We start from the raw sequence: 135,007 nt of genomic DNA, 5'->3' as shown, positions 1-135,007 counted from the left end.
CTCCTAATCTCAGTTTGTTACCTGTATAAAAGACACCTGTCCACAGAAGCAATCAATCAATCACATTCCAAACTATCCACCATGGCCAAGACCAAAGAGCTCTCCAAGGATGTCAGGGACAAGATTGTAGACCTACACAAGGCTGGAATGGGCTACAAGACCATCGCCAAGCAGCTTGGTGAGAAGATGACAACAGTTGGTGGGATTATTCGCAAATGGAAGAAACACAAAAGAACTGTCAATCTCCCTCGGCCTGGGGCTCCATGCAAGATCTCACCTCGTGGAGTTGCAATGATCATGAGAACGGTGAGGAATCAGCCCAGAACTACACGGGAGGATCTTGTCAATGATCTCAAGGCAGCTGGGACCATAGTCACCAAGAAAACAATTGGTAACAAACTACGCCGTGAAGGACTGAAATCCTGCAGCGCCCGCAAGGTCCCCTTGCTCAAGAAAGCACATATACATGCCCGTCTGAAGTTTGCCAATGAACATCTGAATGATTCAGAGGAGAACTGAGTGAAAGTGTTGTGGTCAGATGAGACCAAAATCGAGCTCTTTGGCATCAACTCAACTCGCCGTGTTTGGAGGAGGAGGAATGCTGCCTATGACCCCAAGAACACCATCCCCACCGTCAAACATGGAGGTGGAAACATTATGCTTTGGGGGTGTTTTACTGCTAAGGGGACAGGACAACTTCACCGCATCAAAGGGACGATGGACAGGGCCATGTACCGTCAAATCTTGGGTGAGAACCTCCTTCCCTCAGCTAGGGCATTGAAAATGGGTCGTGGATGGGTATTCCAGCATGACAATGACCCAAAACACATGGCCAAGGCAACAAAGGAGTGGCTCAAGAAGAAGCACATTAAGGTCCTGGAGTGGCCTAGCCAGTCTCCAGACCTTAATCCCATAGAAAATCTGTGGAGGGAGCTGAAGGTTCGAGTTGCCAAACGTCAGCCTCGAAACCTTAATGACGATCTGCAAAGAGGAGTGGAACAAAATCCCTCCTGAGATGTGTGCAAACCTGGTGGCCAACTACAAGAAACATCTGACCTCTGTGATTGCCAACAAGGGTTTTGCCACCAAGTACTAAGTCATGTTTTGCAGAGGGGTCAAATGCTTATTTCCCTCATTAAAATGCAAATCAATTTATAACACTTTTGACATGCATTTTTCTGGATTTTTTTGTTGTTATTCTGTCTCTCACTGTTCAAATAAACCTACCATTAAAATTATAGACTGATCATGTCAACAGTTTGCCGAAGGCCCTTTCCTGTTTCACTATGACAATGCCCCCGTGCACAAAGCGAGGTCCATACAGAAATTGTTTTTCGAGATCGGTGTGGAAGAACTTGACTGGCCTGCACAGAGCCCTGACCTCAACCCCATCTAACACCTTTGGGATGAATTGGAACACCGACTGCGAGCCAGGCTTAATCGCCCAACTTCAGTGCCTGACCTCACTAATGCTCTTGTGGCTGAATGGAAGCAAATCCGTGCAGCAATGTTCCAACATCTAGTGGAAAGCCTTCCCAGAAGAGTGAAGGCTGTTAAAGCAGCAAAGGCGGGACCAACTCCATATTAATACCCATGATTTTGGAATGAGATGTTCGACGAGCAGGTGTCCACATACTTTTGACCAAATGTCTAAGTGTCTGTCCTGTCATTCTTAACCTGAACGGGTAAAGAGTCTATTGAACAACACACAGTCCTGACTCAAGTGATTAGTTCTGATTGGTTCATCTCTAGTGGGCTGTGGCCCATCAGATATGCTGTATTGTTGTGGTTCAGAGTGAAGTTATCACCTTTGTTATTGTTGTGGTTCAGTGTAAAGTTATCACCTTTGTCCTTTCTGGCCATGCCTAAGCTCACAGTTCTGTTAAGGCGTAAGCAGGGCCAATAGCACCTCAGAGACCTGTAAAACCCCTCCGCTGTAGTCCATTGCTCTAATAGACTGGCACCATAACAGTTCATGACTCATCATTCACCCCTGTGTGGTGTTAGCACACAGTACAACCACAAGGGCATTTTAAGTGTTGTGTGGAGTGACTGGCAGTCACCTGTTTTATACACTTAGAAACACCACAGGAAGACCATTGTCCCTTAATTCATTGTTTATATACACCAAAAGGCAGGTTGAATTGCGTTGAGTTAAACAAAACCCTCTGTATTTCTCTATCCTCTCATCCAGTCAAGACAGGATGTAATTGTATTACTGTCAGGCTTCAGTTGATGACTCATACTCATAATTGCTTTATGGTTTGACCTCTGCTTTTCAAGGAGCGTCTTGGTCAAGGATCTGGGGCAATGGTGTTGGGGCGGTGGTTGTGTGTGTGTCTATGTGTGTGGGGGGACTGACTGCTGCGTTGAATATTCTAACTCACTCAGCTTTCACATCATTGTGTTCTTTCAGTATAAGAGGCTCTCTGGAATTCTCAGCCTACCCTTTCTCATGTCTTTTTCAGTGTTTGGGTGTCTTTTGCCAGTCGTGCTGAAAAGCTGTTTGTTTGTCGATAGATTGGTGGCGATTTCTCCTTGCCTTTCGGAGTGCATTGGTGTCTGTTGTGTGTGTCTTTGTGGGAGAGTGTCTGAGTGGAGGAGAGTGCTATGCTGTGCTGCATGGCACTTTATCTCAGCCCCTAAGTAGATTGTCTGAGCGACATGGCAAATTCCTATTATAGATTGCAGCCCTGTCTGTCGTCTGTCCGTCCGTCGGTCTGTCCCTCTGTCAGTCTGTCACTTTACTGATGCCTTCACCCTGACCTCCATACTGATCCTACTGACGATACAGAAGATCAGCAGAACTTCACCTAGCCTTCATAGCATTCTACTTTTAGCTCTTAAAACCCCCCAGCTTGACAAAACACTGATGCACTGATTGATCTCTAAGGATTCTTTATGTATAGTATACATAATTCATGAATCTATTAAATTGAGGTATAAATAGAGGATGGGCTACTGCCTGGGCTGGGCTGACTCTGCTAAACGTAGACCTTAGAGGTACTTGTCTTTTTGTAAATTCCTCTTCTCTGCACTTCTTTACTCCTCCTCTCTCTGGGTTCTCCCTCTGTTCTCCTAGGTCAGTCTGTTGTATAGTATGGCCCCCTGGGTAGACACAGCACCATGTTGTTCAGTTGGTGCTAGAACCAATGGGGTAATGGTACGGATGCATAGCAGTCTTCACCTGACTGGTTGTCAGGCTCATCTAACACAAACATGATGTTCTGCAGTGTAGGCTATATCGAGGAGGTTGCCCTCTGCCCAGGCCTGTCTGTGATTTAAATAGAGACACACTAGGAAGTGAACTGGGAACATAGTGGAGTGGAAAGGCAGAACTATACTGAACAGAGAGAGCTGCCTGCCCCTGCAGAGGGAGAAATGAAAAGAAGGTTAACCCAGCTATCTGGGTGAAAGCCTGGAGTGTGAGACATCGAAAGAGTTTGCTGTGTGTATGTACAGTGAGGGAAAAAAGTATTTGATCCCCTGCTGATTTTGTACGTTTGCCCACTGACAAAGAAATGATCAGTCTATAATTTTAATGGTAGGTTTATTTGAACAGTGAGAGACAGAATAACAACAAAAAAATCCAGAATAACGCATGTCAACATTTTTATAAATTGATTTGCATTTTAATGAGGGAAATAAGTATTTGACCCCCTCTCAATCAGAAAGATTTCTGGCTCCCACATGTCTTTTATACAGGTAACGAGCTGAGATTAGGAGCACATTCTTAAAGGGAGTGCTCCTAATCTCAGCTTGTTACCTGTATAAAAGACACCTGTCCACAGAAGCAATCAATCAATCAGATTCCAAACTCTCCACCATGGCCAAGACCAAAGAGCTCTCCAAGGATGTCAGGGACAATATTGTAGACCTACACAAGGCTGGAATGGGCTACAAGACCATCGCCAAGCAGCTTGGTGAGAAGGTGACAACAGTTGGTGTGATTATTCGCAAATGGAAGAAACACAAAATAACTGTCAATCTCCCTCGGCCTGGGGCTCCATGCAATTTCTCACCTCGTGGAGTTGCAATGATCATGAGAACGGTGAGGAATCAGCCCAGAACTACACGGAAGGATCTTGTCAATGATCTCAAGGCAGCTGGGACCATAGTCACCAAGAAAACAATTGGTAACACACGATGCCGTGAATGACTAAAAAAGGTCCCCCTGCTCAAGAAAGCACATATACAGGGCCGTCTGAAGTTTGCCAATGAACATCTGAATGATTCAGAGGAGAACTGGGTGAAAGTGTTGTGGTCAGATGAGACTAAAATTGATTTATTTGGCATCAACTCAACTCGCCGTGTTTGGAGGAGGAGGAATGCTGCCTATGACCCCAAGAACACCATCCCCACCGTCAAACATGGAGGTGGAAACATTATGCTTTGGGGGTGTTTTTCTGCTAAGGGGACAGGATAACTTCACCACATCAAAGGGACGATGGACGTGGCCATGTACCATCAAATCTTGGGTGAGAACCTCCTTCCCTCAGCCAGGGTATTGAAAATGGGTCGTGGATGGGTATTCCAGCATGACAATGACCCAAAACACATGGCCAAGGCAACAAAGGAGTGGCTCAAGAAGAAGCACATTAAGGTCCTGGAGTGGCCTAGCCAGTCTCCAGACCTTAATCCCATAGAAAATCTGTAGAGGGAGCTGAAGGTTTGAGTTGCCAAACGTCAGCCTCGAAACCTTAATGACTTGGAGAAGATCTGCAAAGAGGAGTGGAACAAAATCCCTCCTGAGATGTGTGCAAACCTGGTGGCCAACTACAAGAAACATCTGACCTCTGTGATTGCCAACAAGGGTTTTGCCACCAAGTACTAAGTCATGTTTTGCAGAGGGGTCAAATACTTATTTCCCTCATTAAAATGCAAATCAATGTATAAAATCTTTGACATGCATTTTTCTGGATTTTTTTGTTGTTATTCTGTCTCTCACTGTTCAAACAAACCTACCATTAAAATTATAGACTGATCATGTCTTTGTCAGTGGGCAAACGTACAAAATCAGCAGGGGATCAAATACTTTTTTCCCTCACTGTATATTTCTTTCTGTGTGTCCATGCGTGTGTGTGTGTGAGCAGCAGTGTGGAGGCTGGGTCAACAGGGAGCACACTACATTCACAGATGAGTGGAGCCTCTGATGGCGCATGCCTCTTTAAGTACCCTTTTCCCCTGCCCTCCTCCTCTCCCTGGGATGCAGAGCAGGCACCTGCATGCAGTTACACAAACACTCAACACATAATTTCACTGCACTGGTTGACTCAGACACAGAGCTGAGAACTGGGCTTGTTTTGGTTGTTGTACCCAGCTATTTATTTTGGTGCCTGTCTGACAAGAGGACTTTTCTTCAGTGCTCTTCGTTTCTTCAGGATTTTGTTACTTTTTATCAAATGAAATCGAAGTCATTATTGATAATAGATATTAACATGTATGAGGGTTAATAAACATACATGTACACATAGCACATGTATTAGATTTCATTATTAAATGAATTGTGATCTGATAACATAATGGAAAAACCCCATAACAGGACTTATATGAATAAATGCATTCTGACACCAATCGGCTCTATAGACTCAAATCTATGCCCTCCACCAACACAAGGTGCCAGCTGGTTATGATTTATACAGTGCATTCGGAAAGTATTCAGACCCCTTGACTTTTTCCACATTTTGTTACATTACAGCCTTATTCTAAAATTGATTAAATTGTTTTTTTCCTCATCAATCTACACACAATACCCCATAATGACAAAGCAAAAACAGGTTTTTATAAATTTGTGCAAATGTATTAAAAATAAATAACTTAAATTATATTTACATAAGTATTCAGACCCTTTACTCAGTACTTTGTTGAAGCACCTTTGGCAGCGATTACAGCCTTGAGTCTTCTTGGGTATGACGCCACATGCTTGGCACACCTGTATTTGGGGACTTTCTCCCATTCTTCTCTGCAGATCCTCTCAAGTTCTGTCAGGTTGGATGGGGAGCATCGCTGCACAGCTATTTTCAGGTCTCTCCAGAGATGTTAGCTCGGGTTCAAGTCCGGACTCTGGCTGGGCCACTCAAGGACATTCAGAGACTTGTCCCGAAGCCACTCCTGCGGTGTCTTGGCTGTGTGCTTAGGGATGTTGTCCTGTTGAAAGGTGAACCTTCGCCCCAGTCTGAGGTCATGAGCGCTCTGAAGCAGGTTTTCATCAATGATCTCTCTGTACTTTGCTCCGTTCATCTTTCCCTCGATCCTGACTAGTCTCCCAGTCTCTGACGCTGAAAAACATCCTCACAGCATGATGCTGCCACCACCATGCTTCACCGTAGGGATGGTGCCAGGTTTCTTTCAGACGTGACACTTGGCATTCAGGCCAAAGAGTTCAATCTTGGTTTCATCAGACCAGAGAATCTTGTTTCTCATGGTCTGGGAGTCCTTTAGGTGCCTTTTGGCAAACTCCAAGCGGGCTGTCATGTGCCTTTTACTGAGGAGTGGCTTCCGTCTGGCCACTATACCATAAAGGCCTGATGGGTGGAGTGCTGCAGAGGTGGTTGACCTTCTGGAAGGTTCTCTCATCTCCACAGAGGAACTTTGGAGCTCTGTCAGTGACCATTTATTTTTAATGAATTTGCAAACATTTCTACAAACCTGTTTTAGCTTTGTCATTATGGGGTATTGTGTGTAGATGGATGATGAAAAAAATCATTTAATCCATTTTAGAATAAGGCTGTAACGTAACAAAATGTGGAAAAAGTCAAGGGGTCTGAATACTTTCCGAATGCACTGTAGGTTCCAGAAAACCCACAGTATTAAGTGGCCCCCTGTAATTTGGCCCAGTGTAGCATCCAGCCAGGGACTCGCCTGAGGTCCGCTCAGAGGGATCGGATGACAGGCACCTCCCTGGGGAGTGGAGAGGTGCATTGTGTGTTACTCAGCAGCCAGTCACTTGTCTCCACAGAAAGCCCTGAGAGAGAGGCAGGTTATGGCAAGAGGCTATTTGATTGTGTATCACATTCACATTACACACACTCTTTGTTCCTGGGCTGGAAACAGTGTGTAGGGTACTGGAGTGGCAGGCTACAGAGGAGGAGGAAGGGAGGGTGAAAGATCTGCATATAGAGGAGAGACACGGTATAACCAAACTTGAGTGCCAGACGGTAGTTCGCTTTACAGTTTTGAGACAATTCCCTTGGTTCCATTGCGCCAGGCATGCTCAATCAAGCACAGCTAAAGTATTTTCAATAAAACATTCAATTTGAACCCAGGTCTGGTGTGTATCAGCCTACTTTCCCCTCCCTCCATCTCTCCCTCCTTCCCTTCCTTCCTCTTTCCACATTTCCAGGGCTCCACAGCACTGTTCCCTCTAAGCTGCGCGTGTGCGTGCAGTTCCCCTCGGACTTCCACGCAGAAGAAATATGAGCCCGCACAGAGAAGCACGAGATTGAACTTCACTCAACTTTCTACAGTTTTCCCCTTTAGCTAACACTATCAACATTTCGCTCTACTGTGGGAGTTATGATCGAATCAATGCAATATTAGCCACTTTCAATGTAATATACCGAAACAAAACAAACCATGCAAGATTTAATATGCAAAATAAACTGTGCAAGAGATTTTTGTTGTAGGCAGAGCGTATTGGAGTAGGATTCTATTGCATTGACAGGAATGATTCAGGCCTGTACTTTACACAGACCGCCGCCATAACCAATCAGAACTGCAGTAGGCTTATATGCAAATAGCCATTGCCATATATGGATCTGTGCCATTCACTTTGAACTGGACTGTGTTTAGGCTACAGTATGAGCGGTCGCGAATAGATGCGCTTGTTTTGAGATCAAAGTGAGAGCTGCATGAAGCCACGTGTGCACATTTGTTCATATTCTTTGCTAGTAAGTGAGTTATTAGCCCAGTTATTGCTAATTTGTAGTCAACAATGGGGGAGTGGTTGCTTCCAACAAGAGCACAAAATGTCTGCATTTCTTGCCATCTTTGAAAAGTGAGTCAAGTAAAGAGCTTTTTTATTTCTTAAAGGGGAAGTCTATTTTGAGACGGTAAGTAGCCAATAGGCAGAGCGTAGCATAATTTGTCTGATTCTCTGTAATAATGGTAATGGAATAATAATGCATTTTATTTTGTAAAGTGGTTTCTTGCATCAAACACGTTTTCAGTCACCTTCTTGTCTGAAGAACAAGTTGATAAACAGGTTAATGTCAAGCCCGGCGTGTTTAAAAAAAAAAAGTATCATGGAATGTAGGCATTGAACACTAAACATTGGCTGCCACTGCAGGCTGAATGATGGAACAGCTATTTCCATGTTAAAATGTTATGGGATGTGTTTTTCACCATTGTTTTTGATGGTAAGCCACTCTGGTAGGCCTACATTATGATCAAATAGCCACAGTAGCCTACTTGACCAAAACCATTTGGAGGGAACATTGCTCCACAGTCTCTCCCTCTCACTCTCACTCCTCCAGTGTGAATAAAGCTCATTCCACACTCTCATCCACCTCACAGCAGGACAGAGTGAATCTCTCCCTGTGTACCAGACAACAGGCAACATGGACAGCCGTATCCAAGCGTGCCTCTGTCTGTTAAATAGTGGGTATTCAGTCAAGCTTTTCATTGTTGCTCTGATGGGCTTGGGGGAGAAACTGACAAAACTGTTGAGCTTTCAATAGGGTGGGGAAAGAATATGTTATTTTTCAACTGTCATCCAATTAAGAGGCAGTTTGAGCTTTTCTTCAGAGTTTGTCTCCAGGGCAAGGCATTAGTCTGTCAATAAGAGCCAGACAATATTTGACAAAGCTTCGCTGATGTATTAAATCTATTCGACAGTGGGGGAGGACTTGACAAATTGATTTGTTGTCATCATGGTACAGTTAACATTACGAATTGAGCCTCTACACTTGGTTATTTGTTGTGTTGCTGTGAAGCCATTGGAGGAGATCAGGAGCAGGAAGTAGCAGGAGGTCAGTAGCTGTTGCTGAGGTGGCAGCCTTACAGAAAGGTGGACTTCTCACTTCCTCTCCTCCGCAGAGAGAGAGAGAGAGAGAGAGAGAGAGAGAGAGACGGAGAGACAGACAGAGCCCCAGTGGAATGTGCATCTGTCACTGACACCACATTGTATTTTTGGGCCTGTGTGGGCCTGGGCCGATGAGGGGAATGCAAGAAGCTTCCTGTGACAGTGGGCGGAAAGTTCGCAGGCCATATTGGCTCCCATGCATAAACTGGCGAAGCATCATGTCAGCAAGTTAGCAGCCAGTCAGCAAAATTGAAAAAAATTAAAATAAGATGTTGATTAAACGTACAATTGTAAGGCAACCAGCTGCAATAGTATTGTGAGTTTGCTCAACAAAATTTTAACACACAAACACTGACGCGCTCAAGACAGAAGTGGTCCGATGAAGCGGATGCTAAGCTACAAGACTGTTTCGCTAGGACAAACTAGAATATGTTCCGGGATTCATCCGATGACACTGAGGAGTCACCGGCTGTATTAATACGTGCATCGACGGCATCGTCCCCCCCGTGACCGTACGTACATATCCCAACCAGAAGCCATGGATTACAGGCAACATCCACACCTTGTATATAGCCTCGTTATTGTTATTTTATAGTGTTAATATTTCCTTTCTTTTGATTTTTTTACTTTACATTGTTGGGAAAGGGTTCGTAAGTAAGCATTTCACGGTAAAGTCTACACCTTTTGTATTTGGCGCATTTGATTGGTATCCTATTGCAGCTGGTTGCCTTACAATTGTATGTTGAATCAACATACTGTATGTATTTTTTACAAAATTACATTGCAGCTAGTCAGCCAGTCAGCCAGTTCTCTGTCTCCCTTTCTGTCATTCACTCCCTCCTCCTCCTCCTCTTTCACTCTCAATGATGTTGCACATGCAGCCCCTGCTAGGCCTCTCTTGTTTCCTGGGAACTTGTCAGAGCAGATCCATTAAAGAGATTTAGAGTGGGGTTTATTGTTGTTTGCACCACCCCATTGTCACCATGTCCCCCATACTTCTCCCCTCGTTCTTCTCCACGGGACCCAGCCATGCCATATGGTGTCAGTCTGTCCAGAACCCCATCCATCACTCACACCTCTATAAATAAAGACAGGCAGGCACAGAGAGAAAGAGAGAAAGGATTGGAGAAGACTGGGGAGCAGAGTGCTAATTCGCTGGGGTTTACAGATAACCACCTGTTATCTGGATGTGGAGGTGACGGCAGGGCCTGGATGTGGAGGTGAAGATCCTGATCCCTACTGCCTGGAGAGTTCCTCTTTGATGAAAGAGAAGGGGGGGGGGGGCTGCTTCAGTCTACACAGGAGCCCTTTCCCCTATCAGGAGCTTGGCTACTAATGAGAGCCTGGGCTCGCTGGATGGATGGATGGATGGATTGATGGCTTGCCGCATGTTTATAAAATTACTTCAATCAAGCCCCCCCCCCCCCCGGGAGGGAGGGAGAGAGACTTTTATACAAACCACCAGAATGACTGATGAACTTATTCTGTGGAGTGTAGCTCAGTTGGTAGAGCATGGCGCTTGCAACGCCAGGGTTGTGGGTTTGATTCCCACGGGGGGCCAGTATGAAAAAATAAATAAATATGTATGCACTCACTCTGGATAAGAGCGTCTGCTAAATGAGTAGGGATTAGTCTAGGGAGGAAGTAAATGAAAAGGAAAATGGCATGACATTTGTTAACAAAAGAGAACATATCTGTTTATTTCATCCTTTTGGTGGGCCAATTATGACATTGATCACTGTTGAAGTTGACTGCGGTCTGTTATGTTAAAATAATGATTAGCTGTTTGGCTTAGTGAGGTCGGTGCTTTTTAGAAAGTGATATAGCCGGTGTGCCAGAGTAAATTAAAGGGTATGCTACCACTTAATTAAAGGTGTATGTGTGTATGTGAGCGTACGCCAGTGTGCGTGCCTGTATGCCTGGCTGTGTGCGTGGCTGTGTCTGTGTGTGTGTGCATTAGTGTGTGTGTGTGTGTGGACTGACAGCAGCATTAGATCAGGGGGTAGTGCCTGCACGATGTTGTACAATAAAGTGCTCAGCTAAATCAATGCAATCTAAATCACACCACCAGGCCCAGTGATTTACCGGCTGCTAATGTGTGCAGAAACAGCCCACCGTTTATGCATAAATCCACACCCTGAAGGGCAGTGAAGAGAGCTAGATATTTTTGAAGCTGCGTTACAAATCTCTCCTTTTCGTGGGAGGCGGGTGGCTGCGGCAGCTGCAGGTGCTGGTAATTTACACCATAAAGAGAGAGATAGAGATGACGGCTGCCTGTCAAAGGGAGGATGAGGACCACGCAGGATGACATGTTTAATGGAGATGAGACAGCTGGCGGAATAGACGCCTCTACACCTCACCCTGCTGGCAGATCAAACAGTCCGCTCAGAAATGTTTTTTAGACATTTGTGTGTGTGTGTGTGTGAGACAGGAGTGTTTGAGTCTTTCAGTAGTTTTGGATTATGTGTGTTCTTTTGTTTGTATGGAGTGGCAGGAGTTTCATGTTGTGTACTCTTTCTGACAGGCCCCAATGGTGGTCTGGGGGCCCAATTCCATCAGTAAAGCTGCTCAGCTGTAATGGGGAGAAGTTACCCAACCGTATGAATGTGGCACAGAGAGGTGGTGCTATCATTGAGTTGTGACAGCAAAACCATTGGGACCAAGCAGAAGTAGTCCCTAGTTCACTCTCAGGGGATTATGAGAGAATGACTGACTGCTTACACACACACACACACACACACACACACATACACACATGCACAAAATACTTTGATCAGGGCTGTGATGTTGTTATAGTGGACATTGTAACTGAGACATGGATTTACTTCAATAAACCATCAGAGCATTGATAATGTATTCAAGCTGTCACACTCTCTCCCAAGGGATTAATTAAAACACAATTAACATGTTTAACAACAGATTACTGAAACACAAACAGCAGAAACCGGCAACATCATTCTACAAAACCATTAAAATGCCATTAGAAACGACCGCAGGATAACTGGTATCTATGTAGTGTGGTTCTGTAAGCACACCGTGGCTGGCATAGTGTATCTAATTGTTTAAAGATGCCCCTGTAACCTCTCTGTAGCCTCTAATGTAAAAGTGATCCCCAGCTGGGCTCTTTGTGTCTCCTAAATAATTACTGAGGGTGGAAAGAGAAGTGCCGGGCAAAATGTGATGATGTGCATTAGACACCACTGCCAGAAGGCCCCCTCTCTCTCTCCAGAAGGCCCCCTCTCTCTCTCCAGAAGGCCCCCTCTCTCTCTCCAGAAGGCCCCCTCTCTCTCTCCAGAAGGCCCCTTCTCTCTCTCCAGAAGGCCCCCTCTCTCTCTCCAGAAGGCCCCCTCTCTCTCTCCAGAAGGCCCCTTCTCTCTCTCCAGAAGGCCCCCTCTCTCTCTCCAGAAGGCCCCCTCACTCTCTCCAGAAGGCCCCCTCTCTCTCTCCAGAAGGCCCCCTCTCTCTCTCTAGAAGGCCCCCTCTCTCTCTCCAGAAGGCCCCCTCTCTCTCTCCAGAAGGCCCCCTCTCTCTCTCCAGAAGGCCCCCTCTCGCTCCCTCTCTCGCTCTCTCTCTCTTCCTGTCTGCCTTTCTATTTCTCTCTTCCTCTCTCTCCTGTTCCCTCTGCCTTGCTGTCTCTGTCATACCCTCTCTCTCTCATAACTCTCTCTCCTACTCTCTGACTTTCTTGCTCTCTCTATCTCCTTCTCTCTATCTGGCCATGCCTTGTGGTTTATGAATGCCCGGTGAAAAGCACCGCAGGAAATGACCAGACCAGGGGATGCTGCTGACTAGCTGTACTACCCTCCCTATATGGCCTGTCTGCAGTGTGCTTCCACATCCCAGGGTATGCCCCTGCTCCATATTCAGATGCAGGCCGTACCATACTTTAGCTGCCTGCCTGGGATGGCTGTGTGGGTTTTATACAGGCCTTTCCCCCCTCCCCCATCCTCCCCTCCCTTCTAGTGCAATTTGGCAACAAAGCTCGCTGTTGCCACAGCAACGTGTTGGGGTCAGGCCAGCCTAGTGGTCTCTCCTGTTACTATGTCTGCCTGTGAAGACTAGCAGATCCCTGTTCCCGTCCAGATCCAGTCTCTCTCTCTCTCTCTCTCTCTCTCTCTCTCTCTCTGTCCCTCTCTCAGTCTACCCTCCTCTATCCTCTCTCTCTGTCCCTCCCCGTCTGGCTCGGGGTGTGTACATGTGACAAAACATTATCCTGGTAAACTGCTGCGGTTTAGTGTTTGTTCTCTGCTCCACATGCTTCTCATTTCCAGGCGTTCCCAACCAAAGCTTTCCAGATGGTGTCATAATTTCTTGCTGTTTTTGTTTTTGGTCTATGTGTGTGCTTATGTTCCCCAGGTTGAACGCTGGTTTAGTCTTGCAAGCAGAAGTTATTATTTAGGTAATCATGGAGGTTACAGTGCAACCAGCTATATCAGGGATGGGCAACTTTGATGGGGGTGGGGGTCACAAAAAATTTAATAAATAAATAATGTAAACTGTGCTCATGTGTAGTGAGTTTCACTTACTGCCTAGTACACAAGGGTCCAAAACTGTAAACCTCAATGATAAAAATAAAAATACACTAAATAGATTCTACAGTTCCTTTCTTATATTTTGCAGATTTTTTTTGTTTTTCCACAAATTTTTGCTCAAGTATATCACAGGTGACTAACTATAGAGGATAACAGGGTCAGAGTGCGCAGTGGTCTAAGGCACTGCATCGCAGTGCAAACTGTGCCACTAGAGATCCTGGTTCGAATCCAGGCTCTGTCGCAGCCGGCCGCGACCGGGAGACCCATGAGGCGGCGCACAATTGGCCCAGCGTCGTCCAGGGTAGGGGAGGGAATGGCCGGCAGGGATGTAGCTCAGTTGATAGAGCATGGCGTTTGCAACGCCAGGGTTGTGGGTTCGATTCCCACGGGGGGCCAGTATAAAAAAAAATATACATATATATGTGTTCACTAACTGTAAGTCGCTCTGGATAAGAGCGTCTGCTAAATGACTAAAATGTAAATGTTAAGTACCATGCTACATCTGGTTCAGAAGGCTATTGCAGACAATTCTACAACATGTACAACCACACTTTATACGTTTGTGTTGCAAATGTTTCAAAACATACAACGAAGAACATATGAGATGTTGAATATGCGGTCAGAGCCGGCCCTAGCCTTTTAGGGGCCCTAAGTAAAATTTTATTGCCCCCCCCCCACCCCCCACTCCATTCCCCAACCTAATGGGCCCCCTCTTGACAGCGAAGAGAAACATTTTTTTTGTTAATTTCCTTCAATTCTAAACATTTTGTCACGGGTGTAGAGAAAATGTTGCCATTTTAAAGCAAGTTTGCGGCAATTTTACACATTTTGTCATGGGCTGATAGAATATTTGACAATTTTATAACAAATGTCATGCGATTCTAGTCATTTTGCCATGGGGAGGAGAGAAAAATTAACGGTTTCACAGATAATTTCCTGCAACTTTTGCTATAGGGTTGAGAGAAATATTTGCAGTTTTTAATATGAAATCTGAGTGAGAGTGACTAACAAAATCAAAAGGTCGGTAATTCAAACATGATTACTCCAAGTTTAGATAGCTGGCTAGACTAACTTACCAATCGAAAAACATTTAGCTGACATGGGCTAATTTAGTGACTTTCGAAATGTCTAATTTAGAAATTGCACTTTGTGTATTCTACTATTGTAAATCTCAGTAAAAGGGTGAGACCCCGACTGAGTTCCTGATAAAATAAATATATATACAGTGAGGGAAAAAAGTATTTTATCCCCTGCTGATTTTGTATGTTTGCCCACTGACAAAGACATGATCAGTCTATCATTTTAATGGAAGGTTTATTTGAACAGTGAGAGACAGAATAACAACAGAAAAATCCAGAAAAACACATGTCAAAAATGTTATAAATTGATTTGCATTTTAATGAGGGAAATAAGTATTTGACCCCTCTGCAAAACATGACTTAGTACTTGGTGGCAAAACCCTTGTTGGCAATCACAGAGGTCAGACGTTTCTTGTAGTTGGCCACCAGGTTTGCACACATCTCAGGAGGGATTTTGTCCCACTCCTATTTGCAGTTCTTCTCCAAGTCATTAAGGTTTCGAGGCTGACGTTTGGTAACTCGAACCTTCAGCTCCCTCCACAGACTTTCTACGGGATTAAGATCTGGAGACTGGCTAGGCCACTCCAGGACCTTAATGTGCTTCTTCTTGAGCCACTCCTTTGTTGCCTTGGCCGTGTGTTTTGGGTCATTGTCATGCTGGAATACCCATCCATGACCCATTTTCAATGCCCTGGCTGAGGGAAGGAGGTTCTCACCCAAGATTTGACGGTACATGGCCCCGTCCATCGTCCCTTTGATGCGGTGAAGTTGTCCTGTCCCCTTAGCAGAAAAACACCCCCAAAGCATAATGTTTCCACCTCCATGTTTGACGGTGGGGATGGTGTTCTTGGGGTCATAGGCAGCATTCCTCCTCCTCCAAACACGGCGAGTTGAGTTGATGCCAAAAAGCTCAATTTTGGTCTCATCTGACCACAACACTTTCACCCAGTTCTCCTCTGAATCATTCAGATGTTCATTGGCAAACTTCAGACGGGCCTGTATATGTGCTTTCTTGAGCAGGGGGACCTTGCGGGCGCTGCAGGATTTCAGTCCTTCACGGCGTAGTGTGTTACCAATTGTTTTCTTGGTGACTAAGAGTGTGCTCCTAATCTCAGCTCGTTACCTGTATAAAGGACACCTGGGAGCCAGAAATCTTTCTGATTGAGATTTGGTCAAATACTTATTTCCCTCATTAAAATGCAAATCAATTTATAACAATTCTGACATGCGTTTTTCTGGATTTTTTTGTTGTTATTCTGTCTCTCACTGTTCAAATAACCCTACCATAAAAATTATAGACTGATCATTTCTTTGTCAGTGGGCAAACGTACAAAATCAGCAGGGGATCAAATACTTTTTTCCCTGACTGTGTGTGTATATATATATATATATATATATATATATATATATATATATATATATATATACAGTTGGAGTCATTAAAACTTGTTTTTCAACCACTCGTTAACAAACAATCGTTTTGGCATGACACAAGTAGTTTTTCCAACAATTGTTTACAGACAGATTATTTCACTTATAATTCACTGTATCACAATTCCAGTGGGTCAGACGTTTACATACACTAAGTTGACTGTGCCTTTAAACAGCTTGGAAAATTCCAGAAAATGATGTCATGGCTTAAGAAGCTTCTGATAGGCTAATTGACATCATTTGAGTCAATTGGAAGTGTACCTGTGGATGTATTTCAAGGCCTACCTTCAAACTCAGTGCCTCTTTGCTTGACATCATGGGAAAATGTAAAGAAATCAGCCAAGACCTCAGAATTTTTTTTTAGACCTCCACAAGTCTGGTTCATCCTTGGGAGCAATTTCCAAATGCCTGAAGGTACCACGTTCATCTGTACAAACAATAGTATGCATGTATAAACACCATAGGACCACGCAGCCGTCCTACCGCTCAGGAAGGAGACGCGTTCTGTCTCCTAGAGATGAATGTACTTTGGTGCGAAAAGTGCAAATCACTCCCAGCACAACAGCAAAGGACCTTGTGAAGATGCTGGAGTAAACAGGTGCAAAAGTATCTATATCCACACTAAAACAAGTCCTATATCGACATAACCTGAAAGGTCGCTCAGCAAGGAAGAAGCCACTGCTCCAAAACCGCCATTAAAAAAAGCCAGACTACAGTTTGCAACTGCACATGGGGACAAAGATCGTACTTTTTGGAGAAATGTCCTCTGGTCTGATGAAACAAAAATAAAACTGTTTGGCCATAATGACCATCGTTATGTTTGTAGGAAGGGGGGGGGGGGCTTGCAAGCCGAAGAACAACATCCCAACCGTGAAGCACGGGGGTGGCAGCATCATGCTGTGGGGGTGCTTTGCTGCAGGAGGGACTGGTGCACTTCACAAAATAGATGGCATCATGAGGAAGGAAAATTATGTGGATAAATTGAAGTAACATCTCAATACATCAGTCAGGAAGTTAAAGCTTGGTTGCAAATGCTCTTCCAAATGGACAATGACTCCAAGCATACTTCCAAAGTTGTGGCAAAATGGCTTAAGGACAACAAAGTCAAGGTATTGGAGTGGCCATCACAAAGCCCTGACCTCAATCCTATAGAACATTTGTGGGCAGAACTGAAAAAACATGTGCGAGCAAGGAGGCCTACAAACCTGACTCAGTTACACCAGCTCTGTCAGGAGGAATGGGCCAAAATTCACCTAACTTATTGTGGGAAGCTTGTGGACGGCTACCCTAAACGTTTGACCCAAGTTAAACAATTTAAAGGCAATGCTACCAAATACTAATTGAGTGTATGTAAACTTCTGACCCACTGGGAATGTGATGAAAGAAATAAAAGCTTAAATAAATCACTCTCTACTATTATTCTGACATTTCACATTCTTAAAATAAAGTGGTGATCCTAACTGACCTAAGACAGGGAATTTTAACTAGGATTAAATGTCAGGAATTGTGAAACACTGAGTTTAAATGTATTTGGCTAAGGTGTATGTAAACTTCCGACTTCAACTGTATATATAAACTCACCGGCCAGTTTATTAGGTACATCCATATAATACCGGGTCAGACCCCCCTTTGCCTCCAGAATTCTTTGGGGAATTCTACAAGGTGTCAGAAACGTTCCACAGGGATGTTGGTCCATGCTGACACGATGGCATCACGCTTTTGCTGCAGATTAGACTGCGGTACATTCATGCTGCAAACAGCACGTTCCATCTCATCACAAAGATGTTGGGTTGAGGTCTGGGGACTGCGCAGGCCACTCAAATAAACTGAACTCGCTGCAATGTTTTCCACTCCTCAATTGTCCAGTGTTGGTGATCGCGTGCCAACTGGAGCCGCTTCTTCTTGTTTTTAGCTGATAGGAGTGGAACCCGGTGTAGTCGTCTGCTGCAATAGCCCATCCGTGACAAAGGTCGACGGGTTGTGAATTCAGAGATTCCGTTCTGCACACCAATCTTATTTGTCTGTTTGTGGCCCGCCTGTTATCTTGCACGATTCTTGCCATTCTCCTTCAACCTCTCTCATCAAAGAGCCATTTTCGCCGACAGGACTACCTCTGACTGGATGTTTTTTTTTGTCTCACCATTCTCAACCTGCCATCAGTCGAGCAACTCTGTGGGTAAAAACAACCAGATATATCCAATCAACAACTCAATGACAAAAAAGCTGATTAAAAAAACATGTAAAACAAATTACATTCACTACCGGTCAAATATTTTAGAACACCTACTCATTCAAGGGTTTTTCTTTATTTTGACTATTTTCTACATTGTAGAATAATAGTGAAGATATCAAAACTATGAAATAACACATGTGGAATCATGTAGTAACCAAAAAAGTGTTAAACAAATCAAAATATATTTTATATCTGAGGTTCTTCAAATATCCACCCTTTGCCTTGATTACAGCTTTGCACACTCTTGGCATTCTCTCAACCAGCTTCATGAGGTAGTCACCTGGAATGCATTTCAATTAACAGGTGTGCCTTCTTAAAAGTTAAGTTGTGGAATTTATTTCCTTCTTAATGCGTTTGAGCCAATTAGTTGTGTTGTGACAAGGTAGGGGGGTATACAGAAGATAGCCCTTTTTGGTAAAAGGGTGGCTATTTGAAGAATCTCAAATATAACATATATTTTGATTTGTTTAACACTTATTTGGTTACTACATGATTCCATATGTGTTATTTAATAGTTTTGATGTCTTCACTATTATTCTACAATGTAAAAATTAAGAAAAACCCTTGAATGAGTAGGCGTTTTCAAACTTTTGACTGGTATAGTACCTGTAAATATATATTTTGGGGGAAATTGATCCGCAGGCCTACAAAAGGGTGGTCGCGGGCTGCCAGTTGCTCATCCCTGAGTGATGTGTGAACGTTAGAATGTTAATGTGTTGTGTGTTCCTCCTGCCATGAAACACACACTCACACCACCAGACACAATATCAGTGAGTGTAATTCTAATTGATACCACAGCTCAAACACCAAGCGTGCTAACTAGACATGCTTCTATTAATAATAACCCGGGGGGGGGGGGTCTGCCATGCAAATTGAATAACTTTGAACTGCCAATCTCCTCTTTGAGATTATGAATATTGATGGGTGGCATGTAATGTCTGCACCTGTTGTATTCGGCGCATGTGGCCAATAAAATGTGATTTGATTTGATTTGAAGGTTCAGAGCCCCTAAAGAGGGAGAACACCTGGTAGCACTTTTCTTGTCCTTTGTTGTCAGTTTGTCTCGCTTTGTCCCGGTAAATCACTTCAAAGATGGCTCTCACGGAATGAATTGCATGACAAGTAGCCCGGTTTGGCTTTCTCTCTGGCCTCATTAGAAATGAATGTGATGCCTTAGTGGGGATGAAGAGCACTGTTCTGTTTGGAGTCGCGCACAGGGCTGGATGTCAGTAATATTAAAGCCTCCTCTCAAAGTCGCGTCATCTCAGCCCACGAGCTGGGAGAGCTCTTTCTTTTTGTCATCCTATTAAACAGAGACCAGACGAGACTCTCACCCCAGAGATTTTACGCCCATTCTTTGTGTTTGTGTTCGATGTGCCTAACTAACACATAGGGCCTGGAGGAAAGCTTTGCTCACGCACCTTTGTAAATGTATCAGTGCTGTTGTGTTAGCGCTAATGTGATAGCCATCTGCTGCCCCCCCCCGAGACAATTATTTGATTATTCAGATGGCGCTGCTCCCTCTCCACAGTACTCCACACGGTAGGGGTGACTGTAATGTAGCCTAGCCTAGCAGAGCCATGTAGCGGAGAACAGATGTTGCAATCTAAACTAACAACCCCGTGCAGGGCCCTGTGTGTGGCGTCAAGCAGCAGTGTGTCAGTGTCACCACCTCCCGCCAGTAGGACTCTCCTCTGCTGTTATTTCAGACTTTGTTTGTTTACCAATAGCTATGTCATGATGTAACTGAAGCCATATCAGTCTCCTGGCTGCAACGTTATCTCCTAGTTATTTGCAAGTCGCCCTCACAAGAGAGGTTTCTAACCTCAAAGCTCTTCCCTGGTTTAATCAATAATTATGGTTATACACTACCCATCCCTACCTAGGGATGACTCAACTACCAGATATCAAGATGAGGTAGCCTGGTCATGATGTAACAGTAGCTAACTATAACTGTCTGTCAACCTAACAAGGGGCCATTTTTTCCAGACTGTACTGTATATTCAAGAAAAGGTTCCTTATCAAAGACAGAGCCATAATATGATTAGGGACTTGAGGAAGGCATTGTGCTTCTGTTGACTGGATTAAACATGTCTTGAGAGTCTACAACTGACTGTGTTGCTGTACATAGTCTTTCTTTCTGCTTTGAATAATCCGACACAGCAAAGGTGCAGCTGTGCACTTGACTGTTCGCCAACATCAACCACCACATCATATTTTTCCATACATTAATATGCTGCTAATATCCTCTTTTCTCTCTCTCTTTCCTCTCCTCTTCTAGAAGAAGACTGGGGCCCTGAAGTCTCAGGAGCGGAAGGAGAAAGAGAAGGAGAAGGAGAGGTGGAGAGAGGAGAAGCAGCAGGAGACGGTGGTGAAGAGACAGAAGGAGAACGAGGAGGAGGAGGAGAACGTCATGCCCACGTCCCTGGACCCCCTGGAGAACGGCTTCATCAACCACGCCCAGAGAGAGCAGGAGAGGATGAACGACAGGCTGCTGAAGAAAACATACTCCAAGAAGAACAAACAGGTCGGTTTTATTTTACTTTTATTTATCGAGAAAGTACCATTGAGGTCAGAATACCTCTTTTAGGGAGACCTGAGTGCTGTGTGATGTTCTATTGGAGTGCATATAAAGCCGCTTCAGCTGGAGACTACATTACATACATTTAATAAAGTTATGGAGGATTGACACAATTAAGGCTGAAGGCTCATTTCCATTGTGGTCCTGTTGCTGGTGTTGTTTCTCGTTCTGTATGTACCCTGATTCACTCACTGTGTTGGAAGTTCCTTCCCGCCCAGACTGACTGAGGCCAGTACTGGTGGCCAGAGGCAGCCTGTACTGCTAGGCCATTTGAGTCAGAGTCTGACACAAGGAGAAATTGGGCAGGAAGCCATTGAAGCAAATAATGAGGCTGTGTAGTGAGAGCCTTCCTCATCTGACCAGAATATCTCCTTGATAAGATTTGTTAAGGAAGTTAAAACGTAGGTACTTTTTCGATACTATAACATGAAAATTGCAGTGGTGGAAAAAGTACCCAATTGTCATACTTGAGTAAAAGTAAACATGACTTAATAGAAAAGGACTCAAGTAAAAGTGAAAGTCACCCAGTAAAATACTACTTGAGTAAAAGTCTAAAAGTATTTGGTTTTAAATATACTTAAGTATCAAAAGTAAATATAATTGCAAAAGGATACTTAAGTATCAAAAGTAAAAGTAAAAGTATAGATAATTTCAAATTGCTTATATTAAGCAAACCAGACGGCACAATTGTCTTGTTTTTTTTAATTTACGGATATCCTGGGGCACACTACAACACGCAGACATCATTTACAAACTAAGCATTTGTGTTTAGTGTGTCCGCCAGATCAGAGGCAGTAGGGATGACCAGGGATGTTCTCTTGATAAGTGTGTGAATCGGACCATTTTCCTGTCATGCTAAGCATTCAAAATGTAACGAGTACTTTTGGGTGTCAGGGAAAATGTATGGAGTAAAAAGTACATTATTTTATTTAGGAATGTAGTGAAGTAAAAGTAAAATATGAATTGTAAATGAAAGTACAGATGCCCAAAAAACTACTTAAGTAGTACATTAAAGTATTTTTACTTAAGTACTTTACACCACTGGAAAATTGGTTCGGTACTAGAATTTGTTACTTTTGGGTCTTGTATTAAATGTGTCTCACGTCCTACACTGACTGAGAGGATCAAGTCTGTCTAGTGATTTGTCGACTGGACCAGTAATTTCTCAGCACATTTGGCGTTCCAGTTGAACATTTAGCCTACATGCTCTGTCGCAGTCTCCCATACAAACTGCTGGTTCTGCATCGCAGTCAGCACCACATTGTTGAGATTACACATTGAAAACTCATGCTATATTTGAGCAATATGATTGGTCGTTCATTCACGCACCGTTCATTCAAGGGAGTTGATGCATTCACGTGGCACACGCGAGCTGTCCAGACTAGCAAAAAGAAGCACTCATCAATCCACTCGCTGAGTTTATTTATTTTAGGGAAAGTGATTTACAAAAGTAAACTTTCAGTAGTGAACATAGTAGCAAATTAGCAATAGGCTACTGTTGATAGTATACAAAAAGACAGCTCTACAAAAATAAGTCTAGCATTTGTCTTGACTACTGTAGCCAGTAGCCTCTCTTAAAGGTTCAGCATCTTATTTTAACATTGATGTAATTTGATCTAATATTATGGCCAGAATGTTTACCCTGATATATATATTGAATTGTAAAGTTATGTTGTATGCTCTGAGTCTCATATATGGTTTTCCAGAAGGATTTTAGGCTAATGTCAAGTGCCCACAGCTCCATCTGCTACACTGAGTCAGCCTACCATTACATCTGTGCTAGAATTTCACACAAAGTACAACAAAAACTAAAAAGAGGCCCAAAGGTTATTCTGTGTTTGGCTAATATGCTTTCTTTTTCTGCAATGGTATCGTTTCGGTATTGAGTATCATGATACGAAACCTGGTATCGGTATTGAAATCAGAATTCTGGTATCGTGACATCACTAGAAGTTAACATGTTCTACATCAAATATATCTACACCTATATCTAGACTATGCCATGGATTGGATAACCATTATGTAGACTGTAGAGAATGCAGTGGCAGAATATCTCTCTCTCTCTTCTCCTCCTCTTCTCCCTTTCCTCCAGTCGTTATCAGACTCTCCTAAAGTAGCTCCAAAGCACCTCTGGAATCCAATGCATATAAAACACAGTGTTCCAGATGTGAATGGGATTTGATGAGAGCCTTTGTGTTTTATCTCCTACTGAAAATGTCCTTGGCACCATTGTAAACATAGGCTATTATAGCCCATGTGGCTGTTTATCATCCTCGCTTCTCCCCACTGGCAACTTAGTTTGTTCCCTCCTCGATAACACACATACACACACACACGCACACACACACACACATAACTTTTATACCATGGTAATTGTAGTGGGGAAGGAAGCCTCAACAAAGCAGCCATCTGGATATAAAAGATGGTGTTTATGTACGTGTAGGTTTCCGTATAGCTGCTTTGATATCATAGAGAAGAGAGAGAGTCATTATAAAAGCCTCCAAATCCCCTCTAATCATGCTGCTTATTGAGGGAACTTGAATAGAGAGCTAGCTGCTTGATGTTGTAGGGTAAAATACAGTGAACAGATTTTTCACAGTAACACCCTGTGGTCGAAAGAGGATGAGCCTGTGTCCTAAATGGCACCCTATTCACTTTATAGTGCATCTGCTTAAAAGTAGTTCAATATAAAGGGAATAGGGTGCCATTTGAGATGCGTCCTAAGAGCAAGGCTCTAACTATCATGTCTGTATGTAAGAGATTCACTGGGTTTGATGTCAGCGTTTGGCCCATGTGAATTTGGACTTAGTGTGCTTTTTAGTGCCCCCTCACTGAACCAACCTATATATTAGAAGGACTGCACTTAGCTGAGACTTTTTACTCAACTACACCAATTACCCTAGGACCTCGTGTCCTTCCTCCTCTACACTCCTGTTTTGCCTGACTAGCTTTCAAGTCAGTCAGTGAAGAGATCTCCCCGGTGTACTCTTATCCTCTTCCTGACCTACCGTGGCTGGCAACTGGAGCAGAAGCAGCTTCTCTGCTCTCAGGCACGTATGGCAGGCATGTCAAAAACAATTTATTAGAATTATGTTCTGTTCACAGTTCTCGGCCTCCTCTTTTGCTTTACCTCAGTAAAAATGTACCAAGGCAAGACAACATCTGAGTTATTTGATCAAATCTGTTATATGATGAATTGTGACAACTTAGGGCGTTGTGATCTTCAATGACCTCAAAACTGGTTATGAAAACACATGATAATGCTGACTGTAGTGAAACAACAGCCCTGCCCACTGCCCAGCCCTTACACACAGACTAAATAAACATCATACTCTCCTCTCCCAGCCTGCTGTGTGGCCTAGCATCCTATTAGTGATTCGAAATAGTTGCAGTGTACAGTGAAATACTTAAGCTCCGAGCTCCAACAGTGCAGGTGTGAATGAAACAATAATATATACATATTTACAACTATGACAATGATAAATATAAATGTCCATTGGGATGTGGGCAGGGTAATTGTCCATTGGGGTGGCGGGGGGCAGGATCGGGACAGGGGGAGTAGGTAGCTGACTAGTGGTGGCTATTCATCATCCTGATGGTCTGGGGGTAGAAGCTATTGGCCAGCCTGTTCGTTTTAGCCATGATGCTCCTGTACTGCCTGCGTCTGTGTGATTGAAACGGGTAGAACAGGCCGTGGCTCAGTTGGCTGAGGTCCCTGATTACCTTCTTGGCCTTCCTGTGACACCTGGTGTTGTAGGTGTCCTGGAGGGCAAGCAGTATGCACCCAATGGTGCAGTGTGCACCCAGTATGCTCTCGATGGTGCTCCTGTAGAACACTGTAGTGTTGTTCCCTGGCGTGGTAAACATGATCTCACTAACGTCATATGGTAATATCTAAACTAACCATGGCCTATTAGCCCTTTGGACATCAGCGCTGACCCAGAGCCACAGGATCAGTCTATGAACCTGTGGATGTATCCTGTATACCCTGTATTTATGTCTGTGGGAGGAGTGCAGGATTAGATCCACACTGGATAGCCTATCTAGGTATGTTTTTAAGCACTAAGCCGGGAGGGGGGATCAGATTAGTCAGGGCTAACTGTTCACTGGGGCATAGTTCACTGTTGTGTTCACTCTCACTCTGCTGCTGCTGTGTAGTGGGATAACGGTGGCGGCTGGAGGCTGTTAAGCCTGATAGGCGGGAAAACAGTGCAGGCTGTTAGGTTGTAAAGTAATGCAGCAGAGACAATCCCTCTGACTGATAAAGACCAAGACCCAGCTTATCTGCTCTGTGCTTATCTGCTCTGTTGAATGTCCTCCCCCTCCATATTATCCTCCCCTGTCCTCCTCCAGCTTCTGTCCCTCTGCCTCCCCCTCCTCCTCCCGCTCCTTCTCGTCCTCCTCCTCCAGCTCCTGTTCCTACTCCATATTCTCCTCCCCTGTCGTCCTCCAGCTTCTGTCCCTCTTCCTCCTCTTCCTCCCCCTGCTCCTCCCCCTCCTTTTCGTCCTCCAGCTCCTGTTCCTACTCCTCCTTCTTCTCCCCTCCTCCTCCAGCTTCTGTCCCTGCTCCTCCTCCTCCTCCTCCTTCTACACCTCCACAGCAGCAGAGCACATGATCTCTCGCCAAATTACCCCCATCACCACCCCACCACTCAAACAGCATATCACCCCTCAGTGCAGAGCACTCCCCCACCAGTCTCTGGGTCTGTAATGTAGCCATTCAGAGTTCTTTGTGATTGTGTGTTATGTAATTGGTTGATGGCTGTAAGTGGTACTGTGATAAGAGGGCCTTGACCCCTGTGATTCAGGTTAACAATGGGACTCAAACAGGGGCATTATTAACAGAGTTGGGAATGAAAGGCTGCATGGCGCTGGACACAGGGTCATGTTCAGTAGGTAAAAAAAACGGAAGAAAACTGTTCAAAATGGAATGTAAAAGGGAGGTACTGGTACTATCTGAACTTGTCAAATAAAAAAGGAATGTCCGCAACTGTTATTCTTCCATGGTGATTTAATAAGACGCACAAAATAGGCTAAGTTTCGATGCGAGTTGGATCAAAACGTAGCCTATTTTGTGTGTCTGATTAAATCACCATGGGAGAATAACAGAGTTGCGGACATTCCTTAATTTTTTAATATGTTCTTCTGTCCTGCACCTGATAAGTTGGATGTGCATATTTCTCTATTTTTTCTCTTCTTTTTTTTACTATCTGAACTTGTCCAACAAGAAACACTCGTTTTCGTTTTCCGTGCAAAACATTTTGCGACGGTGTGCCCTAATGAACACAGTCCAGGTAAGGTATCTGTACTGAACTCAGCAGGGTAGTCTAGACTCACTGAGGAGAGATAAAGAGAAGGTCAGAGACAGCGATGTGCAGAGTAGTGGGAGTGCTAATAGAAGTTGACGGACCAATTAGTGGGCTGCTGGTAACACAAACACATATGCATGATGAATATGCTGCTGGGGCTAATTGTCTTTTGCTGCTGCATCAATGAGAAGAAGAGAGAAGATGAGTGTTTGGCTGGCAGTGTCACTCTGCTCTCACTGTCTCCCTACCTGTCTCTGTGTTGTCGTATGTGTTGGAGGAGAATAGCAACTGTTAACTAAGCATAATAAAACAAGAAGGATTTAGTAATGGCATTATGTTATATTATCTAATATTCTGTTACACAAGACTGTGCAGATCATTTCCTCAGAGGAAGTCAATGAAGTATTACAGTCTATTATTGTCTAAACTTAATCTAGCAAACATAGAGTCATAACAGGAACAGGCTAGACTTTGTAGACATTTTCTCACTGAAATGTCCATGTAAAATCTCTATGTAGCTATGACTTGACTGGTGTAAATCCATTGCCTCAAGGTGTGTCCAGAGTAATCTAAATGGTCTATTTTCTGCTCGGAGAAGATTTTCTACCACACTCCAGAGTTTGTCTAAGGACTCCAGCCTCCTCAGTAGGCTCTAGTGTGGCCACCTTGTTTGCTTTTGGACGGCAGCCTCCTGCCCACAGTGCCAGGGGACGTCTGGGGAGCAGAGGGAAAATGAATGAAAGCATCCGGCAGTGTTCAAATTGCAAATGGTGCTGTGCTGAGTGGAGGGGCACTTATAAATCTAGTCCCAATCCCATTCCCAGCACTAACCCTATCGCCCTAGCCCTAACCCCTAGCCCCACTAGTGTTCAAATTACAAATGATACTGCACTGAGTAGGAGGTTCTGATAACTCCAGCCGTAGGCCCAGTCCCAGTCCCTGCACCAAAACTACTCCAACCCTATACACCAGTCCTCAGCCTTATACCCCAACCCCAGGGCCCTAGACCCAGGCCTACTGTACTCCAGTATTGCTGGTCCTCTCAGGACTCTCCTTCCTCTACCGGCTCCATTATTCCACAGGTCCCCTGGGCCAACACATCAATCTCTCAGCACTGCATGGTGCTCAGCGAAAAAAGAGAGAGTGAAAAAAAACACAGCCCAAATCAAATCACTCACACACAGCTCTGGCCCGCCGCACTTAGTCAGGTGAATATTGCATGGGGCGGTAAGTCATGATTAATGCTGGAGCATGTTAGCCATTTGGCCAGGGCATAGCGGGCACAGTGCACACACCCACGCAGACACACGTCCCACCTCTAGCAGTCCATCCTTATTGAGCTGTTTCCTGCTGCAGCCGGGGTAGAGGCTGTTGGAAACCCAGCAGTAGCACTCAGGGACAATGAAGGCAGGGAACATTGAATTAGCAAGGTTGAAGAGACATGGCCTTCATATAAGGTCTGGTGCAGTAATGGTCTGGGTTAGTAGTAGACCGGTCTGGCCTGGAGAAGCAAGAACATGCTGTAGATACCGGCTCTTAGATCTATCGTTTGGCTGACGTTGCTTTTACGTTTTGATTGATCTATAGTGGTGGCAGGCAGATAAGCGTAATGTTCGTTAGTGGGCTGATGAATGTGATTATGCAGTAATTTGGTTTTCAGACATTTTTGTAGAACTGTGATAATAATACGTACGTTGACTGGTTTGTTATGGTATAGTTATTAAATATAAGTATAATAGTGAATAGAGTAGAGCTGGGCGATATATAGACTGAATTTCTGAATTGGTGAGAGATAGGCATTACTTTTTGTTAGTGGGGAGGGAATGGGGGAAGGGCCTCTGGGCCTCCTGAAAGAAGAACCCATTATGTTGTTAAGATCTCTTTTGTTGATTTATTTATTTTCTTTAGCCACAGAACCCCTAGCATAAATAATTAGAACTCATGGCTCAATCTGGGCCATAGAGAATGGTGGAGATCAACATGTGATATCATTGAATGCAGATGATATATTACTTTATTTATCTGAACCAGAACATTGTTTGTCATTTATTTTACTACTGTTGGACATATATGGTGCTGTATTTCAGAAAACTGAAATAATGCCTATTTCTAATTATAACTTTTCAAGCTTAGAAAGTACATTTAAGTGGAAATGGACAAAGACACATATGAAATATCTGGGTGTACTGATACCATGCAATCTGGAGGAGGAATATCAAATCAATTACTTTCCTTTAATAAATAGAGATCTCTCCCTGTTTCTATGTTAGGTAGGGTCAACTTAATCAAAATGAATATATTACCAAGGTTGATGTATTTATTCCATGTCTTGCCAGTTTCAATTCCATCCAACTTTTTAAGTAAAATAAATGGCCTGCTCCAACTTTATTTGGAATGGAAAGACCTCAAGAGTCAAATTGCACTTCCCCTATAAAGCTGGAGGTCTTGGACTACCTCATATGAAGATGTATTACTGGGCTGCGCAACTGCGTTCACTTAAACAATGGACAACAGACTATCCTTGTGCATTGAGGACTATCAAAGACATAAATGTAATATATTATGATCTAAAATATATTCACTACTTCCGGTCCAAGACGTTGAAGAAAAGAAACAGACAATCCAATTCTCAATTCCATTCGTATTTGGGAAAATGTACATAAATTCACGAGGTGGAAAGAATCAATATCGCCAGGCACCCCTATTTGGAATAACCCCACCTTACCTCCAGCATTTAATGATATCACCTTTAAATCCTGGTTCCAAAGTGGCATCATGAGTATTATGATGGCTCTCTACTGTCATTCAATCAATTACAAGAAAGATTTGGATTATCCAAGGCCGATTTCTTTACGTTCTTACACCTCAAAAGTCGTATTAAATCGCTTCAACAGAATCTGGATGAACCTAAGGCATATAGCATAGAAAAAATACTGAAAGAAGCTGCTACGCCAAATAAGTTAATTGCCAAGTTATAGCAAGGGTTGGTTGAAACCTGATTCAGAACCTATAAGGAAAAAATGGGAAACAGATCTAAAGGAAGAAATGGATGAGAACCATTGGTCACAGATATACCTGCTCCTAAAACCTAAGACAAACTACTGCAATTTAAGATAATTCATAGGACTTATTACACTCCTGCCAGAATGCATGTAATGCACACAGAAATGTCACATCTCTGTTGGAGATGCAAAAAGAACAAACCATATTATATATTGTATGCTGTGGTTCTGTTACAGCCTAACACCATTTTGGGATAATGTATGTGCTATCATTTCATTGTCTCTAGGAATTTAGATCCACCCATCTCCACGATTATGTCTGTTGGGAAATGTAAATATTGGTGATGAATATCAGAGAAAGATTTGTAATCTAGGTCTAATTGCTGCCAAAAAAATGATAGCCATCAATTGGAAAGCCTCATATTCACCCTCAATAACAAACTGGAGGACTGAACTATCTAGCTAAATCCCATTGGATTCTATATACTATAAAGTCGAACAAAAAACGGACTTATTTGACACAGTTTGGAGGCCGTATGTGAACTATCTCGGGGAGTGTGGTGCTTGAGTGTAGGTAACGGCTACTTGTGCCGCGTTTGCGTGCCGGTTGGGGCTGGGGGGCTCGGGGGTTTCCGAATTGCTGGCTGATTGTGCGCAGGTGTCACGTTCGGCTGGTTGGCGGATCTGGGATTTCCGAGTTTCCTGGTTCTGACTGTTGCGTTCTGGGAGGCAGAGGGCTAGATTGTATTTGTGTGTGGGATTGTGGGCGAGTGCTGGCATGTTGTTGTGTGTGTTGTGTGGTGGATGTTTTGTTTTTGTGTTCTATTTTATTTGGTTTGTGGATGTCAATTTATTTTGGATTGACGTTTTACTTTAATATTCTGTTCAATATATATTTTTTAAAGGAGCTTTCTTGTCAGAACCCTGTCTGTTGTGACAGGCCCGCTAAGAGGAAAGACAACAGACAGGGCTTGGTCATTGGGAAAGAACACTGTGATGGTGTTGATACGTTGATTCAGCTTTATGTACTTCGATGTTATTAAACTGTAACTACATTGATTACTTCATACAGTGGTTAGGAACAATATTATATCTATAATGTATGCAAATACACACTACTTCTTTATAGGATTCCAATCATCATTATTTGGCTTAAAGAGTAATTTGCTTGCATTTGCATGTGTGTGCGGGTGGGTGGGCGGATGGTGGGTGGGCGGATGGTGGATGGGCGGATGGGCGGATGGTGGATGGGTAGGTGTGTGAGTTTCCGTGCGTGCCTGTATGTTTGCTTGTGTGTGTGCCTCTGCGTGCCTGCATGTGTTTAAGCACCACTGTGGTCCAAATTAGACCATTAGGGTCAATACATTAATGGAATCTGTGGCCCCTGGCCTGTTTTCATAGCCTGTGTCTGGAGGCCAGCAAAGCTGGACATAAACTCAGATGGATTAAATGGGATTAGTGGTGTCACTGAAACAGATGTGATTTTATCAGCTGAGCTGCACAGCACAGTCAGTTCCCCTTTTAGCCCACTGCAGAAGCCTGGTTATACTGCACGACAACAGTGACCCCTGCTGTATAAGAGTAGTACTGCATGTACCAGTTGGGGGATGGTAAACCCAAGCTGGTGATATAACCCTTTAATGGGGATTTTCAGGATCTTGCCGTCCATTGGGGGTCACTGTTCCCATTTGAAAGACAGAGGTAGAAGAAGCTCTGCTGCCATCTTTCAAAGACAAATGCAATGCGAGGCCTCTTGAGTTGTTTCATTTAGCAGGCGTAGCAGCAGATCCCGCGCCGTGATGCAGGTGTCATGGTGATGTGTCCTGTGGTGTGTTGTAATGGATGCCTAATGTGGCGATGAAATATTGCCATCAAAACATTGTCAGAGATAATAAAATACCTCTGTAACACGATAGTTCATACGCCTATGTTGTTTATAATAATACAGTCCATCGCTGCAGCGCATATAGTATTACCTTGTTAACAACATCATGGTGTACTATACATTTGTTGTAATCCAAAGTCAAATTATTCCATCGACTGTATGTTGTTCAGCGTATTTCTGTAAACAAGTACAATTAAGAGGAAGGATAAGTGAAAGATGAAATACTATGGGAATAGTATCAAACTATGTTCAGTTGTATGTGTTTTAGTATTCAAGTATGTTCAAAGGATAATATGACACATTTCAAGGGTCTATCAACTGTATAGGCTTGCATTTGAATTGAAAATAATATATCTGTGAGCTAGTAATCACGTTCCATGTCTTTTACAGTTCAACAAACATCCACATCATCTCACATTCACAGGCTGTAATTATATTTTAATGTACTATAGATCCTGCCATTTACGTATGTATGCCCGGGGTTTGACGGCAGTTTTAAGATGATGACAGCTGACAAAGGGGCGGGCTAACAGAACCAGTGTTCCTTTGAAAGGGGCCGGATCATACACACAAATCAACACAGAGTACTTGTCCGGTTGGTCCCTAGTGCTCAGAGCCAGGAGAGTGTATGCAAAATGATGTGGGATAACCTATTTGCAAAACAAAAGGGTGTAGGAATAATTGCCTGCAGACGATGGCTGGAGTGCCCTGGGGGATGGAGGAGTTGGAGGGGTGTGAGAGGCAGACAGGGGGAAACATGCCCTCCTTCTCCCAGTGGAGTTGGCCCCCAGATGGGGCGGGGTTCCTGTCGTTGACCCATGGGACAGGGGCGGCTCAGAGGGGATCCTCAGGGGCCAGGGGGAGGACTTGGCCCTGAGAGGGGGAGCCCCCTCGCCCCTCTGTTCCTCTGAGGGGTTGAGGAGGGGTTGAGGAGCTGCTGTTATTCAGTCTGTCCAATATTAGCAGTCAGCCAAACCACCAGGCCAGCAACGCTAAGCTGATTAACCCTGGAACACTAGACGGTGTGTGTGTGTGTGGGTGTGGTCTGCCAGGTCTGTCAAAACAGTGGCCAGAGTTGACTTAACTGTTAATTTGGCAGTAGTTTTGTTTTAATTCTGTGGTGTGGAATATATGATATGGTACAATGCCAAACCCTCATGTTATTTTTATGGTAAATTACTGTATAATCAACAGTATAAACTGAATACAGTAGATTCATGAAATTACGTTGCATTGTGGTAAAATATTCAACGGCCGGGAAATATTAGATGTATTTTGGATGTTACCGTAATATTTGATGTATTTTGGACTTTACCGTAAAATATGTTCACTTACTGTATTTGCGAATGTTCAAAATAGAACGCCACACAAAGAGCAAAAGGTAGACAAAATCAAAGCACCTCTAAAGTAAGAGATAAAGGTTTTGCTGTATTTCGAAGGCTTGTAATTCCACCCCACAGAATACAGTACCGTACTGTTTTTTGGAGTGCTAAAAACCTTTTGACCACTAGTGTGTGTATGGTATTGTTTTCTGGCTCATTCATATATTTTATTATATAATATATTTATATATATATATTGAGGTGTTCCTTGCAAGAGGCTACATTTGTGCCACACATTTGTGATAGTGCTGTACCAATTTAACTGATATGTGGTAGTAGTGCCCCATCAATGAAATATTTATAGGGGACACATTCTTAAAGGTTTAGTAATTTAGAAATGTCTCCCCAAATGTAACCACATTTCTATTATATGTAAATAGTTTATGATAAGTGAATACCATAATGTAGTTGTTTTGTTAGATACTTCTCCCTTTTAGCCAAAATCATATTTTTTCAAAGCCATTTGAGCTGTCGCGCTAGTTGTTCGGTCCAAACAGATTCACAAATCATGGGATTTGTTGGTTATGCAGACGTTGCCTCCCTCCGAGGCACTTGTTGCTATGCAACCCTCCTGGATTTACCAGGGCAAGCCCTGGCTAAAGCCAATGTGAGAGACTTGCTAGCAAACGTTGGTGCTATGAAACTAAATAAGTACTGCACTCTGACCCACAAAACATATTTACTAGATTGTTGTTACATAAAGCAAGGGAAGTGAACTTCAAAATGTGATGTGGTTTTATTAGGATTTGCAGTACCGAATCTGCAAGCTTCTGAAATAACTTACTCATCCTTTATACCTTTAATGGTTGAGTATTTGCCTTGTCCTTTGGTCTGTTTTGACCTGTTGTAACTGTTTTGTAAAATACCAAAATGGGGTATTTTATATCACTTGGACTTCTGGAGGCCTTAACAAAGGCTTCTAATCTGGCATTCATTTATATGTTGTAATATTAAACACATTACCTAGCAGCCAACCCACTTGCACCAATCCCATGAAATTACAGTAAAATACTGTAAATTACAAACCCCATAAGATTACAGTAATGCACTGTACTGTTGTTTTACTGTAACTAACAGGCAGCCAGTTGCAGACCTCTTTAAAATAGTGAGCCCAGTGAGCACAAAGTTCATTCTACAGGGTAATGAATCCGATGGGCATCTCTCTGTTGGGCGGACCAAAGACTGTGCCTTTGTCTCTCTCTATCCGGAGGATGTCTCTCTATCTCTCTCTCTCTCTCTCTCTCTCTCTCTCTCTCTCTCTCTCTCTCTCTCTCTCTCTCTCTCTCTCTCTCTCTCTCTCTCTCTCTCTCTCTCTCTCTCTCTCTCTCTCTCTCTCTCTCTCTCTCTCTCTCTCTCTCTCTCTCTCTCTCTCTCTCTCTCTCTCTCTCTCTCTCTCCTCTCTCTCTCTCTTCCTCTCTCTCTCTCTCTCACTCTCACTCTCACTCTCACTCTCTCTCTCTCTCATGCTCACTCACTCCCTAGTTTAATTAATGACCCTGTAACATAACTGGTTCTCAGAGTGCAGACTGGTCACCAGTAGAGTTCCTCATATCACAGCACCGCTGATCTCTCTCGCTCTTTAACCGCCGCTGTCGGTCGTCTCCCCCTGGACTCCTCATCCTCTCTGAGATCTCACCCCTCACCTCGGACCCCACAGCACTCCACAGAGCTCCCTCCTGTCTGCTGCGGTGGGCGGTGAGTCAGAGGGCTAAATACCAAACGCATAAAATATTCAGCAGCAATTTCCCCTTTTGAAATAATATCTTGAAATGTTAATGCGCTCCCACTGCTTGTTTTAAATGGAAAGCATCCCCGGGTGCTGGTGTTTGCACAGTGTTGGTGTGGACCGCACTTAAACTGCTGTCTGAGTGAAAGTAATACAGCGCAGGCCGCTCTTGAGGATTATAGCAGAAAGAGAGAAGGCCACCAAGGTCAGGAGGAGACAGCTATTCTTAGAGCCCACCGGCACAAAATGGCAATTTCTGTACTATAATATTGGTTTATACAGTGGGGGAAAAAAGTATTTAGTCAGCCACCAATTGTGCAAGTTCTCCCACTTAAAAAGATGAGAGAGGCCTGTAATTTTCATCATAGGTACACGTCAACTATGACAGACAAATTGAGGGAAAAAAATCCAGAAAATCACATTGTAGGATTTTTAATGAATTTATTTGCAAATTATGGTGGAAAATAAGTATTTGGTCACCTACAAACAAGCAACATTTCTGGCTCTCACAGACCTGTAACTTCTTTAAGAGGCTCCTCTGTCCTCCACTCGTTACCTGTATTAATGGCACCTGTTTGAACTTGTTATCTGTATAAAAGACACCTGTCCACAACCTCAAACATTCACACTCCAAACTCCACTATGGCCAAGACCAAAGAGCTGTCAAAGGACACCAGAAACAAAATTGTAGACCTGCACCAGGCTGGGAAGACTGAATCTGCAATAGGTAAGCAGCTTGGTTTGAAGAAATCAACTGTGGGAGCAATTATTAGGAAATGGAAGACATACAAGACCACTGATAATCTCCCTCGATCTGGGGCTCCACGCAAGATCTCACCCGTGGGGTCAAAATGATCACAAGAACGGTGAGCAAAAATCCCAGAACCACACAGGGTGACCTAGTGAATGACCTGCAGAGAGCTGGGACCAAAGTAACAAAGCCTACCATCAGTAACACACTACGCCGCCAGGGACTCAAATCCTGCAGTGCCAGACGTGTCCCCCTGCTTAAGCCAGTACATGCCCAGGCCCGTCTGAAGTTTGGGAGAATGTCATATGGTCAGATGAAACCAAAATAGAACGTTTTGGTAAAAACTCAACTCGTCGTGTTTGGAGGACAAAGAATGCTGAGTTGCATCCAAAGAACACCATACCTACTGTGAAGCATGGGGGTGGAAACATCATGCTTTGGGGCTGTTTTTCTGCAAAGGGACCAGGACGACTGATCCGTGTAAAGGAAAGAATGAATGGGGCCATGTATCGTGAGATTTTGAGTGAAAACCTCCTTCCATCAGCAAGGGCATTGAAGATGAAACGTGGCTGGGTCTTTCAGCATGACAATGATCCCAAACACACCACCCGGGCAACGAAGGAGTGGCTTCGTAAGAAGCATTTCAAGGTCCTGGAGTGGCCTAGCCAGTCTCCAGATCTCAACCCCATAGAAAATCTTTGGAGGGAGTTGAAAGTCCGTGTTGCCCAGCGACAGCCCCAAAACATCACTGCTCTAGAGGAGATCTGCATGGAGGAATGGGCCAAAATACCAGCAACAGTGTGTGAAAACCTTGTGAAGACTTACAGAAAACGTTTGACCTGTGTCATTGCCAACAAAGGGTATATAACAAAGTATTGAGAAACTGTTGTTATTGACCAAATACTTATTTTCCACCATAATTTGCAAATAAATTCATAATAATCCTACAATGTGATTTTCTGGATTTTTTTTCTCATTTTGTCTGTCATAGTTGACGTGTACCTATGATGAAAATTACAGGCCTCTCTCATCTTTTTAAGTGTGAGAACTTGCACAATTGGTGGCTGACTAAATACTTTTTTTCCCCACTGTACTCTATGTGCCCCACATTGACTTTTCATTGGATCCTATATGGCCGACATCACTGATACTAGTTTCTTCGTTTCTCAGTTTCATCACTGGAGTCTTTTCCGCAATTCCTATTTCCTTGCCCCTCTATAAGCCATAGGAAGTTTATATAGTGGCAGCCCAGAAGGATGTAGTGTATCTGGTGTCATCCGCCCACAGAGTGCTGCTATCATTAGCCTGGCCTTAACACAGCAGGCGCCGTTCCATCCTGATCCAGCTAGAGCCAGTCTGATGTTATCTCTCTCTCTCTCCTCACTCACCTGATGTGGCTGGATAAGCCTTTGGCTTGCTATGATTCTGTGGTGGGAGAATAGTAGCATTGCAGAGTGAATGCGGAAGGAAGGTGATTTCTCGAGGCTCAGCAGTATTGTTGTTATGAATCTTAAAAGGTCAGATAATAAGGTCTGGTACAGTTGAGCAGATTCAGGAGGATATGGATCAGGTTTGCTATTGGTCAGCTGGATAATGTAGTCAGACACACACACACACACACACACACACACACACACACACACACACACACACACACACACACACACACACACTCACTCACTCACTCACTCACTCACTCACTCACTCACTCACTCACTCACTCACTCACTCACTCACTCACTCACTCACTCACTCACTCACTCACTCACTCACTCACTCTGATTTTCCACTCACAGTAAAAAAAGAAAAAGGTTGTATTGTCACATACACTGGATAGGTGCAGTGAAATGTGTTTATTTTTTTCACCTTGTTGGCTAGGTTATTCGGTATTTTGGTTACGCTCTGACCGCTAGGGTACCTAAATGCACAACCACTGGCACACAAACACACTTGAGTGCACAGTTCCACTGTCTGCCCAGGGCCCTCAGTCTTGACAGCAAGGCATTAAATATTAGTGGCGTTTACGGCGGGTTTGTAACATGGTTATTCCAGTGAGTGGGCTTGCCTTCACAGCATCACTGACCTTGGTGCTGCTTTGACAGACAGAGTGGTGGTGGTGGAGGGCTAGCCTGAGGGACAGCAACCTACCTGGGAGGGCCCAAGAAACACACACAAACATGTTAACGAACAAACACACGCACACACCACATACAGTGGGGGAAAAAAGTATTTAGTCAGCCACCAATTGTGCAAGTTCTCCCACTTAAAAAGATGAGAGAGGCCTGTAATTTTCATCATAGGTACACGTCAAATATGACAGACAAATTGAGTAAAAAAATTCCAGAAAATCACATTGTAGGATTTTTAATGAATTTATTTGCAAATTATGGTGGAAAATAAGTATTTGGTCACCTACAAACAAGCAAGATTTCTGGCTCTCACAGACCTGTAACTTCTTCTTTAAGAGGCTCCTCTGTCCTCCACTCGTTACCTGCATTAATGGCACCTGTTTGAACTTGTTATCAGTATAAAAGACACCTGTCCACAACCTCAAACAGTCACACTCCAAACTCCACTATGGTCAAGACCAAAGAGCTGTCAAAGGACACCAGAAACAAAATTGTAGACCTGCACCAGGCTGGGAAGACTGAATCTGCAATAGGTAAGCAGCTTGGTTTGAAGAAATCAACTGTGGGAGCAATTATTAGGAAATGGAAGACATACAAGACCACTGATAATCTCCCTCGATCTGGGGCTCCACGCAAGATCTCACCCCGTGGGGTCAAAATGATCACAAGAACGGTGAGCAAAAATCCCAGAACCACACAGGGTGACCTAGTGAATGACCTGCAGAGAGCTGGGACCAAAGTAACAAAGCCTACCATCAGTAACACACTACGCCGCCAGGGACTCAAATCCTGCAGTGCAAGACGTGTCCCCCTGCTTAAGCCAGTACATGTCCAGGCCCGTCTGAAGTTTGCTAGAGTGCATTTGGATGATCCAGAAGAGGATTGGGAGAATGTCATATGGTCAGATGAAACCAAAATATAACTTTTTGGTAAAAACTCAACTCGTCGTGTTTGGAGGACAAAGAATGCTGAGTTGCATCCAAAGAACACCATACCTACTGTGAAGCATGGGGGTGGAAACATCATGCTTTGGGGCTGTTTTTCTGCAAAGGGACCAGGACGACTGATCCGTGTAAAGGAAAGAATGAATGGGCCCATGTATCGTGAGATTTTGAGTGAAAACCTCCTTCCATCAGCAAGGGCATTGAAGATGAAACGTGGCTGGGTCTTTCAGCATGACAATGATCCCAAACACACCGCCCGGGCAACGAAGGAGTGGCTTCGTAAGAAGCATTTCAAGGTCCTGGAGTGGCCTAGCCAGTCTCCAGATCTCAACCCCATAGAAAATCTTTGGAGGGAGTTGAAAGTCCGTGTTGCCCAGCGACAGCCCCAAAACATCACTGCTCTAGAGGAGATCTGCATGGAGGAATGGGCCAAAATACCAGCAACAGTGTGTGAAAACCTTGTGAAGACTTACAGAAAACGTTTGACCTGTGTCATTGCCAACAAAGGGTATATAACAAAGTATTGAGAAACTTTTTGTTATTGACCAAATACTTATTTTCCTTCCATAATTTGCAAATAAATTCATAAAAAATCCTACAATGTGATTTTCTGGATTTTTTTTTCTCATTTTGTCTGTCATAGTTGACGTGTACCTATGATGAAAATTACAGGCCTCTCTCATCTTTTTAAGTGGGAAAACATGCACAATTGGTGGCTGACTAAATACTTTTTTCCCCCACTGTACAAACAAACACACACACACACACAATTCTGCAGTAAATGCATTGCTCAATCTGTGTGTGTTTTGGTTTGAGGGAGATTGTGGAGATTGTAGAGAATCCCAGAGAGCTGTACCATCAATAAGGGCTGAGGTCCAATCATCCAAAACTATGAAAGGTGTGGAGAAGGAGTTTTTATTTCACCTTGTTGTGATCTCACACTCATGGTCGTTTGTGGCCTGAGAGCCTTCAGCCATTCTTTTACTGTACGCCTAGATTTGTTCCATCAACACTTTGTAAGGGATGCTATGTTTTCATACTTCAAATGGCAAGGTATGGACACTTTGTTCATTTTTGGTTTCTGTAAACGTCTTGGATGGCATATCTTGAAATTAATAGGGTGCAATTTTGGGGGGCTTACAGGAATAGTAATTACCTTGTCAACTACTTTGCTCTAAGAATAGCAAGTGTATGCCTGCTATTACCTACTCTCAACAATCCCGCTCTTCTATTATACAAGGAAATGTATCCTCTCCTAGCCTTACCATTCACCTAGCCTTACTGGCTCTAAAACATTACCATTCACCTAGCCTTACTGGCTCTAAAACATTACCATTCACCAGCGGCCTCTACTCCACTGTCCCACGGAGATTCATCATTCAGCTCCACTGGCAGCAGAGAGTCTTTAAACACGGAACGTGCGGTAATCCAATGGGCACCTAATAGTCATTAACAGCCGGGAGATGAGGTGACCAATCAGGCTAGGCCCAGGCATGTCCAGGGGAGCGAGGGGAGCGTAGTGACAGCCAAGATGGGGTTGATGTGTGTGGGACCCGGTCCACCTGCTGCAGACGCTTTTCAATTAACACAGACTCTGGAGCGAGATTGGCTGTTCCTGGCTGAAAGACTGGGAGGCCTCGTTGCAATTCATCAGGCCCGGTTCCTCTGCTTATTGCAGGCACCCTGACAGTGTTGACACGTCTGGCCTTTCTATGGATGCTCGCAGGGTTCTGTTGACGCTCCCTCTACAAATTACAGTGACCCCGCCCGCGCTCCATGGGCTCTCTCTGGAATTGATTAGTGATAATTGGAGGGAGTCAGAAGCTGAGAAGTGTCACTAAATAAATTTGTCTCCGGTTAATTGCGGATTCCTCTGGATGTGGGAAGAGAAACACTTAGCCGCCGGCTGACAATGGCGGATTAATTGGGCCCCTTCAAATAACATAATTAGGCTGATTGTTGAGCGATAAGGCAAAGGTTTTACAAGCTGCCACACTGTCAGAGCTAAGAACATCATCCATCCTCCCCCTCTCCTTCCCCTCTCCTCCCGCTGTCCTCCCCCTCCTCTCCCCTCATTCTCTTTGATTTGAGCTGGAGCAGACGGACCATGGTCTTTCATAATTTAGGTTTATTCCCTTACACTCTGTTGATGCTCCCTGCCTGGCTGCCCCTCCACAGTGTGGGACATGTTTTAACCTATGTCCTGTAGACGATAGTAGACCAAGAGTTTATCACTCCTACAGGGTCCCCAACAGATAACATCAGGGGCAACGTTTCAGTCAATCAGCCACAGATCTACAGTTCACTATATTTTCCTTAAGCAGACAGACAAGGCCTTTGATAACAGGGCGTTGCAGGCATATCATAGAATGGCTATCAAGCAGCGCTAGAGAGAGATACAGACAGAGAGGTCCTTCAACCTGAGGGGGGAGCTACTGCGCTTGGATGAAGACCGGAGGGATTCTTGTCAGCCTTTCAGAGCATACGAATCCAATTTGAGCCGGGTTCATTCCTGGTCCAAGTGGAAATGATTTCAGAGCCCCAGAGCATTACTCAGGCTTGGCCCAGACTGGGGCCGAGGGGCCGTAGAGTCCTTCCTCCGCTCCGCTCTGCACCGAGGGCCCCTCACTGTGTGGAGGCTGGTGCTTCAGCAGGCTGGACTCTTCTTGGACGATGCCCAGGTCTCAAACAGAGAGGAGGCCTCCACTGACCAGGCTTCAAAGGAGAAGGCTCTGAGAGAATAACAATGCACTTGACAGATACATCAGTCGAGGTTAATTCACTACCGGCTGTGTGCTGTTACTAAAAATATGAAAAGATAAAATGAAGAACAACAAACGGCTGAATCAAAGAACATGTCAGAAGCGCTCAGATTTTCTTCCCTTCAGTCTGGCAAGGCGAGAGTTGAGTTTCTGCTGAAAGAAAGATTGAAAGATGGCATCAAATACTTTTGATTCATTGGCTAATATTCAAACCATATGCTCTCAAAGTATGTACACTTCCTCAATGTGAAATTTAACTTGCGTTTTCCAAAAGAGAGAGAACGTGATTCAGGCCTTTCAAATAAAAATGTTTGACTTGAACCATCATTAATATAAAATGTTGAACTATCATGTTGATATACACTACCGCTCAAAGTTTGGGGTCACTTAGAAATGTCCTTGTTTTCGAAAGAAAAGCATTTTTTTTGTCCATTAAAATAACATCAATTTGATCAGAAATACAGTGTAGACATTGTTCATGTTGTAAATGACTATTGTAGCTGGAAACGGCTGATTTTTAATGGAATATCTAAAAAGGCGTGCAGAGGCCCATTATCAGCAACCATCAGTCCTGTGTTCCGATGGCACGTTGTGTTTGCTAATCCAAGTTTATCATTTTAAAAGGCTAATTGATATTTAGAAAACCCTTTTGCAATTATGTTAGCACAGCTGAAAACTGCTGTGCTGATTTAAAGAAGCAATAAAACTGGCCTTCTTGAGACTAGTTGAGTATCTGGAGCATCAGCAATTGTGGGTTCGATTACAGGCTCAAAATGGCCAGAAACAAATAACTTTCTTCTGAAACTCGTCAGTCTATTCTTGTTCTGAGTAATGAAGGCTATTCCATGTGAGATATTGCCAAGTAACTGATCTCGTACAACGCTGTATACTACTCCCTTCATAGAACAACACAAACTGACTCTAACCAGAATAGAAAGAGGAGTGGGAGGCCCCGGTGCACAACTGAGCAAGAGGACAAATACATTAGAGTGTCTAGTTTGAGAAACAGACGCCTCACAGGTCCTCAAGTGGCAGGTTCATTAAATAGTACCAGCAAAACACCAGTCTCAATGTCAACAGTGAAGAGGCAACTCCGGGATGCTGACCTTCTAGGCAGAGTTGAAAAAAAAAAAGCCATATCTCAGACTGGCCAATAAAAATAAAAGATTAAGATGGGCAGTCTGAGATATGGCTTTTTCTTTGCAACTCTGCAATAGGCATAAAAATGACATCGTACTGTACAGTTTGTCTTTCTTGGTTTGATAAAAGAGATACAGTCTAGTATCCATGCTGCTTGTCCACTGTGTATGTGCACCATGTTCTTCTCTGCTCAAGAGAAAACTGTCTAAACTGACCTTGGAACATCTCAAATAACATCTAATTTGTGAAAGAACAAGTGTTTGCAGATATAGCCCCAGTGTTTCCATGGACACCTGTTTTGACTCCCCTGACTTTGAAGCTGAAAACAATGTACTGGTACATACACTTCCTGACCTAAGCGGAGAGAGTAAAACTCAGAGCCGAGCTTTCTATTCTGACAGCCAGGGTGCCTGTGGGTGAACAGAACAGGCAGGGTGAGGAGAGCAAGGTTGTGGGTTTGAAGGCCCTGACTCCTGCCTCCTCCTGCCTTCTGCACCAACAGACAGACTGATGGATGGATGGAGAGACTTGGCCTTCCAGCAGAAATTAGATGGAGGTCTCTGTTTGGAGCAGAGGTACCTCTGGGAGACGATTTGATGCATGGTGGGTGGAATAACGTCGACCCCTGCCTTGCCATGCTGCTGTTATGCAGTTATGGGTGGAGGGCAGGTATTTTCCTCTGGGTGTTTGTTGAACCCAAGGCTAGGGCTCTGGTGTGGTGAATGGTGGATATCAAACTCACACTAGCACCCTCAGAGAAACAATGGTCTGGTCTCCATTTTAACGTGTGTGTGTGTGTGTGTGTGTGTGTGTAGTGGGGGAATGGTGCCCCTTCTATGAGTACACACTGACCTTGGCAGAATATTTGAAACAATACAGCTGGACCCTATTGCTAGCTTTTTTTGACTAACTTTGCTAGCTAATGACAACATTGCCATCTGTAAATTTGACAACATGATAATGCTGGCAAAGTTGTTTCCTACTAAATATTTGACTATTTTACCAATGTCATCGTATTTCCAGGCACTATAGTGTACTTTAGATGAAATAGTAGTTAGCCTCCGTCCAGAATGACTGAGCGCCGCCACCGGCAGAGGGCGGGTTGAGAACGTTCATAACAATTGCATGACGCAACCGAGTGACGGAGGTGCAACCTATGAATACCGTTTTGTTTATTTTGGGATATCATAGGATAATGCATATAATGACATGATAAAAATATGACTTGGTCTTTTTAATGATTTACTATACCAGATTATGTAAACATTTGTAATAATGGTAATAACATTTATGAGTAATATTGAACATGGAAATATTGCTATTCTGTAGCACCATGCAGACCAAAGCATGTTGCATATAGCACATAAAACGATTGATGAAGGTGGGACTGAATGAAAGGCCTCTGAGAGCCTACTGACTGATCTGTTTACCTTCGTTGATGCATAATGAACTTGCTCTCTCTGATGGAGTAGAGCACCAGTGCATCAGCCTGCCACTGCTACAGCTCCATAATTGATCCAAGTGCTCTCCCTCCAGGCCTAGCAGATCTAGCAGGCCAGGGTAGTGAGGTTGAGGCAGGTCCAGTCATCATCAGAGCTAGAAGGCCGGTCTCTGGGACTGCTGGTACCTTGGCCGTGGGTTCCACCTGTCCCTGCTGGAGCGCTGACGGCTGAGGGCCATACGTCGGCTGGGGATTGGGGGTGGGAGCCGGGGGTGGGCCAGGGTCATGGCCACAGATTAACTCTAGTATTTATTACTTGGGCCCGTCTAATGGCAGCGGGAGAGATGGGAAATATTGCTCACTTAGCAGGATTACTGGGTGCCGTAACGCCCCAAAGGCCTGCTTTATGGAGGGCCATAAATGTTCTCAGGGAGAGACTGCTAGCTGGGGATTGATTAGCGCTTGGAGGAAAGTCGATCCGTTACCCACGCCCCACCGGGGACCGCCGTGATGGATGCTTCCGGGAGGCAGGGGTTCTTTGTGTGGTGGAGGGGGGTGAACGCACTTTTCTCTTCTCTCAGCGCCGTGCCACTCCCAGACATCCCGTGTGACACAAGATGGAGGACCCCCATCGCTTGGGGCCATGGGAGGTTGTCAGGAGGAAGCAGAGCTATGGCCCGCTGCATCCCAACCCCTCATCTCCGCTCGCCTCCAGCCAACAGACAGAAGAAGCCTTGCTACGTGCTGCCATTTAACAAAGTCCCCGCTCCACCTTACATCCCGGGACGTCACTCATTTCTAATGATACACCGCCCCCTCCTACCACCCAGGCCCTAGGGCAATCATTCTGTACCAGTCTGGATAAAGCCTCAGCAGCCATTTTACCTTCATCTACTGTCATCACTATCCTTGTCCAGGTTTAAAGCATTTTATACCATGGCATTGTTGAATACTCCTTTCTGATTGGCTTGAAGGGCATTCTAGAGCATGCATTATTTTCCTATAACGCACAGTATATTTGCACGGTAGAATTCGATGGCTATAGTTCATTTGTACATGTTTTGTTTGAGCTGCTTTTGAAAGCAAAAGTCGATTTGAAAACCGTATTTGTATTGTTGAATTTGATTTTCATAATAGCACGCTAGGACTGATGGTGTCCCGTGTAGCTCAGTTGATAGAGCATGGCGTTTGCAACACCAGGGTTGTGGGTTCGATTCCCACGGGGGGCCAGTATGAAAAAATATATATGTATGCACTCACTAACTGTAAGTCGCTCTGGATAAGAGCGTCTGCTAAAATGACTAAAATGTAAATGTCTAACATGTCTGCGGTCTTACTCTGTGCTGCTATCTCCAGCCTACTGACTATGTCATTGCTTATGTAAAACGTGTGTAAGAAGTGAAAGGTCTCATGGCCTGCTGAAGTGTGTGGTTTAAATAAAGCTCCCAGTCTGTGATTGCAATCAACTGAAAATGCTGCCCTGTCTGCCTCTGCAGTAACGTGGCTGTCTGGCTAGGGCGGGGGCCAGATTGAAACTAAAGTAATTGGAAATAGTAGAGTTGTTCAGGGGCCTTGACCAATACTGTACTGACCTTTTGTCCTCAGGTCGTATTGATTTAATTCAACATGTGTTATGATCGGTGCTGTGAGAACTCATCCTTTTCACTCTCCTTCCCTGCAGTTATGGAAATCTCCCCCACATGCCTGCTTGGTGTTGGACTGTGGCTGCCCTCATGCAGAGCTTTCAGTAGTGCAGATATTTTCCAGATGCTTGGCTCGGGACACTGAGTGCCTGTGTGTGTGTGTGTGTGTGTGTGTGTCTGTAATAGAAAAAGCAGTCTGGGCAGAGATAACAGAGCTCTTCACTGCACTGCGGGCGATGGCGCGATAAGAGAAGTAGGAGCTGCCTTTTGGATTGTTTTGGTAACACAAGGCAGGCGTTTCATGATGTTAATGCACCGCAAACCTGAAGGACATTAGAACAATCCCGGGTCAACATTAAGTGAAATCCGCTGGGTTGAGTTGTGGACTGACTGGAGATGGTTGGTCTTATCTGTAGCACAGATCTAGTCAGCGTCATAATATTAAGTCTTATCAAAGCCTCATGTTTAGACACTGTAAGGCAAACAACTGTGATAGTGTTGTTAAACACGGCAGCCATGAAATGTGTGCTTTATCTTATCTGCCGTGTTGACTTATCAGCAGTGGAAAAATACCCTGTTGGAATTTATAAGAGAGAACAAGATGTTTTTTTACATACCGAGGTAGGCTAAGATGTCACCTAGGTAGGCTGCCACCCACCCACCACATGGCAGACCACAACAGAACAGAGCAAGCCAGGGGAGGCTGTAATCAGAGAGGCTGGATCCCAGGCTTTTGTCTGTGGGAAGAGCAAGGAGAATGGTCTCCTGGGTCATGGGGGTCTGGGTCATTAGAGACCTGGATCCTCCCCCCTTAGGAGGCATCATTACGGGGCACTGACTCTGTTGCGCTCCCCTCCCCCTGGATGTGCAGCCCGGCCTCATCAGTCATCAGTGGGGCTCTGGGGGAAAACTACTCCCCCCGCTAATCTAAAAACCCAACCACTGGGAAAAGGGAGAGAGGGGAGATGGAGCTCCTGACACTGTACTGTACCTCCTAGCTTGGTGCTAGCTAGGCTAGCAGGCCTCGTGCAGTCCTCACTGGGCTGCTGACCTACGCGTCCGGGTGTTCACATTACTGTAAAAACACACTGGAATGGAGCCGTAGCACAACACGCCATGTAGTGTTTGCGTTGAGAGACTTCCAGCTCTCCGAGTCTGGCCTGCTTGCTCCATTTTTAGGAGTGTTTGCACAAGGGTGTAATTTGTAACATTTTGCTGAGCTGAGCTGAGCTGAGCAGAGAGAGAGAGAGAGAGAGAGAGAGAGAGGGCTGGGACGGCGATGTACGTAGTGTAGCACTGACTGACTGGGAGTACTCAGTCAGGTTTCACTTGCTGTGGATTATACGTTTATTTTCTAATACACGTAGTGTGTGTGCACAGCATACTGTATTTGTCATCCAGACATACAGTGGCATTTATGGTTTTGAGTCTGACTAGGTCTTGTCATGCCTGTTGTTCACTGTCTGCATCCATCAATGACATTCTACGCAAATGTCCCCATACTGTCACCAGCGCTACCATACTGTAGCGATAATGGCTTGCCATCAACAACCACGCACCACAAGTATTCCAGTGAAGCAATGATCAGTTCAGAATAAATATTGTATTGTTGTCCCCAAACATGACACAACGCAGGCGTTTACATCCCCATATGGAGTCCTGAACAGCTCTGAAAAGCTCTGTCTGCCAATTGACAGCCTTGATTGCAGCGGGACGTCGTGTTCAAAGTAACTTTGCTCACAACGACGTGCAAGGCTGACATGTTCCCTGGCCTACTGCAGCCACCATACCTAAAAGCAGCAGCGAAAGAAAGGAAGAAAGGAAAATGAGGGATAAAGCTTTCCATCTCTGGAAGGTCAAACAGACAGGCACTTTTTGTGATGGTTCTAGCAGAGAGAGATACCCTCAATGCCAACAGTATGATAGAAATGTGAAGGAGGCCATGGTGGAGAGACAGAGTGGGCTCTTATGGAACGGTTTGTTCCCTCCTCCTCACTGCTGTAGTGTACACAGATAAACACCCACAGATTGATGGTATTTGGCCCCACCATCTCTCTCCTTCTGATGAAATTCAATAGACCAACATAAAGTGTCCTAAGATGGAGTGAATTGTGTGATGGTCCAAAGTGGATTATTGTGAAATGACAGGGAAAGCCAAGTGACACACTTGATAGCACGTTCATATTTTGTCCCCATGTGCTGTACTTTACACCACCACTTTTCAGCTCAATGTACCACCGTTACATAGAGCACAGAAAACCATTTGGCTACAGTGATTGTCTGACAGATAAATGGGGTAACATATCCAAAACGTGTGTGTGCCTGCCTGTGTGTGTGTGTGAGTCCTGTCGCAGCAGGGCCATAGGTTGATGAGTGTCTGGGGTGTACAGAGGCCTAATCCAGGGCACATTTGATTGTTGACAGAGCAGAGAGCGCAGCGCGGCACGGCGTGGCAGAGGGTAAATGTCTTCTCGAGACGGGGTCCTTGTTCCCTCTCTCTCTCTCTCTCTAGCTCTCTCTCTCTCTCTCTCTCTACCTCTCTCTTTGTATCTCTCTCTATTTCTCTCCCTTTCTCGTTGTCTCTCTCTCCCTCTCTTTCTCTCCCTCTTTCTCTCTCTCTCTCGCTCTGCCGCTGCTCATGGAATTGATTGAGGTTTCTGTGTGATCCCTGTAGATAGAGAGCTGGCTGGCTACTAGCTGCTACTCTGCTTCCCTTACCTACACTGTAATTTGAATAAAGAGAGCCCTCACTCAAATGGCAGCAGACAGGCCCCGGGGTGGATCACGACACCGCAAACACTCACTGCAGTTCCCCGCCGCTCGTAGCCTCGAACATGTTCTCAAAGGGCACCCGGAAGCTCCAGCAGAACACTCAGCCGACTGCTCACTAGATGCCCCTTTTATAAATCCCAGACTCACCTGGTTTCAATGGCTCAAACAGACAGCCTGGTGCTAGGTTATATCTGAGGACAAAGGCTTCTTTTTCTATATCAGATAAAGTAAAAGGATAAAGGGTTGGTTTCCACATTGTATTAAAAAAGTACCCCCCTCCTGAATGTCTTTGTTTGATGCCATGTCTGAATGCCTATCCCTACTTCTCTCTCTCTCTCTCTCTCTCTCTCTCTCTCTCTCTCTCTCTCTCTCTCTCTCTCTCTCTCTCTCTCTCTCTCTCTCTCTCTCTCTCTCTCTCTCTCTCTCTTTCAATTCAATTCGATTCGATTTAAGGGCTTTATTGGCACTCAGAAGTTCCAAAATAATAAAGACATTTCAAATGTCATATTATGTACACTACCGTTCAAAAGTTTGGGGTCACTTAGAAATGTCCTTGTTTTCGAAAGAAAAGCATTTGATCAGAAATACAGTGTAGACATTGTTAATGTTGTAAATGGATATTGTAGCTGGAAACGGCTGATTTTTTAAATGGAATATCTACATAGGCGTACAGAGGCCCATTATCAGCAACCATCAGTCCTGTGTTCCAATGGCACGTTGTGTTTGCTAATCCAAGTTTATCATTTTAAAAGGCTAGTTGATCATTAGAAAACCCTTTTGCAATTATGTTAGCACAGCTGAAAACTGTTGTGCTGATAAAAGAGGCAATAAAACTGGCCTTCTTGAGACTAGTTGAGTATCTGGAGCATCAGCAATTGTGGGTTCGATTACAGGCTCAAAATGGCCAGTAACAAATAACTTTCTTCTGAAACTCGTCAGTCTATTCTTGTTCTGAGAAATGAAGGCTATTCCATGCGAGAAATTGCCAAGAAACTGAAGATCTCGTACAACACTGTATACTACTCCCTTCACAGAACAGCGCAAACTGGCTCTAACCAGAATAGAAAGAGGAGTGGGAGGCCCCAGTGCACAACTGAGCAAGAGGACAAATACATTAGAGTGTCTAGTTTGAGAAACAGACGCCTCACAGGTCCTCAACTGGCAACTTCATTAAATAGTACCCACAAAACACCAGTCTCAACGTCAACAGTGAAGAGGCGACTCCGGGATGCTGACCTTCTAGGCAGAGTTGCAAAGAAAAAGCCATATCTCAGACTGCCCAGGACTGATGGTTGCTGATAATGGGCCTCTGTTGCCAATGTAGATATTCCATTAAAAATCAGCCGTTTCCAGCTACAATAGCCATTTACAGCATTAACAATGTCTACACTGTATTTCTGATCAATTTGATGTTATTTTAATGGACCGAAAAATTGCTTTTCTTTCTAAAACAAGGACATTTCTATGTGACCCCAAACTTTTGAACGGTAGTGTGTATATACAGTGTTTAACTATTTGCACATTGTTACAAGTACAAATGGGAAAATAAATTTGAAAACAAACCCTTTTCTTGTGGCAACAGGTCACAAATCTTGCTGCTGTGATGGCACACTGTGGTATTTCACCCAGTAGATAAGGGAGTTTATCAAAATTTGGTTTTGTTTTCGAATATTTTGTGGATCTGTGTTATCTGGGGGAAATATGTGTCTCTAATATGGTCATACATTTGGCAGGAGGTTAGTAAGTGCAGGTCAGTTTCCACCTCATTTTGTGGGCAGTGTGCACATAGCCTGTCTTCTCTTGAGAGCCAGATCTGCCTAAGGCAGCCTTTCTCAATAGCAAGGCTATGCTCACTGAGTCTGTACATAGTCAAAGCTTCCCTTAAGTTTGGGTCAGTCACAGTGGTCAGGTATTCTGCCACTGTGTACTCTCTGTTTAGGGCCAAATAGCATTCTAGTTTGCTCAGTTTTTTTGTTAATTCTTTCCAATGTGTCAAGTAATTCTCTTTTTGTTTTCTCATGATTTGGTTGGGTCTAATTGTGTGTGTTGTTGTTGTCCTGGGGCTCTGTGGGGTCTGTTTGTGTTTGTGAACAGAGCACCAGGACCAGCTTGCTTAGGGGACTCTTCTCCAAGTTCATCTCTCTGTAGGTGATGGCTTTGTTATGGAAGGTTTGGGAATCGCTTCCTTTTAAGTGGTTATAAAATGTAAAGGCTCTTTTCTGGATTTTGATAATTAACAGGTATTGGCCTAATTCCGCTCTGCATGTATTATTTGGTGTGTTTCGTTGTACACGGAGGATATTTTTGCAGAATTCTGCATGCAGAGACTCAATTTGCTGTTTGTCCCATTTTGTGAATTCTTGGTTGGTGAACGGACCCCACTGCTCACAACCATAAAGGGCAATGGGTTCTATAACTGATTCAAGTATTTTGATCCAGATCCTAATTGGTATGTCGAATTTTATGCTCCTTTTGATGGCATAGAAGGCCCTTCTTGCCTTGTCTATCAGATCATTCACAGCTTTGTGGAAGTTACCTGTGGCGCTGATGTTTAGGCCGATGTATGTCACTCTCTCTCTCTCTCTCTAGCTCTTGCTCTCGCTCTCTCTTTCTCTCTCTCCCCTCTTATTCGTTCCTAACAGGCTTTGTTTAAATGGGTCCCCTGTTCCTCCACACCATGCAGTGTTTAGCTTCCCTAAGACCTATATTAGCAGTAAACGGTACCAGGGCCAGGAGGAGTCAAGAGGAGTCAATAGGAGTCAGGAGAAGTCAGGAGGAGTGGCGTTTGTTTGTTAATGCTGCCCGGAGGTTTCTGCTGGAGGAGGTGCCATTTGACCCTCTGGCCCACACTGACACACACACGCTCCACTCTCCCCCCCACTGACCCGGAGGACGAGGGAGATGTTAAGATTCCACAGACACTTCCTCTGAGAGCTGACATCATTAGCCAGCCAGCCACGTTCCGTTTCAGCAGGAGAGGGCCGGCGTGCCGCGAGGTCAAGATCACGGTACAATTACCCCAGCCCCCGTGTCGTTATCATACCCCTCCATGGCCCCCTGCCTGGCCTCACGCCTGCCAAAGTCGCCCCGTTACTGCTCCTGGAGACAATTAGCCTCCAGAATATCCTGCTGTCATTTTCTGTTGGCTGCTCTCCTCCTCCTCCTCCTCCTCCTCCTCATCCTCATCCCTCTGTATCTCATTAACAGGTCTATGAGCCACTGTTTGTGCTGCATTCAGACAGCCTCTTTCTCTCTCTCGCTCTTTCTCTCGCTCGCTCTCTCGCTCTCTCTCTCTCTCGCTCTCGCTCTCTCTCTCAGTGTGTTACTGCCACCAAGTGGTATGTGTGGTTTTTATCTCAGCGCTATGGTCAGGTTAATTTAGTTTATTAATTCGACCATTTTAAAAACAAACACACATAATACTTGAAAAATGCATACACGCACATGAGTAAAATCAGTATCCTTTTCAGTCCAGCTATTATTATCATCAGTATCATGTCTCCATCTCAACGGCCACAGACGGACAGACAGACAGACAGACAGACAGGAGGTGCAGTACAGTAGGAGACAGCTCTACTTTAGGACTACTACCTGGCCATTAGGATGCACAGTCAAATCCCCTGTACGCCTATTAACTCCCCTTCATCCCTATTAATACAATAGAGCTGTTCCTATTGCACAGGTCGGATCCTTACTCTATGTACAGTACATCACATCATGACAAGCCACTCCTGTCAGATAGTTACTATCTCACACACACACACACTCATATATGGAGGCCCTAGCCTAGCACGTGTCAGCATTTTGAGGCATCATAAACATGCTAATACAGGCCTGTGTAATTGCATATGCAGTATATCTCAGCTCTCAAGGCGGGATGCTGTCATGTTATGTGCTTTTTCCCCTCCCTTTTTTTAGACCTGAATTCCATACCAACACAATGCTTGAGAGTTAGTTATCTCATCTTTTCCTCCCTTTAACCCCCCATCCTCCTCCTATCCTCCTACCCCCCCACCCTCCTCCCCTACCCCCCACCCTCTTCCTCTCCTCTTCCCCTACCCCCATCCTCCTCCTCTCCTCCTCCCCTACCCCCCACCTTCCTCCTCTCCTCCTCCCCTACCCCCACCCTCTTCCTCTCCTCTTCCCCTACCCCCATCCTCCTCCTCTCCTCCTCCCCTACCCCCCACCTTCCTCCTCTCCTCCTCCCCTATTCTCCACCCTCCTCCTCTCCTCCTCCCCTATTCCCCACCCTCCTCCTCTCCTCCTCCCCTATTCCCCACCCTCCTCCTCTCCTCCTCTCCTCCTCCCCCACACTCCGCTCTTTCTCTCTTACGGTCCAGCAGGAGCTATTATAGATGAATCTGACAGAAAAAGCAGACATCACTGCCAACGCGGAGTGACAAGAGAGAGGCTATGAACATCGTCTTCTGCCGAGTGAAGTTTCAGATAGCAGATGCTTCCCTTTTTTCACCCCCTCCCATCGCCTCCCTCCGGCCTCCTTCTTCTCTGACAAGTATGGAGTCTTTTCATGTGTGCATTCCAGTGTGGGAAGGAAGGGTTCCCTCAACCGTAGACTGATCTCTCTCCTCCATCTCTCTCTCTCCCCACCCCCTCTCTCTATCTCTCTCTCTCTCTCTCTCTCTCTCTCTCTCTCTCTCTCTCTCTCTCTCTCTCTCTCTCTCTCTCTCTCTCTCTCTCTCTCTCTCTCTCTCTCTCTCTCTTTCTCAATTCAATTCAAAGGGCTTTATTGGCATGGGACACGTGTTTACATTGCCAAAGCAAGTGAAATAGATAATAAACAAAAGTGAAATAAACAATAAAAATGAACTGTAAACATTACACTCACAAAAGTTCCAAAGGAATAGAGACATGTCATATTATAGCTATATACAGTGTTGTAACAATGTGCAAATAGTTAAAGTACAAAAGGGAAAATAAATAAACATAAATATGGGTTGTATTTACAATGGTGTTTGCTCTTCACTGGTTGCCCTTTTCTTGTGGCAACAGGTTACAAATCTTGCTGCTGTGATGGCACACTGGTATTTCACCAAATAGATATGGGAGTTTATCAAAATTTGTGGGTCTGTGTAATCTGAGGGAAATACGTGTCTTTAATATGGTCATACATTTGGCAGGAGGTTAGGAAGTGCAGCTCAGTTTCCACCTCATTTTGTGGTCAGTGTGCACATTTTATTTTTGTTTTATATATATATATATATATATATATATATATATATATATTTTACCTTTATTTAACTAGGCAAGTCAGTTAAGAACAAATTCTTATTTACAATGACGGCCTACACCGGCCAAACCCGGACGACGCTGGGCCAATTGTGCGCCGCCCTATGGGACTCCCAATCACGGCCGGTTGTGATACAGCCTGGAATCGAACCAGGGAGTCTGTAGTGACGCTTCAAGCACTGAGATGCAGTGCCTTAGACCACTGCGCCACTTGGGAGCCAGGTATGCCTATGGCGGCCGCGCTCAATAGCAAGGCTATGCTCACTGAATCTGTACATAGTCAAATCTTGCCTTCATTTTGGGTCAGTCACAATGGTCAGGTATTCTGCCACTGTGTACTCTCTGTTTAGGGCCAAAAGGAATTGTAGTTTGCTCAGTTTTTTTGTTAATTCTTCCCAATGTGTCAAGTAATTCTCTTTTTGTTTTCTCATGATTTGGTTGGGTCTAATTGCGTTGCTGTCCTGGGGCTCTGTGGGGTCTGTTTGTGTTTGTGAACAGCCCCAAGACCAGCTTGCTGAGGGGATTCTTCTCCAGGTTCATCTCTCTTTAGGTGATGGCTTTGTTATGGAAGGTTTGTGAATTGCTTCCTTTTAGGTGTTTTTAACGTCTCTTTTCTGGATTTTGATAATTAGCGCGTATCGGCCTAATTCTGCTCTGCATGCATTATTTGGTGTTTTTCGTTGTACACAGAGGATATTTTTGCAGAATTCTGCATGCAGAGTCTCAATTTGGTGTTTGTCCTATTTTGTGAATTCTTGGTTGGTGAGCGGACCCCAGACCTTACAACCATAAAGGGCAATGGGTTCTAGAACTGATTCAAATTTGTTTTGCCAGATCCTAATTGGTATGTCTAATTTTATGTTCTTTTGATGTTCCTTTTTCTTGCCTTGTCTCTCAGATAATTCACAGCTTTGTGGAAGTTACCTGTGGTGCTGATGTTTAGGCCGAGGTAGTATAGTTCTTTGTGTGCTCTAGGGCAACGGTGTCTAGATTTAATTTGTATTTGTGGTCCTGGCAACTAGACCATTTTTGGAGCATCAGATCATCAGCAAACAGTAGACATTTGACTTCAGATTCTAGTAGGGTGAAGCCGGGTGCTGCAGACTGTTCTAGTGCCCTCACCAATTCGTTGATATATACAGTTGAAGTCGGAAGTTTACATACATTTAAACTCAGTTTTTCCCAATTCCTGACATTTAATCCTAGTAAAAATTCCCTGTCTTAGGTCAGTTAGGATCACCACTTTATTTTAAGAATGTGAAATGTCAGAATAATAGTAGAGAGAATGATTTATTTCAGCTTTTATTTCTTTCATCACATTCCCAGTGGGTCAGAAGTTTACATACACTCAATTAGTATTCGGTAGCATTGCCTTTAAATTGTTTAACTTGGGTCAAACGTTTCGGGTAGCCTTCGACAAGCTTCCCACAATAAGTTGGGTGAATTTTGGCCCATTCCTCCTGACAGAGCTGGTGTAACTGAGTCAGGTTTGTAGGCCTCCTTGCTCGCACACGCTTTTTCAGTTCTGCCCACACATTTTCTATAGGATTGAGGTCAGGGCTTTGTGATGGCCACTCCAATACCTTGACTTTGTTGTCCTTAAGCCATTTTGTCACAACTTTGGAAGTATGCTTGGGGTCATTGTCCATTTGGAAGACCCATTTGTGACCGAGCGCTAACTTCCTGACTGATGTCTTGAGATGTTGCTTCAATATATCCACATCATTTTCCTTCCTCATGATGCCATCTATTTTGTGAAGTGCACCAGTCCCTCCTGCAGCAAAGCACCCACACAGCATGATGCTGCCACCCCTGTGCTTCACGGTTGGGATGGTGTTCTTCGGCTTGCAAGTGCCACCTTTTTCCTCCAAACATAACGATGGACATTATGGCCAAACAGTTATATTTTTGTTTCATCAGACCAGAGGACATTTCTCCAAAAAGTACGATCTTTGTCCCCATGTGCAGTTGCAAACCGTAGTCTGTTTTTTTAATGGCGGTTTTGGAGCAGTGGCTTCTTCCTTGCTGAGCGGCCTTGCAGGTTATTTCGATATAGGACTTGTTTTACTGTGGATATAGATACTTTTGTACCTGTGTCCTCCAGCATCTTCACAAGGTCCTTTGCTGTTGTTCTGGGATTGATTTGCACTTTTCGCACCAAAGTACGTTCATCTCTAGGAGACAGAATGCGTCTCCTTCCTGAGCGGTATGACGGCTGCGTGGTCCCATGGTGTTTATACTCGCGTACTATTGTTTGTACGGATGAACATGGTACCTTCAGGCGTTTGGAAATTACTCCGAAGGATGAACCAGACTTGTGGAAGTATACAATTTTTTTCTGAAGTCTTGGCTGATTTCTTTTGATTTTCCCATGATGTCAAGCAAAGAGGCACTGAGTTTGAAGGAAGGCCTTGAAATACATCCACAGGTGCACCTCCAATTGACTCAAATGATGTCAATTAGCCTATCAGAAGCTTCTAAAGCCATGACATAATTTTCTGGAATTTTCCAAGCTGTTTAAAGGCACAGTCAACTTAGTGTATGTAAACTAATGACCCACTGGAATTGTGATACAGTGAATTATAAGTGAAATAATCTGTCTGTAAACAATTGTTGGAAAAATTACTTGTGTCATGCACAAAGTAGATGTCCTAACCGACTTGCCAAAACGATAGTTTGTTAACAAGAAATTTGTGGAGTGGTTGAAAAATGAGTTTTAATGACTCCAACCTAAGTGTATGTAAACTTCTGACTTCAACTGTATGTTGAAGAGGGTGGGGCTCAAGCTGCATCCCTGTCTCACCCCACGGCCCTGTGGAAAGAAATGTTTGTGTTTTTTGCCAATTTTACCCGCACTCTTGTTGTTTGTGTACATGGATTTTATAATCTCTCTCTCTCTCTTTCTCTCTCTCTCTCTCTCTCTCTCTCTCTCTCTCTCTCTCTCTCCTCCTCTCTCTCTCTCTCTCTCTCTCTCTCTCTCTCTCTCTCTCTCTCTCTCTCTCTCTCTCTCTCTCTCTCTCTCTCTCTCTCTCTCTCTTCTCTCTCTCTCTCTCTCTTCGCTCTCTCTCTCTCTCTCTCTCTCTCTCTCTCTCTCTCTCTCTCTCTCTCTCTCTCTCTCTCTCTCTCTCTCTCTCTCTCTCTCTCTCTCTCTCCTCTCTCTCCCTCTCTTTCTCTTCCCTTTGTTCTCCTTCTGTGACTTATCAATGCAGCTGAGAGAAGAGCAGACCGTGTGTGTGTGTGTGTATGTGTGTGCACGCACGTGGTGTGTAACCTTTATGGACCATACAACCTGTGCTGGTCACGTGTGCATGTCAGGTGTGTGTGTAACATTAATGCTTTTACATAGCGATTGGAAGTATTTTCTCATAATTTTTGCATGGAAGAATACAGATATGGTGTCATGGTAGAGATGATGTGATACTGGTTTGCCACAAATGGAAGAAAGATCTGCATATTTTCTTCTCTTTCACTGCATTAGAGACTTTGCGGGAATAACCGTTGCCAAGTTTTGCTCCCAAACTTTGCAATTATGGCAAATCTAAACCATATGTAGATGTTCTGGCTGACATTCCCTTTGTTCGGTAGGGTTCACAGATGATTGCTGCCTTTGATGTATTGTAATGTTGGCTCTCCGCCTCCTGAAATAAGAGCGTTAAGGGTTCGCAGTGGTGAGCGATGTTTTAGGGTCAGAGGCATTATACTGTGTGTTTGTTCAATTCTATATTTTCCCCTTTGACTCTTGATCTCTTCTTTCACCCATGTAAAATCTATATGTTGTGTTTCAGAAGCCTCTGTGAGATTTACACAGGTATTTATTTATATGCTGCAAATCAATATGCAATAAACTTGATTGACGATTTCAGATTTATGCACGGCAATTTGTTTTATTGGGTTGTCGTTACCATTCGAACAGCAATGGTCTTCCGATTAGGTCTTATGTCTTTCATGTGACCATTGCTGGGTTATGTGTTAACTCGCCCCTCCATACACATGCATCCCTAAGCCTAATATAACAATTGCAGCTGTCAGAACATGAGTCCACAGGGGATTTGTGCAGCTGTCCAGGAGACCACAAACATTATCACGCAGGCACACACACACACACACACACACACACACACACACACACACACACACTCACACTCACACTCACACTCACACTCACACTCACACTCACACACACACACACTCTCACACACACACACACACACACACACACACACACACACACACACACACACACACAGACACGCACTCTCCTACACATTCATATGTACAAACTCTTACACACAAATGCACTGGCAGTTTGTGCAGGCATGAGATAACGTTCCAGGACTTTTCCAAGGGCAGGAAGAGTTCTCAGACATCAGAGGGAGCAGTATTAGCCCAGGTTGATTCATTACATGTGTTGCATCTGCCTCCGATTAAACAGGCCCAGAGCTCTGGCTGTCTCTGTTTGCGTCTCAAATGGCACCCTATTCCCTATATAGTGCACTAAGCTACTTTTGACAAGGGTCCTATCAAAAGTAGTGCACTATATAGGGAATAGGGTATCATTTGGGATGCAGCCTCTGGCTCTGCCTCACAACCCCAGCCTCTCTCTCTCTCTCACTCTCTCTTTCTCTTTCCCTCTCTCCCTCTCCCATCTGGTAGCCTGCTCTCTCGCACAGCCTCCTGAGTAAGACCCAGATTAACTCTAGTTGATGCTTTTTAAGCCTGTGGATAAACCTCCATACTGGGGCTACATTTGGACACACCTGCAGTATACACACTCGGAAACAGGACATTTTACACAGTGTCACTTCCACATGCCTGGGCTGGGTGTGTTGGAATCACTGGAGGACCATTGCTTACCTTGGTGTCCTCGGTCACGGCTGTCTGTAGTTGTACATGCTAGGTAAGAGGTGCTACTGTACATTAGCCTAGTTGCCAGAGCTAAAGCACCAGTTTGTGCTTTAGACAGCTGGCATGACAGCTAAAAATAGAAGTTGGATAAAGCATGGCTCTGGCAACCTGGATGTAATGCCACACTGGTTTTCATCATTTTTGTCCTTTGCTCATACACATCTACTTTTCTCTTCTTATACTCCCAAGATTATAATGACGTCCTCAAGTCAGAATGCAAAGTGTCTGAAATGCGTGTTTGAATCAAAAGGCACATACATTAATACAAGTCCCTTTTTCACAGATCCTCTAAAGTAGTTTGGCTGCGCTGATAATTATTTCTGATTTAATTAAAGGGATTGATATTTCTCAGGTTACTTGTTCGAAGAAGAGTGTCACTATTATCCGGTGTCACTTCTTTGCGTACAGTGTGAATGTTACCACTTCCCCAAAAAGTCATTTCTGAAAGTGATAATAAGAAGAGCATTTTCAGGCAGCTGAAATCAACCCGTGTTACACCATGTCTTCGTCCCAAATGACCTATATATTTTTTACCATAGGATTATGGTAAATAATAGTGCACTATATAGGGAATAGGGTGCTATTTGGGACGCAGACCACATCCCTGTAAGTGTTATGTCTAAAGGAGCTGATATCGTCTGTTGCTGTTAACATATCATGGATATGATATGATATGATATGGCTAAAGAGAGTCCCCATCGGTTGATATGTCGGTGTGTTGTTGGGCCAAAACTGGACACTGGATTTACACAGAGTCATTGTGATTTTATAATAGCTTATAACAGTTTGTGTTCATTCAGTCAGTTAGCGTTAAGGTGCATAAGGCAAGGCCAAGGGCCACTGAAACCTGTCTTTAGTCATAGGCTACATTCTGTTGTTTCAACATCACTCTGGTTGAAACTCCCTCAGAACCTGTCTTGTGCTTTTCTCTCATCTCCACTGATTTATGAGGTTATAGAGAGTCATAATTGATTAACCCTGTTGTTATGAAATGACTTTGGTATTTATGAACTGGATATATGGCATACGAGGCCTAGTTAAGGTTATTACATTGCGTAATACAATAAAGAAACTGAATTGATTTATTGCCTTTATTTAACCAGAAGTCTTTGAGAACACATTCTATTTTACAATAACAACCGACATTTCCATTAGGACAATCTATCTATCTATCTATCTATCTATCTATCTATCTATCTATCTATCTATCTATCTATCTATCTATCTATCTATCTATCTATCTATCTATCTATCTATCTATCTATCTATCTATCTATCTATCTATCTATCTATCTATCTCAGAAACCATCTTGTGACTTTCATAGCAGTAGTTTTCTTTATTTTGCAAGAGGATTATTTTATTTATTTATCATGATAGCAACCATCATTTTAAAATATAATTATAGCAACCATCATATCATATAATGCATTACTTTGTTTTGAATCTGGAACGCCAATGTGGCCATCAGATCATAATACAAGTTATTATTTATATGAAGAAATATGGTACTTAGCCAATGCAGATCAGCTGTCATGCATAATGGATCTCAATAGATATCTATACAACCAACCCACAGTAATGAGTGTGTCTCATGCATTTGCCATCTTTTCTAGTAATTCAATTTTCTACTGCATTATGTGTGGCACACTTGTATTTATAATGTTATATTTTTTAGATCCTCTCTAATAGCCTGCTCCTATCACTTCCTCTATGAAGATATTTAATCACATAGAAAAGGAACTACAACAATGTATCTTTCTTTCTAAACCATATCTCAACTACTAAATGTTAAATGTAATGCTGCCAAACCCAGAAGTCACTTGTTTATTATTGCTTTTTTCTCTCTCTTTAAACATATTTTTTTTTATGTCTAGGGAACTTTGACTTGTAAATAATGAAGCTGAGCTCCAGACAGAAACAACAACACAACACTAAAGGGAAGTGAAGGATATTTAAATGTTTTCATTAGCATACGTAACCATTTGCAAAATACGCTACTTCTTTCAACACTAATAGTGTATGCAGGAATCAACGCCTGTGTATCTTGGGAGGGGGAGAGAGAGAGGGAGATCTGCATAATTTGGATGCGTTGTTGACTCGGATAATGAAGAGAACACAAATCCTGAGGATTGCACTTGCTCTCGTTTCTAATAACATTACTAACATTTCAACATCATTGGCCTAATTGCTGTTGTTAGCAGCACTGAGAAATGCTTGCCTGCGATAAGAAGGGTGTGTGTGTGTGTCTGTGTGTGTGTGTGTGTGCGCGTATGTGTGCCTGCGTGCTTGGGTGTGTGTTTGTGCGTCCTTAGGGGCTGTGTGCTTATCAGTGCAGGGCAGACAGTGTTGTATTGAACCTGGTTGACAGGTGAGTGGGTCATGGTGGCGGGGGGGGGGGGGGGGTGTTAGGGGAGAGCTCAAAGCCCCAGGGATAGGTTCTGAGGGACGAGTCCATGTTCAGGAGCAGGTGTGCCTCCCTGCCTCCACTCACTCTGGGCTCCCCCCTCTCTCAGCTCCCCTTTCTCCCCCAGGAGACATATGGTGAGAGTGATTGGAGAGGGCTGCAGGGCAGGGATGAGATGAGGGGGCCAAGGGGAGCCCAGCTCCACTCTACCCTGTTCATCTGTTACAGACAGGGCCTGTGGGAGTCTGATCGCTCCTGAGGGGGAACCCTGAATTAGGGCAAGAAGCGTTTGTGGTTTTTAAGGTTGACTCATTTGTTACTCTGCGGTGGAGGAGGAGGAGGAGGAGGGAGGCCTCCTACTTAGCTACAGTATCTGTGTGTGGTATATCATCCTCACACTAACACATCCCGGGTGGTGGGTTATTCTTGTTCATCTGTTTGTGTGCTACAGCTCATTTGTCTAGTGGGTCTGTGTTTTAATCTGACGAGTGACTGTTTTCTCTTGTCCTGGTGTCACTGCCAAGAATAGAAACACCATCTTGTTGCAATTTCACAAGCTCGTATTTGTACCCCTGGCAAATATGATGTAGTCCTTCCTGACTGACTACACTGTACCTGGAGAGAGTTATGGGGGAATTTGAGCTCTTGTATAATATGTGTTCCCTTTTTTATGTGGTCATTTATTACAAGGGGGATGAATAATACAGGATTAAGACACGTAATGGATACGCTGGGACTCGTCAAAATAAAAGCAAAAATCCATTTGCTCTCTCCCTGTAGTAAATCCACTACTTTGTCCTTGGGCTAATTTCCAGCTGGGGTGTTGTGGCTGTTACCATTGCAGAAGGGGAGGGAAGGAGGTGGGTGTAATGGTGAAGGAGGAGGGAGGGAGTGTGAGAGGAGGAGGAGGCAGACGAGACGTGTCGGGTGCTGCTGAGCTGAGGATGAACAAAGCCAGGAACTCCAGCACCGCTCGCCCTCCTTCCTTCCCCTGCCTCCGAGCAGCTGCCACTTCTGAGCCTGAAGAAAATGAAGGCAGATGAATCAATTTGGCCTGTGGCCCTAAAGTGCACTTGTCTGCGCCCCAGCCTGCGCCGGGGATAATGAGCCAATAGATTGAGCCAGTGCTCTGCGGCACTGAGGTGCCTCTCTCTGCTGCTGCCTGCCTGCTTGATGCTCAGCACTGCTGGGCTGGGCCCCGCCATCTCCTCCTCCCTGTCCCCCAGCAGCAGTGGCTCGATCCCTCGCTGTGTCTCGTTGGGTTAATGGGGGTGAGGATCCTTTGCACAGGACACTTTTCAGAACAAATTAGAGGAAGGATCTGTATCCTGGCGGAGGCCCTCCTCTCCGGCACCGCACCTGGCCCAAAGTGCTGCCCCGCAGCCCCACCACAGCCCCACAGTATAGCCAGCAGAGAGGAGCAGCCAGGCAGAGGCTCAGGTCTGGATGAGGGTAATAAGGACTGACACAGGGATGAGGCTGAGGCACAACCTCCCAGACTACAGCTGACAGGTGAAGAGAGGCCGGGGAGAGGACAATGAGGAGAGAGGGAGAGGTGCTGAAGGGCTGAAAGCTTTTTAATTCGAGCAGGAAGGTGGAGACCCTTCTGACGCAGAGGCCCTGAAATGGCTTCCCTACAAGTTGAGAGGGGGGTCAAAAGAGCATTACAACAAAGCAGCAGCCACCAGCTCCCTGCCTGCCTGCGGGCTGGCTGGCTGCAGATTGATCGACATGGGAGAGAGGCAGGTTAGCCTAGCCTAGCATAGCCTAGCGTGAATGGACTGTCAACCCCACTGAAACACTGCTGTTTTTATCAATGTCACGACTAGCGCAGTTTGTTCTTAGGGGGTTTTCCTGTCTTTATAAACCACTGCAGTTCAGTTCAGTTTAAATGAGCAGGCCCAAGTCAGCAGTCAGCAGCTACTCAACTTGGGAGAAATTAAGACGCTAGAGGGCCCTTTGAAGCTAATTAAAGAGCACAGAGCAGAGCCTCCAGAGAGAGTCTGTCCGCAGAGCAGACACGTTCAATACCCAGACTAATGGGCCTAATTTCCAGTGCATTATTCATGTACAACACACACATTACTTGTGTCCTTTTTTTATTTCTGCAGAGTGCCTTTAATGCGGAGCGGAGAAACACTCGCCGCCGCCGCTTGAACTCAACCTGTTTAACCTTGCCCCGTGCTGTGCCTGGCAATTCTCCACGCCGTTGTAAACAAAATTAATCCACAGGACAGAAAATAGGGCTCTAAAACAGGGCCCTTTAGAGAGAAATTCCCCCTAGCATTACCCAGAGTGCCTTTCAAAGCTATGTTGACTTTGATCTTTGTCATCGGATTGGCCAATCAGATCTCAGAGGAGACATTAGCTCCACCCACAAGTCCTCTATAATGTAGCCTTGCCCTTCAGTGCAAGTAAGAAAACAAATTGGGTGCGTCCCAAATGGCACCCTATTCTCTATGTAGTCGTGCATTACATAGGGAATAGGCTGCCACTTCAGTACAAAAAAAGAATTAAAGAGATACAGATAGATCTCAAGACCAATTAAAGCCTCTCCCTGGACCTGAACTAACCACATCCTTAATCACAGGCTGACAGGGCTGCCAGTCTCTATCAGAGGCACTGAATTTTAGCCTGAATCAATTCCTCTTGTCCTGCTGAACAATAGGTTAGAGAGCCTCCTAACAGCCAGCCAGGCAGGCAGCATCGTTAAGCTGGATCGCTAATTAGCCCCTCTACTCTGATCAATAATCAGTGTGATTGCTGACTGAGGATCCACCACTACGGACCTGCTGGAGGGGGTGTAAACACTTTAGCTTGGATATTTGTCAGTGCTGATGCTTGGTAAACAAAGTAATCAGAGTGCCTGACTGTCTCCCTGGCTCTCAGTGCACTGCACTTGACATTTACATTTTACATTTTAGTCATTTAGCAGACGCTCTTATCCAGAGCGACTTACAGTTAGTGAGTGCATACATTTTCCATTCTGGCCCCCCGTGGGAATCGAACCCACAACCCTGGCGTTGCAAGCGCCATGCTCTACCGAGCTACAGGAGGCCAACCTCACTGCCCCTCTCTCCCTCTCCACCTCTGTCTGGAAGTGGATTCTTTGTGCCAAAAAAAGTTGTAATCATAAAGCCTGTCATCCATTTTCAGATTCAAGGAGCAATTAGCTTGACAGCCAGAGAGAGAGATTCAGAGAGAAAGATAGAGAAAGAAATAGAGGGAGAGAGACTGTGGGAGTTGCAGGATGGCAGACACCTGATTACGACCACCTGCAGGGTCTCTCTTTCCTTCCTGTCTGTGTGTCTGCATCCTGATTGCAGTATGTTGCCGGAGGCATTCTGCCATTTCTGCTGGGCTGTCACTACCGACCTCAACATACGCTAGTGCCTTTCGTCCAATCAGCAGGCCTCATCCGGCTTGACCTGGCCAGGGCCTCAGCAGGGTAATTAAAAGGGAATTGTGTCTATTTGGCTTGTCGCTGCTGGTCGCTGGTCACCGGGCAAACGGACAGACAGACAGAAGGGTAGACAAACAGCCAGGGCAGCCTCTCTTTCTCTGTCTCTCTCTGCCAGCCAAGTGGCAGCGCCTCTGCCACGCCACCTCAGTATAGGACCTGTCAGATTAGCTGATGACCCTTTTAATTCGACTCTGCCGGGGGCCATAATTGATATTTCCCAGGAAAGGTTAATTGTTAGCAGTGATCTGCTTAAATGACAGTGGAGATCTGGAGACCGAGGCGAGCCACGGCGTGCTACGCCACCAGGGACTAGAGCAGGCAGAGCTGCAAGCTGCTAGTCAAGTAGATTACACCCCACAGGCAGCCATTCGCCTTCAGCCGTCCCAATTGTCTTCAGAGAGGGGCTTGTAGAGGACTGATAGGATGAGGTAGGGAGGGCTACCTCCTACCTCCTCGTCCGACCATGGCAGTGTGGCTGCCTCCCATCTGTCCTAGGAATATGGGTCGCTGCCAAGCCAACGCTCCTCTCATGGCTCGTCTGTCTAGCCCCAACCAAACAACATGTTCTCTCGTGTTGGCAGACCCAAACAGGCAACTTTATCATTCGACGGTGTACCACTAGGCGTGACCGTTATGTGCAGATTGTAAACAATAAACAAATGCTCAGGATTTTGGTAACTACTTTTCTGCAGACTGTTGTTGGATACAGGTGTTACATCAATGTGAAGGTCATGACTTTCAGGCGGACATTTTGGTTACTGCCAGTGCTTCTTTGCATACATTCAAACTATAAACTGACACTGAGACATGGGGCAACCAGTTTGCCTTTGTGTTTCACACTGAGCTACTTCTATTACGGATGGATTCCCTTTGTGTGAATACTGTGGCGCAACTTTGGTTTTAGAAGTGGGGGGGACATATATATAAAGTACCAGTCAAATGTTTGGACACACCTACTCATTCAAGGGTTTTTCTTAATTTTTTACTATTTTCTACATTGTAGAATAATAGTGAAGACATCAAAACTATGAAATAACACATATGGAATCATGTAGTAACCAAAAAAGTGTTAAACAAATCAAAATATATTTTAGATTTTAGATTCTTCAAAGTAGCCACCCTTTGCCTTGATGACGGCTTTGCACACTCTTGGCATTCTCTCAACCAGCTTCACCTGGAATGCTTTTCCAACAGTCTTGAAAGAGTTCCCACATATGCTGAGCACTTGTTGGCTGCTTTTCCTTAACTCTGCTGTCCGACACATCCCAAACCATCTCAATTGGGTTGAGGTTGGGTGATTGTGGAGGCCAGGTCATCTGATGCAGCACTCCATCACTCTCCTTCTTGGTCCAATAGCCCTTACACAGCCTGGAGGTGTGTTGGGTCATTGTCCTGTTGGAAAACAAATGATAGTCCCACTAAGCGCAAACCAGATGGGTGGCGTATCGCTGCAGAATGCTGTGGTAGCCATGCTGGTTAAGTGTGCCTTGAATTCTAAATAAATCACTGACAGTGTCACCACCAAAGCACCCCCACACCATCACACCTCCTCCTCCATGCTTCACGGTGGGAACCACACATGCGGAGATCATCCGTTCACCTACTCTGCGTCTCACAAAGACACGGCAGTTGGAACCAGAAATCTCCAATTTGGACTCATCAGACCAAAGGACATATTTCCATCAGTCTAATGTCCATTGCTCGTGTTTCTTGGCCCAAGCAAGTCTCTTCTTCTTATTAGTGTCTAGTATTTAGTAGTGGTTTCTTTGCAGCAATTCCACCATGAAGGCCTGATTCACGCAGTCTCCTCTGAACAGTTGTCATCAAGGCAATGGGTGGCTACTTTGAAGAATCTCAAATAATATTTTGATTTGTTTAACACTTTTTTGTGTTATTTCATAGTTTTGAAGTCATCACTATTATTCTACTATGTAAAAAAGTGTAGATAAAGAAAAACCCTTGAATGAGTAGGTGTGTCCAAACTTTTGACTGGTAGTGTATATATATATTTTTTATCCAATCGGATAAACACTCCGAACAGTCTACCCAACCGCTCGGAGGCATCCGCGTGGTCCTAAAGCACACTGTTACCCTGTTTTGTATCACATTCCAATTATAAAACTGGGGGGGAAAGTTGCGACCCTGTGTGAATAGACCACAGATGTGATTGAGACGGAGATTGGGTCGTGTTGTATCGAGGAGTTGCTGTGTAGTTTATGTGGCGTCGAGTTGGTCTTCTTTGACTGGAGTCGTACTAAAGAGATACTTTGTCTCTGTTCTAGAAAACATTTTTGGTAACACTTTCTATGAATACCCTCTTCATAATTCATTGCGAGCACATGTATAATGCTTTATGATATATGCATAATGCATTATAATGCACAACATATTATTTATATACTTTTATACTGTATAATAATATAATGCTTCTTCCTCTGTTTTTCTCCTCCAGATCAAGGCCCTGCAGGTGCGCCCAGTGAAGCTGGATGAGGATGGGGCCATGCAGGAGATCAACAGACCCAACAGGAGCACCTCTAAAGAGCACCTCAGTGAGGTGAGAGAGACCCTCTAGTCCTACCCCCCAGACCATCAGGCCCCAATACCTCCAGATCACCACATCTCCAGAATCCCAGACCATAGCTACCTACCTTGTTGCAACACGGTTAACTAGGGCTGTTACTCTCCCAGACCCTCAGAGATCCTAACAGGAGACCAGGCCAGCAGCAAGGTCTGTAGAGCTGTAGGGCTCTGAGGAGGAGGAGAGAGAGGGGGCAGAGAGGCAGCAGTGTGCAGTAGCTCATACTGGCCCAGACTCACACCTCATAAATCCCCATGCATTAGAAAACCTGTCTGGTCAACAGCGACAAGCAGGAAACGATTAGCCAAGACACACAGACATACAGCTATCACACTATGTCTTCTTCGCACCCTATTCCCTATATAGTGCACTACTTTTGACCTGAGCCCATAGGGCCCCGTAGGGAATAGGGTGTCATTTGGCATGCAGCCTAGATGCCCCTGCATTATTAAAAGCCTGCTATGGTTATGTAGATGTGACCTAACACTGTTCAGCCAGGTGGTAGCTGACCCTCGCCGAGTTAAAGGGTTAAAGATCTTTCCAATTACTGCAGAGCCTGCGTCCATATGCTAGCACATTTAAAAGATGAGTGGGTGGCGTAGTAAATGGAGGCAGCTAGGGGGTCGGTTGGTGCTAGGGATGAAATAATGCAATTTAGATACAGGGGAAGTAATGAGAATTTATGCAAAATCCCCAAGCGGCTCATTTTAAATGAATGTAGAATATGCTTCCTAACTAATGCCTGTCAACCAGGCCTCCCAAACCTCACTAAATTCAATCAGACAGTTCATTTAGCTGCACAGAACGGGAGGAGCATGGAGGGAGAGAGGGAGTTTGCTGCTTCTACAGCTGAAGAAGTGATCGAGGAAAAATGATGGAGAGAAAAGATTTTAATGAACTTATTAAATGCGTTGTTCAAGCTATTCAGAATTCCAAAAGAAAATCTAGAGACGTGGAGAGAGGGAGAAAAAAAAAACACTCCCCCACATTTTATTTTCCCTTCCATTCGACCTCCTTTTCTAAGCCTCCTCTCTCTCTTTCTCTCTGCCTCTCTTGTCTCCCCCCTGCCATTCCTCATGAATTTGTGTAAAAGGCTGTTTTTAAATGAAAAAGTCAGTAGAAAGAGCCGGGTTTGGCAGATAAAACGATGCTGGCGGATGACAGTTCTGACAGGGAAATGCGACAGTGAAAAGGGTGTTGGGGGTACGGGAGGGGAAGGGGGGGACTGTTTAAAATGGCATGCTGTAATCGCTGACGGTGTTAGATATGGCGTCTCTCTAATCTCCTGCCAAATAGATGGTGCAAAAACACTGATCGCTGTAGCCATGTCATTCATCCCTATCTATCCCTCTCCCTAAAACACAGCTAGGCTCTCTGAACAGAGCCGGGCAACTACTGGAGAGGAAGGACTTCCTATTTCTATAAACACTGTTTTCCTTTTTCAACTCCCATGAAATCTGCCACTGCATTGCAAATTTTGATAAAATGCATAACGCACATTTGATACCCACATCAAAGTGGTTCCAGGCTGTAAGAGCTCTTAACTTAATATGTACTGTACTGTAGCCACAATTCATGAGTCAAATGGATTTTGTGTTGTTGGACCGCCAAAAGGAAACGGAGACAAACGAGAAGCTTGCTGCTTCCTCTCCGTACTGAGAACAGTCATGCATCAATTTAGGAAGCAGTGTTAGAGACGTGCGTGGATATGTTGTTTATTCATCTCCACGGTAGCTAGGGTCTTGTATCTGTTTACGTTGACTAGGTAATTCTACTCCTGGTTCAGCTGGGCCGAGGCAGAAAGCTGCCGTACAGGCAGGGATTAGGGAAATGTAGAGGGAGATTTTCTGTGCATCTGTGTTAGTGTGGGGAGGGAGTTGGAGGGGGGAGCCGGGAGAAGGGGGAAGAGAACACTACTGCTGGGGTCTCACCAATCCACTCAACCACCCACACTCTTAGAAAAAAAGGCGCTATCTAGAACCTTAAAGGGTTCTTCGGCTGTCCCCATAGGAGAACCCTTTGAAGAACAATTTTCGGTTGCAGGTAGAACCCTTTTGGTTCCAGTTAGAACCCTCCTTTTGGGTTCCATGTAGAACCCTTTCTAAAGAGGGTTCTACATTACATTTACATTTTAGTAATTTAGCAGACACTCTTATCCAGAGCGACTTACAGTTAGTGAGTGCATACATTTTCATACTGGCCCCCCGTGGGAAACGAACCCACAACCCTGGCGTTGCAAGTGCCATGCTCTACCAACTGAGCTACAGGGGACTACTAAATGGTTCTACCTGGAACCCAAAATGGTTCTACATGGAACCAAAAATTGTTCTACCTGGAACCAAAAAGGGTTCTCCTATGGGGAAAGCTGAAGAACGCTTTTGGAACTCTTTTCTCTAAGAGTTCACTCCTGCTGGAGAGCTGTAAGGCCTGCTGCTGGTTGCATACTGGATGCTGACCCCATTTTTTTAAACACACTTCACGCTCTGCGGAGCCATGATTGGCCCCTTTAAGTTCTCGCACCTCAAAAACCAATAGTCTGTCCCGTAGGAAAACCAACCGCCAGGCCCCGCCCTGCTTGTCACCGTGGCTTTGAGGGTCCGGGGGAGGGGGCGTGGAAATGGGGAGAGGATTAGGGGGCGGATTTAGCAACATTTCTGTTCTCCAGGGCTGTTTAGTTAACCCTAAAACACCGCCAGTGTCCTCCACAACCCCACACCCCTATGCCTCTCCCCTATCCTCCCCCTCCTCGCTGCTGCCTCTCTGGGGCAGGTTCTTAAATCCTTTTGAAGTCTTAAGCGCTGCAGAAATCCATTGAGAGCCACGTATAATGGCTTTTAAGAGAGAGTGTTTAGCTGTATCCCGACCCCATGGCTTATGAACCGCTACCTGCTTTAATGGATTTTTTCCCCTCTTCCCTTCACCCGGACTAAATCCAATGGATTGTCCCTCATTATCATTTAAATAAGCCTCTCTTTCTACTCCAAACGCTCCAACTTGAATGAACCCTGCATAGTAAGGGTAATTCCAAATGGCCTTGGCCTACCATTACATTTACATTTTAGTCATTTAGCAGACGCTCTTATCCAGAGCGAGTTACAGTTAGTGAGTGCATACATTTTTCATACTGGGCCCCCGTGGGAATTGAACCCACAACCCTGGCGTTGCAAACGCCATGCTCTACCAACTGAGCTACAGGAGGCCACTACTACTGCACTGAGTCTCACACACACACACACACACACACACACGCACATGCACACGCACACGCTCACACACACACACACACACACACACACACACACACACACACACACACACACACACACACACACACACACACACACACACACACCACACACACACACAGTCGACTTTTTTCCCTTTGTGTCCACATACATGGCCGCCTCTGCCCTCCACCTCTAGCCCTCCTTCTCTCTCTCTCCGGCAGTGGGGACAGAAGGGGTGAATAGAGAGGGAATAGTCTTTTGATTCCCGCAGAGCTGACTTTCCGGTTCGCCATAGGACACCTCCCTAATCGTCACAGTGGGGTTGAGTCTGTGAATCAGAGGGAGCAGAGGCACTGATGAGGGCTAAAGCACAGAGGCAGGTGTGGGAAGGAGGGAGGGATGGAGGGAGAGAGAGATGGATGGATGGAGGGATTGGAGGTACTATGGACAAAATTGGTCTAGCAGAAAAGTCCCCTCCTGAGACTGGAGGAGAAATTGCCAATTGAAACTGCGGAGTAAAAGGGGGCAAAGTGGAAGGTGTGGAAGGAGAGGGAGATTGGTATTCTGAGTGAGTGAGAGACAGAGAGAGAGACAGAGAGAGAGATAGAGAGCAGCTTCCTCCAGTTTGTCTGGCCCCTCACTCTGAGTTTGAACCAGGATGACTCTCTGTCAGGGGCCTTGTCTATCAACAGAAGCTAGCACTGTCAGCAATATTATGCGGTGTCAGTGTATTTGACATTATAAGTGCATAAGTGACATTCATTATTGGATTTGTCCATACATGCATTCAAAACTCAATTTTGACCCTAAGCTACACCCCAAGAACTATACTCTAAATGTTATCCCACTAAACAAAACATTTTTTTACACAAATCAATGAAAGATGGGTTTTTAAGGGTAATGCAATGGAAGGGTATACAGTATTTGTTCACATTTACGTCATTTAGCAGACGCTCTTATCCAGAGCGACTTACATTATTTTTTAAATTATTTTTCTCATACCCCTGTGGGAATCGAACCCACAACCCTGGCGTTGCAAACGCCATGATCTATCAACTGAGCTACATCCCTGCCGGCCATTCCCTCCCCTACCCTGGACGACGCTGGGCCAATTGCGCGCCGCCCCATGGGTCTCCCGGTCACGGCCGGCTACGACAGAGCCTGGATTCGAACCAGGATCTCTAGTGCCTTAGACCACTGCGCCACTCAGGAGTTCACTCCAAAAACACATATTTCAAAGTGTTGTCATTTTAACAGCATAGGTAGGGGGTGTTGTCAGTATTAAGCATTCATATTCAGTCGTAAGCATTCCTACCATTGTATTTTCCTTTGTAGTACTACTGCAACGATACCCTTGACTCCAGTGGTGTCATTTCATTTGCACTGCAGTAAGCAGTTGTTTTGAGAGAAAGACCCTTTTCATCTCCCTCTCCCTAGTCAAGGCCATGCAGAATTAATGGCAGTGACGTTTTTGCTAGCTAGTGCAGGTCGGGCGCAGGCGGGCGGGGCGGGAGGGAGAAGGTTAACGTGAATATTGATATTAAAGCGTAGCTGCTTCATCATGTCTGTGTCAGCGGCTGGCTCATGGTCCCTAAAGGTCAACCCTGTTCTCCTCTCTCTCTACAGAGCTCCACTCACTCGCTGTCAGGCCGGGGCTACTCGGTAAGTGACATTTTCATGCTTCATGGCTTTACGGCAGAATTACAATCTCAAACGGCTCTCTTTATGGCCCCGCCGCTCGACACTTTAATTATGTTAAATAGAGTAATGGAGAAATCATGATATTAGGGACATTACTCCTGGATGACTGACTGATTAAATTGTAGGAAGGAAGGTAAGGGATGCATCCTGAATGGTACCCTATTCCCTATGTAGTGCGCTATTTTTGACCAGGGCCCTCTGGTCAAAAGTAGTGCACTATTTATGGAATATGGTGCCATTTGAGACTCAGCCAAGGTGTCCTGCTCTACCTTGGGTAAATGTGGCTGTTTTATTGACATCCATCACATCAGGCCGTGCAGGCAGGCAGGCAGCCATTCAATAGTTCTGCAGTTTAAGTGTTGGAGGAGATGCCTCCACTGCCTGCCAACTACAAGCCATTTGAATCAGTTGTCAGACAATATGCTTAAAAGCCTTTAAAAAAGTGAGTGCCTGCATTGTTACATAATTCCCCCCCAAATTAAAAAAAAAAAAAAATACATATAATATCATAAACACCCTTATTCTTTCAGAAGACCCATAGCATAGCTGTTCTAATGTAGGCCTAACTTATGAATAGGGGAAATATAACTGCTTTCACATTCAGCTCTATACTTCCATTACCTTTGAATTTAAAATGTATTATGCGTTCTTGTATAAAGTGCTAAATCTTGTCAGCCCAGTCCTTTTATACAGTAGACTGTCTCACTTAGTGTCACTAGGAGACTATTTTTACCACTTGAAAGCATATTTTGCAGACTACACAAGTCAACAGTATGTGTTTTTCAAACCTTATGAACTTGTTCACTTATCATTATTTCCAGAAAGCTGATGAGTTTTGTTTTAATTATGAGGTTCAGAGTTGATAGAGGCAGTCTTGAGTCTTGTAGTTGTCCTTGTTGTCCTCTACAAGAAGGGAGAATTTATAGAGAGACATTTTTAGCTCCCGTTACTCCACTAGACCTGCCTGTGAGTGACATATGGCAATTCTTATCGTAGCTTTAGTGTGATCAAACAAATAAACAACATCTATAAATGGTTTGTCACTGCTAATCAGGGGAAGAGTATCTGCTGAGGTAGCGTTTAAAGAGGCGAACAAAGCTTAAGTTAAAAGACATTGATCTGTGTGGGGTTTTATTGTGCTGGTGTGTGGAAATGGAACATGTCACTTTCCTATTCCCTCACGGCTGCATACTCTCACTGACATGAAAACAAACAAGACCTCCCGGAAGCTGTTGCAGCCCTTTGGCTCGAGCTGTCAGTTTGAGTCTGATGGAGGGCAGGAAGGAAGGAGGAGAACCCCTCTTCATCTGTTCTTTACAGAGAGAGAGAGTGAGAGAGAGAGAGAGAGAGGAGGGGGGGGAGAAAGAGAGAAAGAATATTATTGAGAGAGGGAGTAGGATTGAGAAAGATTGAGAGAGCAGTAGGAAGGAAAGGAGAGGAGAGAGGGAGGAAAGCAAGACAAAAATGAAAGTGCACAGGAAGTCTGACATTGTCAAGCGCCTGCCCTGCCTCCCTATCTGATGGTGTGCGCTGCAGTGTGGTGGAGCCCTTTGGGCTGCTTGTGGGCAGACTGACAGAGGGTCGGCGCAGGCTTCTGGGGCCACGCAGGAGCCCTTATCAGCAGGTGCTCCGGGCTCTGTGGTAGGGCCTAGGGCCTGTCTGAGAGAGAGACAGGGAGGGAGAGATGAAGGCAGCCGGTGTGGGAGGAAGGAGGGAGTGTGGGAGGTGGGTGGTGGAGGGTTGGAGGGCAGGCAGGCACACAGAGAGAGGAGGCACAGAAAGCTGGGTTATCTGATGGTCAGCCCTGGGCTCTTATCACCATTACCTACCCACGGGGGGGTTGTTATCTGTCACAAGGCACTAAGAGGTAAAAACCCAATCTCTCTTGACTGTTTGTTTTCCGCTTCTATAGGAGATAACACCTCCACTATTTCCCTACCATATGTCTTTGACGCTGCCTGCCAGGCTGCGATATCTGAGAGGCACATTTGAGACGTAAAAGAAGACGTGGTTCAGATTTAGACTCGTAGCAAATTGTAATGGATGTTATAAAGAATATATTGTTGGAACAGACTATTTATATGTACATTTTGGCATGTATTATTGGGTAACACTCAAACAAAAGTGCTTGCAGCCAAGATTATAATACATTGTTCCAAGTAAATGTTTGCGGTACTAATTACAAAAAGAGTAAATGTAAAAATATATCCACAGGGAAAGCACACGCAAGATATCAAAGTTATATGCTTAGCATTTTAATTTATTTAGAGCCACATAAACACCCAACTTTGATATCCTGCCTGTGCTTTTCCCTGTGGATATATTTTTATTGGGTAACACCCCTGGATCAATCTATACAAATCAAATCAAATAAAATGTTATGTCACATGCGCCAAATACAACAGTGAACAACTTACAGTGAAATATTTACTTACAAGCCCTTAACCAACAATGCAGTTTTAAGGAAATGCAAATAGTCCGGGTAGCCATTTGATTAGCTGTTCAGGAGTCTTATGGCTTGGGGGTAGAAGCTGTTAAGAAGCCTTTTGGACCTAGACTTGGCGCTCCGGTACCGCTTGCCGTGTGGTAGCAGAGAGAACAGTCTATGATTAGGGTGGCTGGAGTCTTTGACAATTTTTAGGGCCTTCCTCTGACACCGCGTGGTATAGAGGTCCTGGATGGCAGGAAGCTTGGCCCCAGTGATGCACTGGGCCGTACGCACTACCCTCTGTAGTGCCTTGCGGTCGGAGGCCGAGCAGTTGCCATACCAGGCAGTGATGCAACTAGTCAGGATCCTCTTGATGGTGCAGCTGTATAACTTTTTGAGGATCTGAGGGCCCATACCAAATCTTTTCAGTCTCCTGAGGGGGAATAGGCTTTGTCGTGCCCTCTTCACGACTGTTTTGGTGTGTTTGGACCATGATAGTTTGTTGGTGATGTGGACACCAAGGAATTTGAAGCTCTCAACCTGCTCCACTACAGCCCTGTCGATGAGAATGGGGGCGTGCTCGGTCCTCCTTTTCCTGTAGTCCACAATCATCTCCTTTGTCTTGATCACGTTGAGGGAGAGGTTGTTATCCTGGCACCACACGGCCAGGTCTCTGACCTCCTCCCTATAGGCTGTCTCATCGTTGTCGGTGATCAGGCCTACCACTGTTGTGTCGTCTGCAAACTTAATGATGGTGTTGGAGTCGTGCCTGGCCATGCAGTCATGGGTGAACAGGGAGTACAGGAGGGGACTGAGCACGCACCCCTGAGGGGCCCCCGTGTTGAGGATCAGCGTGGCAGATGTGTTGTTACCTACCCTTACCACCTGGGGGCGGCCCGTCAGGAAGTCCAGGATCCAGTTGTAGAGGGAGGTGTTTAGTCCCAGGGTCCTTAGCTTAGTGATTAGCTTTGAGGGCACTATGGTGTTGAACGCTGAGCAGTAGTCAATGAATAGCATTCTCACGTACAGTTGAAGTCGGAAGTTTACATACACCTTAGCCAAATACATTTTTCACGATTCCTGACATTTAATCCTAGTAAGAATTCCCTGTCTTAGGTCAGATAGGATCACCACTTTATTTTAAGAATGTGAAATGTCAGAATAATAGTAGAGAGAATGATTTATTTCAGCTTTTATTTCTTTCATCATATTCCTAGTGGGTTAGAAGTTTACATACACTCAATTAGTATTTGGTAGCATTGCCTTTAAATTGTTTAACTTGGGTCAAACGTTTCGGGTAGCCTTCCACAAGCTTCCCACAATAAGTTGGGTGAATTTTGGCCCATTCCTCCTGACAGAGCTGGTGTAACTGAGTCAGGTTTGTAGGCCTCCTTGCTCGCACACGCTTTTTCAGTTCTGCCCACAAATGTTCTATAGGATTGAGGTCAGGGCTTTGTGATGGCCACTCCAATACCTTGACTTTGTTGTCCTTAAGTCATTTTGCCACAACTTTGGAAGTATGCTTGGGGTCATTGTCCATTTGGAAGACCCATTTGCCACCAAGCTTTAACTTCCTGACTGATGTCTTCAGATGTTGCTTCAATATATCCACGTAATTTTCCTTCCTCATGATGCCATCTATTTTGTGAAGTGCACCAGTCCCTCCTGCAGCAAAGCACCCCCACAGCATGATGCTGCCACCCCCGTGCTTCACGGTTGGGATGGTGTTCTTCGACTTGCAAGGCACCACCTTTTTCCTCCAAACATAACGATGGTCATTATGGCCAAACAGTTCTATTTTTGTTTCATCAGACCAGAGAACATTTCTCCAAAAAGTACAATCTTTGTCCCCATGTGCAGTTGCAAACCGTAGTCTGGGTTTTTTATGGCGGTTTTGGAGCAGTGGCTTCTTCCTTGCTGAGCGGCCTTTCAGGTTATGTCTATATAGGACTCGTTTTACTGTGGATATAGATACTTTTGTACCTGTTTCCTCCAGCATCTTCACAAGGTCCTTTGCTGTTGTTCTGGGATTGATTTGCACTTTTCACACCAAAGTATGTTAATCTCTAGGAGACAGAACGCGTCTCCTTCCTGAGCGGTATGACGGCTGCGTGATGCCATGATGTTTATACTTGCGTACTATTGTTTGTACAGATGAACGTGGTACCTTCAGGCATTTGGAAATTGCTCCCAATGATGAACCAGACTTGTGGAGGTCTTTTTCTGAGGTCTTGGCTGATCTCTTTAGATTTTCCCATGATGTCAAGCAAAGAGGCACTGAGTTTGAAGGTAGGCCTTGAAATACATCCACAGATACACCTCCAATTGACTCGAATTATGTCAATTAGCCTATCAGAAGCTTCTAAAGCCATGACATCATTTTCTGGAACTTTCCAAGCTGTTTAAAGTCGCAGTCAACTTAGTGTATGTAAACTTCTGACCCACTGGAATTGCGATACAGTGAATTATAAGTGAAATAATCTGTCTGTAAACAATTGTTGGAAAAATTACTTGTGTCATGCACAAAGTAACCGACTTGCCAAAACTATAGTTTGTTAACAAGAAATATGTGGAGTGGTTGAAAAACGAGTTTTAATGACTACAACCTAAATGTATGTAAACTTCCGACATGAACTGTAGGTGTTCCTTTTGTCCAGGTGGGAAAGGGAAGTGTGGAGTGCAATAGAGATTGCATCATCTGTGGATCGGTTGGGGCTGTATGCAAATTGAAGTGGGTCTAGAGTTTCTGGGATAATGGTGTTGATGTGAGTCATGACCAGCCTTTCAAAGCACTTCATGGCTACAGACGTGAGTGCTACGGGTCTGTAGTCATTTAGGCAGGTTACCTTATTGTTCTTGGGCACAGGGACTATGGTGGTCTGCTTGAAACATGTTGTTATTACAGACTCAGTCAGGGACAGGTTGAAAATGTCAGTGAAGACACTTGCAAGTTGGTCAGCGCATGCTCGGATTACACGTCCTGGTAATCCGTCTGGCCCTGTGGCCTTGTGAATGTTGACCTGTTTAAACGTCTTACTCACATCGGCTACGGAGAGCGTGATCACACAGTCCCGAACGGCTGATGCTCTCATGCATGCTTCGGTGTTGCTTGCTTCGAAGCGAGCATAGAAGTAATTTAGCTCGTCTGGTAGGCTCGTGTCACTGGGCAGCTCACGGCTGAGCTTCCCTTTGTAGTCTGTAATAGTTTGCAAGCCCTGCCACATCCGACGAGCGTCGGAGCCGGTGTAGTACGATTCAATCTTAGTCCTGTATTGGCGCTTTGCCCGTTTGATGGTTCGTCGTAGAGCATAGCGGGATTTCTTATAAGCGTCCGGGTTAGAGTCCCGCTCCTTAAAAGCGGCAGCTCTACCCTTTAGCTCAGTGCGGATGTTGCCTGTAATCCATGGCTTCTGGTTGGGGTATGTACGTACTGTCACTGTGGAGACGACATCATCGATGCAAGCGTGCAGACAGTACGTGGTGTAGATTAGAACGTACAATATGGTAAATTATCCATTTTCCATTGGACTGGCATACACGAGCTGTACATTTTCAGAGATAAATGGCCACATTTCAGTGATTTGTTTTAGTTGACGACTGTACCCACCCCCACCGTCCATATCCATCACTCCTTACACTAATCTGTTGAAAACTTGACCGTTGACACAGGCGATATGCAGCAAAGCCACAGAGCACCGCTATCAATCTGAGGTAAAAGTGGATGTGGAATAGTTTATCAGGTCCTGCTTCCCTCTCCTCTCCTCTGTGTTCTGCTGGCTTCATTATAGTGTCACCCATGTTTGGGAAACAATATCTGGCCCATTTCCTCAGCTGTTCGCTACCTGCTTGTTTTTACAACGGAGAGGAGAAGAAGATGGGCCCTGGCCTAGGTTTGTCTGGTGATTTATCTTTCTCTCTGGGGCCCTCAATAAAAAACCCCAGTCCTCTTCTGTGCCGTGCTCGGCGAGATAGGCTTTAAGAGATGGAGGAAAATGTCAAAATATCTTGGTGCGTCTATCTGCTCTTCCGATCTTCTCTGCAGGCTTGAAACGGAGCCGAGGAGGGAGACAGTTCACGAAAAAAAAACTGCTCCTTTTCCTTTTCTCCAGATGAAGCGATTGAGCTTCCCCCAGCCTAGTCCACTGAACCACTGAAGGCCCAGCGCTTGTTTTTTTTTTCTCTTCACATTGAGGGTAGATAGAGAGCTCTGAGGTGTGGTTGGAATTCTGGTAGGTTTTGCGGTTTATCAGTTGCATTTATAATTTTCTTGTTGGAGGTTACAACCTTAGCTGGTCTGTCTCGGTTGAGCTGGAGTGCTTGCAGCTTTCAGACACACCCGTTTCATATTACCCTGCTCTGGCTTATTTAATCGTATTTTACGCTAGATGGGTCTACACTCAGACACAACATCTGCAAAGTCATCTGTCCGTTTCTAAAACAGCCTTGTTTAATTGATTTGGCATTCATGACCTACGCTTTGTTCCAAATAAATGTCCTTGTCCCACTGACGAGTTAAAACATTTAATAAAGATCTTTATCAAATACAAGGATTATGTCACTTAATTATAATCGGCACTATTAAAAAGCTTCACGCTTTATTTAACAAAACGACTTAAATTAATTAAATAAACTAATTGTTATAAAAGCCAAGGAGGGAAATCGAGGGGAAATTATACATCATATTTCATGTGATTTGACTATTAAAAAAAAAAAGTTTAAAAGATCTCGCTCAGTGAACATAACGTCACATATTACCCACCGATACATACCCCTATGAGCTGTCTTATAGAGGAAGGCCCTTTCCTTTCCCCTACAATAAAACCCTCTCTCCCTCTCTCTCTCGCTCTCTTTTTCTCTCTCCACAATAAATTGGTCTCCCCTGTCTCACCTTTAAACTCCCACATCCCAGACCTCCGACTGTTTGGCCATAGTTTCCATCATCTTGCAGGTGTCTAGCTACATACCAGCGGCCCCTGCACATGGTGAAAATTAGTAAAAGAAACGAATAGCCCAGCAGGACAGGGTTGGAGCCCTGACATTGTCCACCCCTCAAGTGGGGCGTTATCTGTCAGGGGCGCTTCATGAGGGCTGTCTGGGTTGAAAACCCTATTTGTTTATCCCTGTGTGTGGGCCAGCTTCAGAGCAGGGGCCTGCTGCTCCCCTCTCGCCGGGGAGCCTGGCTGTTGCCGCTAGCAACAGATAAAAATGTCTGTTAACCACAGCAGGGCCCACAACACATCAATCATGTGCTCCAGATAAAGGCTTTAGGCTTCTGGAGGCCCACAACTCTGAATGGTGGGGACTGACAATCCCCTTTCCACTGACTGCACAGCCCCTATGGTGGTGGAATGGAGGGGTGGAGGGGGGCTCCCAATCATTCAGTGAGAGGAAACTTAATTTTCACCCGTGGACAGCTTCAGCTCCGTTTTGTTCTAATAGAGATGCCATTTAAAATCCGCCAACACAAAAGGTACTCTGGGAGAGGTCAATTCACATGGTGAATTAGTGTAGGCCTCAGAAACCGCCGGCATAGTTCAGTTGTTCTAAATGAACTCTTAATTGCTTTTGCCCACTTGCCTTTGCTCTTAAGGCTTTGCTTAAGAGTTGGGGAGTTCGGCATCACTGCATACCTGCATATGCCTTTTAGAATGGAATTGAGATCAGTGATTGTGACTTAGAACTAGCTTAGAGGGCTGTGAAGTGATTTTGGCCCTGTGGTATTTTTCACTAGAGGTGATTTTAATGGTTCATTTCAGCCCTTTCTCAATCCAACCCACTGTTAAAGTAGAAATATGCTAATGGCATTGGTGGTCAGAGAATGTACAATGCTCTAACTAAATCCAATAGATTCTAAAATGAATCTCAGTGTTCTCATCAACCATGTTAGTTATTTGACATTGAAACACACAGACAGAAGCCATAGGCATAAGGTAAATAAGTATTTGTTTTTCCAATACAGCACCCCCTCTCTCTTGGTCATCAGTCTTGATTTGTCTTGATTGATGCCCCCCAACTCGCATTGGCCCCACTAAGAAAAAGGGCTGTCCGTAATGTACAGTAACTAAGTAACGATGCTCTCAGGATTTGTATACCGCTGGCTCTACACATTAACTTATATGGGCACTCTAGACAAATAAAGTGATAATTCCACTCTATCATACGTTACATACACCACAATCAAGGCCCAATTACATGCTACTTCCATTTATAAATGCTCTGAACGCAGACTTGAATGCTTTAATGAGCACTGTAATGAATGCTCAGGGTGTTTGGCAATTCTCCTAGATGTTACTGTGGCTTTTATGGCCCATTATAACATACAATTTGCATCAGCAAATTACAATGCTCAATATCATTATCCAACCGTAGACCTGATCATAAATTAAACCTCCAATTACAAACCTCTATCTGCCTGGGGAGTGATTCTCTGGCTGCATTCTCACCAGGGGAGAAATGAAGGAGAAAGAGGAGGAGAGAGAAAGAGAGAGAGAGGGTAGCGAGGGACAGAAATGAAAGAGAGAGAGAGAGTGGGAGAGAATAGCCTCCAATGTGTTGTGAATAACTTACTTCGTCAGTCAGAGGCATTCATTCCCATAATCGGCCCTGGCTCTTTCTCTCTGCCTCCTCACCTCTCCTCCTAGCTCAAAGCTCAGAGGCCACATTAAAAGCTCAGGTGGGTGATGACGTGGTAAATGGCAGCATGGTAGGCACATCTTGTCCGAGGAATTCATCATACAATTGAAGATTAGCTGATAACTGAAAAACAAACATCCTGGATAATATAGAAAACCTTGAACTATTTATTGATCAGCATTTTGATATTCTTGAAAAATAATCAGATACATCGACGCGAACAAGAGAAGACCTCTCCTCGGGCTCTGCGAGCGAAACTGAAGGGAAGCCACCATCTAAAATTCCAAATTTAACTTTGAAGGGGGAGTTTTTTTTTAACTATGTCTCCAGAAGACAGAGCATTGCTTACAAGCATGAGCGAGCGGTTAAAAAAGCTGGATCTATTGCCTGGGCTACTGGGGGAGGTTGAGGCCTTAAAAACAGGAATGGATTACAGTAATAAAATGATGGAAGAAATACGAGCGAGGGAAGGCCCGTCTGATAGTAGCTAGGCTAACTCACTACAACATGAAGATTGCCTTGCTACAACAGGGTAGGGATCTGAAGAACGGCCCATTCTCTATTAACAAACAATTTCCCCATGAAGTAGTGGAGAGATGACGTGCCCTGTACCCCACTTTCAAAAGGCTCCGAGCAGAGAAGCAGAATGTTTGTCTAGTCAGGCAGTTAACCCACTGTTCTCCGGGTGCTGATGACATGGATGTCGATTTAAGGCAGCCCCCCGCACCTCTCAGATTCAGAGGGGTTGGGTTAAATGCGGAAAACACATTTCAGTTGAATGCATTCAGTTGTACAACTGACTAGGTATCCCCCTTTCCCTTAGTGGTCGATAAATGGTACAGAAATTAACAAGTGTGATAGCTAGCTCCTGCTGAAGTAGTTTCCGATACAAATTGTACCGCATTACACATTACAATTATGGATTAAGTTTTACAATATATATATACATTACATATACATCAAAACTATGAAATAACACATATGGAATCATGTAGTAACCCAAAAAGTGTTAAACAAATCAAAATACATTTTATATTTGAGATTCTTCAAAGTAGCCACCCTTTGCCTTGATGACGGCTTTGCACACTCTTGGCATTCTCTCAACCAGCTTCATGAGAAATGCTTTTCCAACAGTCTTGAAGGAGTTCCCACATATGCTGAGCACTTGTTGGCTGGTTTTCCTTCACTCTGCGGTCCAACTCATCCCAAACCATCTCAATTGGGTTGAGGTTGGGTGATTGTGGAGGCCAGGTCATCTGATGCAGCACTCCATCACTCTCCTTGGTGAAATAGCCCTTACACAGCCTGGAGGTGTTTTTGGGGTCATGGTCCTATTAAAAAACAAATGATAGTCCCACTAAGCCCAAACCAGATGGGATGGCATATTGCGGCAGAATGTTGTGGTAGCCATGCTGGCTAAGTGTGCCTTGAATTCTAAATAAATCACTGACAGTGTCACCAGCAAAGCATTCCCACACCATCACACCTCCTCCTCCATGCTTCACGGTGGGAACCACACATGCGGGGATCATCCGTTCACCTACTCATTCACCTAGACACGGCATTTGGAACCAGAAATCTCAGATTTTGACTCATCAGACCAAATGACAGATTTCCACCGGTCCAATGTCCATTGCTCGTGTTTCTTGGCCCAAGCAAGTCTCTTATTATTTGTGTCCTTTAGTAGTGGTTTCTTTGCAGCAATTCGACCATGAAGGCCTGATTCACGCAGTCTCCTCTGAGCAGTTGATGTTGAGATGTGTCTGTTACTTGAACTCTGTGAAGCATATTTGGGCTGCAATTTCTGAGGCTGGTAACTCTAATGAATTTATCCTCTGCAGCAGAGTTAACTCTGGGTCTTCCATTCGTGTGGCGGTCCTCATGAGAGTCAGTTTAATCATAACGCTTGATAGTTTTTGCGACTGCACTTGAAGAAACTTTCAAAGTTCTTGAAATGTTCCGTATTGACTGACCTGCATGTCGTAAAGTTATGATGGACTGTTGTTTCTCTTTGCTTATTTGAGCTGTTCTTGCCATAATATGTACTTGGTCTTTTACCAAATAGGGCTATCTTCTGTATACCCTACCTACCTTGTCACAACACAACTGATTGGCTCAAACACATTAAGAAGGAAAGAAATTCCACAAATTAACCTTTAAGAAGGCACACCTGTTAATTGAAATGCATTCCAGGTGACTACCTCGTGAAGCTGGTTGAGAGAATGCCAAGAGTGTGCAAAGCTGTCATCAAGGCAAAGGGTGGCTACTTTGAAGAATCTCAAATATAAAATATATTACTACATGATTCCATATGTGTTATTTCATAGTTTTGATGTCTTCACTATTATTCTACAATGTAAAAAATAGTACAAATAAAGAAAAACCCTTGAATGAGTAGGCGTGTCCAAACTTTTGACTGGTAGTGTATATATATACAGTGTATATATCTGTCTCTCTCTCTCTCCATTTCACTCTCTATCCCTCTCCCTCTAGCCTTTAACCTGATTATTCACTGAAGGGAACATAATAAATCATTGGGATTTATTATGCTGCTGCAGCTTATTAATTCAGCGCCACGAGTGTAATATTAGTCTGTGGTGTTTCAAGGTACAGATACACTGACAGACACATCACAGCAGCCTCATGTCATGTCCATCCCCTCCAGGTATCCACTGGAAGCCATTTTAGATCTGGTAAAAATAATACATCTTTGTGATTTTGAGGCCCTCTTTCATGAGACAGCACAATTTACCTTGAATGTACATTTTCCATCCTTCATTCCCACATGTGAAGACATCTTACTGCACCGCTGTGCCTAGCTATTGAAATCCTCTCTCCGCCTCATTTCTCTCCCGAGCGCCATAATGATTGTTTCGGGAAACAAACAGGAAGAATACCTGTGATGGCTGCTGTTCTCTGTAATCTGCGACCTGTGGCCAAATCTTACCGAGAGAGGAGGATCAAAAGGCGCAATGCAACAGATAGCTGCAGGCTTGGAGCAGAGCGGAGCTGAGAGCAGACCTGTCCTGTGAAACAAAAGGCCTGCGGGCTTCACCGAACCCCGAGAGCTCCCACCACCGCGTAAACAAAGCCTGAAATTACGGAGAGCCTAGGGCTGGCACATTTTACACCACTGCTAAAATGTTTATTTTATGGCCCTGGTGGATTCCAGCATTGGGATTTCAGGGGCGGAAAAATTAACGCTGCCTGCCTTCGCCTGCCTGCCTGCCTTTTGCAATCTCTGATTTAATACAGCGTTTTTCTCATCTCTCTCCCTCACCTCGCTCAGTGAGACTTTCACACACTTCCTTAGCTCATTTTAAAGGCACTAAAGCCCTGGCCTTTTAAGGGTGTTCGGTGATGATAAATAATTTTTCCTTTTAAGGCCTAAAGTCTGAATGTCTTTAGCTGTAATGCAGGCTGTAACTTTTGTTGCCGTGCCACGGTTCAGTGGGTTGTGGCGAGGCCTTATTTAAGGTTACAAAATAAGCACACAAGATGATAGTACTACATTCCATACACATAAACACCCCCTTGGAATTATCTGGCTTCTTTCTCCCCTCCAGAAACTCACCAGAGCCAATAATTTCCCCTCACATAAGTGTGCGGTTAGCAAAACCATACAAAAAGTTAGTAAATAGGTCATGTTCTGCCATTTGTCTTCGAATCACTCGACGAAACCACAATTTCTTCCATCTGAGCTCCTGAGCCTTGCTTCTGGGACTCCCAGCGCCAACACACTCGCTCATTTGATTTTCTGTCATGTTTTTTCTTCTTTCCCTTACCCCATATCTGACAGTCGACGTGTGACAACCACCCCCACCCACACCCCCTCTCTCCCTCACTCCCTCCCTCCCTCCCTCCAGAATGTGTCTGGCGGAGCAGCAGGTAAGGTGACAGATTACAGGAGGAGCGGTATAATTACACTTCCAGCTGATCCTGCTCTGTTTATGAGGAAAATAACTGTTAATGACAGTGTTGTGCTGTCCCCTGAGGCCACGTACAGTAGAGTAGAGTAGTCTGGGGCTCGCTTTCTTCATCAGCTTCTACTTTTTTTTTTTTTTTACATCTATTTTCCTCTCTCACTCTCTCTCGTTTCTTTTCTTTATGAGAAAAAAAAAAGAGCACAGAGAAAGAGCTTGCGGTTTTTGAAGCGATGGCTCTCTCTCACCTCGTTCTGCTGTGGTTTGGCCTGGGGCTAACAGATGCGACGAGCAGAGCAGGTACAACCCAGATTTCCTGTCGTGTGTGTGAGGTGTATGGGTGCTCGCAGGCGCTGCACGAGGCAAACAACAGTGGGCCTCAAAAGTTGAAAGTTTACCCTGGTGGTGTGCAGTACCCTGACTTGCCCCTGGCTCCCCCACCCAGGCTGGCTAGCACCAGAGAGGCTCTGACCAGCCAAGCCATGGCATTTTACCCCCAAGCCCTGCGTTCCCCCCTACGTGCTTTCACACACGCTGGCCAGATCTGATCTCCACGATAGGAGAGGAGTTTGTTTTTAGATAAAGGAGCTTAATCATAATCACAGGGTTTCCATGTAGTGTTTAACCAGTGGCGTTGTCCCACTGGCAGATGTCTGATCTCACAGTGTAAAGAGGCTGGATGGCTTGCTTTCAGCAGCCTCACTAGTCTCTGTGTCATTATTGGTGTTATTTGACTATATGTAAATCCCTAGTCAGTCAGTCAGTGTAAAGCTAATGTCTGTGTCTCTGGGAAGAGACAGACTGGGAAGAGACAGACTGGGAAGAGACATGTTTTGTCTTTGTCTCCTCAAAGGCCCCATGCACCTGTTGATATCAAAGCCACCTGTTTTACTATCTCTCATCTGACCAATATGTGCCTTTTCTTTGTCTTTGAAGCCTTGATGAAATAGAAATAGAGCTCACACTTTCTGATACAGTCACATTCTTCCTGATAATGTGAGAAATACTGTTTTGCATTTTTTGAGTAATTTAGTGCCTTCAGAAAGTATTCACACCCCTTGACTTTTTCCACATTTTGTTGTGTTACAGCCTGAATTTAAAATGGATTAAATTGAGATTTTTTGTCACTGGCCTACACACAATACCCCATAATGTCAAAGTGGAATTATGTTTTCAGAAATGTTTACAAATTAATAAAACATTTCAAGCTGAAATGTCTTGAGTCAATAAGTATTCAACCCCTTTGTTATGGCAAGCCAAAAAAAGCTAATAAATGTGCTTAACAAGTCACATAATAAGTTGCATTGACTCACTCTGTGTGCAACAATAGTGTTTAACATGATTTTTGAATGACTACCTCATCTCTGTACCCCACACATACAATTATCTGTAAGGTCCCTCAGTCGAGCAGTGAATTTCAAACGCATTCAACCACAATGACCAGGAAGGTTTTCCAATGCCTCGCAAAGGTCACCTATTGATAGATGGGTAAAAAAACAAAAAACAGACATTGAATATCCCTTTGAGCATGGTGAAATTATTAATTACACTGGATGGTGTATCAATACACCCAGTCACTACAAAGATATGGGCGTCCTTCCGGAACTCAGTTGCTGGAGAGGAAGGAAACCGTTCAAGGAATTCACTATGAGGCCAATGGTGACTTTAAAACAGTTACAGAGTTTAATGGCTGTGATAGGAGAAAACTGAGGATGGATCAACCACATTGTAGTTACTCCACAATACTAACCTAAATGACAGTGAAAAGAAGGAAGCCTGTACAGAATAAAAAAATATAGCAAAACATGCATCCTGTTTGCAATAAGGCACTAAAGTAAAAGTAAAACTGTAAAAATGTGGCAAAGAAATGAACTTTATGTCCTGAATACAAAGTGTTATGTTTGGGGCAAATCCAACACAACAATAACCTATAACACAAGGCCAAATATACACTGGAGTTGCTGAGTGGCCTAGTTACAGTTTTGACTTAAATCGCTTGAAAATCTACGGCAAGACTTGAAAATGGCTGTTTAGCAATGATCAACAATCAACACAGAGCTTTAAGAATTTCAAAAAGAATAATGTGCAAATAATGGACAATCCAGGTGTACAAAGCTCTTAGAGACTTACCCCGAAAGTCTCACAGCTGTAATCGCTGCCAAAGGTGATCCTAACATGTATTGACTCAGGGGTGTGAATATTTATGTAAATGAGATATTTCTGCATTTCATTTTCAATAAACTTCACAACATTAGGCAGTAGGCCTATCCCCAGTGGAAACCTGTGCCATTCGTAGGTAGGCCTATCCCCAGTGGAAACCAGGCCCACTCCTAGGTAGGCCTATCCCACAGAGAGGGTGTATCACATTCTCCCCAGACCTCCTACATGGGCCCCCAACCAACCAGAATCACATTCAAGATTAATGTCCACAGAGACAGTGACCGTGATGGCGACCCCCTCCTGTTCTTCTCTCCCACTGCTACAGTGTTGTCCTCCTCCTGTTGTCCACTGACACCGGTCCGACCGCCACTGTGTGGAGCAGATCTGGACATGTGGGCGATTAAGCAGGCCCTGCTGTCTCAGTGGGATCCCTGTATACCTCTGCCCAGACGAGAGAAGGCCAATCTGGTACCTAGCCTCCTGCTTTACCTCTCCCTCCCTCCTTCCCTCCCACCATCCCTGCCTCCCCCCGCAGAGCGTCGAGCCATGGCAGCGGGTCGTCCTGGCCAGGCCCAGCTTCATTACACCTGCCAGATGGGCAGAGAATTAGATCTCTACTCCCACGTTGGGAGGGAGAGAGGTGGTGGTGGATTAGAGGAAAAAAAGTAATGGTTTTTGTTTTCATTTACATTGCAAGTTATTACATTTTAATGTAACACCTCTTGGGACCCGGGAGCATTAAATGACTGTTCTTGAATAATCGACACTAACTGCAAGCAAATGCTGGGGAGAAATGAAATTAGCGAGCACAGCAATTTGGCAAAGTGATTATGGTCTTCTCTGAGGCAGTTTCTGATGATTTAAGAATGCTAACATTAAAGCAAGTCAGAACTCATTACTCTTCAAGGTTAAATTGAGCTGCTTCGGAGAGAAGGGAAGGGTAGACAGCCGTTGCTAGATTGGAAATAAGGTTTCTCTTATTTCTTATGAATTTTTTCTTCATGTTTCGTGTTCCTGTCTCTTGCTTTGACAGTGGCTTGTTTGAAAATGGCGAGTGCTCAGGGCAGGAATCAGCGAGACCCCAGTGACACTTTGGAGCCAGTTTTTAATTGGATCAGTGATATTCCATTTCTGAGCTGTAATGTCTCCACTGTGCCAAATAGCATCACTTAGCTATGAGCAATAACAAGATGGCGTTTAAACTACAGTTCATTTTGCAGTAGGCCTGTGTTCTTCAGATGCAGCATCCTTTCTTTCAAAAAATAGATACAGACCATTGAAAAGAACAAGACAACATAATGAAGGATAATTTTCTTGTATTTTCAGATATTTTAAATTGTGCCATAAATGCACTTTTATAGTGTATTTTTCCATACTTTCACATTGGTAGTGGGAAAATAAAACCATTTTGAAAGCAATTTCAGTTCCATCGTCTTTTGTCTGGCATTCAGCCATTCATTCACATCTGTTTTTCCACACAACAACCTTGATCCAATTAGCTGACAGGGAGAATGGCTTACTCTTCCTTCCGTGAGCCAAACAAATGTGAAAGGTTATAACAATACGGAAGCTCTTTTTCCATTACCAGGCGTCAGATCCTTTTAAACGTGTTTACCCGCCATTTACAGTCAGGTCCATAAATATTTGGACATTGACCAAGTTCTTATTATTTTAGCTGTCTACCACAGCATATTGGAGTTGAAATTAAATAATGAATATGAGCTGAAGGTGCAGACTTTCAGCTTTAATTTGAGGGTATTTACATCCAAATCGAGTGAACGGTGTAGGAATTTCAGCACTTTTTATATGTAGTAATTGGACAATTGACTGCTCAGCTGTTCCATGGCCAGGTGTGTGTTATTCCCTCATTAGTTCATTTACAAGTAAGCAGATAAAAGGTCTAGAGTTGTGTGTGATTTTAAGTGTGGCATTTGCATTTGGAATCTGTTGCTGTTAACCTTCAATATGAAATCCAAAGAGCTGTCACTGCCAGTGAAGCAAGCTATCATTAGACTGAAAAATCTAAACAAACCCATCAGAGAGATAACAAAAACATTAGGCATGGTCAAATCAACTATTTGGTACATTCTTAAAAAGAAAGAACGCACTGGTGAGCTCAGGAACACCAAAAGGCCCGGAAGACCATGGAAAACAACTGTGGTGGATGACATAATAATAATTTCCCTGGTGAATAAAAACCCCTTCACAACAGTTGGCCAGATCAAGAACACCCTCCAGGAGGTAGGCGTATCTGTGTCAAAGTCAACAATCAAGAGAAGACTTCACCAGAGTAAATACAGAGGGTTTACCACAAGATGTAAACCATTGGTAAGCCTCAAAAACAGGAATACCAGATTAGGGTTTGCCAAAAAACATCAAAAAAAGCCTGTACAGTTCTGGAACAACATCCTATGGACAGATGAGACAAAGATCAACTTGTACCAGAATGATGGGAAGAGAAGAGTATGGAGAAGGGAAGGAACTGCTCATGATCCGAAGCATACCACCTCATCTGTGAAGCATGGTGGAGGTAGTGTTATGGCGTAGGCATGTATGGCTGCCAATGGAATGGGTTCCCTTGCATTTATTGATGATGTGACTGCTGACAAAAGCAGCAGGATGAAATCTGAAGTGTTTAGGGCTATATTATCTGCTCAGATTCAGCCAAATGCTTCAAAACTCATTGGACGGCGCTTCACAGTGCAGATGGACAATAACCCGAAGCATACTGCCAAGCACCCAATACTTTTTTAAAGCAAAGAAGTGGAATGTTCTGCAATGGCCAAGTCAATCACCTGACCTGAATCCAATTGAGCATGCATTTCACTTGCTGAAGGCAAAACGCCCCAAGAACAAGCAGGAACTGAAGACAGCTACAGTAAAGGCCTGGCAGAGCATCACCAGGGAAGAAACCCAACATCTGGTGATGTCTATGGGTTCCAGACTTCAGGCAGTCATTGACTGCAAAGGATTTGCAACCAAGTATTAAAACTCACAATTTAATTTATGATTATGTTAGTTTGTCCAATTACTTTTGAGCCCCTAAAACTGGGGGGCTATGTATAAAAATTGTTGTAATTCCTACACGGTTCATACAATAATTTTGACAAAACCCTTAAATTAAAGATGAAAGTCTACACTTAAAGCACATCTTGATTGTTTCCTTTCAAATCCATTGTGGTGGCGTACAGAGCCAAAATGATGCAAATTGTGTCACTGTCCAAATACTTATGGACCTGACTGTATTTGTCACCCAGTTTTTTTCTATCCAAGGGGGCTCAGCTGGGACAGTGAAAGGGGATGACAATAATGATGCGAGGAGGAGCAGTGCAGAGGATGCAGATTCACTTTACTGTCACGTTAGAGCTGTGATAAATTCTGCTGCTGCACTGCACCACCAGAGAGGAGAGAGAAGTTGGGACTGAGACAGATGGGTTTGACTTTTATCTCTCCTGCTTCTGAAGGGAGGAGGAGAAATCAAAACATTGGTTGCCACTGATGAGATTTATTTAAAGTAAGGCAGAAGCAGAAGCAGCAAAGCTACTTTGGGGAATATGATGTATTAGTTTTTTCCCCCAGCTGTTGTTGTTTCAATGCAAAAAGGAAAACATTGCAAGTCAAATGTAATCATCATAGCATTGGGTTATGCACCGTTCTGAATATAATATTAGGTTCACTGTCGTCTGGCATTCCTTATTTTGCCTGTAATTTGCATCTCGCAAAGCTACTACGAACACTGTTGTTAATAAGAACAAATCACTAACTCTGTCTTTGCGTATTTAAATCACTGCTTTATCTCTCAGTACATCTAAGACGGGATATCAAACTCATTCCACGGAGGGCCGAGTATCTGCGGGTTTTTGGTTTTTCCGTTCAACTAAGCCCTCAAATATACTAATTGATAAAAAACCATTATTTTATGAAAAAATGTTTTTAAAAGGTATAATCTTTGTAAATGATATCATAGGTAGGACTGGTGGAGTTATGTCGCACATGCAGCTAACAAAAACATATGGAAATGTCTGCTCTACCCAAAATTACAACCAAATAATTGCAGCATTACCGCAAAAATGGAAGAGGAATGTGGAAGGGGGAAAAGTAAGGAACTTGTCTGTCGGCCCTGCATTAAAGAACATAATTGGTTAAAGAAAATTGTGATAAATAAAAAAGTATACCAGTTTCATTTAAGGACCAAAGGATTGACTGCCGTCCCATATAGATTGCAAAATAGTTGGGAAGAGATTTTTGACGTACCGATTCCATGGCATAGTGTTTATGAACTGATACGCAAAACGACGCTGGATTCAAAAGTTATAATTTTTCAATTTAAATTATTATACAAAATTCTTGCTACCAATAGAATGTTATTTATATTGGGGATACAATCTTCCCAGCTCTGCAGATTTTCCTGCGAAGAGACAAAATCATTAGATCATTTTGTTTTGGTACTGTCCATTTGTAGCTTGTTTTTGGACACAGGTCCAGGAATGGCTAAAGGATTGCAATATTTACCTGGAGCTAACCCTGCAGATAGCACTACTGGGTGATCTGAAAAGTCATAGTCAATCGATCAATAATATAATAATACTTTTAGCAAAAAAAATTATTTTCAATTTACAATCTGTAGAAACAATGAGAATAGAAAGGTTCCGAAATGTTGTAAAACATCACAGTACATTTGAAAAATATATGGCAAATAGAAATCCAATATGGATGGTGTTAAGAGATAGATGGGAGGTGTTGAATGTAGTTGAAGGATGGGACAACTAACAACAACAAGATAGCTAATGTAAAGCATACTGTGTCCATAATAAGTATATAGGTTATAGGTTGAGAGCTTTTGTGAAAGAGCACAGTTAGAAAGATATGGCATATAGAAGCAAACCGGATGGACATCATGAAAATGATCGGAGAGGTTGGGGGTAGAGGAAGTTCAGGAGAAAAAAACAAACAAAATATAATTATAGTAAAATTGACTGTGTCCATAAAATGTATATAGTACAGTCGTGGTCAAAAGTTTTGAGAATGACACAAATACTAATTTTCACAAAGTCTGCTGCCTCAGTTTTGATGATGGCAATTTGCATATACTCCAGAATGTCATGAAGAGTGATCAGATGAATTACAATTAATTGCAAAGTCCCTCTGTGCCATGAAAATGAACTTAATCCCAAAAAACCTTTCCACTGCATTTCATCCCTGCCACATGTCAGTGATTCTCTCGTTAACACAGGTGAGAGTGTTGACCAGGACAAGGCTGGAGAGCACTCTGTCATGCTGATTGAGTTAGAATAACAGACTGGAAGCTTTAAAAGGAGGGTGGTGCTTGAAATCATTGTTCTTCCTCTGTTAACCATGGTTACCTGCAAGGAAACACGTGCCGTCATCATTGCTTTGCACAAAAAGGGCTTCACAGGCAAGGATATTGGTGCTAGTAAGATTGCACCTAAATCAACCATTTATCGGATCATCAAGAACTTCAAGGAGAGAGGTTCAATTGTTGTGAAGAAGGCGTCAGGGCACCCAAGAATGTCCAGCAAGCGCCAGGACCATCTCCTAAAGTTGATTCAGCTGCGGGATCGGGGCACCACCAGTCCAGAGCTTGCTCAGGAATGGCAGCAGGCAGGTGTGAGTGCATCTGCACGCACAGTGAGGCGAAGACTTTTGGAGGATGGCCTGGTGTCAAGAAGGGCAGCAAAGAAGCCACTTCTCTCCAGGAAAAACATCAGGGACAGACTGATATTCTGCAAAAGGTACAGGGATTGGACTGCTGAGGACTGGGGTGAAGTCATTTTCTCTGATGAATCCCCTTTCCGTTTGTTTGGGGCATCCGGAAAACACCTTGTCCGGAGAAGACAAGGTGAGCGCTACCATCAGTCCTGTGTCATGCCAACAGTAAAGCATCCTGAGACCATTCATGTGTGGGGTTGCTTCTCAGCCAAGGGAGTGGGCTCACTCACAATTTTACCTAAGAACACAGCCATGAATAAAGAATGGTACCAACACATCCTCCGAGAGCAACTTCTCCCAACCATCCAAGAACAGTTTGGTGACGACCAATGCCTTTTCCAGCATGATGGAGCACCTTGCCATAAGGCAAAAGTGATAACTAAGTGGTTCGGGGAACAAAACATCGACATTTTGGGTCCATGGCCAGGAAACTCCCCAGACCTTAATCCCATTGAGAACTTGTGGTCGATCCTCAAGAGGTGGGTGGACAAACAAAAACCCACAAATTCTGACGAACTCCAAGCATTGATTATGCAAGAATGGCTGCCATCAGTCAGGATGTGGCCCAGAAGTTAATTGACAGCATGCCAGGGCGGATTGCAGAGGTCTTGAAAAAGAAGGGTCAACACTGCAAATATTGACTCTTTGCATAAACGTAATGTAATTGTTTAATAAAAGCCTTTGACACTTATGGAATGCTTGTAATTATACTTCAGTTATACCATAGTAACATCTGACAAAAATATCTCATAACACTGAAGCAGCGAACTTTGTGAAGACCAATACTTCTGTCATTCTCAAAACATTTGACCACGACTGTATGTATAAGCTGGAAGTAGAGGCCTAAGCATTGTTGTTCACTAGTTTACTCCAATTAGGGAAGGGGTGGTGGGGTTGGAAAGTAATAAAGGGAAATATATATTTTTTTAAAGGACATGTGTATATATATATATGAATATGTATTTATATGTATGTGTATATGTACAGTTGAAGTCGAAAGTTTACATACACCTTAGCCAAATATATTTAAACTCAGTTTTTCCAATTCCTGACATTTAATCCTAGTAAAAATTCCCTGTTTTAGGTCAGTTAGGATCACCACTTTATTTTAAGAATGTGAAATGTCAGAATAATAGTAGAGAACATGATTTATTTCAGCTTTTATTTCTTTCATCACATTCCCAGTGGGTCAGAAGTTTACATACACTCAATTAGTATTTAGTAGCATTGCCTTTAAATTGTTTAACTTGGGTCAAACGTTTCGGGTAGCCTTCCACAAGCTTCCCACAATAAGTTGGGTGAATATTGGCCCATTCCTCCTGACAGAGCTGGTGTAACTGAGTCAGGTTTGTAGGCCTCCTTGCTCGCACACACTTTTTCAGTTCTGCCCATACATTTTCTATAGGATTGAGGTCAGGGCTTTGTGATAACCACTCCAATACCTTGACTTTGTTGTCCTTAAGCCATTTTGCCACAACTTCTGAAGTATGCTTGGGGTCATTGTCCATTTGGAAGACCCATTTTCGACCAAGCTTTAACTTCCTGACTGATGTCTTGAGATGTTGCTTCAATATATCCACATAATTTTCCTTCCTCATGATGCCATCTATTTTGTGAAGTGCACCAGTCCCTCCTGCAGCAAAGCACCCCCACAGTAAGATGCTGCCACCCCCGTGCTTCACGGTTGGGATGGTGTTCTTCGGCTTGCAAGCCTTCCCCTTTTTCCTCCAAACATAACAATGGTCATTATGGCCAAACAGTTATATTTTTGTTTCATCAGACCAGAGGACATTTCTCCAAAAAGTACGATCTTCGTCCCCATGTGCAGTTGCAAACCGTAGTCTGGCTTTGTTATGGCGGTTTTGGAGCAGTGGCTTCTTCCTTGCTGAGCAGCCTTTCAGGTTATGTCGATATAGGACTCATTTTACTGTGGATATAGATACTTTTGTACCTGTTTCCTCCAGCATCTTCACAAGGTCCTTTGCTGTTGTTCTGGGATTGATTTGCACTTTTCACACCAAAGTATGTTAATCTCTAGGAGACAGAATGCATCTCCTTCCTGAGCGGTATGATGGCTGCATGGTCCCATGGTGTTTATACTTGCGTATTATTGTTTGTACAGATGAACGTGGTACCTTCAGGCATTTGGAAATTGCTCCCAAGGATGAACCAGACTTGTGGAGGTCTACCATTTTTTTCTGAGGTCTTGGCTGATTTCTTTTGATTTTCCCATGATGTCAAGCAAAGAGGCACTGAGATTGAAGGTAGGCCTTGAAATACATCTACAGGTACACCTCCAATTGACTCAAATGATGTCAATTAGCCTATCAGATGCTTCTAAAGCCATGACATCATTTTCTGGAATTTTCCAAGCTGTTTAAAGGCACAGTCAAATTAGTGTAAACTTCTGACCCACTGGAATTGTGATACAGTGAATTATAAGTGAAATAATCTGTCTGTAAACAATTGTTGGAAAAATTACTTGTGTCATGCACAATAATAATAATATAATAATAATAGATGTCCTAACCGACTTGCCAAAACTATAGTTTGTTAACAAGAAATGTGTGTAGTGGTTGAGAAATGAGTTTTAATGACTCCTACCTAAGTGTATGTAAACTTCTGACTTCAACTGTATGTATATGTATATATATTTGTGAGAGAAAAATATATATGGGGGATTGGAAGTGATGCAGACTATTACATTGATGGAAGTTACAATCTATCTGCAGTATTAAAGCTGATCTACCCCCTAAAAACATAAAAATAATAATACAAACCCTAGACAACCAGGTGAGGGGAGTTCCTTACCAATTAATGACCTTAATTCATCAATCAAGTACAAGGTTGGAGCGAAAACCCACAGACACTCGGCCCTCCATGGATTGAGTTTTACACTTGATCTAAGAACATGTTGTTTTCAAAAACTGGTTGAATCAACATGGTTTTCCACGTCATTTCAACCCCCAAATTAAATTTGATGTCGTTGAATCAATGTGGAAAACTGATTGGATTTGCAAAAAGTCATCAATGTAAGGGAATTTTGTCTTTTTTTTATCCAACTTTTAACCTAAATCCAATGACACTGGGACATTTTTGGTTGATTTTACATTGAATTCAGCTTAGTTGACAAGTCAACCAAAAGTAAATGACTAGTCATTCAACTGACGACTGTAACCAGTGGGAGTACATTATCTAGTCTTCTTTATCAATGGATGGAAGCATACACCACTGTTCTTGTTGTCAGCAATGTGGGAATCATTTTTTTTATATGTAGCCTAACTTCTCTGTACGCCTCGTGAGGCTTTCTTGTGACCAATGGGATTTGTGGTATGAGGAACCTAGCTGACTACAACCATAGCAGGGTTATCCCCAGGAAGAAGCAAAAAGCCTTTAAATTGTAACCAGGAATTTCCACATTAAACATTCATGCTTAAGTATGATTAAGAAAAGATTAAGGAAGGGTTGTTTGCTTCTTAAAGGCCCCGTGACTGTTTGGAAATGGATCGAGTAGAGCTTTCACAGCCGTGGTTTTCCTAATCCCAAACCAAGATTTCTCACCCACCTTTCCTGGAAACGCTTAACATAAAGTTTTCACATTGGCTTTGAGTCAAGCACAAGCACCTCAAGGTTCCTACCTACCAGTTAATTCACCAAAGGTAAACCAACCGATTCATTAATGTAGAGTATTTTCGAAAGCTGTTGGCACAATGTGTAGAGAAGAATCAGATATGTCAATCCAACACTGGCAGGCAGCTGTGTGGGGAAAAAAGCCCAAACCACTTGAGATGAAATGATCAAATGATATGTTGCACATGATACAGTATACCTTGGCTTGAGCAACCCTATATAAAGCAATAGCCTACACATTTCAGATTCTGGGGACCTCAGATGGAACATCGGTCCATGCCTCCAGCCTGTGATTCAGATTTGTTTATTGCCACTCAACTATATGAATCCATTTATGAATGAATTGTATTATTATGTAAATGAGATGGGCCCCTCCTATATGGCAGGTAGATGCTGTGATCCGCAGATAGATCCATACTTAATGATAAAAGATGGGTTTAGACAGGAGTACTTATTTGACAATCATTGAACTGCCACCTTGATGGATGGCAATAGCGATAGCGCCAGGCCTCAACGCCCCAACCTGCCGCCATAGCGTGTTTAGTTTCTGATCTGATCCCACCTATTTACTGTTATCTGGCCTGGCTGGCTCAAGCCTCCGAGTCGACCTGTCAGCCGAGTGGCAGTTTAAAAAGAAATATCAAATTGAATTAAAATTGCTTGCTCACCCAAAACAGAGGCCTGCATGCCTTAAAGATCACACATCTGTTCCTCTAAATAATTGTTGCATAGTCAATCCCTCTCCTCTCCAGTGGGCGGGCGTGAGCAAGGGCTAATGTGAATTATTCATTCCAGTGGGGCCACCGCACTCTTCATCATGTTAAAGTGTCCATGACATTACTGATGGAGCAGCCATCCCTGTCCTGCCAGCTATGCTAATACTTCTGGAAGGAGAAGGAGGAGAGGAGCCTGGCTGGGCTAGAGCTGGCCAGCCTGGCTGGATGGCACTGTATGGGAAGGACAGCAGCAACAAGTCTGGCTTCAAGCATTTGATTTGGATAGGGGCTTAGGGTACTGAACTGCACTCAGTGGTCACCTGAGGCTAAGCTTTCTCCATCTTCCTCTCCTCTCTCTTCTTTTATCACTCTGTCTTTTTTATCTCTATGTCATAATGACACACCAACTCTCGCTAGCACATTTTATGTCTCTCTCAAACTATGTTCTATATTCTCACCTGAGTCACCACCAAGCAGCCAAAGTACTTCAGATACCATGTTAACTTCTAGCTCCACAAACTCTCCCTCCTATATTCTCCCAAGCCCCTTAATCCTAGAGAGCGGTTTCAGAGCTTCTCCCCAAGGTCTCCAGTGGATAGAGTGTGTTTGCAGCAGGTAACAGGACCTCTGCAATTTATCCTACATTTGGCTGAGGTAAAGGTCAGCCATCGGCTCTGACCGGGGAACCAAAATTAAACCAAAATGTGTCTCTCTCTCACCTCTGTGAGGGATTGTGGAATGGAATGACAGGGGATTTACTGTGAGCTGTTATGGGAGATTTAATGGCTCACAGCATTGTACTCCTGAAATTCGATAAGTGAGCTCAATTGTAAGCACAAAGAATTAACTTTGATCTTGATATTGCATGTACAGCATTGATTTATCCGGAGAAGAATGGAGGTTGTACTGAATGGCAGTTACTGCTACATAATGGCTGTGTTGCAGGGAGATGCCATCTCTCATCCTCAGTTTTGTCATTCAGTTGTTTTGTATTCATGGCTCAGAATGCTCTGATTGATAGGGATTTCTAAGTCTGTACTATCACATCCTGCATCTTTTTTATCTGCTGTACAGATGCATGCAAAACAGACACAGCCTCTCCCAATTGTTATTTTCAATGCTGTAAATCGATCTTGCAATCAGCAAGTACAATCTTGTGAAGGTGAAATACAACGCAAACAACCACAAAGATGGGAGGGAGGGAGGAGGGGGAGAGGAAGAGGAGGGAGAAAAAACTATTTCCACTGTCGTTTGCATTTAACAGCTTCAGAGATGTGCTTTGTAAAGTTTCTCACATTTTCAGAAACCGCCTCGGCATCTATAAAGTTCCTCCACAAGATGAGCTCAACTGATACTTTGGTTCCCACACACTCTGCCTTCTGAAATGTCACAATTGATAGTGGTTACTAACAGAGAAGAGCCTGATAAAATCTCACCTGATTGGAGGAAAAAAACATGCAGTGTGAAAAGGCGAGCGAGAAAGGAGAACAGAATCTGCCTCATCCGGCCTTTGAGGTTGGTGTCTGGGTTTCGATTGACACGTCTCTGTTTTGGCCTGGCCTGTGTGTGTTTGTGTGTAGCACTAAACTCTCCACAAATGAGTAAGAGGTGTGAAGACAACTCTACTCCTCTTTATTATCTCATTGACACATTTGTGTTTAAACAAGGCAAGGTTCAGCAGTTGTGTAGTTTCAGTAGGTTTGTTTAGAACAAGCTATTATTCAAGGTTATCAATAGTTTATCACAAAAATGGCTGCCAAGTATTTTTACCCAGAATTTATCTCCACTGCACAAAATCATTTAATACATCTTAGGGAGTGGTATTTTTTTGGCATCCTAATCAACATAATGCTCTTGTTTCTATTCCAAGTAGGAATCATTGAAACACCTAAAAATGATGTAGCATCTCCTTTGTCTTTAAATAATCTTGGTTTGCATCAGGAACATGATGTGCAACACCATGGTTGCCATGTGGGAGTCATACTTCAGGAGGAGTCCTACTCCTGGGGCTGTTAGGCTTCGGCTCAAATGGCAACCTATTCCCTATATAGTGCACTACTTTTGACTAAAGCCCTATGGGCCCTGATCAAAAGTAGAGCACTATATAGGGAACAGGGTGCCATTTGGGACGTGTCCTTAGATGAGCCAAGCCCCACGTAGGCATGGATCTGGCCTGAAATAGCCCAGGAGTTCACTCCCTCTGGGACCAGTTGTGCTACAACACAGAGATGCTATCACCCACAGACAAAGTGGTACAGCCATTCTTGTTGTGAAGAGAAATGGGTTGACTTGATCACATCGTCTTGTTTGTTTATTGTAGACCTCCCCCGTGTTCTCTGTCAGCTTTGTATTTTTTTTTAAAGGTTTCTGATGATCACAGATTACATGGGCTGTAGCACATTAGCTTGGTGACGTAATACTGTAGGCTACATATTCAAGCAGTAGGTAATATAATACTAAACAGTTTATGTGGACTTTATTTCTAAACTAATATAATATGTATTTTAGTCACCATATTATCTGTCATATTTATTCACATTCATGTATCTCCCGAGTGGCGCAGCGGTTTAAGGCACTGCATCTCAGTGCTAGAGTCGTCACTACAGACACTGGTTCGATTCCAGGCTGTATCACAATCCGCCTGTGATTGGGAGTCCCATAGGGCTGCACACAGCGTCGTCCGGGTTTGGCCGGGGTAGGCTGTCATTGTAAATAAGAAGTTGTTCTTAACTGACTTGCCTAAAAAAGTAATTGGAACAACCATTTCAGTTGGTTTACTCCATTATTTGCTGAAATGACACATGTCATGTCATGATGAGCGTGCTCCCCCTCTCTCTCCCTTCTCTGGCTGGTGATGCTTGTCAGGAGAGCTGCCATAGGCCCTCATTGCTGTGGCTGCTAAAGTCACAATCTATTACACTGAGGGCCCACAACTGACACAACATATTGGTTTTACTGATAAATCCCTGAAAAATGCCACATTAATGAGTGGATTAGTAAACATGAAGCTAGCTAACAGACGTGGGTGGGGGTGTTGTCTGTCTCTGGGGAGATGAGGAGAGTCTCCTGGGTGTTTAGACTGCTTAGCTATCACCCAATAGGGTAGCCTAACCCACCACTCTCTCAAAGCCCCAGCAGCTATCTGGATCTCAGTGGTACCGTGGAGGCAAAGCAGGAAATCTTTCATTTAACATTTACTCTGCTCCGAAAGCAAGCCTTTAGGGTAATGTTAGGTCTTTTCATAAGTTACAGAGATGTAATTAGACGAATTAGCTCAGCAGACACTCCGGTTGTGTTTTTAATGGCTGCATGCTGCCATGGTTGATAATTAGCAGTGCTAAAACCCTTACGCTGCTGCATCCCAGGGCGGTGGGTGCATCCGAAACCTGACAACCAGCAACCACCGGGCTAATGGAGGATTATTTATCCCACAGGCTTGCTTCTTTTACCTGTGAGTGATGTTTCTATCCACACCATATCAGTGTTCATGTGTGTCTGTGTATTTTCTCATGTTCAGTATATGCGTTGGCAGGGTAGGAATCCTGTTCTTCCTGACGAGCAAAAAAAGTATTCAAATCAAAGGAAGCTCTGCTCTCTCTCTCGCGCTCTATCTCTCTCTCTCGCTCTCTCACACTTTTATTTTTCTCTAGGAGGCACAGACTTTCATTTGAGAGAAAAGCCAATCACCTTTATGGCTCTATTCATCAGCCCTGTGGACTACATGTCCTAGTCTCATGTCGTGAGCTTCACCCCCAGACCTGATGAGCCATTTCCACAAAGAGAGTTTACATTTACTCTTACACTTTTAATGAGTTACCCACGGTGATTCTCGCCTGAGCACAGTTTTTATTAGCTCAATAAATTCCTCTTTCTGGTTTCGAGACATGTCTCTTTAAATTGGATGGAAGTCATTGAATGCCACCTGGGAATGAGGGACTTGCGAAATGTGGATTAATTTATACAAATATTTATATATCTATTTATTTGTTCCTATTAAATGTGATATGGTACTTACTCAGATGTGACTGCAGCTGCACGGTGCTCAGTGTATTTTGATGTTCATCCACTCTCTGCTTAGTAATGTGCAACATTGATTTTCGAACTTTGGATCTACACTACATGGCCATAATTATGCTTGTCGAACATCTCATTCCAAAATCATAGGCATTAATATGAAATTGGTCCCCCTTTTGCTGCTATAACAGCCTCCACTCTTCTGGGAAGGCTTTCCACTAGATGGTGGAACATTGCTGCGGGGACTTGCTTCCATTCAGCCACAAGAGCATTAGTGAGGTCGGGCACTGATGTTGGGCGATTAGGCCTGGCTCGCAGCCGACGTTCCAATTCATCCCAAAGGTGTTTGATGGGGTTAAGGTCAGGGCTCTGTGCAGGCCAGTCAAGTTCTTCCACACCGATCTCGACAAACCATTTCTGTATGGACCTCGCTTTGTGTATGGGGGCATTGTCATGCTGAAACAGGAAAGGGCCTTCCCCAAACTGTTGCCACAAAGTTGGAAGCACAGAATTGTCTAGAATGTAATTGTAACCCGAACCATGAAAAACAGCCCCAGACCATTATTCCTCCTCCGCTAAACTTTACAGTTGGCACTATGCATTGGGGCAGGTAGCGTTTTCCTGGAATCCGCCAAACACAGATTCATCCGTTGGACTGCCAGATGGTGAAGTGTGATTCATCGCTCCAGAGAACGCGTTTCCACTGCTCCAGAGTCCAATGGCGGCAAGCTTTACACCACTCTAGCCGATGTTTGTCATTGCGCATGGTGATCTTAGGCTTGTGTGTGGCTGCTCGGTCATGGAAACCCATTTCATGAAGCTCCCGACGGACACTTCTTGTGCTGACGTTGCTTCCAGAGGCAGTTTGGAACTCGGTAGTTTCTCCTAGACGTTTCCACTTCACAATAACACCACTTACAGATGACTGACTTGTTGGAAAGGTGGCATCCTATGACGGTGCCACGATGAAAGTCACTGAGCTCTTCAGTACAGGCCATTCTACTGCCTATGGAGATTGCATGGCTGTGTGCTCGGTTTTATACACCTGTCAGCAATGGGTGTGGCTGAAATAGCCGAATCCACTAGTTTGGATGGGTGTCCACATTCTATTGGCCATGTAGTGTGCCTTTGTTTTTCAATGACAGTTTAGTGATTACTTTTTTTGTATTTTTTGTGTTGCAGATATCATATACAGTGGGGGAAAAAAGTATTTAGTCAGCCACCAATTGTGCAAGTTCTCCCACTTAAAAAGATGAGAGAGGCCTGTAATTTTCATCATAGGTACACGTCAACTATGACAGACAAAATCAGAAAAGAAAATCCAGAAAATCACATTGTAGGATTTTTAATGAATTTATTTGCAAATTATGGTGGAAAATAAGTATTTGGTCAATAACAAAAGTTTCTCAATACTTTGTTATATACCCTTTGTTGGCAATGACACAGGTCAAACGTTTTCTGTAAGTCTTCACAAGGTTTTCACACACTGTTGCTGGTATTTTGGCCCATTCCTCCATGCAGATCTCCTCTAGAGCAGTGATGTTTTGGGGCTGTCGCTGGGCAACACAGACTTTCAACTCCCTCCAAAGATTTTCTATGGGGTTGAGATCTGGAGACTGGCTAGGCCACTCCAGGACCTTGAAATGCTTCTTACGAAGCCACTCCTTCGTTGCCCGGGCGGTGTGTTTGGGATCATTGTCATGCTGAAAGACCCAGCCACGTTTCATCTTCAATGCCCTTGCTGATGGAAGGAGATTTTCACTCAAAATCTCACGATACATGGCCCCATTCATTCTTTCCTTTACACGGATCAGTCGTCCTGGTCCCTTTGCAGAAAAACAGCCCCAAAGCATGATGTTTCCACCCCCATGCTTCACAGTAGGTATGGTGTTCTTTGGATGCAACTGAGCATTCTTTGTCCTCCAAACACAACAAGTTGAGTTTTTACCAAAAAGTTCTATTTTGGTTTCATCTGACCATATGACATTCTCCCAATCCTCTTCTGGATCATCCAAATGCACTCTAGCAAACTTCAGACGGGCCTGGACATGTACTGGCTTAAGCAGGGGGACACGTCTGGCACTGCAGGATTTGAGTCCCTGGCGGCGTAGTGTGTTACTGATGGTAGGCTTTGTTACTTTGGTCCCAGCTCTCTGCAGGTCATTCACTAGGTTCCCCCGTGTGGTTCTGGGATTTTTGCTCACCGTTCTTGTGGTCATTTTGACCCCACGGGGTGAGATCTTGCGTGGAGCCCCAGATCGAGGGAGATTATCAGTGGTCTTGTATGTCTTCCATTTCCTAATAATTGCTCCCACAGTTGATTTCTTCAAACCAAGCTGCTTACCTATTGCAGATTCAGTCTTCCCAGCCTGGTGCAGGTCTACAATTTTGTTTCTGGTGTCCTTTGACAGCTCTTTGGTCTTGGCCATAGTGGAGTTTGGAGTGAGACTGTTTGAGGTTGTGGACAGGTGTCTTTTATACTGATAACAAGTTCAAACAGGTGCCATTAATACAGGTAACGAGTGGAGGAAAGAGGAGCCTCTTAAAGAAGAAGTTACAGGTCTGTGAGATCCAGAAATCTTGCTTGTTTATAGGTGACCAAATACTTATTTTCCACCAGAATTTGCAAATAAATTCATTACAAATCCTAAAATGTGATTTTCTGGATTTTTTTTCTCAATTTGTCTGTCATAGTTGACGTGTACCTATGATGAAAATTACAGGCCTCTCTCATCTTTTTAAGTGGGAGAACTTGCACAATTGGTGGCTGACTAAATACTTTTTTTCCCCACTGTATAAAGTCTGTCATCGGAGACAAAATTATAGATCTACTTAGTACCAGTGGTGTAAAGTACTTAAGTAAAAATACTTTAAAGTACTACATAAGTATTTTTTTGGCATATCTGTACTTATTTTACTATTTATAGTTTTGATGACTTTTAATTTTACTTCACTACATTCCTAAAGAGAATAATGTACTTTTTACTCCATACATTTTCCCTGACACCCAAAAGTACTCGTTACATTTTGAATGTTTAGCAGGACAGGAAAATTGTCAAATTCACACACTTATCAACCGAACATCCCTGGTCATCTCTACTGCCTCTTATCTGGGGGACTTACTAAACACAAATGCATTGTTTGTAAGTGATGTCTGAGTGTAAGAGTGTGCCCCTCTATAGTATTTTACTTGGTGACTTTTACTTGAGTCATTTTCTATTAAGGTATCTTTACTTTTACTCAAGTATGACAATTGGGTACTTTTTCCACCACTGCTTAATACTAAGATAATATATTTTCAGTGAATACCAGAGACCATACATACCGCATAGCTATACTAATGTTGTTTTTAACCAGTCTTTTAACGGGCTAAACTCACAGATTGAGATAATAACAGTGCATTATGGGTAGTGGCGGCAGTGGCGGCAGTGGCGGCGGCGACATGTAATGGACTTGGCGGGAGCCACATAATCCATGTCCTAATTGTTGGGGAAAGTCGGCACAATGCTTTCACAACGACCTGCTAGCTGATTTGGAAAGCAAATGATTGGGACAAAGCCCTGTTTGAGAGCCATAGCAGCACATCCACGTTCATGGTGCAGGGAGATAAGGCTGAGCTGGCTTTGGAATGGCTGGCCAGGGCCAGGGCTGACTGGTGATTGGCTTGGCAGGATGTTAATAATAGGACTAGTTAATATGAATAAAGGCTCAATCTCTATATGGCCGTTGCCTGAGATAGGTTCACAACCATTGTTCGAGGGCATAGCCTGAGATTAAAAATACTTTTTAATTTAGAGTGTCAGAAACTGAAGTCTGTGTCACACGAAGCAATTTGGACGCATTTTCTGTTGCAGGTGCAAGTTGCTATTGACATCATCTCAAGCAACTTTGCTGATACACAAAGCAATTCAAACACAATTGAAATTGCATGCAACATCCAATCCTGTCATACATCACATCATGGTTTCATAAATGATTTGTTTATCCAAACGTTTGGTAATTGTAACAGCCTCGATATAGACAAAATGCTGGCTGGACAATTCAGCTAGCTAGCCAAACATGTTTCCTATTTGCCAACCGTGTTTTACCAAGCTAGCGACGAGCTAAGCTAGCTAGCTAGTGCAGTTCAGGTTGGACAATTTCAGTTGAAACTGGACAAAGAAAGGTCTGGGTTCACTTTTAAAATTACATTTATTGATTGCCAGACCATGTTCATAAACCATGACTAGCCATGCATGGTGTCTCAAATCTTTTATACATTTCCCATTTGGCATGTCTGTTTTATTGTGGTTTGCAGCAGCACTGACAGCTATGTTGACATGACAACTGGGTCGGATATCCGAATGGAACGATATGACAAGTCATGTAAACTTTCTGCTCACCGTTTGGACATAGCATACAGTCAGTTGCATGGAAGATTATTTATTTATATATCTTGCGATGCAATGCACCTAAGTTGCAGGCAATTTTATTGGCGTGACACACTGAGCAACCCAGATGCAACTTTGTTGCAAGCAACATAAATTGCGGCCAGATTACTTCGTGTGACATCGGCTTTAGGCACTTGATGGGGCACATCCATTCTCTGTGATGCCTTTAGAATCCCTCTAATGGAATCTGTAAAGTTCGCCCCCCTCGCCACACCGCATGGCCTGCCTGTGGCGCATGTAGGATCATTTGATTCAGCTAATCACTAGTGTTAGCCCTGAGAAAGCCACACATGAGATCTGTCTGGTCACCCTGGGCTCCTTGGTTGGCTGTATGAGAACTGAGCTGTGGCGGTCGCCTTCCTTCTCTCTCTCCCCACTCTCTCCTGGAGAGGCCTGCTCATCTTGAAGGTTTTCATGAACATGAAGGTTTTCTCTCTCCCTGAAGAGAAAACTACTGCGCCTCTCCCGAGTGGCGCAGTTGTCTAAGGCACTGCATCGCTGTGCCACTAGAGATCCTGGTTCGAATCCAGGCTCTGTCGTAGCCGGCCGCGACCAGGAGACCCATGGGATGGCGCACAATTGGCCCAGGGTAGGGGCGGGAATGGCCAGCAGGGATGTAGCTCAGTTGGTAGAGCATGGCATTTGCAACGCCAGGGTTGTGGGTTCGATTCCCACGGGGGGCCAGTATGAAATATAAAAAAATTATGTATGCACTCACTAACTGTAAGTCGCTCTGGATAAGAGTGTCTGCTAAATGACTCAAATGTAAAGACTGATGTGGAACGTAAAACCTTTAACATGTGCACACTTGCAACCAGACACATTCACGTTGCAAACATCCCCCAGTTCTAATCAAGCAGAATAGTGAACCTTTAGAATTACTTATATGCTCTAATTTAGTTAATATATTTTCCCTCTCTCTTCCTCTCTCTCTCTCTCTCTCTCTCTCTCTCTCTCTCTCTCTCTCGCTCTCTCTCTGTGTAAATTAAAACACATCCCTGTTGACACATTGGAGCATGCAGGTTTTTTATTAGCAACAGAAGGGAAGTGGTAATGAACTGTGAACACACTGCTTCCTTCAATTTGGAGCAGAGGTATCACCCATTTTCATGCTCTCTGTGCCAAACACCATATTATTATTCTATCCAGACACAGCTTGAAATTAACTTTGGCATTCCTTTTCCTTAGTTAATATGCAATGTCTGAATGACTGTTTTCTCAGTTTTCTCTACTTTCACATCAGTGATATTGATGTACTAAATTGGGTATTTGAACCAGAACGCAACCCATTTATCTTGGTCCAAAATCTATTCGTTTTTGTAATTATAGTGTTTCCCAAGTTAGTCCAACCATATTCTCTCATTCATATATTTGTTGATGAAGGTTACAACCCATCATAACATAGGCTATGTCTTTGCATCATATCTATTCATCCTTTGAATTCATCCATGTTGCTCTGATTTTGTTTTGTTGCAGTCTTTGTGTTTTGCCAAATGCATAATTGTACTAAATCATCTCTCACTGAAGGCATATAATTGTTATGCAGAGTGATACCTGATCATTTGCAGTCTACCTCTGTTAAAATGTTAAATCACGTCTCTGATATCTCGCCTCTGAATCTGCATTAACTCCCTATTTCACGTGGGTATGAAATATGTGAACGTGTTTCAATCTTTTGTTAATACTGGGGCCTTATCTGGAGGAACAACAAGCTCAAATGAGCCAGTGCAGCGATTACCACATTGCCAATAAACGAGGGAAGAGAGACTATTTACGCCTGCCTGCCTGATGAGAAACCCTGCTGTTCTCTTCACCCCCCCTCCCCTACTCCCTCCCCCCTCTCCATCCCTATCCTCATCCTTTGCTCCACTCCTCCCATCCCTCCCCCCTTCTCTGGGACACCTATAATTAGGAACCACAGAGTAAAGTGCACAGACATTTTGGGGATGTGCTTCACATAAGGAATGATCACAGTGTTTAGGAGATGTGTCTAACTACAGACTAAGGCAATACATCACAAGCTGTTCCTGGCACACACACACACACACACACACACACACACACAGCAGATACAGGACTGTAGCGAGGAGCAAGGCCGAGAGAGGGCTGCCTTCAGTTCACACCAGGCAGAGTGATGTTGAGCTGTCACCTCCCCGCCCTGGTTACCAGTGGCGGCTGTCGCCTCGCCTCACCAGCAAACAGCAGCACAGGTCCCAATGACAGCCTGGGGATGACAGCCAAGCCTCAGCTCATGCCATCGGGCAGGTTGGGGTTGGGTTCCCTCCCTCTCACCCATTTCCTCCCTCTCCTCACCTCCCGATCTTCCTTAGCTCTTTGTTGTGATTGGTTTTGACAACACACAGCGGGAGGGAGGGGCTCGGTTTGTTTGTTTTTCTTTATTCCAAGTGTATTTGCGTATGTAAAATTACTACGGTTGCCTTTGTAGCTGGTTTGTGTGTATGCGTGTGTGCATGCATTTGTGTGTGTGCAGAGTGTACCGAGAGCAGTGACAGTGAAAGAGTTAACCCAATATACACTGTGTCTGTCTGAGATTCAGAACAGAGCAGGGGCACGCAGCTGGAATGTGAGGGAGGTGTACATGGTAATTGAAACAGAGTCACAGTAGTGGTACCAGTCAAAGGCAATTTCTCTTTTTAATTCACACCTTACTGTACGCCAGACAACACATTTATTAACAGCCCTGGCACCATGCCCCTGGTAAGTGTTGCTGTTTATCCTCCTCAGCCATCATCTGTTGTTCGTCATCTCTGACAAAACATGTTGTAATGGGTATTTGTAGCCTAGAGTTTAGCATGGCATAGACCTGATACATACCGAGGTTAATGAGGTTAGTGAACTAATGGCCGACTGATATAAGTACCAGTCATTGAAGAACCTTCAACTTTTTTCATTGTCAACTCTTCTGGAATAAGATCTGGTGCATGCCACAGTATTTTGAATGGGCATTAATATGGAGTTGGTCTCCACCTTTGCTGCTATAACATCCTCCACTCTTCTGGGAAGGTTTTCCACTACATGTTGGAACATTGCTGCGGGGACATGCTTCAATTCAGCCACAAGAGCATTAGTGAGGTCAGGCACTGATGTTGGGCGATTAGGCCTGGCTTGCAGTCACCTTTCCAATATGTCCCAAAGGTGTTTGTTGGGGTTGAGGTCAGAGCTCTGTGCAGGCCAGTCAAGTTCTTCCACACCGATCTCGACAAACCATTTCTGTATGGACCTCGCTTTGTGCACGGGGACATTGTCATGCTGAAACAGGAAAGGGCCTTCCCCAAACTGTTACCACAAAGTTGGAAGAACAGAATCGTCTAGAATGTCATTGTATGCTGTAGCGTTAAGATTTCCCTTCACTGGAACTAAGGGGCCTAGCCCGAACCATGAAAAACAGCCCCAGACCATTATTCCTCCTCCACCAAACTTTATAGTTGCCACTATGCATTGGGGCATCCGCCAAACCCAGATTCGTCTGTCGGACTACCAGATGGTGAAGCGTGATTCATCACTCCAGAGAACATGTTTCCACTGCTCCAGAAATTTGACGAACTGATTTGTTGGAAATGCCAATGAGTGTTTATGGAGATTGCATGGCTGTGTGCTCAATTTTATACACCTGTCATCAACGGGTGGGGCTGAAATAGCCAAATCCACTAATTTTAAGGGGTGTCAACATACCTTTGTATACAGTATATAGTGTATTTCCAAGTAGTGTAACCCTACTGTAGTTTTATACTCATAGATGAGTGAAAAAAAATGTATTCTCTTTTCTGGGTGTCCATTATGGAACTAGTCTTTTTATATTTGGGGTGTTTCTTTTCATCTGAGAAAGGAATCTCTCTCTTTTGAAGATTGAGTTTAGTTCAATTTATTGTCATAGCAGCTCAATAGAAGCATTTTCTGGGGAACTCATATTAAAAAAAGAGTTGTTGTGAACATCTCACACTCCATTAAAGTAACTAAAGCAATTCAAAGCAATCCATTGTTTTATTGTAGTTTAATTTATTTAAATGTTTACCTAAGTGCAATACATTGTACACATTTGACCTACAATCAAGTCTTAGCTCCTGAACCACTACAATCCACTCTTTACCTTTTATATTGGACACTCCTCCCTCTTTTCTTTCCCCTGTTTTACTTCATCTAGAATTCCCCCCTCCTCATCGCATAATCAAAAGACATAGATATGAAGACCCATAACAATCACAGTCTTTTGTATGTGTGATGAGCCATAAATAACAGAATTACCATACCATTTCTATGTCTAACATATAGCTTTAAACGCTTGTCAAAACCCATGTAATTACTGCTGTTTTGAGCCAATTGTGTACCTTTGTGAATTCCCCCCTATAGATAGGATCATTATTGGATTTAAATATCACATACTGTAGACTCCACATTACTGCTGGGAGTACATGATGATCCTAGTATACTATAGCAGATCTCATAATTTGTCAGCTCTTAAAATTAATAACAGCTAGAAGTACATATACTGGATTACTGGATGTTCTAGTTTTTATACTGATAAAATGTGCCAAGATTGAACTATTACAAACAGTATACTGCATTTATACATTGTGCATATTTAGACATGGTTTTATTAAGTGTGTTTTTTGTGTCTGTGACGTGCGTGTGTACGTGTGTACACGTCTGTCTGTGACCTGCGTGTGTACGTGTGTACACGTCTGTCTGTGACGTGCGTGTGTACACGTCTGTCTGTGATTGTGTGTGTGCTATATCATAAGCTCAGTCTGGGGGTGTTTTCCTATAACTCCCTCTGTGTTGTGGTCTCTGTGCTCTCTCTCTGACTCCCTATGGCTGCATTTACACAGGCAGACCAATTCTGATATTTTTTTAACTAAATAGTCTTTTGACCAATCAGATCAGCTCTGAAAAAGAGCTGATGTGAAAAGATCTGATGTGATTGGTCAAAAGATCAATTAGTGGAAAAAATATCAGAATTGGGTTCCTGTGTAAACGAAGTCTATGAATCCATCTGCACATTCACTCACACACACACACATTCCGACACAGAGAGACACACACACACATGTCCCCGCCCAGCCTCCCAGCCCAGCCGCAGATTGACATCATTATTTGATTCTTAACTCCAAAGGAAATCATTTCATATCACAAAAGCAAATTACCAGGCCTCCAAATATTTAGAGAATGAGACCAGCCTTTCTGGGTCCTGCTTCCTGTTCGGAAACTCAAATTTGGGATTTAAACAAAGCTTTAAAAAATAGAAAATAAACGGTCGGGGCACTGCATGGTGCATAGCGGAGGAGACAACCCCTGTTGACCTCTGTGACCTAGCGACGAGACGGCAGGAGGTGATTATGGGAAGTGGAAAGTGTGCACTTTGATTTCAGAGAGGGCTCTTGCTCACTCCTCAGGATACAGTTTGTCAAACAAGGACCTAAAACCCTCACAGAACAGGAAGTGGCTCCTTTCTGGCACTGCATGTGACTGCAGACACAGAACTTGCCAAATGATTTGTTCTGATGTATGGGGAACTGAAATGGCCAAGCTGAGCTTTTTCCTGTTCCTCTTGGCACTTTACAGCCGAGACACCTCAAAGACTGTCTGAGTGTCTGAGAGGTGAGACTAGAGCAGGGGTTCCCAATCTTGGGGGCACACACCCCTATAGGGGGCACCAACGTTTTGTGGGGGGGTGCGGGACCTTCCTTGATTGAGTTTTTTTTTCTAATTACAATTCGCAATTGTTTATACGGATCTAAAGCGACACATACATTTGCAATGCTTTAGGCTAGAAACAAGCGGTAAAATGCCAGCGGACGCGACTCTGATGCACATAGTTTGTCTCTATGACATTCAGAAGCTGAGCTACGATCTTCTAAAGTTGAGGAGTCAAAGAAATTGACTTTGCTTGGGAAATAATCTTATACAATGTGTGATTTTGTCGCTATCAATTGATCTATTCACTTTCTGTAAAATATAGTATGTGTAATTAAATTGAGGATTCATATAAATTATGATTAAACATATTTGGTAGCAGAATAACATTTTGGGAAATCGGGTCTCGACTTTATTTTCCTTAACCATTATTATTATTATTATTATTATTATTATTATTATTATTATTATTATTATTATTAAATAACCTATCAAAAAGATGTCATGAGTCTTGTTAAACTATGTAGAATTGCAGGAAATTAGCTTCAAAACAACATATCCCTAGGTCCTTCAAGTCCAGGGGGAGGGGCGTGACTAAGGCTGTTGCGGTGACCGTATTACCGCCACACCGGTGGTCACGAGTCATGAAGGCAGTCAAATTCCACGTAGTTAGGCTTCTCCAAGCTCTGATGCTGCTGATGGTCATTAGTAGCCTACTAAACTTGCTAACTGCCTGGTACTCAGCACTCTATTGTACCTCTAATCACTCTAATCAATGCAAATGTTATAGAAAATCTAATCAAACACTTAATGAAAGCCCATGAGCTCATGTTGCGCAACATTTCTGTAGGCTATGCAATTGCGCGAGAAAACAGAGTGATGGCCTCTATTAAAAAGAGGAGGATCCCATCAGCTTTCTATAGGCTAGGCCTACTATATTTATTTCTCAACTTTCCTAATATTAAGCACATTGCTTCTCTTTACAACAGGAGTATAGCCTACCTGGCTGGCATGAACATGAACCACAGGAAAAGCATCCTCCATTAGCTATTTACAGTGAGGGAAAAAAGTATTTGATCCCCTGCTGATTTTGTAAGTTTGCCCACTGACAAAGAAATGATCAGTGTATAATTTTAATGGTAGGTTTATTTGAACAGTGAGAGACAGAATAACAACAAAAAAATCAATCAATCAGATTCCAAATCTACACCATGGCCAAGACCAAAGAGCTCTCCAAGGATGTCAGGGACAAGATTGTAGACCTACACAAGGCTGGAATGGGCTACAAGACCATCACCAAGCAGCTTGGTGAGAAGGTGACAACAGTTGGTGCGATTATTCGCAAATGGAAGAAACACAAAAGAACTGTCAATCTCCCTCGGCCTGGGGCTCCATGCAAGATCTCACCTCGTGGAGTTGCAATGATCATGAGAACGGTGAGGAATCAGCCCAGAACTATACGGGAGGATCTTGTCAATGATCTCAAAGCAGCTGGGACCATAGTCACCAAGAAAACAATTGGTAACACACTACGCCGTGAAGGACTGAAATCCTGCAGCGCCTGCAAGGTCCCCCTGCTCAAGAAAGCACATATACAGGGCCGTCTGAGGTTTGCCAATGAACATCTGAATGATTCAGAGGAGAACTGGGTGAAAGTGTTGTGGTCAGATGAGACCAAAATCGAGCTCTTTGGCATCAACTCAACTCGCCGTGTTTGGAGGAGGAGGAATGCTGCCTATGACCCCAAGAACACCATCCCCACGTCAAACATGCAGGTGGAAACATTATGCTTTGGGGGTGTTTTTCTGCTAAGGGGACAGGACAACTTCACCGCATCAAAGGGACGATGGATGAGGCCATGTACCGTCAAATCTTGGGTGAGAACCTCCTTCCCTCAGCCAGGGCATTGAAAGTGGGCCATGGATGGGTATTCCAGCATGACAATGACCCAAAACACACAGCCAAGGCAACAAAGGAGTGGCTCAAGAAGCAGCACATTAAGGTCCTGGAGTGGCCTAGCCAGTCCCCAGACCTTAATCCCATAGAAAATCTGTGGAGCTGAAGGTCGAGTTGCCAAACATCAGCCTCGAAACCTTAATGACTTGGAGAAGATCTGCAAAGAGGAGTGGAACAAAATCCCTCCTGAGATGTGTGCAAACCTGGTGGCCAACTACAAGAAACGTCTGACCTCTGTGATTGCCAACAAGGGTTTTGCCACCAAGTACTAAGTCATGTTTTGCAGAGGGGTCAAATACTTATTTCCCTCATTAAAATGCAAATACATTTATAACATTTTTGACATGTGTTTTTCTGGATTTTTTGTTGTTGTTATTCTGTCTCTCACTGTTCAAATAAACCTACCATTAAAATTATAGACTGATCATATCTTTGTCAGTGGGCAAATCAGCAGGGGATCAAATACTTCTTTCCCTCACTGTAAGTGCATAGATGACATGTATTTTTTCCCGCTGCCCCTGTTTCGAGACAGGTGCATGATAATGGTCATTCTAAATCAAAACCAATTTCACACAATAATTATTTAGTATATGTAAAGATTAAATCAAGAATAGTCTGATGGGTGACAATATTAGCCTATCACTTGTGAATGATGCCCAGCTGGCATGTAGAGCCAAACTGGTATACATATGCAGAGCGTGAGTTGGGGAAGATAATTTCCACCATAAAAATGCACCTTTATAATAAAAGCATTACATGCATAATCGCATTTGCGGTCACTTTTGATAATGGTATTTTCCCGCTAATGGAACATTCATGCTTATAGCCTACTGCCATGTGCGCATTGCTGCGCTTATAATGTGAAGAAATAGCCTAATAGTTTATCAACATTTAAAGCTAAACGTTCTGCTCTGTTGCGTCAGGCACATTGCGTAGAAACGTTTTTTTGACGCTAGTGGTTGTATTAATTTGGGATCTATCGCATCCCACAACTGTCCCAGACTATGTTTGGAATATTTATTTCTCGCACAGAATAGAATAGGTCAACTATTTTACAATGGGGGATATTAGATTGACATAGGCTAGTGCTTTTGCTGTTCGTTAGGCCTACTCATCTTGTTGGCTGACGAAAAGTACATGTGGACAGTTCTTCCAATATCTTCAATATGCACCTCGGAATTGGATAAGGACACGCGCAGTTGTGTCCCTGATGTGTCTGTCTTTACTTGTAGTCTGTGAGAAAGACCCGATCACGTGATGGAGAGCCATGTTAGCGAGAGGTGCTTTGGAGCGCGCAGCCCTCAGGGAGAAGGGCGCAACACATCACTCCGGGCCAAGGGCACAACGGCCACTGGCCACAAAAGGCATGGATCTTTTTAGGGTGCATTACGGCCACACAAAGGGGATGTCGCCGTGAAATTCGAGGCATTATCAAGTGTTTGTCAAATTGTGAATGAGAGACTGATGAAATGTGTACAGCCTGCGCAAAAGACTAAGCAGAGCTCATGCCTTTCAAGCTACTTTTTTCAAATCATCATTAGAGTCGCATCAAGCAAGCCTTACAATGTATTTCAAAATCAAAACATATAGCCCAACATTTGTAGAACAACTAAAGTTACATTAATAACTCTAAATTAAGCATATAGCCGCTTGTACGCACTCCCTCAAATCATTTGGAGAAAATATCCTTTCTATTTTATTCAGCTTTGTTCAATTGTATTCTTCATACTATAAAATAATATAAAATAATGCCACGGAATTCTAAGCAAATCTTGTCTGCTAAATGAACTAGTGTAGCCCACAGCCATTTGGCATAGCCAGATCAGGACCCAACATAAGGACAACTCAGAGTATGCTATTCTGTTCTTCTGAAATAGACTACATTTTCTTGATATCATGCTTCTTTACACCTGTCTAAAATAAATAATGGATTTATTGTGAAGGTGTAGGCTATATTACATGGATTTATGTAGATGTTCCAAATGTCTGCATCAGTGGCTTGTAGGCTATGTGTGGAAGCCAGGAGATGCTAAATGTTTATATGTTAATTAATGTAAATTACTGTGAGACCGGCAATTATTTGATTGACAATCACCGGCTGACGAAATTTCATGACCGCCACAGGTGTGACATTTTTCAAAAATTTCTGGGGGAAAAGGTTGGGAACCCCTGGACTAGAGGACATGACTGGGGGATAGAAGGAAGGGGGGTTGGGTTGAGTGTGTTTCAAGTCTGCTTTAGGCAGTTGGAATTGGCCTGTTCCTAACTGCCACTGAAAAACCATAAGCTCCTGCCCTGTGGAGATGTGCCCACGGCCCAATTCATCACTTTGAACTGTAAGAAGAAAACATTTCATTTTAGTTCACGCCTGATTGTTCCTTCCTTTCATCTCACACCTTTTGACCAATCTTTGTTTACCCCGGAGACCAATGTTTTTTTGGGGGGGCCCTTTGAGCCGAGGAGAATGTCCTTGAGCAGTTTTACTCTAGCTATCTCCTGTACACATCTGTGCCGAGCTTTGTCAGCTTTGTTCCTCCTGTATCCAGTACCCCTCCCTCCCTCCCTCCCTCCCTCCCTTCCTTCCTCCCTCTCTTCGTCTCTCTTTCCCTCTGCACTGCATCAAAACAGCTGGGCGTCTGTTTGTGCTACATTCATAATTGTGCATGCAGGGTAATTAAGAGCCTCGTCCTAAATGATAGCTTTGCTCGGCTTCTCAGATGTTCACTAACAAGGCGGCCTACAAAGGTGTTAGTGTAGTGCATTCATCACTGTCATCTGGGGCTAATAACTGCTCCATAAATCACAACAACGACCTGGGCCAGCCTTTTACACTGGGAGGAACACAGTGGCACAGTTAAGGTGGTGCAGGCCAAATACCAAAACTACAAATGGACCACTACTACAGTAGCTACATGGATCGTACAATCAAGATCTGACAAATCCTCAATGAGGGAGTAGAGTATCTAACTGTTTGTGTACTGTACATATACTGTAGCTAATTTGCTGTTTCATTAACATGTTGAATTGGCAGTAATCGGTCTCTGGGTGAAATTGGGGATGTTTACAAAGTAAAGCACGTCTTACTCTATTTATATTCTCTGATAATCCTACTCACAGTAATAACGTGATGCTGAGTGTGCTATCTGTGCTGCCTAACGTTGTAGGCCTACAGTAGACAAAGCCTTACGGTGTCCTTCCTTGATTGTTACTATGATATGAAGGTTAAGTTAGCCGTTTCTGAGATTTATGCTGCCTTTAAAGCATCCTTCATTTCTACTTACTACCGCGGTCGAGCCGTACCAACGGAGTGACGGAGCCCTGGCCAGTCTATAAAACCTGAAAATTATACAAATTAATTTTATGCCACTCTGAATGCTCTGGGAGCCCTGTATCTGCAGCTAGCACGGTTTGAAAAGGAGAAGATGAGTCACCTTTAATGCAGTGAGTGGTCCTGGCGTCTCCACCTAGGCTCAGTAGAACCCAGGGGAGAGAGGGGAGACCAGGCATCCATCTTAACAAGATCACACCGTTTGATTTTTAATATAACGGTCAGTGCTCAGCCCGCTGTCTTCCCTTTGAAATATTAGCGCTCATTAATGATGTGGAGGCAGTTTGGCCCCCCCCATCCTCTTCCCCCATTTCCTCTGCCTGCGGCGAAAAGGCCTCACTTGGCTGTCAGCGGTCATCTTTTGCACCGGGGTGGGCGGAATCGGATCCAGGAGCAGGCCTGCACTCTCTTTCTCCGTCTCTCTTCTTTTCCCTCTCAGCGGCTGGCCAAATGCCTGTTTTACTGGGCAGCTTTACTGCGTTCATTATGCGCATTTAACGGCCGCTGTAATTCTGGGGTGGGGAAGTGAGACGATTAGAGGTTGGACTCGTGTGCCAGGCAGCTGCAGTTGACCTTTTATTTAAGACATGAAAGATGTCTCTTCTCCTCGCACATGTCGAGATTTCAGCATTTCATGTTGACTGGGTTTGACTGCATGGGCTTTATTATATTTAGTAGAAATCTCTCTCTCTCTCTCTCTCTCTCTCTCTCTCTCTCTCTCTCTCTCTCTCTCTCTCTCTCTCTCTCTCTCTCTCTCTCTCTCTCTCTCTCTCTCTCTCTCTCTCTCTCTCTCTCTCTCTCTCTCTCTCTCTCTCTCTCTCTCTCTCTCTCTCTCTCTCTCTCTCTCTCTCTCTGGCTTGTTTCATTTTAGCATGTCTGGCTGATTCAGATTGAAGGTCATATCAGGAAAAGGTGGGCGATAAGAGATAAGAAGACATCTTATTGAGGATGGAATCTGTCCTCTTCTATATACATTTTCCAAGCTCTGATAAATTTCCCCTCTGAAGATGTATTTTTAGTTTAGTTGTTTAGATGTTTTCCAATAGAATAATGTTCCTGAGTCTGTGAGATTGAAAGTACATCTGAGTTGTGAGGCGGTAAGGGAAGCAGGGTCAAGGCCAAGACGACTCCTACGCAGAAATGTTAAATTAGAAGCAGGCTTAACTGTGGAAGGATTTTAACTTTTTCTGTTTTCTTGCTCAGTTAATTCTTAGTGGGATAAACACAGCAAACTGAGGCTACCACGGCTGGGAGCTATTTACAGGCAGAACTGTTTCATCAATTGTTACTGATGACATATCAATCCGTTTTTGTTGCCACATTTTTAATACAATACCCAACATAGTGTTCAGAGAAGCATTGTGTCATACGCTAAATTATAACACTATCCTAATCAGCCTAGTCTGGTATTTTGAAAAGCAGCTTGCATGTGTTTATGCTAGTGTTTATCTATTGCTTTATAACTGACGGTTAATCTTGAAACTGACACGTAGCATATGCTACTGTATACCTATAACTAATCATCTGCTAGAAACTCTACAGATGACTTATCCTCCTATACAAGACTGAAGACATGGTGAGACATTCCAACACACAAAGTTATTGTGTCGGTCTTCTGACCTGGGAATTATACCTTATACCAGGGTATTAATTTTGAAATAACCACAGTATGATTTTAAATACAGTTTTTTAATTAAATGTTAATATTTATTTGGACTTTTTAAGTAAATACCTGCAGTAAACTTGTGCGCTAGTTTACGAGATAAAGCAGATAATTTGACCTGTTACATAATTTTTCATTATGAAGCTCACTGGTAGTTCCCTAAAACATCTTAACTATTAGAGATTCTCCAATACTTTTGTGTACTTTTTAGCCAGTAGTTCTGAAAGTAGTGCTCACAAGGCAAAAGTGATCCACGAAAATGATGCACTATGTCACATATGTGCAGGTATGTGCACCACGTCATTGCTCTCTATCTCGCTCTGCTGTGGGTGCATGATGTGCCTTTGCTAGATGTCACTCTAACAGGCGAGGGGCTGAAGCTCATTGGTTGAACTCAAATTGCTAGGGGGCTGGCCCACGTGGGGGGAAATGTAGGGAAATGGCGCAGCACAGCTTCCAGAAAAACAGTTGCTTTCAAACTAGGGATTTCGTGGCTAATTGAGGTAAACCAGTAATTCTGCTCATAGATTATGCATGTATGAACTACACACTGACACATCCAGCCCAAAGCGGGAGGTTTACTTAATAGTCGCCAAAGATCCAGAGCAAGTCTTTAAGTTAACTGTGGGATTTTACATGTACTTGTTAGCATTGCTAACCTTCGGATTACAGAGGCTCGGTGTGGTTTGAAAATAATGCTTTTTCCTGTTCCTCTTGGCACTTTACAGCCGAGAGACCTCAAATACTTTTCTGAGTGTCTTAGAGGTGAGACTTGAGCAAGAGTTCCCAACCTCCCCCCAAACCCACCCACCTACCCACCCATAGGGGGCGCCAACGTTCCAGAGCATGTCTTTAAGTTAACTGTCTAAATGTGGTTTGCTAACTTAGTAGCTAGTTAGCTAAGTGGTTAGCTTCTTCTTTGTAACAGCAGAGAATCCTCTACTGGATCAAGATCCTTGCTGTCTAATATTTGTTTTGTGCATGCAGCAAACTATGAGTTGCATTTTTGAGTTACTTGTATAACTTTATGAGCTTGGATGTCTGTCCTGCAAATTTACAGAGACCATATAAATTGTGCATGCGCTCGTTAGCATTTAGCTAGCATCGACTATGGGATTTAACATGTACTTGTTATCATTGCTAACCTTCGGATTATAGAGGCTCAGTTTGATTTGAAAATAATGCTCCTTGTGTTCAGTAACGGTAATACCGTATACCCCGGGATGGCACAAGGACGGAATGAAAGTTAGAAAATCTGGATACCGCCCAAGCCTAACGCACACGCACACCCCTCCCCTCCCCTCCCCTCCCCTCCCCTCCCCTCTGAGGAAAACATTAGGTCTTCTAGTCCAAACAGAGCTCCAAACGGTGAACACATACACATTCTATGACCACCCCTGTAGAGAGCACACCCCAGGATAAAGGACCCTTTCACAGCCAATCAACCTCGTAAATTTTGGGGAAAGTGACCCCATAAAGTGAGCTTGAAGTCCAGGTTTGAGAAGGCAGAATGGGCCACGGACCATTAAGTTCACACACACTGTCAGGATTAGATTCACATGCTCATGCTGCTACATGGAATCACTGTCACTTGCTGGGCCTGGCCTGGCACCCCTAAAAGTCAGTAGATCCCCATTCAGAGCACTGCACCGCTGTGATGCACTTAAACCTTCAACACAGCTTTTATTGACATTCCTTCAGGGCTCCTGGAAATCTTCTCCAACTTCAACCTTTCCTCCTAGATCTTCACTTACGAAATAGATATACATACTGTACTGTCGGTGGGTGTGAAAAGTGGAGGCGTCTAGCAGTGGATATAGAGCCCAAGTCCAATAATCTGTGCGCAGTTCCTCAGTTAATAGCATAACATAGCATACCAGAGGGTTTTACAGGCACACAAATCACATGCTGTTTGTATTATGCGAAAATCAATCTCTGTGCACTTTTTAAATGGTAAGAGGACAATAAAACCAAGGGGCTATTTGCCAGACATGTCAATGAAAGAACCCCCCCGTCCTGTCCCGTCCAGTGAAAAAATATTTCTGTATTCCCTTAAGTCAGTTTTAATATTGATGTGTTTTCACTGAAGACTAGAGAACTACCTGAAATCACAGAAAGAGAGTAGTGTGTTATTGACTGGAGAAAGGCTAGTGCCACAAATGGGACAAAAGTAGGTACAAAGAAATATGTTGTAAATTATCATTATGTATGAATTATTCCAGTAAAATTGTAAAGATCTTTTTCCAGTTTCTGGCAGAAATGACATACAACAACATTTCTGGGATGCAGTACTCCCTGAATTGCAAACCTTTTTGTAGTGTTTAAAAGTAAACAATTCTAGTTATTTTCCTGTCGGAGTTCTCGGCGGCGGTTTTATATGAGGCCCAGAAGGGGTTAACCTCCTTGGTCTGGGTCTGTGCTCTGGAGGTTCTTAAAGAGCCCCACTTAAGGTCTCTTTTGTGGTTCCAAATGTTTTGTGTAGCTATTTATTTAGCTAGTAAACAGGCCGCCAAAAGCGCTTTGCATAATGATGGAGAGGGGAACCACGGTGACATTGTTGCGGGGCCTTTACAAACAATGGCTGCATGCTTAATGTGATTTAGTGCTGGGGGAGCCTTTATCGCCTCCGTGAGGGGAGGTTTCCAGATTGAAATGCAAATCTTCACATTTTAAAATTCATTAGGAGCAACACAGCCAATGCAACAACAAACACAGCGATGGGAGGGTGGGAAGGAAAGAGGGAGGGATGGGTTCTTGGGCTTTTCTTTTTTTAAAGAGGAATGGGTAAAAATGACGCAGGCACTGGCAGACCTCTTCTGATCTGACTTGGTTCCTCTTCACCCCTCCTTCCCTCCCTCCCTCCATTTTCTTTTTTATTGGAATCCCAATGTGAAGATGGTTGTTGTCAGGCTGGTTCCCTGTGTTTCTGAGAGGAACAGGTGGTTTCTCCCCTGTTACTCTAATGATGTAGGCTGCGAGAACAACTGTTATAGTGAAGTCACACATGATACATCACCTCTATATTGATATGGAAGGCAGTGCCTGCAACCAATACATATTTATTTACTGACTATGTAATCTGTTATCACATTAGAATCTGTATGGCTGCTATTGTGTTCATTACTCCAAAACAAGAGCTCAAACTTGTCAGCCAATATCCAAGCTAACTGTGTGCAGAGGGGATAAAACATTTTTCCAATAAATAAATAAATTGTGGCTTCATGCATGTGGCTTCATGCACAAAGTTGCTGAAGTTGTCAAGCTGTGAATGCTTTTAAAACGCTTTTTGTACTTCAACAATCTTTTTTTGTCTCCATTTCTTTCACTCTCCCATTCTCACACTTGCACAAAGCAAACACACACACACGTTTCTCACTGACTTATGGCAAAACCTGATCTGTATCTCCCACACACACTTCCCTGGAGAATTGATTAAAATCAGAGAGACACAGACCTTGAACATTGCTGCTTTTGTCTGAGCAAACAAAGGCTGCCGGTAATTGGATTCACATTGAGAGAAGTATTTAAAACAGTCTGGTAACTAGAGCAAGCTGTGGGCCCGCCGTGCTCCTGCCAGCGCAGAATGGCGGCCTTTTTGTTCCAAAGAGTTTGCGACCGACCCCACCTTTATGGGTCTAGCCCTGCCTGCTCCAGCAGAGCACAGCTATGTTAAGGGGCTCCTATTTAACCTTCTTCAACATTATTATGAGAAATCTGTCATTTAAGACAAGCAGACCTCTTTAACCTCCACTCTCTTCTGGTTTCTCGTTGTTCAATGCTTAAATCCTCCATGTACTTCCACCAGTTTGTCAGCCGCACGCTGTTTAGTCAAATCATTATTTGAAAGGTTCTACTTTTCAATGTTTTTTCTGTCTAAAAGCAACGTTTAGATTAAAAGACCTGAGGGGGAATAATTTTTTGATTTGACCTACGTGAAAATAAACCAAGCTGTTCAAACAGACCCAGTTACAGAAGATTAAACCCGTGAAGGGCTTGATTAGAGGCAATGAGACAAGAAATCAATGAAACATGGCCAGTACAAAGTGTGTCTAATTGTTTAAATACCTGTGGCTGGAACCTTGAGAGAGTTGGGGGAAACTGTCTGCCATTTTGTGTCTAGAGTGGAGGTGAAAGAGATAGAGATCAGCTCCAGATGGCTGCAGTTGTAGGGCCTGGGCCAAGGGGACACTGCCTAGCGATCCCATTGCTCCAGGAGACACAGGCACTCCATTACACAGATCCTGAACTCAGGTTATCCCGTTTCTGCAGACACGGCCGCCCAGATTGCCTCTCCGGCTCCACTTCCACCCTGTCCTGGTGACATTGGCCCCCTGGCTAAGGAAGTGAGGTGGGAGGAAACTGTACCTGACGGAGCCCATGCTGTGTCCAAAATGACACCCTATTCCCTATATGCCATAGGTTCTGGTCAAAAGAAGTGCACTATATAGGGAATACAGTCAAAGGTAGTGCACTATATAGGCAATAGGGTGACATTTCAGATGCAGCCCCACTGTCAAACCCTAGCCTTCTAGGCCCCTGTAGATTAGCTTAAAGTGAGCCCATAGAGAGACAAACCGATTGCACCCAAAGAGCAAATCTCAGAGAGATCCTTCTATGGTTTAAGTGTATTTGCACAGTCGTCTAGCAGCACAATAAATGATTGTGAAGGTTTATTATCTGCATACAGGTTGAGTAACGTTTTGCTTATATGAGTGGTCTTATCTGGGTAAGGCTACACAATGTTCTTCGTCTGTTTACATTTTCTTGTAGCAGTAGCCTATGTGTTCCAGAAATATTTACCTTTTCGATAGGGTCCTTTAAGGGTAAATTGAGTTCACCCTGCCACAGATAGTCAGAATGTGTCACACAACATGTCTGCATTTACTATTGCACTTGAATTGAGTCCAAGATGTTCTCTAGTCTACACAATGAACAGAAGGGGAGGGTGGTTTTCTTTTTAGATTGTGTCTTGATTTGTTTGCTCTTTTTGTGTCTGAAAGATAATCTGTTTGATATTTAGTGGCAGGGTGACACTGAGCCCACCTTCGCGCTGCCATTAGTCCGCCACATTTTCTCTGTTGTAATTAGAGGGCTGCAGGGGACTGGAGTCCATGTTCTGTGGAGGCCTAGCGCGGAGATGTCGAATGCATCTGAGAAGCGGCTTCTCGCCCGTAGGCCCCGACAGCCCTTTTCACTTTCCATCAGCAATTATTGCCCCTCTCTGATGTGTGGCCTGACTGTTTGACAAGTCAATTAATTGTTAATGGTCCCTCCATCTGCTTTTCTTCACCACCATCCTGCGATTCATGGCTTTGAGTCCAAATTCAATTTCGAGATCCATCTTTATTTCCTCCCTAGGCTACGAGGGATTGCAGCCAGTCCTGGCCTGGCCTGATACCGCATGGCATAATTATGTGGGTATAGCACAGGCATTGAATAGATGTAACCAATGGCCCTAAAAAGGTTTTACTTCTTTCAACATTGTTTTCATAAATAAGGTAACAATGCAATTTGGATGATTGCAGAATATGCCAAAAGAGAGGTTAGTTGTTGGCTTTGCAAAACAAAACAAAAATGTCTCACTGTCTACACCAGGGATGGGCAACTTTAATGGGGGTGGGGGCCACAAAAAATCTGAAATCATCATGAGGGGCCGCAGTTGCCCCTCCCAAGTGCTGATGCACAACCACATCTCGATATTGCACCTTATGTATTCTACTATTCTAACTCTCAACAGTAAGTTGAGACCCGAATGAGTTCCTAACAAATAAAAATTCATAAATGGTTTATTTATTGTGTGTGTGGGGGGGGTTGATCCGAGGGCCTTCAAAAGGGTCCACACGCTATTTGAGATAGAACACAACATGATCAATATTTATATTGCTAATTATTCTATGTGCATTATTAATTGCACCAAAATATCCCTCCAAGAGGATCTAATTAGGGGAGGAAATTAGTCAAAGCTAATAACGCTCATAGTTGAAAAAGCATTTTTAAACATCACACACATTTCTTCCCTCATTTGCCAGACCGATGCAGTTCATAACTGCTTGATGAACGAACGCATTCGTTAGAATTCTCAGAATTGTGTTGACTCTAAAAAATAGTGTGTGATTAAATATTAGCTTGAATCAATTAGCATTCATTAGCTAACTGTGCTATATGAGATAATGAAATGCCTAATGAAATGCTTTGTTGAATTTCATGAGGGAAGTTACATTACATGACCAAAAGTATGTGGACACCTGCTCATTCCAAAATCATGGGCATTAATATGAAGTTGGGCCCCCTTTGCTGCTATAACAGCCCCCATTGTTCTGGGAAGGCTTTCCACTAGATGTTGGAACATTGCTGCGGGGACTTGCTTCCATTCAGCCATGAGTGAGGTCGGGCACTGATGTTGGGTGATTAGGCCTGGCTCGCAGTCGCCGTTCCAATTCATCCCCAAGGTGTTCGATGCGGTTGAGGTTAGGGCTCTGTGCAGGCCAGTCATGTTCTTCCACACCGATCTCGAAAACCATTTCTGTATGGACCTTACTTTGTGCACGGGGGCATTGTCATGCTAAAACAGGAAGTTTGATGAACTGACTTGTTGGAAAGGTGGCATCATATGACAGTGCCACATTGAAAGTCACTGAGCTCTTCAGTAAGGCCATTCTACTGCCAATGTCCATACTAGCATACCCCCTTAGAATGAAGTAACGTATACTGCCCTACCAAGCAAAAAGGCAGTAACTGCTTATAGCGTGGAACTGAGAAAATTGGCTTTTATTTACCTTGGTTTCACAGTAACCTTATGCAGTTACTGCTAACATGACCCCCATTTTCTCCAAAACACAATACAATAGAGGCAGGATACTTGTCCACATGATTAAGCATGTATTTAATGTAGCAAAAATGACATTAACTAATTTTCGACCAAATGAGCAGTTACTGCCTTTTTGCTTGGTAGGGCAGTATATGGGCAGGCATTCTAAGTAATATGCTAGTGTGGATAGTCTTTGGTGAGGTGGGGTTGATAATACAAAGACTGTCTCATCGTAGTACCCATTACAGTGACAGCACCCTATTCCCTATTTATTGTATTTAGTAAGAAATGTGTGCACTATATAGGGAATGGGTCCCATTTGGGATGCACCCTATGGCTGTCTTCAGTATGTCTCTTCCACAGCAGCACACGGTGTGTTTAATAGACTTCTCAATCTGGTAGCAGAGCCATTACCAAATCCAACACAGACCATTAGGCCGCATGAGCTTAATTGCCCATTAATTGGATAATTAGTTGTTCGCTTTGTGTTTTTCCTCATTCCTTGTGTATCTATCTTTTCCTTTTTTCTGACATACTTGTTCATTTGCTATGAATCTCATTCTTCTTTCGTTCCTTTCTTCCATTCTCACTCTTTCTGTCTGTCTCTCTCTCTCTCTCTCTCTCCCTCCTTCTCTGTCCCCGTCTCTCTCCATAGCTACAATTGTTAAGATAGATGTTTAGGCATACCATGACTGTGTAGCCTGCAGTAGAGAGTGAGTGCTCTGCTCTGTGTGGGTGGTACAGTGGTAGAGTAGTACAAGGCTGAGTGGTTTGATGTAGCCCCAGGTCTCCCCTCTCCTACATATTGACCCACAGAACACACTGTGAGTGGCTGAAGCAGCACAGGAATCAGGGAAAACTCTGTGTCATGCATGCATAGTTAAATAGCCTAGAAATCTCAAGTGCATTAGATGCATTATTTATGAATGTTTTAAAAGGACAAGTTCTTTTTTTTTCCTTCTTTCTTTTCATACTCTTTCATTCTGCCTGCCATTATTCTCTCTGAGAGCGTGCAGGTTGCTCAGGCACACTAAGGCAGCCATCATCTGATGGAGATATCAAAGTAAACGTTTGGCACATTTTGATAGCTGTTTGAGATCTCTCTTCTAACAAAGCAGTCGTATCATCCCTGACTGGGAAAAAGGAGAGATGTTAAAAGCAAAATAATGGCAATTAAATACCTCTGAAATATCTCAAGTCATTCCTCACGTCATGGAGTGTAACTAGAGATATCCACATACAGTGGGGGAAAAAAGTATTTAGTCAGCCACCAATTGTGCAAGTTCTCCCACTTAAAAAGATGAGAGAGGCCTGTAATTTTCATCATAGGTACACGTCAACTATGACAGACAAATTGAGAAAAAAAAATCCAGAAAATCAAATTGTAGGATTTTTAATGAATTTATTTGCAAATTCTGGTGGAAAATAAGTATTTGGTCACCTACAAACAAGCAAGATTTCTGGCTCTCACAGACCTGTAACTTCTTCTTTAAGAGGCTCCTCTGTCCTCCACTCGTTACCTGTATTAATGGCACCTGTTTGAACTTGTTATCAGTATAAAAGACACCTGTCCACAACCTCAAACAGTCACACTCCAAACTCCACTATGGCCAAGACCAAAGAGCTGTCAAAGGACACCAGAAACAAAATTGTAGACCTGCACCAGGCTGGGAAGACTGAATCTGCAATAGGTAAGCAGCTTGGTTTGAAGAAATCAACTGTGGGAGCAATTATTAGGAAATGGAAGACATACAAGACCACTGATAATCTCCCTCGATCTGGGGCTCCACGCAAGATCTCACCCCGTGGGGTCAAAATGATCACAAGAACGGTGAGCAAAAATCCCAGAACCACACGGGGGAACCTAGTGAATGACCTGCAGAGAGCTGGGACCAAAGTAACAAAGCCTACCATCAGTAACACACTATGCCGCCAGGGACTCAAATCCTGCAGTGCCAGACGTGTCCCCCTGCTTAAGCCAGTACATGTCCAGGCCCGTCTGAAGTTTGCTAGAGTGCATTTGGATGATCCAGAAGAGGATTGGGAGAATGTCATATGGTCAGATGAAACCAAAATATAACTTTTTGGTAAAAACTCAACTCGTCGTGTTTGAAGGACAAAGAATGCTGAGTTGCATCTAAAGAACACCATACGTACTGTGAAGCATGGGGGTGGAAACATCATGCTTTGGGGCTGTTTTTCTGCAAAGGGACCAGGACGACTGATCCGTGTAAAGGAAAGAATGAATGGGGCCATGTATCGTGAGATTTTGAGTGAAAACCTCCTTCCATCAGCAAGGGCATTGAAGATGAAACGTGGCTGGGTCTTTCAGCATGACAATGATCCCAAACACACCGCCCGGGCAACGAAGGAGTGGCTTCGTAAGAAGCATTTCAATGTCCTGGAGTGGCCTAGCCAGTCTCCAGATCTCAACCCCATAGAAAATCTTTGGAGGGAGTTGAAAGTCTGTGTTGCCCAGCGACAGCCCCAAAACATCACTGCTTTAGAGGAGATATGCATGGAGGAATGGGCCAAAATACCAGCAACAGTGTGTGAAAACCTTGTGAAGACTTACAGAAAACGTTTGACCTGTGTCATTGCCAACAAAGGGTATATAACAAAGTATTGAGAAACTTTTGTTATTGAACAAATACTTATTTTCCACCATAATTTGCAAATAAATTCATAAAAATTCCTACAATGTGATTTTCTGGATTTTTCTTTCTCATTTTGTCTGTCATAGTTGACGTGTACCTTTGATGAAAATTACAGGCCTCTCTCATCTTTTTAAGTGGGAGAACTTGCACAATTGGTGGCTGACTAAATACTTTTTTCCCCCACTGTATCTCTATGTGGCATCAACACATCTAGATGATTTCCTGGTCCTGAGATGGATGATTGTTGAGCTAAATTGAGGAAAGGTGAAGTAGTGTTCACCATATGACATAACTGCTAACACTTAACAATGAAATCATTATCCTAACTTTCACAAGCTATGAATTTACTGAGCAACAATTTCAGGGATGAAGGTTTTAATAAGCACAGATGGTAGACACATGGAACCCAGAGATAAAACTGAGAGAGGAAGAGACAAAGATGAACAGTCATACAATATAAAATATAAGGTTTAAATAATGATTTAAAATGGAAGTTGGATGTGGAGGTAAAGAAAAAGAAGTTACACAATAAAATAACAATAACGAGGCTATACACAGGTATACTTATACAGGTATGCTTCCAATCCTAGGGTATTACAGTATATACAATTAGCATTGTGCAGCTAGCTGGTCTTAAGCTATGGCAGTACTGAGAATAAACCTGAAACAGTGTTTGTTTCTCCCTGTTAGTCCTTCCTGCCTGCCTGCTGGGTCTTTTAATGATTACATTGGTGAATCTTCACGGCGTCAGTTCCAGGAAAACCAGTCTGCCTGTTTGCCTGTAAAAAGAAAACTCTCTGCATCTGTTCTTTCTCTCTGTCTCTGTCTCTCTCTAGTTAGCGTTAATAATGACTATAAAGTGTTATCATTCCAAAGTGTTAAACTGCTTAATATAAATGTGGGTCTGTTTTTGTTTTGTTTATTTGTTATTCATCGCGTCCAATTTCCATTTCTAAAGTGGGAGTGTTTCTCGCTCAGCGCCCAGGGAATATGAGATTAAAAGGCATTGAGGAAAACATCTGTGTCTCCGCTTTGCCCTGCGATCTGCATTTCATTTCTTTACTGCTGGATTCCAAATAGACAGAGCGCCTACAAGAATAAAAAACAGCACTGAGCTGCATAGGGCTAGCAGCAAACGGAGTGAGGGTTACCATAGAAACACATACCTCCCTCACATGGATTTATGTGCTATATCCTATCACATTCTATCAGGAATTATCATAAATCTCCCTGCAGCGAGACTGTGGTTAAGGTGCGCCTGGGCGTAGAATGACAATGTGTTGATCTCAATATATCTTGGCAAGAGAGACAGAGGCATCCATGCTGTTTAAATCAAGATAAAATGGCACCGGTATTAGCATGAGATTATATAAAAGGGGGAATGAAAACGCCTTTAGTGTGTCTGCGTTCTTGAGCGGTTGGCAAGAATAGATATTTAAACGTAAACAAGGAATGGGTTTTATTGCTGCAGTGCCCATACTGTAGCATTCTAGATGCAAATCATTTGGCTTTGCTTTGCATATATATGAATGAATGTGAATAAACATAAAAAGAAAAACATTGATATGAATATTGGCCCATAACTACGTCTATACGAAACAAAACATTTTGATTGATTTCCATCTCGTAATTGTGTTCCCTTCATTGGCGGCATGATAAGCATAAAAAGCTGACAGGGTGAATATGAAATTGAGTTAGAGAGAGCACAGTGGTAGGCACAATTTCCACAAATGACATATTTCCCTCGCTCTCAAACACTAGATCTTTCACTGCCTCTCACTCCAAACAATCACGGCAAGAGAGAGGAGAGCATTATCAGATCTGTTTGAACAGCCCCCATCAACATGACTCTGGTGGGCGTTACAGATGTCCAGTGACCTTTCCACATGGCTCCTCCGATATTAACGCAATCTCCCTGCCTTATTACCACGGGAACATTTCACACAGTATTAGACTTAATAAATGACTTTTTACCCTCCTCTTTCTCCTCTCTTTTCCCCATTCTCCTCCCCTGCTCCTGAGCCGATAACCCGGTCTCCCGGGGGGCCTGGCCTCCATAATCACGTCAGTTCACGGCCCTCTTTTTTGAGCAGAATTGCTTAATTGGTATGTGTTCTACATAACTGTTTGAGTATTAGACTCACAAATGAAGGTTAGAACCTCAGTGCTTGTAATCGACTGAAATAAATTGATTTGTGCTCAGCGGCTCTTCTGGGAGAATACTTTATGGTTCTCTGAAGAAATGAAGGTTTATAATTGTGTCTTTTTTTTGCTTCCTTTCCATCCTTCCGTTTCTACAAGGCCATGGCAGCTTAAAGGTGATGTCTCTGGGTACTTTGATGCAGCACACGTAGCAGTGCACCTGGCATACAAACTAAGTGATTGTTGTTAGGCTTGTATTGAGAGGCAGGTGCAGAGTTAAGACCTCATGAATATATATTTTATTCTCAGTGAAATCTAATCATACCTCAGGAAAGAAATCTGTCAATAGAAACTTGATTGGACAATGTGCACAATCGTGTTAGCCAAAGTCTAGTGCTCAATCTTTTGATTGATCCTCATAGGCTGTGTGTGGTTCTTAAATACTGGGAGTTGATAGCAGGGATTTATGTGATTAACATTATTGTTGAGTGGCTGAGTGACTTAAGCGTTTGGTAGGAGAAATACTGTATGGGACGGTTTCACAGTGGGGTTTAAGAGAGACATCAATGTCAGGCATACACAACACTAACTATGTTCTACTGCAGGGCAACTGGCGGCCCCCAGTTTGGAGGCAATTTTTTTTAGGAACCCAGTCAGGGTTTTCAACTTACTGTTGCGAGTTAGAATAGTAGAATACACAAGGTGTGGGGGGGGGGCAATGTGCGACTGACGTGTTTTCCGTTTGCTCCCGCAGTATTCTTAAAGTTTATGTGAATTTTGCAGCAAAACTGTATTTATTTAGGTGATCCCTTTCCGTAATACTCAAGACTACTTTGCTTTCAATTGTCAGCATGTCGACGAAACATAAGGCCAGAAACACGACTTTGAGAAAACCCGGCCTACAAGATCCATTTTTATCACGGTCCTCGGTGGAGTCCGAGGGCCCGGAGACTTGCACATTACCGGGGGTGCGGCTTTGCCTGGAGGCGCTGAAATGAACATTCTCGATGCCATCAAGCTACTACACTCTGAGATAGTTTAAATGAAAACGGAGGTAGTTGCTACGATTGAGGCCCGAATACAAGAGGTTTCTGATACTTTAAAAGCGGATCTAACTAACCTGCGGAACGAGACGGTGCCAGCTATCACATCACTCAAAACAACAACCGAGTTGCACACCATGACGATTACAGCACTGGAGACCTCCGCTACCAGTGTCTCCGACCTAACTACCTCCCTGGAGGCTGACGTGAAACGCCTGGATGCGGATCTGAAAAAGGTACAGGAGAGCTGTGTGAGCTTTTTTTCTCTCTTTTTGCTGCTGGATCCACTAACACAAAACGCTACTTTAAAGGGTGGGACTGTGGGTTTGGGTTTAACACCGCACTCTCACAGACATACTGTGCGAAGAGAACATGTTCTATTTAGTCTTGTACCTCGTTTGGAGAGGTATTGTCTGGGATGGGGGAGGTGGATGGGGGGAGGAAGGAGGTTGAATTGTTCAGTTCTAATGTTGTCATTCTGTCTTCTTTTTAGTTTATTTTCCCGTACTTTTTCCAAGTATCTTACACCGTACATTATTACCGTACAAGTTATCCTGGGGTTTTTGGGTATTCTTTGCTTTTCCACTCTATGCTCTAATGACAGGTTTGCATAACGGGAGTGCTCAGGGTGGCCGAAATAATACCATCAAGTACATTTCATGGAACATCAAAGGGGCTAACAACCCTGTGAAACGTAAGAGGGTGCTGACACACTTAAAGGGTTTGAATGCAAATTTTGCATTCCTACAAGAGACTCACTTGAGGACCGGTGAGCACTTTAGGATGCGTAGGGACTGGGTTGGTCAGCTGTGCCACTCTAACTTTCATAGTAAATCAAGAGGTGCTGTCATTTTGATTTGATGAATCTACTCCCTTTGTAGCTTCTGAGGTTATTGCTGATCCTAAGGGACGATACGTCATATTAACTGGTAAACTGTTTTCTAACCCTCTTGTTTTGGCTAGTGTCTATGCTTCCAATTGGGATGACACAAGTTTCATTTCTACCTTTCTATCTGCTATACCCAATTTAGACTCCCATTCGTTGATTTTAGGGGGGGATTTCAACTTTACAATGTCCCCAATTCCAAGTCCTCACAAAGAGCTACAGACCCATCTAAATGTGCCCTACTTATTCCATCTTTTCTTCAGAAATATGCTATGTGTGAGGCCTGGCGTTTCCTACACCCTACAGATAGACAGTATTCATTTTTTCTCATGTTCATCAAACATACTCCCGCATTAACTACTTATTTTTGTACTTATGAGGGTATTGTTATTTCTGACCATTCACCATTAGTGCTTGAGCTAAAGTTTCCCCAGCAACCTCCTATGTGTTATCAATGGGGTCTTAACTCCATTTTACTCTCAGGAGTTTGTCAATTTCATTTCCTCTGAAATCACCTTATTCCTAGAAATTAACTCAATGCCAGGTATGTCCTGCTCTACCATATGGGAGTCCCTCAAAGCATACCTGCGTGGCCAAATTATTTCTTATACAGCCAACAAAAACAAAGCTCGCTCTCAGCAGCTTAGAGACCTGAACGAAGCCATAGTTTCATTGGATGAGAAGTATGCTACAGAGCCTTCCTCTGATCTATATAAAGAACGCCAGTTACTCCAATCTGAATTTGATGTGCTCTCTACCAGACAAGCTGAACAATTATGCAGAGTGTATGAACAAGGCGACAAGGCCAGTAAACTCCTTGCACATCAGATCCGTAAATCTGAGGCCTCATGTTTAATCCCACAAATAAGGACCCTCTCTGGTGCTACCACAGTTATACATAAAGAGAACAATGATAAATTCAAACAATTTTACTCTGCGCTATACACCTCTGAATTTCCTCAAGACCCTTTGCCAATTGATTAGTTATTCGATGGTCTGAATATGCCTTCAATTGATTCAGACTCCCATGACTGTTAAGAAGAATAATTTACACCTGAGGAGATTGCAACAGCAGTGTCCGCAATGAAAAGTGGTAGATCACCGGGTCCAGACGGTTTTCCAATCGAATTTTACAGGATGTTTTCCGGTCTGCTTTGCCCATTCCTGTCTCGATTGTTTGCAGAGTGCCTTAATACATCAAATCTACCGCCTAGTCTTTATCAGGCTACAATTTCATTACTATTAAAGAAAAACAAAGACTCCCTGGAATGTGGATCCTATCGCCCAATCTCACTTTTAAACTGTGATTACAAAATCCTAGCCAAGCTCTTAGCCATCCGTATGGAAGGCTCGCTGCACCAAGTAATACACTCTGACCAGACTGGCTTTATGAGAATTAGGCATTTGTTTTTCAATATTAGACGCCTTATGATTGTACTCCCCAGCATCGGGGGACCCGGAGGTAGTGGTCTTGCTCAATGTGGAAAAAGCTTTTGACCACGTTGAGTGGGACTACCTAACAGCCGCCCTTTATAGATTTGGCTTTGGTCCCAAATTCATTGTGTGGATAAAGATTATTTATTTTTCTCCCATTGCTTCGGTATGGACTAACAACTTGTCCTCTGACTATTTTCCCTTGCACCGCGGATCCAGACAGGGCTGTCCACTCTCCCCCTTGTTGTTTGCTTTGGCAATCGAGCCCCTAGCCGTCGCACTGCGCTCTAATGATGCTGTTCAAGGTATAATCAGGACGGGCTTAGAGCAGAAAGTCTCGCTATATGCTGACAATCTCCTTTTGTTTATCTCCAACCCTGACACCTCATTACCACATGCCTTATCTATTCTTTAAAAGTTTGGATCAATCTCAGGGTACAAACTGAATCTAGGCAAGAGTGAGCTTTTTCCTTTAAATAAGGCTGCTTTAAAGTGCTCTTTTACAAGCTTACAGTTTAGGATTGTCCGGGATCAATTCACCTACTTGGGAGTTAAAGTGACAAGGAAATATTCAAATTTGTTTAAGGAAAACATTGTTGCTCTAGCAGACAGTTTGAAACACTCTTTTACTTTTTGGAAGTCTCTACCTCGCTCTCTTATTGGAAGGGTTAATGTCATTAAAATGAATGTGTTGCCCAAATCTTTAGATTTATTTCAATGTTTACCCATTTTTATTCCAAAATCTTTTTTTAATTCACTGGATCAAACATTCATGTATTTTATTTGGGATGGCAAGGTACCACAGATTGGTAGAAAACATTTACAGAAGTCTAAGGCATTGGGTGGTCTAGCCCTACCAAATTTCAGACATGCTATTGGGCTGCAAATTTCAGAGCCCTTTTGTACTGGCTGCAGACTGATCCTACTGGCTCAAGACCACTCTGGGTCCAGATGGAGTCTGAATCATGCTGCACTTTCCTCTGTGTTGTGCTCATCTCTCCCAGTGTCCCTAGGCAAAAGGTGTGTCAACCCAATTGTAATCCAGTCTCTTAAAATTTGGAATCAGTTTTGTTTAGCCTTTAGCCTCCGAGGCCCAATCAATCAGAACATTTTATTTCCTCCATCTTTAAATGATGGGGCTTTCAGCATCTGGCACTCACTGGGCCTCTATTCACTAGCCCAATTATTATTTGATGATACATTTGCCTCTTTTGCTCAGCTACAGGAAAAGTTCAACCTCCCCCAATCCCACTTCTTCCGCTATCTCCAGCCTAGGAACTTTGTCAGAGCTAATACATCTGAATTTCCCAATAGGCCTGCGAGTACAGCTATAGAGAGCATCTTTGAGCTAAACAAGCTTCCTAAGGGTGCAATTCCAGATGTACAGTTGAAGTCGGAAGTTTACATACACCTTAGCCAAATACATTTAAACTCAGTTTTTCACAATTCCTGACATTTAATCCTAGTAAAAATTCCCTGTTTTAGGTCAGTTAGGATCACAACTTTATTTTAAGAATGTGAAATGTCAGAATAATAGTAGAGAGAATGATTTATTTCAGCTTGTATTTCTTTCATCACATTCCCAGTGGGTCAGAAGTTTACATACACTCAATTAGTATTTGGTAGCATTGCCTTTAAATTGTTTAACTTCGGTCAAACGTTTCGGGTAGCCTTCCACAAGCTCCCCACAATAAGTTAGGTGAATTTTGGCCCATTCCTCCTGACAGAGCTGGTGTAACTGAGTCAGGTTTTTTAAGCCTCCTTGCTCGCACACGCTTTTTCAGTCCTGCCCTCAAATTTTCTATAGGATTAAGGTCAGGGCTTTGTGATGGCCATTCCAATACCTTGACTTTGTTGTCCTTTAGCCATTCTTCCACAACTTTGGAAGTATGCTTGAGGTCATTGTCCATTTGGAAGACCCATTTGCGACAAAGCTTTAACTTCCTGACTGATATCTCGAGATGTTGCTTCAATATATCCACATAATTTTCCTTCCTCGTGATGCCATCTATTTTGTGATGTGCACCAGTCACTCCTGCAGCAAAGCACCCCCACAGCATGATGCTGCCACCCCCGTGCTTCATGGTTGGGATGGTGTTCTTCGGCTTGCAAGCAACCACCTTTTTCCTCCAAACATAACGATGGTCATTATGGCCAAACAGTTCTATTTTTGTTTCATCAGACCAGAGGACATTTCTCCAAAAAGTAAGATCTTTGTCCCCATGTGCAGTTGCAAACCGTAGTCTGGCTTTTTTATGGCGGTTTTGGAGCAGTGGCTTCTTCCTTGCTCTGCGGCCTTTCAGGTTATGTCGATATAGGACTTGTTTTACTGTGGATATAGATACTTTTGTATCGGTTTCCTCCAGCATCTTCACATAAATATAATATAATTGCATGAGACTTGCTTTTAAATGGTGTCGTGACGAGACTTACTTTAATGTATTGACTGTTATTTATCGAATCACCTAACTATGTTTATTGTCC

General features: G+C 43.7%; 1 protein-coding gene across 1 annotated transcript; it reads left to right on the top strand.

Annotated features, from left to right (window-relative positions):
- Nucleotides 1-20,578: 20,578 nt before the first annotated feature.
- On the top strand, nucleotides 20,579-71,251 carry LOC311125484 (uncharacterized protein; the record flags this gene model as incomplete). Its single annotated transcript, XM_084199534.1, has 3 exons — nucleotides 20,579-20,824; nucleotides 66,237-66,338; nucleotides 71,216-71,251. Coding segments are annotated over 3 exons (384 nt in total), but the record flags the coding sequence as incomplete, so codon positions are not given.
- Between the last annotated feature and the right edge of the window lie 63,756 nt (nucleotides 71,252-135,007).

This window comes from Coregonus lavaretus, assembly GCF_964263955.1.
Source record: "Coregonus lavaretus genome assembly, contig: HAP1_SCAFFOLD_1149, whole genome shotgun sequence".
Taxonomy (NCBI): domain Eukaryota; kingdom Metazoa; phylum Chordata; class Actinopteri; order Salmoniformes; family Salmonidae; genus Coregonus; species Coregonus lavaretus.
The sequence above is the reverse complement of the archived record's forward strand: the minus strand, read 5'-3'. Positions and strand labels throughout refer to the sequence as shown.